The sequence below is a fragment of the Cervus elaphus genome, chromosome 9 (genome assembly GCF_910594005.1).
Source record: "Cervus elaphus chromosome 9, mCerEla1.1, whole genome shotgun sequence".
Classification (NCBI taxonomy): domain Eukaryota; kingdom Metazoa; phylum Chordata; class Mammalia; order Artiodactyla; family Cervidae; genus Cervus; species Cervus elaphus.
Genome location: NC_057823.1, coordinates 763,290 through 907,468, shown reverse-complemented (window position 1 = coordinate 907,468; position 144,179 = coordinate 763,290).

Here is a 144,179-nt window from a genome sequence, read left to right as displayed (position 1 = left end):
GCCGCAAGATGAGGCCTGATTCCCCTGCACTGCATTCAAAGCAAATCCATATTGCACATGAAACATGAAAGGAGCCTTGATTTCCTTGATGGCACTCCAGAGAAACCCCAAGAACACTGTTTCAAGGTTAGAGGGATCCTGAGGTCACTGTAGCAACACGAAAGAGCTCCGTGGACCACAAATCAACTCGAGATGAGAGGTTAGTCCCTGGCTTCGACTCCAGAGGAATACCACCTTACCACAAGCACCTCAAGAGGAGGCTTCTCTCAGCCTTTGGTATGTGAGAGGGACCCTGAGTTTGCGGCCTCAAGAGGAATGGACACTGCGATGCCCTGACGCGAAATAACGCCTGATATCCCTGCAGTGACTTGAATGCAGGCTCGTCTTGCATCTCCCAAGATGAAAGGATGTCTGAATCCCCTGTGGAGACCACAGAGAAAGACCTAGTTCCCCACTTCATGGCGACCGGAGGCCTCACATCCTTTGAAAACTCCAGAGGTACACGGAGATCAGTGCCTCCAAAGGAGACGATGCCTGACTCCTCGTGAAACTTGATAGGAGTCCCAGGATTCCTGTGGCACGTGGAAAGGGACCCTTGGTCTCCTGCCTCAGCTGGACAGGCGTCCCAATTGCCCTGCCAAGCCTCGAGGAGAATCCCGAGTTGTCCCTCGCAACTAGGCAGGAGTCCTGACGTCGCTGAACAAACACGTGGGTGGAAGGGCCATCCCCGTCGTAACTCGAGAATATAACCCAGGTTCCCGCCGCAACTCGAGAAAAACCATGAGACGTCCCCCTCGCCGCGAGATGAGGCCCGATTCCCCTGCACTGCGTGCAGAGCAATTCCGTGTTGCACATCACACATGAAAGGAGCCTTGATTTCCTTGATGGCACTCCAGAGAAACCCCAAGAACACTCTTTCAAGGCTAGAGGGATCCTGAGGTCACTGTAGCAACACGAAAGAGCTCTGTGTACCAAAAATCAACTCGAGATAAGAGGGTAGTCCCTGGCTTCGACTCCAGAGGAATACCACCTTACCACAAGCACCTCAAGAGGAGGCTTCTCTCAGCTCTAGGTATATGAGAGGGACCCTGAGTTTGCGGCCTCCAGTGGAATGGACACCGCGATGCCCTGACTCGATATAATGCCGGATATCCCTGCAGTGACTTGAATGCAGGCTCGTCTTGCATCTCCCAAGACGAAAGGATGTCTGAATCCCCTGTGGAGACCACAGAGAAAGACCTAGTTCCCCACCTCATCGCGACCGGAGGCCTCACATCCTTTTAAAACTCCAGAGGTACGCGGAGATCAGTGCCTCCAAAGGAGACGATGCCTGACTCCTCGTGAAACTTGATAGGAGTCCCAGGATTCCTGTGGCACGTGGAAAGGGACCCTTGGTCTCCCGCCTCAGCTGGAGAGGGGTCCCAATTAACCTGCCAAGCCTCGAGGAGAATCCCGAGTTTTCCCTCGGAACTAGGCAGGAGTCCTGACGTCGCTGAAGAAACACGTGTGTGGAAGGGCCATCCCCGTCGTAACTCGAGAATATACCCCAGGTTCCCGCCGCAACTCGAGAAAAACCATGAGACTTCCCCCTCGCCCCGAGATGAGGCCCGATTCCCCTGCACTGCGTGCAGAGCAATTCCGTGTTGCACATCACACATGAAAGGAGCCTTGATTTCCTTAGTGGCACTCTAGAGAAACCCCAAGAACACTGTTTCCAGGCTAGAGGGATCCTGAGGTCACTGTAGCAACACGAAAGAGCTCCGTGGACCACAAATCAACTCGAGATGAGAGGTTAGTCCCTGGTTTCGACTCCAGAGGAATACCACCTTACCACAAGCACCTCAAGAGGAGGCTTCTCTCAGCTCTAGGTATGTGAGAGGGACCCTGAGTTTGCGGCCTCAACTGGAATGGACACCGCGATGCCCTGACTCGAAATAAGGCCGGATATCCCTGCAGTGACTTGAATGCAGGCTCGTCTTGCATCTCCCAAGACGAAAGGATGTCTGAATCACCTGTGTAGACCACAGAGAAAGATCTAGTTCCACACCTCATCGCGACCGGAGGCCTCACATCCTTTGAAAACTCCAGAGGTAAGCGGAGATCAGTGCCTCCAACGGAGACGATGCCTGACTCCTCATGAAACTTGATAGGAGTCCCAGGATTCCTGTGGCACGTGGAAAGGGACCCTTGGTCTCCCGTCTCAGCTAGAGAGGGGTCCCAATTGCCCTGCCAAGCCTCGAGGAGAATCCCGAGTTGTCCCTCGCTACTAGGCAGGAGTCCTGACGTCGCTGAACAAACACGTGGGTGGAAGGGCCATCCCCGTCGTAACTCGAGAATATACCCCAGGTTCCCGCCGCAACTCGAAAAAAACCATGAGACTTCCCCCTCGCCACGAGATGAGGCCCGATTCCCCAGCACTGCGTACAGAGCAATTCCGTGTTGCACATCACACATGAAAGGAGCCTTGATTTCCTTGATGGCACTCCAGAGAAACCCCAAGAACACTGTTTCAAGGCTAGAGGGATCCTGAGGTCACTGTAGCAACACGAAAGAGCTCCGTGGACCAAAAATCAACTCGAGATGAGAGGTTAGTCCCTGGCTTCGACTCCAGAGGAATACCACCTTACCACAAGCACCTCAAGAGGAGGCTTCTCTCAGCTCTAGGTATGTGAGAGGGACCCTGAGTTTGCGGCCTCAAGTGGAATGGACCCCGCGATGGCCTGAGTCGAAATAAGGCCGGATATCCTTGCAGTGAGTTGAATGCAGGCTCGTCTTGCATCTCCCACGATGACAGGATGTCTGAATCCCCTGTGGAGACCACAGAGAAAGACCTAGTTCCCCACCTCATCGCGACCGGAGGCCTCACATCCTTTGAAAACTCCAGAGGTACGCGGAGATCAGTGCCTCCAAAGGAGACGATGCCTGACTCCTCGTGAAACTTGATAGGAGTCCCAGGATTCCTGTGGCTCGTGGAAAGGGACCCTTGGTCTCCCGCCTCAGCTGGAGAGGCGTCCCAATTGCCCTGCCAAGCCTCGAGGAGAATCCCGAGTTGTCCCTCGCAACTAGGCAGGAGTCCTGACGTCGCTGAACAAACACGTGGGTGGAAGGGCCATCCCCGTCGTAACTCGAGAATATACCCTAGGTTCCCGCCGCAACTCGAGAAAAATCATGAGACTTCCCCCTTGCCGCGAGAAGAGGCCCGATTCCCCTGCACTGCGTGCAGAGCAACTCCGTGTTGCACATCACACATGAAAGGAGCCTTGATTTCCTTGATGGCACTCCAGAGAAACCCCAAGAGCAGTGTTTCAAGGCTAGAGGGATCCTGAGGTCACTGTAGCAACACGAAAGAGCTCCGTGGACCAAAAATCAACTCGAGATGAGAGGGTAGTCCCTGGCTTCGACTCCAGAGGAATACCACCTTACCACAAGCACCTCAAGAGGAGGCTTCTCTCAGCTCTTGGTATGTGAGAGGGACCCTGAGTTTGTGGCCTCAAGTGAAATGGACACCGCGACGCCCTGACTCGAAATAAGGCCGGATATCCCTGCAGTGACTTGAATGCAGGCTCGTCTTGCATCTCCCAAGACGAAAGGATGTCTGAATCCCCTGTGGAGACCACAGAGAAAGACCTAGTTCCCCACCTCATCGCGACCGGAGGCCTCACATCCTTTGAAAACTCCAGAGGTATGCGGAGATCAGTGGCTTCAAAGGAGACGATGCCTGACTCCTCGTGAAACTTGATAGGAGTCCCAGGATTCCTGTGGCACGTGGAAAGGGACCCTTGGTCTCCCGCCTCAGCTGGAGAGGCGTCCCAATTGCCCTGCCAAGCCTCGAGGAGAATCCCGAGTTATCCCTCGCAACTAGGCAGGAGTCCTGACGTCGCTGAACAAACACGTGTGTGGAAGGGCCATCCCCGTCGTAACTTGAGAATATACCCCAGGTTCCCGCCGCAACTCGAGAAAAACCATGAGACTTCCCCCTCGCCGCGAGATGAGGCCCGATTCCCCTGCACTGCGTGCAGAGCAATTCCTTGTTGCACATCAAACATGAAAGGAGCCTTGATTTCCTTGAGGGCACTCCAGAGAAACCCCAAGAACACTGTTTCAAGGCTAGAGGGATCCTGAGGTCACTGTAGCAACACGAAAGAGCTCTGTGTACCAAAAATCAACTCGAGATAAGAGGGTAGTCCCTGGCTTCGACTCCAGAGGAATACCACCTTACCACAAGCACCTCAAGAGGAGGCTTCTCTCAGCTCTAGGTATATGAGAGGGACCCTGAGTTTGCGGCCTCCAGTGGAATGGACACCGCGATGCCCTGACTCGATATAATGCCGGATATCCCTGCAGTGACTTGAATGCAGGCTCGTCTTGCATCTCCCAAGACGAAAGGATGTCTGAATCCCCTGTGGAGACCACAGAGAAAGACCTAGTTCCCCACCTCATCGCGACCGGAGGCCTCACATCCTTTTAAAACTCCAGAGGTACGCGGAGATCAGTGCCTCCAAAGGAGACGATGCCTGACTCCTCGTGAAACTTGATAGGAGTCCCAGGATTCCTGTGGCACGTGGAAAGGGACCCTTGGTCTCCCGCCTCAGCTGGAGAGGCGTCCCAATTGCCCTGCCAAGCCTCGAGGAGAATCCCGAGTTATCCCTCGCAACTAGGCAGGAGTCCTGACGTCGCTGAACAAACACGTGTGTGGAAGGGCCATCCCCGTCGTAACTTGAGAATATACCCCAGGTTCCCGCCGCAACTCGAGAAAAACCATGAGACTTCCCCCTCGCCGCGAGATGAGGCCCGATTCCCCTGCACTGCGTGCAGAGCAATTCCTTGTTGCACATCAAACATGAAAGGAGCCTTGATTTCCTTGAGGGCACTCCAGAGAAACCCCAAGAACACTGTTTCAAGGCTAGAGGGATCCTGAGGTCACTGTAGCAACACGAAAGAGCTCCGTGGACCAAAAATCAACTCGAGATGAGAGGTTAGTCCCTGGCTTCGACTACAGAGAAATTCCACCTTACCACAAGCACTTCAAGAGGAGGCTTCTCTCAGCTCTAGGTATGTGAGAGGGACCCTAATTTTGCGGCCTCAAGTGGAATGGACACTGCGATGCCCTGACTCGAAATAAGGCCGGATATCCCTGCAGTGACTTGAATGCAGGCTCGTCTTGCATCTCCCAAGATGAAAGGATGTCTGAATCCCCTGTGGAGACCACAGAGAAAGACCTAGTTTCCCACCTCATCGCGACCGGAGGCCTCACATCCTTTGAAAACTCCAGAGGTACGCGGAGATCAGTGCCTCCAAAGGAGACGATGCCTGACTCATCGTGAAACTTGATAGGAGTCCCAGGATTCCTGTGGCACGTGGAAAGGGACACTTGGTCTCCCGCCTCAGCTGGAGAGGCGTCCCAATTGCCCTGCCAAGCCTCGAGGAGAATCCCGAGTTGTCCCTCGCAACTAGGAAGGAGTCTTGACGTCGCTGAATAAACACGTGGGTGGAAGGGCCATCCCCGTCGTAACTCGAGAATATACCTCAGGTTCTCGCCGCAACTTGAGAAAAACCATGAGACGTCCCCCTCGCCGCGAGATGAGGCCAGATTCCCAAACAGTGCGTGCAGAGCAATTCCGTGTTGCACATCACACATGAAAGAAGCCTTGATTTCCTTGATGGCACTCCAGAGAAACCCCAAGAACACTGTTTCAAGGCTAGAGGGATCCTGAGGTCACAGTAGCTAAACGAAAGGATCCGTGGACCAAAAATCAACTAGAAATGAGAGGTTAGTCCCTGGCTTCGACTCCAGAGGAATACCACCTTACCACAAGCACCTCAAGAGGAGGCTTCTCTCACCTCTAGGTATGTGACAGGGACGCTGACTTTGCGGCCTCAAGTGGAATGGAGACCGCGATGCCCTGACTCGAAATAAGGCCGGATATCCCTGCAGTGACTTGAATGCAGGCTCGTCTTGCATCTCCCAAGACGAAAGGATGTCTGAATCTCCTGTGGAGACCATAGAGAAAGACCTAGTTCCCCACCTCATCGCGACCGGAGGCCTCACATACTTTGAAAACTCCAGAGGTACACTGAGATCAGTGCCTCCAAAGGAGACGATGCCTGACTCCTCGTGAAACTTGATAGGAGTCCGAGGATTCCTGTGGCACGTGGAAAGGGACCCTTGGTCTCCCGCCTCAGCTGGAGAGGCGTCCCAATTGCCCTGCCAAGCCTCGAGGAGAATCCCGAGTTGCCCCTCGCAACTAGGCAGGAGTCCTGACGTCGCTGAAGAAACACGTGGGTATAAGGGCCATCCCCGTCGTAACTCGAGAATATACCCCAGGTTCCCGCCGCAACTCGAGAAAAACCATGAGACTTCCCCCTCGCCGCAAGATGAGGCCTGATTCCCCTGCACTGCATTCAAAGCAAATCCATATTGCACATCAAACATGAAAGGAGCCTTGATTTCCTTGATGGCACTCCAGAGAAACCCCAAGAACACTGTTTCAAGGTTAGAGGGATCCTGAGGTCACTGTAGCAACACGAAAGAGCTCCGTGGACCACAAATCAACTCGAGATGAGAGGTTAGTCCCTGGCTTCGACTCCAGAGGAATACCACCTTACCACAAGCACCTCAAGAGGAGGCTTCTCTCAGCCTTTGGTATGTGAGAGGGACCCTGAGTTTGCGGCCTCAAGAGGAATGGACACTGCGATGCCCTGACGCGAAATAACGCCTGATATCCCTGCAGTGACTTGAATGCAGGCTCGTCTTGCATCTCCCAAGATGAAAGGATGTCTGAATCCCCTGTGGAGACCACAGAGAAAGACCTAGTTCCCCACTTCATGGCGACCGGAGGCCTCACATCCTTTGAAAACTCCAGAGGTACACGGAGATCAGTGCCTCCAAAGGAGACGATGCCTGACTCCTCGTGAAACTTGATAGGAGTCCCAGGATTCCTGTGGCACGTGGAAAGGGACCCTTGGTCTCCTGCCTCAGCTGGACAGGCGTCCCAATTGCCCTGCCAAGCCTCGAGGAGAATCCCGAGTTGTCCCTCGCAACTAGGCAGGAGTCCTGACGTCGCTGAACAAACACGTGGGTGGAAGGGCCATCCCCGTCGTAACTCGAGAATATAACCCAGGTTCCCGCCGCAACTCGAGAAAAACCATGAGACTTCCCCCTCGCCGCGAGATGAGGCCCGATTCCCCTGCACTGCGTGCAGAGCAATTCCGTGTTGCACATCACACATGAAAGGAGCCTTGATTTCCTTGATGGCACTCCAGAGAAACCCCAAGAACACTCTTTCAAGGCTAGAGGGATCCTGAGGTCACTGTAGCAACACGAAAGAGCTCTGTGTACCAAAAATCAACTCGAGATAAGAGGGTAGTCCCTGGCTTCGACTCCAGAGGAATACCACCTTACCACAAGCACCTCAAGAGGAGGCTTCTCTCAGCTCTAGGTATATGAGAGGGACCCTGAGTTTGCGGCCTCCAGTGGAATGGACACCGCGATGCCCTGACTCGATATAATGCCGGATATCCCTGCAGTGACTTGAATGCAGGCTCGTCTTGCATTTCCCAAGACGAAAGGATGTCTGAATCCCCTGTGGAGACCACAGAGAAAGACCTAGTTCCCCACCTCATTGCGACCGGAGGCCTCACATCCTTTGAAAACTCCAGAGGTACGCGGAGATCAGGGCCTCCAAAGGACACGATGCCTGACTCCTCGTGAAACTTGATAGGAGTCCCAGGATTCCTGTGGCACGTGGAAAGGGACCCTTGGTCTCCCGCCTCAGCTGGAGAGGCGTCCCAATTTCCCTGTCAAGCCTCGAGGAGAATCCCGAGTTGTCCCTCGCAACTAGGCAGGAGTCCTGATGTCGCTGAACAAACACGTGTGTGGAAGGGCCATCCCCGTCGTAACTCGAGATAAACCCCAGGTTCCCATCGCAACTCGAGAAAAATCATGAGACTTGCCCCTCGCCGCAAAATGAGGCCCGATACCCTGCACTGCGTACAGAGCAATTCCGTGTTGCACATCACACATGAAAGGAGCCTTGATTTCCTTGATGGCACTTCAGAGAATCCCCAAGAGCAGTGTTTCAAGGCTAGAGGGATCCTGAGGTCACTGTAGCAACACGAAAGAGCTCCGTGGACCAAAAATCAACTCGAGATGAGAGGTTAGTCCCTGGCTTCGACTCCAGAGGAATACCACCTTACCACAAGCACCTCAAGAGGAGGCTTCTCTCAGCTCTAGGTATGTGAAAGGGACCCTGAGTTTGGGGCCTCAAGTGGAATGGACACCGCGATGCCCTGACTCGAAATAAGGCCGGATATCCCTGCAGTGACTTGAATACAGGCTCGTCTTGCATCTCCCAAGACGAAAGGATGTCTGAATCCCCTGTGGAGACCACAGAGAAAGACCTAGTTCCCCACCTCATCGCGACCGGAGGCCTCACATCCTTTGAAAACTTCAGAGGTACGCAGAGATCAGTGCCTCCAAAGGAGACGATGCCTGACTCCTCGTGAAACTTGATAGGAGTCCCAGGATTCCTGTGGCACGTGGATAGGGACCCTTGGTCTCCCGCCTCAGTTGGAGAGGCGTCCCAATTGCCCTGCCAAGCCTCGAGGAGAATCCCGAGTTGTCCCTCGCAACTAGGCAGGAGTCCTGACGTCGCTGAACAAACACGTGGGTGGAAGGGCCATCCCCGTCGTAACTCGAGAATATACCCCAGGTTCCCGCCGCAACTCGAGAAAAACCATGAGACTTCCCCCTCGCCGCAAGATGAGGCCCGATTCCCCTGCACTGCATTCAAAGCAATTCCGTATTGCACATCAAACATGAAAGGAGTCTTGATTTCCTTGATGGCACTCCAGAGAAACCCCAAGAACACTGTTTCAAGGCTAGAGGGATCCTGAGGTCACTGTAGCAACAAGAAAGAGCTCCGTGGCCCAAAAATCAACACGAGATAAGAGGTTAGTCCCTGTCTTCGACTCCAGAGGAATACCACCTTACCACAAGCACCTCAAGAGGAGGCTTCTCTCAGCTCTAGGTATGTGAGAGGGACCCTGAGTTTGCGGCCTCAAGTGGAATGGACCCCGCGATGGCCTGACTCGAAATAAGGCCGGATATCCCTGCAGTGACTTGAATGCAGGCTCGTCTTGCATCTCCTAAGACGAAAGGATGTCTGAATCCCCTGTGGAGACCACAGAGAAAGACCTAGTTCCCCACCTCATCGCGACCGGAGGCCTCACATCCTTTGAAAACTCCAGAGGTACGCGGAGATCAGTGCCTCCAAAGGAGACGATGCCTGACTCCTCGTGAAACTTGATAGGAGTCCCAGGATTCCTGTGGCACGTGGAAAGGGACCCTTGGTCTCCCGCCTCAGCTGGAGAGGCGTCCCAATTGCCCTGCCAATCCTCGAGGAGAATCCCGAGTTGTCCCTCGCAACTAGGCAGGAGTCCTGACGTGGCTGAACAAAGACGTGGGTGGAAGGGCCATCCCCGTCGTAACTCGAGAATATACCCCAGGTTCCCGCCGCAACTCGAGAAAAACCATGAGACTTCCCCCTCGTCGCGAGATGAGGCCAGATTCCCCTGCAGTGCATGCAGAGCAATTCCGTGCTGCACATCACACATGAAAGGGGCCTTGATTTCCTTGATGGCACTCCAGAGAAACCCCAAGAACAATGTTTCAATGATAGAGGGATCCTGAGGTCACTGTAGCAACACGAAAGAGCTCTGTGTACCAAAAATCAACTCGAGATAAGAGGGTAGTCCCTGGCTTCGACTCCAGAGGAATACCACCTTACCACAAGCACCTCAAGAGGAGGCTTCTCTCAGCTCTAGGTATATGAGAGGGACCCTGAGTTTGCGGCCTCCAGTGGAATGGACACCGCGATGCCCTGACTCGATATAATGCCGGATATCCCTGCAGTGACTTGAATGCAGGCTCGTCTTGCATTTCCCAAGACGAAAGGATGTCTGAATCCCCTGTGGAGACCACAGAGAAAGACCTAGTTCCCCACCTCATTGCGACCGGAGGCCTCACATCCTTTGAAAACTCCAGAGGTACGTGGAGATCAGGGCCTCCAAAGGACACGATGCCTGACTCCTCGTGAAACTTGATAGGAGTCCCAGGATTCCTGTGGCACGTGGAAAGGGACCCTTGGTCTCCCGCCTCAGCTGGAGAGGCGTCCCAATTTCCCTGTCAAGCCTCGAAGAGAATCCCGAGTTGTCCCTCGCAACTAGGCAGGAGTCCTGATGTCGCTGAACAAACACGTGTGTGGAAGGGCCATCCCCGTCGTAACTCGAGATAAACCCCAGGTTCCCATCGCAACTCGAGAAAAATCATGAGACTTGCCCCTCGCCGCAAAATGAGGCCCGATACCCTGCACTGCGTACAGAGCAATTCCGTGTTGCACATCACACATGAAAGGAGCCTTGATTTCCTTGATGGCACTTCAGAGAATCCCCAAGAGCAGTGTTTCAAGGCTAGAGGGATCCTGAGGTCACTGTAGCAACACGAAAGAGCTCCGTGGACCAAAAATCAACTCGAGATGAGAGGTTAGTCCCTGGCTTCGACTCCAGAGGAATACCACCTTACCACAAGCACCTCAAGAGGAGGCTTCTCTCAGCTCTAGGTATGTGAAAGGGACCCTGAGTTTGGGGCCTCAAGTGGAATGGACACCGCGATGCCCTGACTCGATATAATGCCGGATATCCCTGCAGTGACTTGAATGCAGGCTCGTCTTGCATTTCCCAAGACGAAAGGATGTCTGAATCCCCTGTGGAGACCACAGAGAAAGACCTAGTTCCCCACCTCATTGCGACCGGAGGCCTCACATCCTTTGAAAACTCCAGAGGTACGCGGAGATCAGGGCCTCCAAAGGACACGATGCCTGACTCCTCGTGAAACTTGATAGGAGTCCCAGGATTCCTGTGCCTCGTGGAAAGGGACCCTTGGTCTCCCGCCTCAGCTGGAGAGGCGTCCCAATTGCCCTGTCAAGCCTCGAGGAGAATCCCGAGTTGTCCCTCGCAACTAGGCAGGAGTCCTGATGTCGCTGAACAAACACGTGTGTGGAAGGTCCATCCCCGTCTTAACTCGAGAATAAACCCCAGGTTCCCATCGCAACTTGAGAAAAACCATGAGACTTCCCCCTCGCCGCGAGATGAGGCCCGATTCCCCTGCACTGCGTGCAGAGCAATTCCGTGTTGCACATCACACATGAAAGGAGCCTTGATTTCCTTGATGGCACTCCAGAGAAACCCCAAGAACACTGTTTCAAGGCTAGAGCGATCCTGAGGTCACTGTAGCCACACAAAAGAGCTCCGTGGACCAAATATCAACTCGAGATGAGAGGTTAGTCCCTGGCTTCGACTCCAGAGGAATACCACCTTACCACAAGCACCTCAAGCGGAGGCTTCTCTCAGCTCTAGGTATGTGAGAGGGACCCTGAGTTTGCGGCCTCAAGTTGAATGGACACCGCGATGCCCTGACTCGAAATGAGGCCGGATATCCCTGCAGTGACTTGAATGCAGGCTCGTCTTGCATCTCCCAAGACGAAAGGATGTCTGAATCCCCTGTGGAGACCACAGAGAAAGACCTAGTTCCCCACCTCATTGCAATCGGAGGCCTCACATCTTTTGAAAACTCCAGAGGTACGCGGAGATCAGTGCCTCCAAAGGAGACGATGCCTGACTCCTCGTGAAACTTGATAGGAGTCACAGGATTCCTGTGCCACGTGGAAAAGGAAACTTGGTCTCCCGCCTCAGCTGGAGAGGCGTCCCAATTGCCCTGCCAAGCCTCGAGGAGAATCCCGAGTTGTCCCTCGCAACTAGGCAGGAGTCCTGACGTCGCTGAACAAACACGTGGGTGGAAGGTCCATCCCCGTCGTAACTCGAGAATATACCCCAGGTTCCCGCCGCAACTCGAGAAAAACCATGAGACTTCCCCCTCGCCGCGAGATGAGGCCCGATTCCCCTGCACTGCGTGCAGAGCAATTCCGTGTTTCACATCACACATGAAAGGAGCCTTGATTTCCTTGATGGCACTCCAGAGAAACCCCAAGAACACTGTTTCAAGGCTAGAGGGATCCTGAGGTCACTGTAGCCACACAAAAGAGCTCCGGGGACCAAATATCAACTCGAGATGAGAGGTTAGTCCCTGGCTTCGACTCCAGAGGAATACCTCCTTACCACAAGCACCTCAAGCGGAGGCTTCTCTCAGCTCTAGGTATGTGAGAGGGACCCTGAGTTTGCGGCCTCAAGTGGAATGGACACCGCGATGCCCTGACTCGAAATAAGGCCGGATATCCCTGCAGTGACTTGAATGCAGGCTCGTCTTGCATCTCCCAAGACGAAAGGATGTCTGAATCCCCTGTGGAGACCACAGAGAAAGACCTAGTTCCCCACCTCATCGCGAGCGGAGGCCTCACATACTTTGAAAACTCCAGAGGTACGTGGAGATCAGTGCCTCCAAAGGAGACGATGCCTGACTCCTCGTGAAACTTGATAGGAGTCCCAGGATTCCTGTGGTACGTGGAAAGGGACCCTTGGTCTCCCGCCTCAGCTGGAGAGGCGTCCCAATTGCCCTGCCAAGCCTCGAGGAGAATCCCGAGTTGTCCCTCGCAACTAGGCAGGAGTCCTGACGTCGCTGAACAAACACGTGGGTGGAAGGGCCATCCCCGTCGTAACTCGAGAATATACCCCAGGTTCCCGCCGCAACTCGAGAAAAACCATGAGACTTCCCCCTCGCCGCAAGATGAGGCCCGATTCCCTTGCACTGCATTCAAAGCAATTCCGTATTGCACATCAAACATGAAAGGAGCCTTGATTTCCTTGATGGCACTCCAGAGAAACCCCAAGAACACTGTTTCAAGGCTAGAGGGATCCTGAGGTCACTGTAGCAACAAGAAAGAGCTCCGTGGCCCAAAAATCAACACGAGATAAGAGGTTAGTCCCTGTCTTCGACTCCAGAGGAATACCACCTTACCACAAGCACCTCAAGAGGAGGCTTCTCTCAGCTCTAGGTATGTGAGAGGGACCCTGAGTTTGCGGCCTCAAGTGGAATGGACCCCGCGATGGCCTGACTCGAAATAAGGCCGGATATCCCTGCAGTCACTTGAATGCAGGCTCGTCTTGCATCTCCCAAGACGAAAGGATGTCTGAGTCCCCTGTGGAGACCACAGAGAAAGACCTAGTTCCCCACCTCATCGCGACCGGAGGCCTCACATCCTTTGAAAACTCCAGAGGTACGCGGAGATCAGTGCCTCCAAAGGAGACGATGCCTGACTCCTCGTGAAAATTGATAGGAGTCCCAGGATTCCTGTGGCACGTGGAAAGGGACCCTTGGTCTCCCGCCTCAGCTGGAGAGGCGTCCCAATTGCCCTGCCAAGCCTCGAGGAGAATCCCGAGTTGTCCCTCGCAACTAGGCAGGAGTCCTGACGTGGCTGAACAAAGACAAGGGTGGAAGGGCCATCCCCGTCGTAACTCGAGAATATACCCCAGGTTCCCGCCGCAACTCGAGAAAAATCATGAGACTTCCCCCTCGTCGCGAGATGAGGCCCGATTCCCCTGCCCTGCGTGCAGAGCAATTCCGTGTTGCACATCACACATGAAAGGAGCCTTGATTTCCTTGATGGCACTCCAGAGAAACCCCAAGGACACTCTTTCAAGGCTAGAGGGATCCTGAGGTCACTATAGCCACACGAAAGAGCTCCGTGGACCAAAAATCAACTCGAGATGAGAGGTTAGTCCCTGGCTTCGACTCCAGAGGAATACCACCTTACCACAAGCACCTCAAGCGGAGGCTTCTCTCAGCTCTAGGTATGTGATAGGGACCCTGAGTTTGCAGCCTCAAGTCGAATGGACACCGCGATGCCCTGACTCGAAATAAGGCCGGATATCCCTGCAGTGACTTGAATGCAGGCTCGTCTTGCATCTCCCAAGACGAAAGGATGTCTGAATCCCCTGTGGAGACCACAGAGAAAGACCTAGTTCCCCACCTCATTGCAACCGGAGGCCTCACATCCTTTGAAAACTCCAGAGGTACGTGGAGATCAGTGCCTCCAAAGGAGACGATGCCTGACTCCTCTTGAAACTTGATAGGAGTCCCAGGATTCCTGTGCCACGTGGAAAAGGAAACTTGGTCTCCCGCCTCAGCTGGAGAGGCGTCCCAATTGCCCTGCCAAGCCTCAAGGAGAATCCCGAGTTGTCCCTCGCAACTAGGCAGGAGTCCTAACGTCGCTGAAGAAACACGTGTGTGGAAGGTCCATCCCCGTCGTAACTCGAGAATATACCCCAGGTTCCCGCCGCAACTCGAGAAAAACCATGAGACTTCCCCCTCGCCGCGAGATGAGGCCCGATTCCCCTGCACTGCGTGCAGAGCAATTCCGTGTTGCACATCACACATGAAAGGAGCCTTGATTTCTTTGATGGCACTCCAGAGAAACCCCAAGAACACTGTTTCAAGGCTAGAGGGATCCTGAAGTCACTCTAGCCACACAAAAGAGCTTCGTGGACCAAAAATCAACTCGAGATGAGACGTTAGTCCCTGGCTTCGACTCCAGAGGAATACCACCTTACCACAAGCACCTCAAACGGAGGCTTCTCTCTGCTCTAGGTATATGAGAGGGACCCTGAGTTTGCGGCCTCAAGTGGAATGGACACCGCGATGCCCTGACTCGATATAATGCCGGATATCCCTGCAGTGACTTGAATGCAGGCTTGTCTTGCATTTCCCAAGACGAAAGGATGTCTGAATCCCCTGTGGAGTCCACAGAGAAAGACCTAGTTCCCCACCTCATGGCGACCGGAGGCCTCACATCCTTTGAAAACTCCAGAGGTACGCGGAGATCAGTGCCTCCAAAAGACACGATGCCTGACTCCTCGTGAAACTTGATAGGAGTTCCAGGATTCCTGTGGAACGTGGAAAGGGACCCTTGTTTTCCCGACTCAGCTGGACAGGCGTCCCAATTGCCCTGCCAAGCCTCGAGAAGAATCCCGAGTTGTCCCTCGCAACTGGGCAGGAGTCCTGACGTCGCTGAACAAACACGTGGGTGGAAGGGCCATCCCCGTCGTAACTCGAGAATATACCCCAGGTTCCCGCCGCAACTCGAGAAAAACCATGAGACTTCCCCCTCGCCGCAAGATGAGGCCCGATTCCCCTGCACTGCATTCAAAGCAATTCCGTATTGCACATCAAACATGAAAGGAGCCTTGATTTCCTTGATGGCACTCCAGAGAAACCCCAAGAACACTGTTTCAAGGCTAGAGGGATCCTGAGGTCACTGTAGCCACACAAAAGAGCTCCGGGGACCAAATATCAACTCGAGATGAGAGGTTAGTCCCTGGCTTCGACTCCAGAGGAATACCACCTTACCACAAGCACCTCAAGCGGAGGCTTCCCTCAGCTCTAGGTATGTGAGAGGGACCCTGAGTTTGCGGCCTCAAGTTGAATGGACACCGCGATGCCCTGACTCGAAATGAGGCCGGATATCCCTGCAGTGACTTGAATGCAGGCTCATCTTGCATCTCCCAAGACGAAAGGATGTCTGAATCCCCTGTGGAGACCACAGAGAAAGACCTAGTTCCCCACCTCATTGCAACCGGAGGCCTCACATCTTTTGAAAACTCCAGAGGTACGCGGAGATCAGTGCCTCCAAAGGAGACGATGCCTGACTCGTCGTGAAACTTGATAGGAGTCCCAGGATTCCTGTGGTACGTGGAAAGGGACCCTTGGTCTCCCGCCTCAGCTGGAGAGGCGTCCCAATTGCCCTGCCAAGCCTCGAGGAGAATCCCGAGTTGTCCCTCGCAACTAGGCAGGAGTCCTGACGTCGCTGAACAAACACGTGGGTGGAAGGGCCATCCCCGTCGTAACTCGAGAATATACCCCAGGTTCCCGCCGCAACTCGAGAAAAACCATGAGACTTCCCCCTCGCCGCAAGATGAGGCCCGATTCCCCTGCACTGCATTCAAAGCAATTCCGTATTGCACATCAAACATGAAAGGAGCCTTGATTTCCTTGATGGCACTCCAGAGAAACCCCAAGAACACTGTTTCAAGGCTAGAGGGATCCTGAGGTCACTGTAGCAACAAGAAAGAGCTCCGTGGCCCAAAAATCAACACGAGATAAGAGGTTAGTCCCTGTCTTCGACTCCAGAGGAATACCACCTTACCACAAGCACCTCAAGAGGAGGCTTCTCTCAGCTCTAGGTATGTGAGAGGGACCCTGAGTTTGCGGCCTCAAGTGGAATGGACCCCGCGATGGCCTGACTCGAAATAAGGCCGGATATCCCTGCAGTCACTTGAATGCAGGCTCGTCTTGCATCTCCCAAGATGAAAGGATGTCTGAGTCCCCTGTGGAGACCACAGAGAAAGACCTAGTTCCCCACCTCATCGCGACCGGAGGCCTCACATCCTTTGAAAACTCCAGAGGTACGCGGAGATCAGTGCCTCCAAAGGAGACGATGCCTGACTCCTCGTGAAAATTGATAGGAGTCCCAGGATTCCTGTGGCACGTGGAAAGGGACCCTTGGTCTCCCGCCTCAGCTGGAGAGGCGTCCCAATTGCCCTGCCAAGCCTCGAGGAGAATCCCGAGTTGTCCCTCGCAACTAGGCAGGAGTCCTGACGTGGCTGAACAAAGACAAGGGTGGGATGTCCATCCCCGTCGTAACTCGAGAATATACCCCAGGTTCCCGCCGCAACTCGAGAAAAATCATGAGACTTCCCCCTCGTCGCGAGATGAGGCCCGATTCCCCTGCCCTGCGTGCAGAGCAATTCCGTGTTGCACATCACACATGAAAGGAGCCTTGATTTCCTTGATGGCACTCCAGAGAAACCCCAAGGACACTCTTTCAAGGCTAGAGGGATCCTGAGGTCACTATAGCCACACGAAAGAGCTCCGTGGACCAAAAATCAACTCGAGATGAGAGGTTAGTCCCTGGCTTCGACTCCAGAGGAATACCACCTTACCACAAGCACCTCAAGCGGAGGCTTCTCTCAGCTCTAGGTATGTGATAGGGACCCTGAGTTTGCAGCCTCAAGTCGAATGGACACCGCGATGCCCTGACTCGAAATAAGGCCGGATATCCCTGCAGTGACTTGAATGCAGGCTCGTCTTGCATCTCCCAAGACGAAAGGATGTCTGAATCCCCTGTGGAGACCACAGAGAAAGACCTAGTTCCCCACCTCATTGCAACCGGAGGCCTCACATCCTTTGAAAACTCCAGAGGTACGTGGAGATCAGTGCCTCCAAAGGAGACGATGCCTGACTCCTCTTGAAACTTGATAGGAGTCCCAGGATTCCTGTGCCACGTGGAAAAGGAAACTTGGTCTCCCGCCTCAGCTGGAGAGGCGTCCCAATTGCCCTGCCAAGCCTCAAGGAGAATCCCGAGTTGTCCCTCGCAACTAGGCAGGAGTCCTAACGTCGCTGAAGAAACACGTGTGTGGAAGGTCCATCCCCGTCGTAACTCGAGAATATACCCCAGGTTCCCGCCGCAACTCGAGAAAAACCATGAGACTTCCCCCTCGCCGCGAGATGAGGCCCGATTCCCCTGCACTGCGTGCAGAGCAATTCCGTGTTGCACATCACACATGAAAGGAGCCTTGATTTCTTTGATGGCATTCCAGAGAAACCCCAAGAACACTGTTTCAAGGCTAGAGGGATCCTGAAGTCACTGTAGCCACACAAAAGAGCTTCGTGGACCAAAAATCAACTCGAGATGAGACGTTAGTCCCTGGCTTCGACTCCAGAGGAATACCACCTTACCACAAGCACCTCAAACGGAGGCTTCTCTCAGCTCTAGGTATATGAGAGGGACCCTGAGTTTGCGGCCTCAAGTGGAATGGACACCGCGATGCCCTGACTCGATATAATGCCGGATATCCCTGCAGTGACTTGAATGCAGGCTTGTCTTGCATTTCCCAAGACGAAAGGATGTCTGAATCCCCTGTGGAGACCACAGAGAAAGACCTAGTTCCCCACCTCATGGCGACCGGAGGCCTCACATCCTTTGAAAACTCCAGAGGTACGCGGAGATCAGTGCCTCCAAAAGACACGATGCCTGACTCCTCGTGAAACTTGATAGGAGTCCCAGGATTCCTGTGGAACGTGGAAAGGGACCCTTGTTTTCCCGACTCAGCTGGACAGGCGTCCCAATTGCCCTGCCAAGCCTCGAGAAGAATCCCGAGTTGTCCCTCGCAACTAGGCAGGAGTCCTGACGTCGCTGAACAAACACGTGGGTGGAAGGGCCATCCCCGTCGTAACTCGAGAATATACCCCAGGTTCCCGCCGCAACTCGAGAAAAACCATGAGACTTCCCCCTCGCCGCAAGATGAGGCCCGATTCCCCTGCACTGCATTCAAAGCAATTCCGTATTGCACATCAAACATGAAAGGAGCCTTGATTTCCTTGATGGCACTCCAGAGAAACCCCAAGAACACTGTTTCAAGGCTAGAGGGATCCTGAGGTCACTGTAGCCACACAAAAGAGCTCCGGGGACCAAATATCAACTCGAGATGAGAGGTTAGTCCCTGGCTTCGACTCCAGAGGAATACCAGCTTACCACAAGCACCTCAAGCGGAGGCTTCCCTCAGCTCTAGGTATGTGAGAGGGACCCTGAGTTTGCGGCCTCAAGTTGAATGGACACCGCGATGCCCTGACTCGAAATGAGGCCGGATATCCCTGCAGTGACTTGAATGCAGGCTCGTCTTGCATCTCCCAAGACGAAAGGATGTCTGAATCCCCTGTGGAGACCAGAGAGAAAGACCTAGTTCCCCACCTCATTGCAACCGGAGGCCTCACATCTTTTGAAAACTCCAGAGGTACGCGGAGATCAGTGCCTCCAAAGGAGACGATGCCTGACTCCTCGTGAAACTTGATAGGAGTCCCAGGATTCCTGTGCCACGTGGAAAAGGAAACTTGGTCTCCCGCCTCAGCTGGAGAGGCGTCCCAATTGCCCTGCCAAGCCTCGAGGAGAATCCCGAGTTGTCCCTCGCAACTAGGCAGGAGTCCTGACGTCGCTGAACAAACACGTGGGTGGAAGGTCCATCCCCGTCGTAACTCGAGAATATACCCCAGGTTCCCGCCGCAACTCGAGAAAAACCATGAGACTTCCCCCTCGCCGCGAGATGAGGCCCGATTCCCCTGCACTGCGTGCAGAGCAATTCCGTGTTGCACATCACACATGAAAGGAGCCTTGATTTCCTTGATGGCACTCCAGAGAAACCCCAAGAACACTGTTTCAAGGCTAGAGGGATTCTGAGGTCACTGTAGCAACACGAAAGAGCTCCGTGGACTACAAATCAACTCGAGATGAGAGGTTAGTCCCTGGCTTCGACTCCAGAGGAATACCACCTTACCACAAGCACCTCAAGAGGAGGCTTCTCTCAACTCTTGGTATGTGAGAGGGACCCTGAGTTTGAGGCCTCAAGTGGAATGGACACTGCGATGCCCTGACGCGAAATAAGGTCGGATATCCCTGCAGTGACTTGAATGCAGGCTCGTCTTGCATCTCCCAAGACGAAAGGATGTCTGAATCCCCTGTGGAGACCACAGAGAATGACCTAGTTCCCCACCTCATCGCGACCGGAGGCCTCACATCCTTTGAAAACTCCAGAGGTACGCGGAGATCAGTGCCTCCAAAGGAGACGATGCCTGACTCCTCGTGGAACTTGATAGGAGTTCCAGGATTCCTGTGTCACGTGGAAAGGGACACTTGGTCTCCCGCCTCAGCTGGAGAGGCGTCCCAATTGCCCTGCCAAGCCTCGAGGAGAATCCCGAGTTGTCCCTCGCAACTAGTCAGGAGTCCTGACGTCGCTGAACAAACACGTGGGTGGAAGCGCCATCCCCGTCGTAACTCGAGAATATACCCCAGGTTCCCGCCGCAACTCGAGAAAAACTATGAGACTTCCCCGTCGCCGCGAGATGAGGCCCGATTCCCCTGCACTGCGTGCAGAGCAATTCCGTGTTGCACATCACACATGAAAGGAGCCTTGATTTCCTTGATGGCACTCCAGAGAAACCCCAAGAACACTGTTTCAAGGCTAGAGGTATCCTGAGGTCACTGTAGCAACACGAAAGAGCTCCGTGGACCAAAAATCAACTCGAGATGAGAGGTTAGTCCCTGGCTTCGACTCCAGAGGAATACCACCTTACCACAAGCACCTCAAGAGGAGGCTTCTCTCAGCTCTAGCTATGTGAGAGGGACCCTGAGTTTGCGGCCTCAAGTGGAATGGACACCGCGATGCCCTGACGCGAAATAAGGCCGGATATCCCTGCAGTGACTTGAATGCAGGCTCGTCTTGGATCTCCCAAGACGAAAGGATGTCTGAATCCCCTGTGGAGACCACAGAGAATGACCTAGTTCCCCACCTCATCGCGACCGGAGGCCTCACATCCTTTGAAAACTCCAGAGGTACGCGGAGATCAGTGCCTCCAAAGGAGACGATGCCTGACTCCTCGTGAAACTTGATAGGAGTCACAGGATTCCTGTGGCACGTGGAAAGGGACACTTGGTCTCCCGCCTCAGCTGGAGAGGCGTCCCAATTGCCCTGCCAAGCCTCGAGGAGAATCCCGAGTTGTCCCTCGCAACTAGGCAGGAGTCCTGACGTCGCAGAACAAACACGTGGGTGGAAGGGCCATCCCCGTCGTAACTCGAGAATATACCCCAGGTTCCCGCCGCAACTCGAGAAAAACCGTGAGACTTCCCCCTCGCCGCGAGATGAGGCCCGATTCCCCTGCACTGAGTGCAGAGCAATTCCGTGTTGCACATCACACATGAAAGGAGCCTTGATTTCCTTGATGGCACTCCAGAGAAACCCCAAGAACACTGTTTCAAGGCTGGAGGGATCCTGAGGTCCCTGTAGCAGCACGAAGAGCTCCGTGGACCGTGAATCAACTTGAGATGAGAGGTTAGTCCCTGGCTTCGACTCCAGAGGAATACCACCTTACCACAAGCACCTCAAGAGGAGGCTTCTCTCAGCTCTAGGTATGTGAGAGGGACCCTGATTTTGCGGCCTCTAGTGGAATGGACACTGCAATGCCCTGATGCAAAATAAGGCCGGATATCCCTGCAGTGACTTGAATGCAGGCTCGTCTTGCATCTCCCAAGATGAACGGATGTCTGAATCCCCTGTGGAGACCGTAGAGAAACACCTAGTTCCCCACCTCTTGGCGACCGGAGGTCTCACATCCTTTGAAAACTCCAGAGGTACCCGGAGATCAGTGCATCCAAAGGACACGATACCTGACTCCTCGTGAAACTTGATAGGAGTCCCAGGATTCCTGTGGCACGTGGAAAGGGACCCTTGGTCTCCCGCCTCAGCTGGAGAGGCGTCCCAATTGCCCTGCCAAGCCTCGAGGAGAATCCCGAGTTGTCCCACGCATCTAGGCAGGAGTCCTGACGTCGCTGAACAAACACGTGGGTGGAAGGGCCATCCCCGTCGTAACTGGAGAATATACCCCAGCTTCCAATCGCAACTCGAGAAAAACCATTAGACTTCCCCCTCGTCGCAAAATGAGGCCCGATACCCTGCACTGCGTGCAGAGCAATTCCGTGTTGCACATCACACATGAAAGAAGCCTTGATTTCCTTGATGGCACTCCAGAGAAACCCCAAGAACACTGTTTCAAGGCTAGAGGGATCCTTAGGTCACTGTAGCAACACGAAAGAGCTCCGTGGACCAAAAATCAACTCGAGATGAGAGGTTAGTCCCTGGCTTCGACTCCAGAGGAATACAACCTTACCACAAGCACCTCAAGAGGAGGCTTCTCTCAGCTCTAGGTATGTGAGAGGGACCCTGAGTTTGCGGCCTCAAGTGGAATGGACACCACGATGCCGTGACTCGAAATAAGGCCGGATATCCCTGCAGTGACTTGAATGCAGGCTCGTCTTGCATCTCCCAAGACGAAAGGATGTCTGAATCCCCTGTGGAGACCACAGAGAAAGACCTAGTTCCCCACCTCATCGCGACCGGAGGCCTCACATCCTTTGAAAACTCCAGAGGTACGCGGAGATCAGTGCCTCCAAAGGAGACGATGCCTGACTCCTCGTGAAACTTGATAGGAGTCCCAGGATTCCTGTGGCACGTGGAAAGGGACACTTGGTCTCCTGCCTCAGCTGGAGAGGCGTCCCAATTGCCCTGCCAAGCCTCGAGGAGAATCCCGAGTTGTCCCTCGCAACTAGGCAGGAGTCCTGACGTCGCTGAACAAACACGTGGGTGGAAGGGCCATCCCCGTCATAACTCGAGAATATACCCCAGGTTCCCGCCGCAACTCGAGAAAAACCATGAGACTTCCCCCTCGCCGCGAGATGAGGCCTGATTCCCCTGCACTGCGTGCACAGCAATTCCGTGTTGCACATCACACATGAAAGGAGCCTTGATTTCCTTGATGGCACTCCAGAGAAACCCTAAGAACACTGTTTCAAGGCTGGAGGGATCCTGAGGTCCCTGTAGCAGCACGAAAGACCTCCGTGGACCATGAATCAACTCGAGATGAGAGGTTAGTCCCTGGCTTCGACTCTAGAGGAATACCACCTTATCACAAGCACCTCAAGAGGAGGCTTCTCTCAGCTCTAGGTATGTGAGAGGGACCCTGAGTTTGCGGCCTCAAGTGGAATGGACACCGCGATGCCCTGACGCGAAATAAAGCCGGATATCCCTGCAGTGACTTGAATGCAGGCTCGTCTTGCATCTCCCAAGACGAAAGGATATCTGAATCCCCTGTGGAGACCACAGAGAAAGACCTAGTTCCCCACCTCATCGCGACCGGAGGCCTCACATCCTTTGAAAACTCCAGAGGTACGCGGAGATCAGTGCCTCCAAAGGAGACGATGCCTGACTCCTCGTGAAACTTGATAGGAGTCCCAGGATTCCTGTGGCACGTGGAAAGGGACCCTTGGTCTCCCGCCTCAGCTGGAGAGGCGTCCCAATTGCCCTGCCAAGCCTCGAGGAGAATCCCGAGTTGTCCCTCGCAACTAGGCAGGAGTCCTGACGTCGCTGAGAAAGACGTGTGTGGAAGGGCCATCCCCGTCGTAACTCGAGAATATACCCCAGGTTCCCGCCGCAACTCGAGAAAAACCATGAGACTTCCCCCTCGCCGCGAGATGAGGCCCGATTCCCCTGCACTGCGTGCAGAGCAATTCCGTGTTGCACATCACACATGAAAGGAGCCTTGATTTCCTTGATGGCACTCCAGAGAAACCCCAAGAACACTGTTTCAAGGCTGGAGGGATCCTGAGGTCCCTGTAGCAGCACGAAAGACCTCCGTGGACCATGAATCAACTCGAGATGAGAGGTTAGTCCGTGGCTTCGACTCTAGAGGAATACCACCTTATCACAAGCACCTCAAGAGGAGGCTTCTCTCAGCTCTATCGATGTGAGAGGGACCCTGAGTTTGCGGCCTCAAGTGGAATGGACACCGCGATGCCCTGACGCGAAATAAGGCCGGATATCCCTGCAGTGACTTGAATGCAGGCTCGTCTTGCATCTCCCAAGACGAAAGGATGTCTGAATCCCCTGTGGAGACCACAGAGAAAGACCTAGTTCCCCACCTCATCGCGACCGGAGGCCTCACATCCTTTGAAAACTCCAGAGGTACGCGGAGATCAGTGCCTCCAAAGAAGACGATGCCTGACTCCTCGTGAAACTTGATAGGAGTCCCAGGATTCCTGTGGCACGTGGAAAGGGACCCTTGGTCTCCCGCCTCAGCTGGAGAGGCGTCCCAATTGCCCTGCCAAGCCTCGAGGAGAATCCCGAGTTGTTCCTCGCAACTAGGCAGGAGTCCTGACGTCGCTGAACAAACACGTGGGTGGAAGGGCCATCCCCGTCGTAACTCGAGAATATACCCCAGGTTCCCGCCGCAACTCGAGAAAAACCATGAGACTTCCCCCTCGCCGCGAGATGAGGCCCGATTCCCCTGCACTGCGTGCAGAGCAATTCCGTGTTGCACATCACACATGAAAGGAGCCTTGATTTCCTTGATGGCACTCCAGAGAAACCCCAAGAACAGTGTTTCAAGGTTGAGGGATCCTGAGGTCACTGTAGCAGCACGAAAGAGCTCCGTGGACCTAAAATCAACTCGAGATGAGAGGTTTGTCCCTGGCTTAGACTCTAGAGAAATACCACCTTATCACAAGCACCTCAAGAGGAGGCTTCTCTCAGCTCTAGGTATGTGAGAGGGACCCTGAGTTTGCGGCCTCAAGTGGAATGGAGACCGCGATGCCCTGACTCGAAATAAGGCCGGATATCCCTGCAGTGACTTGAATGCAGGCTCGTCTTGCATCTCCCAAGACGAAAGGATGTCTGAATCCCCTGTGGAGACCACAGAGAAAGACCTAGTTCCCCACCTCATGGCGACCGGAGGCCTCACATCCTTTGAAAACTCCAGAGGTACGCGGAGATCAGTGCCTCCAAAGGAGACGATGCCTGACTCCTCGTGAAACTTGATAGGAGTCCCAGGATTCCTGTGGCACGTGGAAAGGGACGCTTGGTCTCCGGCCTCAGCTGGAGAGGCGTCCCAATTGCCCTGCCAAGCCTCGAGGAGAATCCCGAGTTGTCCCTCGCAACTAGGCAGGAGTCCTAACGTCGCTGAACAAACAGGTGGGTGGAAGGGCCATCCCCGTCGTAACTCGAGAATATACCCCAGGTTCCCGCCGCAACTCGAGAAAAACCATGAGACTTCCCCCTCGCCGCGAGATGAGGCCCGATTCCCCTGCACTGCGTGCAGAGCAATTCCGTGTTGCACATCACACATGAAAGGAGCCTTGATTTCCTTGATGGCACTCCAGAGAAACCCCAAGAACACTGTTTCAAGGTTGAGGGATCCTGAGTTCCCTGTAGCAGCACGAAAGAGCTCTGTGGACCATGAATCAACTCGAGATGAGAGGTTAGTCCCTGGCTTTGACTCTAGAGGAATACCACCTTACCACAAGCACCTCAAGAGGAGGCTTCTCTCAGCTCTAGGTATGTGATAGGGACCCTGAGTTTGCGGCCTCAAGTGGAATGGACACCGCGATGCCCTGACGCGAAATAAGGCCGGATATCCCTGCAGTGACTTGAATGCAGGCTCGTCTTGCATCTCCCAAGACGAAAGGATGTCTGAATCCCCTGTGGAGACCACAGAGAAAGACCTATTTCCCCACCTCACCGCGACCGGAGGCCTCACATCCTTTGAAAACTCCAGAGGTACGCGGAGATCAGTGCCTCCAAAGGAGACGATGCCTGACTCCTCGTGAAAATTGATAGGAGTCCCAGGATTCCTGTGGCACGTGGAAAGGGAACCTTGGTCTCCCGCCTCAGCTGGAGAGGCGTCCCAATTGCCCTGCCAAGCCTGGAGGAGAATCCCGAGTTGTCCCTCGCAACTAGGCAGGAGTCCTGACGTCGCTGAAGAAAGACGTGTGTGGAAGGGCCATCCCCGTCGTAACTCGAGAATATACTCCAGGTTCCCGCCGCAACTCGAGAAAAACCATGAGACTTCCCCCTCGCCGCGAGATGAGGCCCGATTCCCCTGCACTGCGTGCAGACCAATTCCGTGTTGCACATCACACATGAAAGGAGCCTTGATTTCCTTGATGGCACTCCAGAGAAACCCCAAGAACACTGTTTCAAGGATAGAGGGATCCTGAGGTCACTGTAGCAACACGAAAGAGCTCCGTGGACCAAAAATCAACTCGAGATGAGAGGTTAGTACCTGGCTTCGACTCCAGAGGAATACCACCTTACCACAAGCACCTCAAGAGGAGGCTTCTCTCAGCTCTAGGTATGTGAGAGGGACCCTGAGTTTGCGGCCTCAAGTGGAATGGACACCGCGATGCCCTGACGCGAAATAAGGCCGGATATCCCTGCAGTGACTTGAATGCAGGCTCATCTTGCATCTCCCAAGACGAAAGGATGTCTGAATCCCCTGCGGTGACCACAGAGAATGACCTAGTTCCCCACCTCATCGCGACCGGAGGCCTCACATCCTTTGAAAACTCCAGAGGTACGTGGAGATCAGTGCCTCCAAAGGAGACGATGCCTGACTCCTCGTGAAACTTGATAGGAGTCCCAGGATTCCTGTGGCACGTGGAAAGGGACACTTGGTCTCCTGCCTCAGCTGGAGAGGCGTCCCAATTGCCCTGCCAAGCCTCGAGGAGAATCCCGAGTTGTCCCTCGCAACTAGGCAGGAGTCCTGATGTCGCTGAACAAACACGTGGGTGGAAGGGCCATCCCCGTCGTAACTCGAGAATATACCCCAGGTTCCCGCCGCAACTCGAGAAAAACCATGAGACTTCCCCCTCGCCGCGAGATGAGGCCCGATTCCCCTGCACTGCGTGCAGAGCAATTCCGTGTTGCACATCACACATGAAAGAAGCCTTGATTTCCTTGATGGCACTCCAGAGAAACCCCAAGAACACTGTTTCAAGGCTAGAGGGATCCTGAGGTCACTGTAGCAACACGAAGGAGCTCCGTGGACCAAAAATCAACTCGAGATGAGAGGTTAGTCCCTGGCTTCGACTCCAGAGGAATACCACCTTACCACAAGCACCTCAAGAGGAGGCTTCTCTCAGCTCTAGCTATGTGAGAGGGACCCTGAGTTTGCAGCCTCAAGTGGAATGGACACCGCGATGCCCTGACGCGAAATAAGGACGGATATCCCTGCAGTGACTTGAATGCAGGCTCGTCTTGCATCTCCCAAGACGAAAGGATGTCTGAATCCCCTGTGGAGACCACAGAGAATGACCTAGTTCCCCACCTCATCGCGACCGGAGGCCTCACATCCTTTGAAAACTCCAGAGGTACGCGGAGATCAGTGCCTCCAAAGGAGACGATGCCTGACTCCTTGTGAAACTTGATAGGAGTTCCAGGATTCCTGTGTCACGTGGAAAGGGACACTTGGTCTCCCGCCTCAGCTGGAGAGGCGTCCCAATTGCCCTGCCAAGCCTCGAGGAGAATCCCGAGTTGTCCCTCGCAACTAGTCAGGAGTCCTGACGTCGCTGAACAAACACGTGGGTGGAAGCGCCATCCCCGTCGTAACTCGAGAATATACCCCAGGTTCCCGCCGCAACTCGAGAAAAACTATGAGACTTCCCCGTCGCCGCGAGATGAGGCCCGATTCCCCTGCACTGCGTGCAGAGCAATTCCGTGTTGCACATCACACATGAAAGGAGCCTTGATTTCCTTGTTGGCACTCCAGAGAAACCCCAAGAACACTGTTTCAAGGTTGAGGGATCCTGAGGTCACTGTAGCAACACGAAAGAGCTCCGTGGACCAAAAATCAACTCGAGATGAGAGGTTAGTCCCTGGCTTCGACTCCAGAGGAATACCACCTTACCACAAGCACCTCAAGAGGAGGCTTCTCTCAACTCTAGCTATGTGAGAGGGACCCTGAGTTTGCGACCTCTAGTGGAATGGACACTGCAATGCCCTGACGCAAAATAAGGCCGGATATCCCTGCAGTGACTTGAATGCAGGCTCGTCTTGCATCTCCCAAGATGAACGGATGTCTGAATCCCCTGTGGAGACCGTAGAGAAACACCTAGTTCCCCACCTCTTGGCGACCGGAGGTCTCACATCCTTTGAAAACTCCAGAGGTACCCGGAGATCAGTGCCTCCAAAGGACACGATACCTGACTCCTCGTGAAACTTGATAGGAGTCCCAGGATTCCTGTGGCACGTGGAAAGGGACCCTTGGTCTCCGGCCACAGCTGGAGAGGCGTCCCAATTGCCCTGCCACGCCTCGAGGAGAATCCCGAGTTGTACCTCGCAACTAGGCAGGAGTCCTGGCGTCGCTGAACAAACACGTGGGTGGAAGGGCCATCCCCGTCGTAACTCGAGAATATACCCCAGGTTCCCGCCGCAACTCGAGAAAAACCATGAGACTTCCCCCTCGCCGCGAGATGAGGCCCGATTCCCCTGCACTGCGTGCAGAGCAATTCCGTGTTGCACATCACACATGAAAGGAGCCTTGATTTCCTTGATGGCACTCCAGAGAAACCCCAAGAACACTGTTTCAAGGCTAGAGGGATCCTGAGGTCACTGTAGCAACACGAAAGAGCTCCGTGGACCAAAAATCAACTCAAGATGAGAGGTTAGTCCCTGGCTTCGACTCCAGAGGAATACCACCTTACCACAAGCACCTCAAGAGGAGGCTTCTCACAGCTCTAGGTATGTGAGAGGGACCCTGAGTTTGCGGACTCAAGTGGAATGGACAACGCGATGCCCTGACGCGAAATAAGGCCGGATATCCCTGCAGTGACTTGAATGCAGGCTCGTCTTGCATCTCCCAAGACGAAAGGATGTCTGAATCCCCTGTGGAGACCACAGAGAATGACCTAGTTCCCCACCTCATCGCGACCGGAGGCCTCACATCCTTTGAAAACTCCAGAGGTACGTGGAAATCAGTGGCTCCAAAGGAGACGATGCCTGACTCCTCGTGAAACTTGATAGGAGTCACAGGATTCCTGTGGCACGTGGAAAGGGACACTTGGTCTCCTGCCTCAGTTGGAGAGGCGTCCCAATTGCCCTGCCAAGCCTCGAGGAGAATTCCGAGTTGTCCCTCGCAACTAGGCAGGAGTCCTGACGTCGCTGAACAAACACGTGGGTGGAAGGGCCATCCCCGTCATAACTCGAGAATATACCCCAGGTTCCCACCGCAACTCGAGAAAAACCATGAGACTTCCCCCTCGCCGCGAGATGAGGCCTGATTCCCCTGCACTGCGTGCACAGCAATTCCGTGTTGCACATCACACATGAAAGGAGCCTTGATTTCCTTGATGGCACTCCAGAGAAACCCTAAGAACACTGTTTCAAGGCTGGAGGGATCCTGAGGTCCCTGTAGCAGCCCGAAAGACCTCCGTGGACCATGAATCAACTCGAGATGAGAGGTTAGTCCCTGGCTTCGACTCCAGAGGAATACCACCTTATCACAAGCACCTCAAGAGGAGGCTTCTCTCAGCTCTAGGTATGTGAGAGGGACCCTGAGTTTGCGGCCTCAAGTGGAATGGACACCGCGATGCCCTGACGCGAAATAAGGCCGGATATCCCTGCAGTGACTTGAATGCAGGCTCGTCTTGCATCTCCCAAGACGAAAGGATGTCTGAATCCCCTGTGGAGACCACAGAGAAAGACCTAGTTCCCCACCTCATCGCGACCGGAGGCCTCACATCCTTTGAAAACTCCAGAGGTACGCGGAGATCAGTGCCTCCAAAGGAGACGATGCCTGACTCCTCGTGAAACTTGATAGGAGTCCCAGGATTCCTGTGGCACGTGGAAAGGGACCCTTGGTCTCCCGCCTCAGCTGGAGAGGCGTCCCAATTGCCCTGCCAAGCCTCGAGGAGAATCCCGAGTTGTCCCTCGCAACTAGGCAGGAGTCCTGACGTCGCTGAGAAAGACGTGTGTGGAAGGGCCATCCCCGTCGTAACTCGAGAATATACCCCAGGTTCCCGCCGCAACTCGAGAAAAACCATGAGACTTCCCCCTCGCCGCGAGATGAGGCCCGATTCCCCTGCACTGCGTGCAGAGCAATTCCGTGTTGCACATCACACATGAAAGGAGCCTTGATTTCCTTGATGGCACTCCAGAGAAACCCCAAGAACACTGTTTCAAGGCTGGAGGGATCCTGAGGTCCCTGTAGCAGCACGAAAGACCTCCGTGGACCATGAATCAACTCGAGATGAGAGGTTAGTCCGTGGCTTCGACTCTAGAGGAATACCACCTGATCACAAGCACCTCAAGAGGAGGCTTCTCTCAGCTCTATCGATGTGAGAGGGACCCTGAGTTTGCGGCCTCAAGTGGAATGGACACCGCGATGCCCTGACGCGAAATAAGGCCGGATATCCCTGCAGTGACTTGAATGCAGGCTCGTCTTGCATCTCCCAAGACGAAAGGATGTCTGAATCCCCTGTGGAGACCACAGAGAAAGACCTAGTTCCCCAACTCATCGCGACCGGAGGCCTCACATCCTTTGAAAACTCCAGAGGTACGCGGAGATCAGTGCCTCCAAAGAAGAGGATGCCTGACTCCTCGTGAAACTTGATAGGAGTCCCAGGATTCCTGTGGCACGTGGAAAGGGACCCTTGGTCTCCCGCCTCAGCTGGAGAGGCGTCCCAATTGCCCTGCCAAGCCTCGAGGAGAATCCAGAGTTGTCCCTCGCAACTAGGCAGGAGTCCTGACGTCGCTGAACAAACACGTGGGTGGAAGGGCCATCCCCGTCGTAACTCGAGAATATACCCCAGGTTCCCGCCGCAACTCGAGAAAAACCATGAGACTTCCCCCTCGCCGCGAGATGAGGCCCGATTCCCCTGCACTGCGTGCAGAGCAATTCCGTGTTGCACATCACACATGAAAGGAGCCTTGATTTCCTTGATGGCACTCTAGAGAAACCCCAAGAACAGTGTTTCAAGGTTGAGGGATCCTGAGGTCACTGTAGCAGCACGAAAGAGCTCCGTGGACCTAAAATCAACTCGAGATGAGAGGTTTGTCCCTGGCTTAGACTCCAGAGGAATACCACCTTACCACAAGCACATCAAGAGGAGGCTTCTCTCAGCTCTAGGTATGTGAGAGGGACCCTGAGTTTGCGGCCTCAAGTGGAATGGACACAGCGATGCCCTGACTCGAAATAAGGCCGGATATCCCTGCAGTAACTTGAATGCAGGCGCGTCTTGCATCTCCCAAGACGAAAGGATGTCTGAATCCCCTGTGGAGACCTCAGAGAAAGATCTAGTTCCCCACCTCATCGCGACCGGAGGCCTCACATCCTTTGAAAACTCCAGAGGTACGCGGAGATCAGTGCCTCCAAAGGAGACGATGCCTGACTCCTCGTGAAACTTGATAGGCGTCCCAGGATTCCTGTGGCACATGGAAAGGGACTCTTGGTCTCCCGCCTCAGCTGGAGAAGCGTCCCAATTGCCCTGCCAAGCCTCGAGGAGAATCCCGAGTTGTCCCTCGCAACTAGGCAGGAGTCCTGACGTCGCTGAACAAACACGTGGGTGGAAGGGCCATCCCCGTCGTAACTCGAGAATATACCCCAGGTTCCCGCCGCAACTCGAGAAAAACCATGAGACTTCCCCCTCGCCGCGAGATGAGGCCCGATTCCCCTGCACTGCGTGCAGAGCAATTCCGTGTTGCACATCACACATGAAAGGAGCCTTGATTTCCTTGATGGCACTCCAGAGAAACCCCAAGAACACTGTTTCAAGGCTAGAGGGATCCTGAGGTCACTGTAGCAACAGGAAAGAGCTCCGTGGACCAAGAATCAACTCGAGATGAGAGGTTAGTCCCTGGCTTCGACTCCAGAGGAATACCACCTTACCACAAGCACCTCAAGAGGAGGCTTCTCTCAGCTCTAGGTATGTGAAAGGGACCCTGAGTTTGCGGCCTCAAGTGGAATGGACACAGCGATGCCCTGACTCGAAATAAGGCCGGATATCCCTGCAGTGACTTGAATGCAGGCGCGTCTTGCATTTCCCAAGACGAAAGGATGTCTGAATCCCCTGTGGAGACCTCAGAGAAAGATCTAGTTCCCCACCACATCGCATCCGGAGGCATCACATCCTTTGAAAAATTCAGAGGTACGCGATGATCAGTGCCTCCAAAGGAGACGATGCCTGACTCCTCGTGAAACTTGATAGGAGTCCCAGGATTCCTGTGGCACATGGAAAGGGACCCTTGGTCTCCCGCCTCAGCTGGAGAGGCGTCCCAATTGCCCTGCCTAGCCTCGAGGAGATTCCCGAGTTGTCCCTCGCAACTAGGCAGTAGTCCTGACGTCGCTGAACAAACAAGTGGGTGGAAGGGCCATCCCAGTCGTAACTCGAGAATATACCCCAGGTTCCCGCCGCAACTCGAGAAAAACCATGAGACTTCCCCCTCGCCGCGAGATAAGGCCCGATTCCCCTGCACTGCGTGCAGAGCAATTCCGTGTTGCACATCACACATGAAAGGAGCCTTGATTTCCTTGATGGCACTCCAGAGAAACCCCAAGAACACTGTTTCAAGGTTGAGGGATCCTGAGGTCACTGTAGCAACACGAAAGAGCTCCGTGGACCAAAAATCAACTCGAGATGAGAGGTTAGTCCCTGGCTTCGACTCCAGAAGAATACCACTTTACCACAACACCTCAAGAGGAGGCTTCTCTCAGCTCTAGCTATGTGAGAGGGACCCTGAGTTTGCGGCCTCAAGTGGAATGGACACCGCGATGCCCTGACTCGAAATAAGGCCGGATATCCCTGCAGTGACTTGAATGCAGGCTCGTCTTGCATCTCCCAAGACGAAAGGATGTCTGAATCCCCTGTGGAGAACACAGAGAATGACCTACTTCCCCACCTCATCGCGAACGGAGGCCTCACATCCTTTGAAATCTTCAGAGGTACGCAGAGATCGGTGCCTCCAAAGGAGACGAAGCCTGACTCCTCGTGAAACTTGATAGGAGTCCCAGAATACCTGTGCACGTGGAAAGGGACACTTGGTCTCCCGCCTCAGCTGGAGAGGCGTCCCAATTGCCCTGCCAAGCCTCGAGGAGAATCCCGAGTTGTCCCTCGCAACTAGGCAGGAGTCCTGACGTCGCTGAACAAACGCGTGGTTGGAAGGGCCATCCCCGTCGTAACTCGAGAATATACCCCAGATTCCCACCGCAACTCGAGAAAAACCATGAGACTTCCCCCTCGCCGCGAGATGAGGCCCGATTCCCCTGCACTGCGTGCAGAGCAATTCCGTTTTGCACATCACACATGAAAGGAGCCTTGATTTCCTTGGTGGCACTCCAGAGAAACCCCAACAACACTGTTTCAAGGCTAGAGGGATCCTGAGGTCACTGTAGCAACAGGAAAGAGCTCTGTGGACCAACAATCAACTCGAGATGAGAGGTTAGTCCCTGGCTTCGACTCCAGAGGAATACCACCTGACCACAAGCACCTCAAGAGGAGGCTTCTCTCAGCTCTAGGTATGTGAGAGGGACCCTGAGTTTGCGGCCTCAAGTGGAATGCACACTGCGATGCCCTGACTAAAATAAAGCCGGATATCCCTGCAGTGACTTGAATGCAGGCTCGTCTTGCATCTCTCAAGACGAAAGGATGTCTGAATCCCCTGTGGAGACCACAGAGAAAGACCTAGTTCCCCACCTCATGGCGACCGGAGGCCTCACATCCTTTGAAAACTCCAGAGGTACGCGGAGATCAGTGCCTCCAAAGGAGACGATGCCTGACTCCTCGTGAAACTTGATAGGAGTCCCAGGATTCCTGTGGCACGTGGAAAGGGACCCTTGGTCTCCCGCCTCAGCTGGAGAGGCGTCCTAATTGCCCTGCCAAGCCTCGAGGAGAATCCCGAGTTGTCCCTATCAACTAGGCAGGAGTCCTGCAGTCGCTGAACAAACACGTGGTTGGAAGGGCCATCCCCGTCGTAACTCGAGAATATACCCCAGGTTCCCGCCGCAACTCGAGAAAAACCATGAGACTTCCCCCTCGCCGCGAGATGAGGCCCGATTCCCCTGCACTGTGTGCAGAGCACTTCCGTGTTGCACATCACACATGAAAGGAGCCTTGATTTCCTTGATGGCACTCCAGAGAAACCCCAAGAACACTGTTTCAAGGCTAGAGGGATCCTGAGGTCACTGTAGCAACATGAAAGAGCTCCGTGGACCAAAAATCAACTCGAGATGAGAGGTTAGTCCCTGGCTTCGACTCCAGAGGAATACCACCTTACCACAAGCACCTCAAGAGGAGGCTTCTCTCAGCTCTAGGTATGTGAGAGGGACCCTGAGTTTGCGGCCTCAAGTGGAATGGACACCGCGATGCCCTGACTCGAAATAAGGCCGGATATCCCTGCAGTGACTTGAATGCAGGCTCGTCTTGCATCTCCCAAGACGAAAGGATGTCTGAATCCCCTGTGGAGACCACAGAGAATGACCTACTTCCCCACCTCATCGCGAACGGAGGCCTCACATCCTTTGAAAACTTCAGAGGTACGCGGAGATCAGTGCTTCCAAAGGAGACGATGCCTGACTCCTCGTGAAACTTGATAGGAGTCCCAGGATTCCTGTGCACGTGGAAAGGGACCCTTGGTCTCCCGCCTCAGCTGGAGAGGCGTCCCAATTGCCCTGCCAAGCCTCAAGGAGAATCCCGAGTTGTCCCTCGCAACTAGGCAGGAGTCCTGACGTCGCTGAACAAACACGTGGGTGGAAGGGCCATCCCCGTCGTAACTCGAGAATATACCCCAGCTTCCAATCGCAACTCGAGAAAAACCATGAGACTTCCCCCTCGCCGCAAAATGAGGCCCGATACCCTGCACTGCGTGCAGAGCAATTCCGTGTTGCACATCACACATGAAAGGAGCCTTGATTTCCTTGATGGCACTCCAGAGAAACCCCAAGAACACTGTTTCAAGGCTAGAGGGATCCTGAGGTCACTGTAGCAACATGAAAGAGCTCCGTGGACCAAAAATCAACTCGAGATGAGAGGTTAGTCCCTGGCTTCGACTCCAGAGGAATACCACCTTACCACAAGCACCTCAAGAGGAGGCTTCTCTCAGCTCTAGCTATGTGAGAGGGACCCTGAGTTTGCGGCCTCAAGTGGAATGGACACCGCGATTCCCTGACACGAAATAAGGCCGGATATCCCTGCAGTGACTTGAATGCAGGCTCGTCTTGCATCTCCCAAGACGAAAGGATGTCTGAATCCCCTGTGGAGACCACAGAGAATGACCTAGTTCCCCACCTCATCGCGACCGGAGGCCTCACATCCTTTGAAAACTCCAGAGGTACGCGGAGATCAGTGCCTTCAAAGGAGACGATGCCTGACTCCTCGTGAAACTTGATTGGAGTCCCTGGATTCCTGTGGCACGTGGAAAGGGACCCTTGGTCTCCCACCTCAGCTGGAGAGGCGTCCCGATTGCCCTGCCAAGCCTCGAGGAGAATTCCGAGTTGTCCCTCGCACTAGGCTGGAGTCCTGACGTCGCTGAACAAACACGTGGGTGGAAGGGCCATCCCCGTCGAAACTCGAGAATATACCCCAGGTTCCCGCCGCAACTCGAGGAAAACCATGAGACTTCCCCCTCGCCGCGAGATGAGGCCCGATTCCCCTGCACTGCGTGCAGAGCAATTCCGTGTTGCACATCACACATGAAAGGAGCCTTGATTTCCTTGATGGCATTCCAGAGAAACCCCAAGAACACTGTTGCAAGGCTAGAGGGATCCTGAGGTCACTGTAGCAACACGAAAGAGCTCCGTGGACCAAAAATCAACTCGAGATGAGAGGTTAGTCCCTGGCTTCGACTCCAGAGGAATACCACCTCACCACAAGCACCTCAAGAGGAGGCTTCTCTCAGCTCTAGGTATGTGAGAGGGACCCTGGTTTTGCGGCCTCAAGTGGAATGGACACTGCAATGCCCTGACGCAAAATAAGGCCGGATATCCCTGCAGTGACTTGAATGCAGCCTCGTCTTGCATCTCCAAAGATGAACGGATGTCTGAATCCCCTGTGGAGACCGCAGAGAAAGACCTAGTTCCCCACCTCATGGAGACCGGAGGCCTCACATCCTTTGAAAACTCCAGAGGTACGCGGAGATCAGTGCCTCCAAAGGAGAAGATGCCTGACTCCTCGTGAAACTTGATAGGAGTCCCAGGATTACTGTGGCACGTGGAAAGGGACCCTTGGTCTCCCGCCTCAGCTGGAGAGGCGTCCCAATTGCCCTGCCAAGCCTCGAGGAGAATCCCGAGTTGTCCCTCGCAACTAGGCAGGAGTCCTGACGTCGCTGAACAAACACGTGGGTGGAAGGGCCATCCCCGTCGTAACTCGAGAATATACCCCAGCTTCCAATCGCAACTCGAGAAAAACCATGAGACTTCCCCCTCGCCGCAAAATGAGGCCCGATACCCTGCACTGCGTACAGAGCAATTCCGTGTTGTACATCACACATGAAAGGAGCCTTGATTTCCTTGATGGCACTCCAGAGAAACCCCAAGAACACTGTTTCAAGGCTAGCGGGATCCTGAGGTCACTGTAGCAACATGAAAGAGCTCCGTGGACCAAAAATCAACTCGAGATGAGAGGTTAGTCCCTGGCTTCGACTCCAGAGGAATACCACCTTACCACAAGCACCTCAAGAGGAGGCTTCTCTCAGCTCTAGCTATGTGAGAGGGACCCTGAGTTTGCGGCCTCAAGTGGAATGGACACCGCGATTCCCTGACACGAAATAAGGCCGGATATCCCTGCAGTGACTTGAATGCAGGCTCGTCTTGCATCTCCCAAGACGAAAGGATGTCTGAATCCCCTGTGGAGACCACAGAGAATGACCTAGTTCCCCACCTCATCGCGACCGGAGGCCTCACATCCTTTGAAAACTCCAGAGGTACGCGGAGATCAGTGCCTTCAAAGGAGACGATGCCTGACTCCTCGTGAAACTTGATTGGAGTCCCTGGATTCCTGTGGCACGTGGAAAGGGACTTTGGTCTCCCACCTCAGCTGGGGAGGCGTCCCGATTGCCCTGCCAAGCCTCGAGGAGAATTCCGAGTTGTCCCTCGCACTAGGCAGGAATCCTGACGTCGCTGAACAAACACGTTGGTGGAAGGGCCATCCCCGTCGAAACTCGAGAATATACCCCAGGTTCCCGCCGCAACTCGAGGAAAACCATGAGACTTCCCCCTCTCCGCAAAATGAGATCCGATACCTTGCACTGCGTGCAGAGCAATTCCGTGTTGCACATCACACATGAAAGGAGCCTTGATTTCCTTGATGGCACTCCAGAGAAACCCCAAGAACACTGTTTCAAGGTTGAGGGATCCTGAGGTCACTGTAGCCACACGAAAGAGCTCCGTGGACCAAAAATCAACGCGAGATGAGAGGTTAGTCCCTGTCTTCGACTCCAGAGGAATACCACCTTACCACAAGCACCTCAAGAGGAGGCTTCTCTCAGCTCTAGGTATGTGAGAGGGACCCTGAGTTTGCGGCCTCAAGTGGAATGGACACCGCGATGTCCTGGCTCGAAATAAGGCCGGATATCCCTGCAGTGACTTGAATGCAGGCTCGTCTTGCATCTCCCAAGACGAAAGGATGTCTGAATCCCCTGTGGAGACCACAGAGAAAGACCTAGTTCCCCACCTCATCGCGACCGGAGGCCTCACATCCTTTGAAAACTCCAGAGGTACGCGGAGATCAGTGCCTCCAAAGGAGACGATGCCTGACTCCTCGTGAAACTTGATAGGAGTCCCAGGATTTCTGTGGCACATGGAAAGGGACCCTTGGTTTCCCGCCTCAGCTGGAGAGGCGTCCCAATTGCCCTGCCAAGCCTCGAGCAGAATTCCGAGTTGTCCCTCGCAAGTAGGCAGGAGTCCTGACGTCGCTGAAGAAACACGTGTGTGGAAGGGCCATCCCCTTCGTAACTCGAGAATATACCCCAGGTTCCCGCCGCAACTCGAGAAAAACCATGAGACTTCCCCATCGCCGCGAGATGAGGCCCGATTCACCTGCACTGCGTGCAGAGCAATTCCGTGTTGCACATCACACATGAAAGGAGCCTTGATTTCCTTGATGGCACTCCAGAGAAACCCCAAGAACACTGTTTCAAGGCTAGAGGGATCCTGAGGTCACTGTAGCAAAACGAAAGTGCTCCATGGACCAAAAATCAACTCGAGATGAGAGGTTAGTCCCTGGCTTCGACTCCAGAGGAATACCACCTTACCACAAGCACCTCAAGAGGAGGCTTCTCTCAGCTCTAGCTATGTGCTGAGTTTGCCGCCTCAAGTGGAATGGACACCGCGATGCCCTGACGCGAAATAAGGCCGGATATCCCTGCAGTGACTTGAATGCAGGCTCGTCTTGCATCTACCAAGACGAAAGGATGTCCGAATCCCCTTTGGAGACCACAGAGAAAGACCTAGTTCCCCACCTCATCGCGACCGGAGGCCTCACATCCTTTGAAAACTCCAGAGGTACGCGGAGATCAGTGCCTCCAAAGGAGACGATGCCTGACTCCTCGTGAAACTTGATAGGAGTCCCAGGATTCCTGTGGCACGTGGAAAGGGACCCTTGGTCTCCCGCCTCAGCTGGAGAGGCGTCCCAATTTCCCTGCCAAGCCTCGAGGAGAATCCCGAGTTGTCCCTCGCAACTAGGCAGGAGTCCTAACGTCGCTGAACAAACACGTGGGTGGAAGGGCCATCCCCGTCTTAACTCGAGAATATACCCCAGGTTCCCGCCGCAACTCGAGAAAAACCATGAGACTTCCCCCTCGCCACGAGATGAGGCCCGATTCCCCTGCACTGCGTGCAGAGCAATTCGGTGTTGAACATCACACATGAAAGGAGCCTTGATTTCCTTGATGGCACTCCAGAGAAACCCCAACAACACTGTTTCAAGGCTAGAGGGATCCTGAGGTCACTGTAGCAACACGAAAGAGCTCCGTGGACCAAAAATCAACTCGAGATGAGAGGTTAGTCCCTGGATTCAACTCCAGAGGAATACCACCTTACCAGAGGCACCTCAAGAGAAGGCTTCTCTCAGCTCTAGGTATGTGAGAGGGACCCTGAGTTTGCGGCCTCAAGTGGAATGGAGAACGCGATGCCCTGACTCGAAATAAGGCCGGATATCCCTGCAGTGACTTGAATGCAGGCTCGTCTTGCATCTCCCAAGACGAAAGGATGTCTGAATCCCTGTGGAGACCACAGAGAAAAACCTAGTCCCCCACCTCATGGCGACCGGAGGCCTCACATCCTTTGAAAACTCCAGAGGTACGCGGAGATCAGTGCCTCCAAAGGAGACGATGCCTGACTCCTCGTGAAACTTGATAGGAGTCCCAGGATTCCTGTGGCACGTGGAAAGGGACCCTTGGTCTCCCGCCTCAGCTGGAGAGGCGTCCCAATTGCCCTGCCAAGCCTCGAGGAGAATCCCGAGTTGTCCCTCGCAACTAGGCAGGAGTCCTGACGTCGCTGAACAAACACGTGGGTGGAAGGGCCATCCCCGTCGTAACTCGAGAATATACCCCAGGTTCCCGCCGCAACTCGAGAAAAACCATGAGACTTCCCCCTCGCCGCCAGATGAGGTCCGATTCCCCTGCACTGCGTGCAGAGCAATTCCGTGTTGCACATCACACATGAAAGGAGCCTTGATTTCCTTGATGGCACTCCAGAGAAACCCCAAGAACACTGTTTCAAGGCTAGAGGGATCCTGAGGTCACTGTGGCCACACGAAAGAGCTCCGTGGACCAAAAATCAACTCGAGATGAGAGGTTAGTCCCTGGCTTCGACTCCAGAGGAATACCACCTCACCACAAGCACCTCAAGAGGAGGCTTCTCTCAGCTCTAGGTATGTGAGAGGGACCCTGATTTTGCGGCCTCAAGTGGAATGCACACTGCGATGCCCTGACTAAAATAAAGCCGGATATCCCTGCAGTGACTTGAATGCAGGCTCGTCTTGCATCTCCCAAGATGAACGGATGTCTGAATCCCATGTGGAGACCGCAGAGAAAGACCTAGTTCCCCACCTCATCGCGACCTGAGGCCTCACATCCTTTGAAAACTTCAGAGGTACGCGGAGATCAGTGCCTCCAAAGGAGACGATGCCTGACTCCTCGTGAAACTTGATAGGAGTCCCAGGATTCCTGGGGCACGTGGAAAGGGACCCTTGGTCTCCAGCCTCAGCTGGAGAGGCGTCCCAATTGCCCTACCAAGCCTCGAGGAGAATCCTGAGTTGTCCCTCGCAACTAGGCAGGAGTCTGACGTCGCTGAACAAACACGTGGGTGGAAGGGCCATCCCCGTCGTAACTCGAGAATATACCCCAGGTTCCCGCCGCAAGTCGAGAAAAACCATGAGACTTCCCCCTCGCCGCGAGATGAGGCCCGATTCCCCTGCACTGCGTGCAGAGCAATTCCGTGTTGCACATCACACATGAAAGGAGCCTTGATTTCCTTGATGGCACTCCAGAGAAACCCCAAGAACACTGTTTCAAGGCTAGAGGGATCCTGAGGTCACTGTAGCAACACAAAAGAACTCCGTGGACCAAACATCAACTCGAGATGAGAGGTTAGTCCCTGGCTTCGACTCCAGAGGAATACCACCTTACCACAAGCACCTCAAGAGGAGGCTTCTCTCAGCTCTAGGTATGTGAGAGGGACCCTGAGTTTGCGGCCTCAATTGGAATGGACACTGCGATGCCCTGACGCGAAATAAGGCCGGATATCCCTGCAGTGACTTGAATGCAGGCTCGTCTTGCATCTCCCAAGACGAAAGGATGTCTGATTCCCCTGTGGAGACCACAGAGAAAGACCTAGTTCCCCACCTCATCGCGACCTGAGGCCTCACATTCTTTGAAAACTCCAGAGGTACGCGGAGATCAGTGCCTTTAAAGGAGACGATGCCTGACTCCTCGTGAAACTTGATAGGAGTCCCAGGATTCCTGTGCCACGTGGAAAGGGACCCTTGGTGTCCCGCCTCAGCTGGAGAGGCGTCCCAATTGCCCTGAAAAGCCTCGAGGAGAATCCCGAGTTGTCCCTCGCAACTAGGCAGGAGTCCTGACGTCGCTGAACAAACACGTGGGTGGAGGGGCCATCCCTGTCTTTACTCGAGAATATACCCCAGGTTCCCGCCGCAACTTGAGAAAAACCATGAGACTTCCCCCTCGCCGCGAAATGAGGCCCGATTCCCCTGCACTTCGTGCAGAGCAATTGCGTGTTGCACATCACACATGAAAGGAGCCTTGATTTCCTTGATGGCACTCCAGAGAAACCCCAAGAACACTATTTCAAGTCTAGAGGGATCCTGAGGTCACTATAGCAACACGAAAGAGCTCCGTGGACCAAGAATCAACTCGAGATGAGAGGTTAGTCCCAGTCTACGCCTCCAGAGGAATACCACCTTACCACAAGCACCTCAAGAGGAGGCTTCTCTCAGCTCTAGGTATGTGAGAGGGACCCTGATTTTGCGGCCTCAAGTGGAATGGACACTGCAATGCCCTGACGCAAAATAAGGCCGGATATCCCTGCAGTGACTTGAATGCAGGCTCGTCTTGCATCTCCCAAGATGAACGGATGTCTGAATCCCCTGTGGAGACCGCAGAGAAAGACCTAGTTCCCCACCTCATGGAGACCGGATGCCTCACATCCTTTGAAAACTCCAGAGGTACGCGGAGATCAGTGCCTCCAAAGCAGAAGATGCCTGACTCCTCGTGAAACTTGATAGGAGTCCCAGGATTCCTGTGCCACGTGGAAAGGGACCCTTGGTGTCCCGCCTCAGCTGGAGAGGCGTCCCAATTGCCCTGAAAAGCCTCGAGGAGAATCCCGAGTTGTCCCTCGCAACTAGGCAGGAGTCCTGACGTCGCTGAACAAACACGTGGGTGGAGGGGCCATCCCTGTCTTAACTCGAGAATATACCCCAGGTTCCCGCCGCAACTTGAGAAAAACCATGAGACTTCCCCCTCGCCGCGAAATGAGGCCCGATTCCCCTGCACTTCGTGCAGAGCAATTGCGTGTTGCACATCACACATGAAAGGAGCCTTGATTTCCTTGATGGCACTCCAGAGAAACCCCAAGAACACTATTTCAAGTCTAGAGGGATCCTGAGGTCACTATAGCAACACGAAAGAGCTCCGTGGACCAAGAATCAACTCGAGATGAGAGGTTAGTCCCAGTCTACGCCTCCAGAGGAATACCACCTTACCACAAGCACCTCAAGAGGAGGCTTCTCTCAGCTCTAGGTATGTGAGAGGGACCCTGATTTTGCGGCCTCAAGTGGAATGGACACTGCAATGCCCTGACGCAAAATAAGGCCGGATATCCCTGCAGTGACTTGAATGCAGGCTCGTCTTGCATCTCCCAAGATGAACGGATGTCTGAATCCCCTGTGGAGACCGCAGAGAAAGACCTAGTTCCCCACCTCATGGAGACCGGATGCCTCACATCCTTTGAAAACTCCAGAGGTACGCGGAGATCAGTGCCTCCAAAGCAGAAGATGCCTGACTCCTCGTGAAACTTGATAGGAGTCCCAGGATTCCTGTGGCACGTGGAAAGGGACCCTTGGTCTCCCGCCTCAGTTGGAGAGGCGTCCCAATTGCCCTGCCAAGCCTCGAGGAGAATCCCGAGTTGTCCCTCGCAACTAGGCAGTAGTCCTGACGTCGCTGAACAAACACGTGGGTGGAAGGGCCATCCCCGTCGTAACTCGAGAATATACCCCAGCTTCCAATCGCAACTCGAGAAAAACCATTAGACTTCCCCCTCGCCACAGAATGAGGCCCGATACCCTGCACTGCGTGCAGAGCAATTCCGTGTTGCACATCACACATGAAAGGAGCCTTGATTTCCTTGATGGCACTCCAGAGAAACCCCAAGAACACTGTTTCAAGGCTAGAGGGATCCTGAGGTCACTGTAGCAACAGGAAAGAGCTCCGTGGACCAACAATCAACTCGAGATGAGAGGTTAGTCCCTGGCTTCGACTCCAGAGGAATACCACCTCACCACAAGCACCTCAAGAGGAGGCTTCTCTCAGCTCTAGGTATGTGAGAGGGACCCTGAGTTTGCGGCCTCAAGTGGAATGCACACTGCGATGCCCTGACTAAAATAAAGCCGGATATCCCTGCAGTGACTTGAATGCAGGCTCGTCTTGCATCTACCAAGACGAAAGGATGTCTGAATCCCTGTGGAGACCACAGAGAAAAACCTAGTCCCCCACCTCATGGCGACCGGAGGCCTCACATCCTTTGAAAACTCCAGAGGTACGCGGAGATCAGTGCCTCCAAAGGAGACGATGCCTGACTCCTCGTGAAACTTGATAGGAGTCCCAGGATTCCTGTGGCACGTGGAAAGGGACCCTTGGTCTCCCGCCTCAGCTGGAGAGGCGTCCCAATTGCCCTGCCAAGCCTCGAGGAGAATCCCGAGTTTTCCCTATCAACTAGGCAGGAGTCCTGCAGTCGCTGAACAAACACGTGGTTGGAAGGGCCATCCCCGTCGTAACTCGAGAATATACCCCAGGTTCCCGCCGCAACTCGAGAAAAACCATGAGACTTCCCCCTCGCCGCGAGATGAGGCCCGATTCCCCTGCACTGCGTGCAGAGCAATTCCGTGTTGCACATCACACATGAAAGGAGCCTTGATTTCCTTGGTGGCACTCCAGAGAAACCCCAACAACACTGTTTCAAGGCTAGAGGGATCCTGAGGTCACTGTAGCAACACGAAAGAGCTCCGTGGACCAAAAATCAACTCGAGATGAGAGGTTAGTCCCTGGCTTCGACTCCAGAGGAATACCACCTCACCACAAGCACCTCAAGAGGAGGCTTCTCTCAGCTCTAGGTATGTGAGAGGGACCCTGTTTTTGCGGCCTCAAGTGGAATGGAGAACGCGATGCCCTGACTCGAAATAAGGCCGGATATCCCTGCAGTGACTTGAATGCAGGCTCGTCTTGCATCTCCCAAGACGAAAGGATGTCTTAATCCCTGTGGAGACCACAGAGAAAGACCTAGTTCCCCACCTCATCGCGACCGGAGGCCTCACACCCTTTGAAAACTCCAGAGGTACGCGGAGATCAGTGCCTCCAAAGGAGACGATGCCTGACTCCTCGTGAAACTTGATAGGAGTCCCAGGATTCCTGTGGCACGTGGAAAGGGACCCTTGGTCTCCCACCTCAGCTGGAGAGGCGTCCCAATTGCCCTGCCAAGCCTCGAGGAGAATCCTGAGTTGTCCCTCGCAACTAGGCAGGAGTCCTGACGTCGCTGAAGAAACACGTGGGTGGAAGGGCCATCCCCGTCGTAACTCGAGAATATACCCCAGGTTCCCGCCGCAACTCGAGAAAAACCATGAGACTTCCCCCTCGCCGCGAGATGAGGCCCGATTCCCCTGCACTGCGTGCAGAGCAATTCCGTGTTGCACATCACACATGAAAGGAGCCTTGATTTCATTGATGGCACTCCAGAGAAACCCCAAGAACACTGTTTCAAGGCTAGGGTGATCCTGCGGTCACTGTAGCCACACGAAAGAGCTCCGTGGACCAAGAATCAACTCGAGAGGAGAGGTTAGTCCCTGGCTTCGACTCCAGAGGAATACCACCTCACCACAAGCACCTCAAGAGGAGGCTTCTCTCAGCTCTAGGTATGTGAGAGGGACCCTGAGTTTGCGGCCTCAAGTGGAATGCACACTGCGATGCCCTGACTAAAATAAAGCCGGATATCCCTGCAGTGACTTGAATGCAGGCTCGTCTTGCATCTCCCAAGACGAAAGGATGTCTGAATCCACTGTGGAGACCACAGAGAAAGACCTAGTTCCCCACCTCATCGCGACCTGAGGCCTCACATCCTTTGAAAACTCCAGAGGTACGCGGAGATCAGTGCCTCCAAAGGAGACGATGCCTGACTCCTCGTGAAACTTGATAGGAGTCCCCGGATTCCTGGGGCACGTGGTAAGGGACCCTTGGTCTCCCGCCTCAGCTGGAGAGGCGTCCCAATTGCCCTGCCAAGCCTCGAGGAGAATCCTGAGTTGTCCCTCGCAACTAGGCAGGAGTTTGACGTCGCTGAACAAACACGTAGGTGGAAGGGCCATCCCCGTCGTAACTCGAGAATATACCCCAGGTTCCCGCCGCAACTCGAGAAAAACCATGAGACTTCCCCTCGCCGCGAGATGAGGCCCGATTCCCCTGCACTGCGTGCAGAGCAATTCCGTGTTGCACATCACACATGAAAGGAGCCTTGATTTCCTTGATGGCACTCCAGAGAAACCCCAAGAACACTGTTTCAAGGCTAGAGGGATCCTGAGGTCACTGTAGCAACACGAAAGAACTCCGTGGACCAAACATCAACTCGAGATGAGAGGTTAGTCCCTGGCTTCGACTCCAGAGGAATACCACCTCACCACAAGCACCTCAAGAGGAGGCTTCTCTCAGCTCTAGGTATATGAGAGGCACCCTGAATTTGCGGCCTCAAGTGGAATGGACACTGCAATGCCCTGACTCGAAATAAAGCCGGATATCCCTGCAGTGACTTGAATGCAGGCTCGTCTTGCATCTCCCAAGACGAAAGGATGTCTGAATCCTCTGTGGAGACAACAGAGAAAGACCTAGTTCCCCACCTCATCGCGACCGGAGGCCTCACATCCTTTGAAAACTCCAGAGGTACGCGGAGATCAGTGCCTCCAAAGGAGACGATGCCTGACTCCTCCTGAAACTTGATAGGAGTCCCAGGATTCCTGTGGCACGTGGAAAGGGACCCTTGGTCTCCCGCCTCAGCTGGAGAGGCGTCCCAATTGCCCTGCCAAGCCTCGAGGAGAATCCCGAGTTGTCCCTCGCAACTAGGCAGTAGTCCTGACGTCGCTGAACAAACAAGTCGGTGGAAGGTCCATCCCCGTCGTAACTCGAGAATATACCCCAGGTTCCCGCCGCAACTCGAGAAAAACCATGAGACTTCCCCCTCGCCGCGAGATGAGGCCCGATTCCCCTGCACTGCGTGCAGAGCAATTCCGTGTTGCACATCACACATGAAAGGAGCCTTGATTTCCTTGATGGCACTCCAGAGAAACCCCAAGAACACTATTTCAAGGCCAGAGGGATCCTGAGGTCACTGTAGCAACACGAAAGAACTCCATAGACCAAAAATCAACTCGAGATGAGAGGTTAGTCTCTGGCTTCGACTCCAGAAGAATACCACCTTACCACAAGCACCTCAAGAGGGGGCTTCTCTCAGCTCTAGGTATGTGAGAGGGACCCTGTGTTTGCGGCCTCAAGTGGAATGGACACCGCGATGCCCTGACTCGAAATAAGGCCGGATATCCCTGCAGTGACTTGAATGCAGGCTCGTCTTGCATCTCCCAAGACGAAAGGATGTCTGAATCCCCTGTGGAGACCACAGAGAAAGACCTAGTTCCCCACCTCATCGCGAACGGAGGCCTCACATCCTTTGAAAACTTCAGAGGTACGCGGAGATCAGTGCTTCCAAAGGAGACGATGCCTGACTCCTCGTGAAACTTGATAGGAGTCCCAGGATTCCTGTGCACGTGGAAAGGGACCCTTGGTCTCCCGCCTCAGCTGGAGAGGCGTCCCAATTGCCCTGCCAAGCCTCGAGGAGAATCCCGAGATGTCCCTCGCAACTAGGCAGGAGTCCTGACGTCGCTGAACAAACACGTGGGTGGAAGGGCCATCCCCGTCGTAACTCGAGAATATACCCCAGGTTCCGGGCGCAACTCGAGAAAAACCATGAGACTTCCCCCTCGCCGCCAGATGAGGCCCGATTCCCCTGCACTGCGTGCAGAGCAATTCCGTGTTGCACATCACACATGAAAGGAGCCTTGATTTCCTTGATGGCACTCCAGAGAAACCCCAAGAACACTGTTTCAAGGCTAGAGGGATCCTGCGGTCACTGTAGCCACACGAAAGAGCTCCGTGGACCAAGAATCAACTCGAGATGAGAGGTTAGTCCCTGGCTTCGACTCCAGAGGAATACCACCTCACCACAAGCACCTCAAGAGGAGGCTTCTCTCAGCTCTAGGTATGTGAGAGGGACCCTGAGATTGCGGCCTCAAGTGGAATGCACACTGCGATGCCCTGACTAAAATAAAGCCGGATATCCCTGCAGTGACTTGAATGCAGGCTCGTCTTGCATCTCCCAAGACGAAAGGATGTCTCAATCCCCTGTGGAGACCACAGAGAAAGACCTAGTTCCCCACCTCATAGCGACCTGAGGCCTCACATCCTTTGAAAACTCCAGAGGTACGCGGAGATCAGTGCCTCCAAAGGAGACGATGCCTGACTCCTCGTGAAACTTGATAGGAGTCCCAGGATTCCTGGGGCACGTGGAAAGGGACCCTTGGTCTCCCGCCTCAGCTGGAGAGGCGTCCCAATTGCCCTGCCAAGCCTCGAGGAGAATCCTGAGTTGTCCCTCGCAACTAGGCAGGAGTCTGACGTCGCTGAACAAACACGTGGTTGGAAGGGCCATCCCCGTCGTAACTCGAGAATATACCCCAGGTTCCCGCCGCAACTCGAGAAAAACCATGAGACTTCCCGCTCGCCGCGAGATGAGGCCCGATTCCCCTGCACTGCGTGCAGAGTAATTCCGTGTTGCACATCACACATGAAAGGAGCCTTGATTTCCTTGATGGCACTCCAGAGAAACCCCAAGAACACTGTTTCAAGGCTAGAGGGATCCTGAGGTCACTGTAGCAACACGAAAGAACTCCGTGGACCAAACATCAACTCGAGATGAGAGGTTAGTCCCTGGCTTCGACTCCAGAGGAATACCACCTTACCACAAACACCTCAAGAGGAGGCTTCTCTCAGCTCTAGGTATGTGAGAGGGACCCTGAGTTTGCGGCCTCAAGTGGAATGGACACCGCGATGCCCTGACTCGAAATCAGGCCGTATATCCCTGCAGTCACTTGAATGCAGGCGCGTCTTGCATCTCCCAAGATGAAAGGATGTCTGAATCCCCTGTGGAGACCTCAGAGAAAGATCTAGTTCCCCATCTCATCGCGACCGGAGGCCTCACATCCTTTCAAAAATCCAGAGGTACGCGGTGATCAGTGCCTCCAAAGGAGACGATGCCTGACTCCTCGGGAAACTTGATAGGAGTCCCAGGATTCCTGTGGCACATGGAAAGGGACTCTTGGTCTCCCGCCTCAGCTGGAGAGGCGTCCCAATTGCCCTGCCAAGCCTCGAGGAGAATCCCGAGTTGTCCCTCGCAAATAGGCAGGAATCCTGACGTCGCTGAACAAACACGTGGGTGTAAGGGCCATCCCTGTCGTAACTCGAGAATATACCCCACGTTCAAATCGCAACTCGAGAAAAACCATGAGACTTCCCCCTCGCCGCGAGATGAGGCCCGATTACCCTGCACTGCGTGCAGAGCAATTCCGTGTTGCACATCACACATGAAAGGAGCCTTGATTTCCTTGATGGCACTCCAGAGAAACCCCAAGAACACTGTTTGAAGGCTAGAGGGATCCTGAGGTCACTGTAGCAACATGAAAGAGCTCCGTGGACCAAGAATCAACTCGAGATGAGAGGTTAGTCCCTGGCTTCGACTCCAGAGGAATACCACCTTACCACAAGCACCTCAAGAGGAGGCTTCTCTCATCTCTAGGTATGTGAGAGGGACCCTGAGTTTGCGGCCTCAAGTGGAATGGACACTGCGATGCCCTGACTCGAAATAAGGCCGGATATCCCTGCAGTGACTTGAATGCAGGCTCGTCTTGCATCTCCCAAGACGAAAGGATGTCTGAATCCCCTGTGGAGACCTCAGAGAAAGATCTAGTTCCCCACCTCATCGCAACCGGAGGCATCACATCCTTTGAAAATTCCAGAGGTACGCGGAGATCAGTGCCTCCAAAGGAGACGATGCCTGACTTCTCGTGAAACTTGATAGGAGTCCCAGGATTCCTGTGGCACATGGAAAGGGACCCTTGGTCTCCCGCCTCAGCTGGAGATGCGTCCCAATTGCCCTGCCAAGCCTCGAGGAGAATCCCGAGTTGTCCCTCGCAAATACGCAGGAGTCCTGACGTCGCTGAACAAACACGTGGGTGGAAGGGCCATCCCCGTCGTAACTCGAGAATATACCCCAGGTTCCCGACGCAACTCGAGAAAAACCATGAGACTTCCCCCTCGCCGCGAGATGAGGCCCGATTCCCCTGCACTGCGTGCAGAGCAATTCCGTGTTGCACATCACACATGAAAGGAGCCTTGATTTCCTTGATGGCACTCCAGAGAAACCCCAAGAACACTATTTCAAGGCTAGAGGGATCCTGAGGTCACTGTAGCAACACGAAAGAGCTCCATAGACCAAAAATAAACTCGAGATGAGAGGTTAGTCTCTGGCTTCGACTCCAGAAGAATACCACCTTACCACAAGCACCTCAAGAGGGAGCTTCTCTCAGCTCTAGGTATGTGAGAGGGACCCTGAGTTTGCGGCCTCAAGTGGAATGGACACAGCGATGCCCTGACTCGAAATAAGGCCGGATATCCCTGCAGTGACTTGAATGCAGGCTCGTCTTGCATCTCCCAAGACGAAAGGATGTCTGAATCCCCTGTGGAGACCACAGAGAATGACCTACATCCCCACCTCATCGCGAACGGAGGCCTCACATCCTTTGAAATCTTCAGAGGTACGCAGAGATCACTGCCTCCAAAGGAGACGAAGCCTGACTCCTCGTGAAACTTGATAGGAGTCTCAGAACACCTGTGCACGTGGAAAGCGACCCTTGGTCTCCCGCCTCAGCTGGAGAGGCGTCCCAATTGCCCTGCCAAGCCTCGAGGAGAATCCCGAGTTGTCCCTCGCAACTAGGCAGGAGTCCTGACGTCGCTGAACAAACACGTGGTTGGAAGGGCCATCCCCGTCGTAACTCGAGAATATACCCCAGGTTCCCGCCGCAACTCGAGAAAAACCATGAGACTTCCCCCTCGCCGCGAGATGAGGCCCGATTCCCCTGCACTGCGTGCGGAGCAATTCCGTGTTCCACATCACACATGAAAGGAGTCTTGATTTCCTTGGTGGCACTCCAGAGAAACCCCAACAACACTGTTTCAAGGCTAGAGGGACCCTGAGGTCACTGTAGCAACACGAAAGAGCTCCGTGGACCAAAAATCAACTCTAGATGAGAGGTTAGTCCCTGGCTTCGACTCCAGAGGAATACCACCTCACCACAAGCACCTCAAGAGGAGGCTTCTCTCAGCTCAAGGTATGTGAGAGGGACCCTGAGTTTGCGGCCTCAAGTGGAATGGACATTGCGATGCCCTGACTCGAAATAAAGCCGGATATCCCTGCAGTGACTTGAATGCAGGCTCGTCTTGCATCTCCCAAGACGAAAGGATGTATGAATCCCCTGTGGAGACCACAGAGAATGACCTACATCCCCACCTCATCGCGAAAGGAGGCCTCACATCCTTTGAAAACTTCAGAGGTACGCGGAGATCAGTGCTTCCAAAGGAGACGATGCCTGACTCCTCGTGAAACTTGATAGGAGTCCCAGGATTCCTGTGCACGTGGAAAGGGACCCTTGGTCTCCCGCCTCAGCTGGAGAGGCGTCCCAATTGCCCTGCCAAGCCTCGAGGAGAATCCCGAGTTGTCTCTCGCAACTAGGCAGGAGTCCTGACGTCGCTGAACAAACACGTGGGTGGAAGGGCCATCCCCGTCGTAACTCGAGAATATACCCCAGGTTCCCGCCGCAACTCGAGAAAAACCATGAGACTTCCCCCTCCCCGCGATATGAGGCCCGATTCCCCTGCACTGCGTGCAGAGCAATTCCGTGTTGCACATCACACATGAAAGGAGCCTTGATTTCCTTGGTGGCACTCCAGAGAAACCCCAACAACACTGTTTCAAGGCTAGAGGGATCCTGAGGTCACTGTAGCAACACGAAAGAGCTCCGTGGACCAAAAATCATCTCGAGATGAGAGGTTAGTCCCTGGCTTCGACTCCAGAGGAATACCACCTCACCACAAGCACCTCAAGAGGAGGCTTCTCTCAGCTCTAGGTATGTGAGAGGGACCCTGGTTTTGCGGCCTCAAGTGGAATGGACACTGCAATGCCCTGACGCAAAATAAGGCCGGATATCCCTGCAGTGACTTGAATGCAGCCTCGTCTTGCATCTCCCAAGATGAACGGATGTCTGAATCCCCTGTGGAGACTGCAGAGAAAGACCTAGTTCCCCAACTCATGGAGACCGGAGGCCTCACATCCTTTGAAAACTCCAGAGGTACGCGGAGATCAGTGCCTCCATAGGAGAAGATGCCTGACTCCTCGTGAAACTTGATAGGAGTCCCAGGATTACTGTGGCACGTGGAAAGGGACACTTGGTCTCCCGCCTCAGCTGGAGAGGCATCCCAATTTCCCTGCCAAGCCTCGAGGAGAATCCCGAGTTGTCCCTCGCAACTAGGCAGGAGTCCTGACGTCGCTGAACAAACACGTGGGTGGAAGGGCCATCCCCGTCGTAACTCGAGAATATACCCCAGCTTCCAATCGCAACTCGAGAAAAACCATGAGACTTCCCCCTCGCCGCGAGATGAGCCCCGATTCCCCTGCACTGCGTGCAGAGCAATTCCGTGTTGCACATCACACATGAAAGGAGCCTTGATTTCCTTGATGGCACTCCAGAGAAACCCCAAGAACACTATTTCAAGGCCAGAGGGATCCTGAGGTCACTGTAGCAACACGAAAGAGCTCCATAGACCAAAAATCAACTCGAGATGAGAGGTTAGTCCCTGGCTTCGACTCCACAGGAATACCACCTCACCACAAGCACCTCAAGAGGAGGCTTCTCTCAGCTCTAGGTATGTGAGAGGGACCCTGAGTTTGCGGCCTCAAGTGGAATGGACACCGCGATGCCCTGACTCGAAATAAGGCCGGATATCCCTGCAGTGACTTGAATGCATGCGCGTCTTGCATCTCCCAAGACGAAAGGATGTCTGAATCCCCTGAGGAGACCACAGAGAATGACCTACTTCCCCACCTCATCGCGAACGGAGGCCTCACATCCTTTGAAATCTTCAGAGGTACACAGAGATCACTGCCTCCAAAGGAGACGAAGCCTGACTCCTCGTGAAACTTGATAGGAGTCCCAGAATACCTGTGCACGTGGAAAGGGACCCTTGGTCTCCCGCCTCAGCTGGAGAGGCGTCCCAATTGCCCTGCCAAGCCTCGAGGAGAATCCCGAATTGTCCCTAGCAACTGGGCAGGAGTCCTGACGTCGCTGAACAAACACGTGGTTGGAAGGGCCATTCCCGTCGTAACTCGAGAATATACCCCAGGTTCCCGCCGCAACTCGAGAAAAACCATGAGACTTCCCCCTCGCCGCGAGATGAGGCCCGATTCCCCTGCACTGCGTGCAGAGCAATTCCGTGTTGCACATCACACATGAAAGGAGCCTTGATTTCCTTGGTGGCACTCCAGAGAAACCCCAACAACACTGTTTGAAGGCTAGAGGGATCCTGAGGTTACTGTAGCAACACGAAAGAGCTCCGTGGACCAAAAATCAACTCTAGATGAGAGGTTAGTGCCTGGCTTCGACTCCAGAGGAATACCACCTCACCACAAGCACCTCAAGAGGAGGCTTCTCTCAGCTCTAGGTATGTGAGAGGGACCCTGAGTTTGCGGCCTCAAGTGGAATGGACACTGCGATGCTCTGACTCGAAATAAAGCCGGATATCCCTGCAGTGACTTGAATGCACGCTCGTCTTGCATCTCCCAAGACGAAAGGATGTCTGAATCCCCTGTGGAGACCACAGAGAAAGACCTAGTTCCCCACCTCATCGCGACCGGAGGCCTCACATCCTTTGAAAACTCCAGAGGTACGCGGAGATCAGTGCCTCCAAAGGAGACGATGCCTGACTCCTCGTGAAACTTGATAGGAGTCCCAGGATTCCTGTGGCACGTGGAAAGCGACCCTTGGTCTCCCGCCTCAGCTGGAGAGGCGTCCCAATTGCCCTGCCAAGCCTCGAGGAGAATCCCGAGTTGTCCCTCGCAACTAGGCAGGAGTCCTGACGTCGCTGAACAAACACGTGGGTGGAAGGGCCATCCCCGTCGTAACTCGAGAATATACACCAGGTTCCCGCCGCAACTCGAGAAAAACCATGAGATTTCCCCCTCGCCGCGAGATGAGGCCCGATTACCCTGCACTGCGTGCAGAGCAATTCCGTGTTGCACATCACACATGAAAGGAGCCTTGATTTCCTTGATGGCACTCCAGAGAAACCCCAAGAACACTGTTTGAAGGCTAGAGGGATCCTGAGGTCACTGTCGCAACAGGAAAGAGCTCCGTGGACCAAAAATCAACTCGAGATGAGAGGTTAGTCCCTGGCTTTGACTCCAGAGGAATACCACCTCACCACAAGCACCTCAAGAGGAGGCTTCTCTCAGCTCTAGGTATGTGAGAGGGACCCTGAATTTGCGGCCTCAAGTGGAATGGACACTGCGATGCCCTGACTCGAAATAAAGCCGGATATCCCTGCAGTGACTTGAATGCATGCGCTTCTTGCATCTCCCAAGACGAAAGGATGTCTGAATCCCCTGTGGAGACCTCAGAGAAAGACCTAGTTCCCCACCTCATCGCGACCGGAGGCCTCACATCCTTTGAAAACTCCAGAGGTACGCGGAGATCAGTGCCTCCAAAGGAGACGATGCCTGACTCCTCGTGAAACTTGATAGGAGTCCCAGGATTCCTGTGGCACATGGAAAGGGACCCTTGGTCTCCCGCCTCAGCTGGAAAGGCGTCCCAATTGCCCTGCCAAGCCTCGAGGAGAATCCTGAGTTGTCCGTCGCAACTAGGCAAGAGTCCTGCCGTTGCTGAACAAACACGTGGTTGGAAGGGCCATCCCCGTCGTAACTCGAGAATATACCCCAGGTTTCCGCCGCAACTCGAGAAAAACCATGAGACTTCCCCCTCGCCGCGAGATGAGGCCCGATTCCCCTGCACTGCGTGCAGAGCAATTCCGTGTTGCACATCACACATGAATGGAGCCTTGATTTCCTTGATGGCACTCCAGAGAAACCCCAAGAACACTGTTTCAAGGCTAGAGGGATCCAGAGGTCATTGTAGCAACACGAAAGAGTTCTGTGGACCAAAAATCAACTCGAGATGAGAGGTTAGTCCCTGGCTTCGACTCCAGAGGAACACCACCTTACCACAAGCACCTCAAGAGGAGGCTTCTCTCAGCTCTAGGTATGTGAGAGGGACCCTGAGTTTGCGGCCTCAAGTGGAATGGACACCGCGATGCCCTGACTCGAAATAAGGTAGGATATCCCTGCAGTGACTTGAATGCAGGCTCGTCTTCCATCTCCCAAGATGAAAGGATGTCTGAATCCCCTGTGGAGACCACAGAGAAAGACCTAGTTCCCCACCTCATGGCGACCGGAGGCCTCACATCCTTTGAAAAGTCCAGAGGTACGCGGAGATCAGTGCCTCCAAAGGAGACGATGCCTGACTCCTCGTGAAAATTGATAGGAGTCCCAGGATTCCTGTGGCACGTGAAAAGGGACCCTTGGTCTCCCGCCTCAGCTGGAGAGGCGTCCCAATTGCCCTGCCAAGCCTCGAGGAGAATCCCTAGTTGTCCCTCGCAACAAGGCAGGAGTCCTGACGTCGCTGAACAAACACGTGGGTGGAAGGGCCATCCCCGTCGTAACTCGAGAATATACCCCAGGTTCCCGCTGCAACTCGAGAAAAACCATGAGACTTCCCCCTCGCCGCGAGATGAGGCCCGATTCCCCTGCACTGCGTGCAGAGCAATTCCGTGTTGCACATCACACATGAAAGGAGCCTTAATTTCCTTGATGGCACTCCAGAGAAACCCCAAGAACACTGTTTCAAGGCTAGAGGGATCCTGAGGTCACTGTAGCAACACGAAAGAGCTCCGTGGACCAAAAATCTACTCGAGATGAGAGGTTAGACCCTGGCTTCGACTCCAGAGGAATACCACCTTACCACAAGCACCTCAAGAGGAGGCTTCTCTCAGCTCTAGGTATGTGAGAGGGACCCTGAGTTTGCGGCCTCAAGTGGAATGGACACCGCGATGCCCTGACTCGAAATAAGGCCGGATATCCCTGCAGTGACTTGAATGCAGGCTCGTCTTGCATCTCCCAAGACGAAAGGATGTCTGAATCCCCTGTGGAGACCACAGAGAGAGACCTAGTTCCCCACCTCATCGCGACGGGAGGCCTCACATCCTTTGAAAACTTCAGAGGTACGCGGAGATCAGTGCCTCCAATGGAGACGATGCCTGACTCCTCGTGAAACTTGATAGGAGTCCCAGGATTCCTGTGCACGTGGAAAGGGACACTTGGTCTCCCGCCTCAGCTGGAGAGGCGTCCCAATTGCCCTGCCAAGCCTCGAGGAGAATCCCGAGTTGTCCCTCGCAACTAGGCAAGGGTCCTGCCGTCGCTGAACAAACACGTGGTTGGAAGGGTCATCCCCGTCGTAACTCGAGAATATACCCCAGGTTCCCGCCGCAACTCGAGAAAAACCATGAGACTTCCCCCTCACTGCGATATGAGCCCGATTCCCCTGCACTGCGTGCAGAGCAATTCGGTGTTGCACATCACACATGAAAGGAGCCTTGATTTCCTTGATGGCACTCCAGAGAAACCCCAAGAACACTGTTTCAAGGCTAGCGGGATCCTGAGGTCACTGTAGCAACAGGAATGCGCTCCGTGGACCAACAATCAACTCGAGATGAGAGGTTAGTCCCTGGCTTCGACTCCAGAGGAATACCACCTTACCACAAGCACCTCAAGAGGAGGCTTCTCTCAGCTCTAGGTATGTGAGAGGGACCCTGAGTGTGCGGCCTCAAGTGGAATGGACACCGCGATGCCCTGACGCAAAATAAGGCCGGATATCCCTGCAGTGACTTGAATGCAGGCTCGTCTTGCATCTCCCAAGACGAAAAGATGTCTGAATCCCTGTGGAGACCACAGAGAAAAACCTAGTTCCCCACCTCATGGCGACCGGAGGCCTCACATCCTTTGAAAACTCCAGAGGTACGCGGAGATCAGTGCCTCCAAAGGAGACGATGCCTGACTCCTCGTGAAACTTGATAGGAGTCCCAGGATTCCTGTGGCACGTGGAAAGGGACCCTTGGTCTCCCGCCTCAGCTGGAGAGGCGTCCCAATTGCCCTGCCAAGCTTCGAGGAGAATCCCGAGTTGTCCCTCGCAACTAGGCAGGAGTCCTGACGTCCCTGAACAAACACGTGGGTGGAAGGGCCATCCCCGTCGTAACTCGAGAATATACCCCAGGTTCCCGCCGCAACTCGAGAAAAACCATGAGACTTCCCCCTCGCCGCGAGATGAGGCCCGATTCCCCTGCACTGCGTGCAGAGCAATTCCGTGTTGCACATCACACATGAAAGGAGCCTTGATTTCCTTGATGGCACTCCAGAGAAACCCCAAGAACACTGTTTCAAGGCTAGAGGGATCCAGAGGTCATTGTAGCAACACGAAAGAGTTCTGTGGACCAAAAATCAACTCGAGATGAGAGGTTAGTCCCTGGCTTCGACTCCAGAGGAACACCACCTTACCACAAGCACCTCAAGAGGAGGCTTCTCTCAGCTCTAGGTATGTGAGAGGGACCCTGAGTTTGCGGCCTCAAGTGGAATGGACACCGCGATGCCCTGACTCGAAATAAGGCCGGATATCCCTGCAGTGACTTGAATGCAGGCTCGTCTTCCATCTCCCAAGATGAAAGGATGTCTGAATCCCCTGTGGAGACCACAGAGAAAGACCTAGTTCCCCACCTCATGGCGACCGGAGGCCTCACATCCTTTGAAAAGTCCAGAGGTACGCGGAGATCAGTGCCTCCAAAGGAGACGATGCCTGACTCCTCGTGAAAATTGATAGGAGTCCCAGGATTCCTGTGGCACGTGAAAAGGGAACCTTGGTCTCCCGCCTCAGCTGGAGAGGCGTCCCAATTGCCCTGCCAAGCCTCGAGGAGAATCCCTAGTTGTCCCTCGCAACAAGGCAGGAGTCCTGACGTCGCTGAACAAACACGTGGGTGGAAGGGCCATCCCCGTCGTAACTCGAGAATATACCCCAGGTTCCCGCTGCAACTCGAGAAAAACCATGAGACTTCCCCCTCGCCGCGAGATGAGGCCCGATTCCCCTGCACTGCGTGCAGAGCAATTCCGTGTTGCACATCACACATGAAAGGAGCCTTAATTTCCTTGATGGCACTCCAGAGAAACCCCAAGAACACTGTTTCAAGGCTAGAGGGATCCTGAGGTCACTGTAGCAACACGAAAGAGCTCCGTGGACCAAAAATCTACTCGAGATGAGAGGTTAGACCCTGGCTTCGACTCCAGAGGAATACCACCTTACCACAAGCACCTCAAGAGGAGGCTTCTCTCAGCTCTAGGTATGTGAGAGGGACCCTGAGTTTGCGGCCTCAAGTGGAATGGACACCGCGATGCCCTGACTCGAAATAAGGCCGGATATCCCTGCAGTGACTTGAATGCAGGCTCGTCTTGCATCTCCCAAGACGAAAGGATGTCTGAATCCCCTGTGGAGACCACAGAGAGAGACCTAGTTCCCCACCTCATCGCGACGGGAGGCCTCACATCCTTTGAAAACTTCAGAGGTACGCGGAGATCAGTGCCTCCAATGGAGACGATGCCTGACTCCTCGTGAAACTTGATAGGAGTCCCAGGATTCCTGTGCACGTGGAAAGGGACACTTGGTCTCCCGCCTCAGCTGGAGAGGCGTCCCAATTGCCCTGCCAAGCCTCGAGGAGAATCCCGAGTTGTCCGTCGCAACTAGGCAGGAGTCCTGCCGTCGCTGAACAAACACGTGGTTGGAAGGGTCATCCCCGTCGTAACTCGAGAATATACCCCAGGTTCCCGCCGCAACTCGAGAAAAACCATGAGACTTCCCCCTCACTGCGATATGAGCCCGATTCCCCTGCACTGCGTGCAGAGCAATTCGGTGTTGCACATCACACATGAAAGGAGCCTTGATTTCCTTGATGGCACTCCAGAGAAACCCCAAGAACACTGTTTCAAGGCTAGCGGGATCCTGAGGTCACTGTAGCAACAGGAATGCGCTCCGTGGACCAACAATCAACTCGAGATGAGAGGTTAGTCCCTGGCTTCGACTCCAGAGGAATACCACCTTACCACAAGCACCTCAAGAGGAGGCTTCTCTCAGCTCTAGGTATGTGAGAGGGACCCTGAGTGTGCGGCCTCAAGTGGAATGGACACCGCGATGCCCTGACGCAAAATAAGGCCGGATATCCCTGCAGTGACTTGAATGCAGGCTCGTCTTGCATCTCCCAAGACGAAAAGATGTCTGAATCCCTGTGGAGACCACAGAGAAAAACCTAGTTCCCCACCTCATGGCGACCGGAGGCCTCACATCCTTTGAAAACTCCAGAGGTACGCGGAGATCAGTGCCTCCAAAGGAGACGATGCCTGACTCCTCGTGAAACTTGATAGGAGTCCCAGGATTCCTGTGGCACGTGGAAAGGGACCCTTGGTCTCCCGCCTCAGCTGGAGAGGCGTCCCAATTGCCCTGCCAAGCTTCGAGGAGAATCCCGAGTTGTCCCTCGCAACTAGGCAGGAGTCCTGACGTCCCTGAACAAACACGTGGGTGGAAGGGCCATCCCCGTCGTAACTCGAGAATATACCCCAGGTTCCCGCCGCAACTCGAGAAAAACCATGACACTTCCCCCTCGCCGCGAGATGAGGCCCGATTCCCCTGCACTGCGTGCAGAGCAATTCCGTGTTGCACATCACACATGAAAGGAGCCTTGATTTCCTTGATGGCACTCCAGAGAAACCCCAAGAACACTGTTTCAAGGCTAGAGGGATCCTGAGGTCACTGTAGCAACACGAAAGAGCTCCGTGGACCAAAAATCAACTCGAGATGAGAGGTTAGTCCCTGGCTTCGACTCCAGAGGAATACCACCTTACCACAAGCACCTCAAGAGGAGGCTTCTCTCAGCTCTAGGTATGTGAGAGGGACCCTGAGTTTGCGGCCTCAAGTGGAATGGACACCGCGATGCCCTGACTCGAAATAAGGCCGGATATCCCTGCAGTGACTTGAATGCAGGCTCGTCTTGCATCTCCCAAGACGAAAGGATGTCTGAATCCCCTGTGGAGACCACAGAGAAAGACCTAGTTCCCCACCTCATCGCGACCGGAGGCCTCACATCCTTTGAAAACTCCAGAGGTACGCGGAGATCAGTGCCTCCAAAGGAGACGATGCCTGACTCCTCGTGAAACTTGATAGGAGTCCCAGGATTCCTGTGGCACGTGGAAAGGGACCCTTGGTCTCCCGCCTCAGCTGGAGAGGCGTCCCAATTGCCCTGCCAAGCCTCGAGGAGAATCCCGAGTTGTCCCTCGCAACTAGGCAGGAGTCTGACGTCACTGAACAAACACGTGGGTGGAAGGGCCATCCCCGTCGTAACTCGAGAATATACCCCAGCTTCCAATTGCAACTCGAGAAAAACCATTAGACTTCCCCCTCGCCGCAAAATGAGGCCCGATACCCTGCAGTGCGTGCAGAGCAATTCCGTGTTGCACATCACACATGAAAGGAGCCTTGATTTCCTTGATGGCACTCCAGAGAAACCCCAAGAACACTGTTTCAAGGCTAGAGGGATCCTGAGGTCACTGTAGCAACACGAAAGAGCTCCGTGGACCAAAAATCAACTCGAGATGAGAGGTTAGTCCCTGGCTTCGACTCCAGAGGAATACCACCTTACCACAAGCACCTCAAGAGGAGGCTTCTTTCAGCTCTAGGTATGTGAGAGGGACCCTGAGTTTGCGGCCTCAAGTGGAATGGACACCACGATGCCCTGACTCGAAATAAGGCCGGATATCCCTGCAGTGACTTGAATGCAGGCTCGTCTTGCATCTCCCAAGATGAAAGGATGTCTGAATCCCCTGTGGAGACCACAGAGAAAGACCTAGTTCCCCACCTCATCGCGACCGGAGGCCTCACATCCTTTGAAAACTCCAGAGGTACGCGGAGATCAGTGCCTCCAAAGGAGACGATGCCTGACTCCTCGTGAAACTTGATAGGAGTCCCAGGATTCCTGTGGCACGTGGAAAGGGACCCTTGGTCTCCCGCCTAAGCTGGAGAGGCGTCCCAATTGCCCTGCCAAGCCTCGAGGAGAATCCCGAGTTGTCCCTCGCAACTAGGCAGGAGTCCTGACGTCGCTGAAGAAAGACGTGTGTGGAAGGGCCATCCCCGTCGTAACTCGAGAATATACCCCAGGTTCCCGCCGCAACTCGAGAAAAACCATGAGACTTCCCCCTCGCCACGAGATGAGGCCAGATTCCCCTGCACTGCGTGCAGAGCAATTCCGTGTTGCACATCACACATGAAAGGAGCCTTGATTTCCTTGATGGCACTCCAGAGAAACCCCAAGAACACTGTTTCAAGGCTAGAGGGATCCTGAGGTCACTGTAGCAACACGAAAGAGCTCCGTGGACCAAAAATTAACTCGAGATGAAAGGTTAGTCCCTGGCTTCGACTCCAGAGGAATACCACCTTACCACAAGCACTTCAAGAGGAGGCTTCTCTCAGCTCTAGGTATGTGAGAGGGACCCTGAGTTTGCGGCCTCAAGTGGAATGGACACCGCGATGCCCTTACTCGAAATAAGGCCGGATATCCCTGCAGTGACTTGAATGCAGGCTCGTCTTGCATCTCCCAAGATGAAAGGATGTCTGAATCCCCTGTGGAGACCACAGAGAAAGACCTAGTTCCCCACCTCATGGCGACCGGAGGCCTCACATCCTTTGAAAACTCCAGAGGTACGCGGAGATCAGTGCCTCCAAAGGAGACGATGCCTGACTCCTCGTGAAACTTGATAGGAGTCCCAGGATTCCTGTGGCACGTGGAAAGGGACCCTTGGTCTCCCGCCTCAGCTGGAGAGGCGTCCCAATTGCCCTGCCAAGCCTCGAGGAGAATTCCGAGTTGTCCCTCGCAACTAGACAGGAGTCCTGACGTCGCTGAACAAACACGTGGGTGGAAGGGCCATCCCCGTCGTACCTCGAGAATATACCCCAGGTTCCCGCCGCAACTCAAGAAAAAACATGAGACTTCCCCCTCGCCGCGAGATGAGGCCCGATTCCTCTGCACTGCATGCAGAGCAATTCCGTGTTGCACATCGCACATGAAAGGAGCCTTGATTTCCTTGGTGGCACTCCAGAGAAACCCCAATAACACTGCTTTAGGCTAGAGGGATCCTGAGGTCACTGTAGCAACACGAAAGAGCTCCGTGGACCAAAAATCAACTCGAGATGAGAGGTTAGTCCCTGGCTTCCACTCCAGAGGAATACCACCTCACCACAAGCACCTCAAGAGGAGGCTTCTCTCAGCTCTAGGTATGTGAGAGGGACCCTGAGTTTGCGGCCTCAAGTGGAATGGACACTGCGATGCCCTGATTCGAAATAAAGCCGGATATCCCTGCAGTGACTTGAATGCAGGCTCGTCTTGCATCTCCCAAGACGAAAGGATGTCTGAATCCCCTGTGGAGACCACAGAGAAAGACCTAGTTCCCCACCTCATCGCGACCGGAGGCCTCACATCCTTTGAAAACTCCAGAGGTACGCGGAGATCAGTGCCTCCAAAGGAGACGATGCCTGACTCCTCGTGAAACTTGATCGGAGTCCCAGGATTCCTGTGGCACGTGGAAAGGGACCCTTGGTCTCCCGCCTCAGCTGGAGAGGCGTCCCAATTGCCCTGCCAAGCCTCGAGGAGAATCCCGAGTTCTCCCTCGCAACTAGGCAGGAGTCCTGACGTCGCTGAACAAACACGTGGGTGGAAGGGCCATCCCCGTCGTAACTCGAGAATATACCCCAGGTTCCCGCCGCAACTCGAGAAAAACCATGAGACTTCCCCCTCGCCGCGAGATGAGGCCCGATTCCTCTGCACTGCGTGCAGAGCAATTCCGTGTTGCACATCACACATGAAAGGAGCCTTGATTTCCTTGATGGCACCCCAGAGAAACGCCACGAACACTGTTTCAAGGTTAGAGGGATCCTGAGGTCACTGTAGCAACACGAAAGAGCTCCGTGGACCAACAATCAATTCGACATGAGAGGTTAGTCCCTGGATTCGACTCCAGAGGAATACCACCTTACCACAAGCACCTCAAGAGGAGGCTTCTCTCAGCTCTAGGTATGTGAGAGGGACCCTGAGTTTGCGGCCTCAAGTGGAATGGACACCGCGATGCCCTGACTCGAAATAAGGCCGGATATCCCTGCAGTGACTTGAATGCAGGCTCGTCTTGCATCTCCCAAGACGAAAGGATGTCGGAATCCCCTGTGGGGAAAACAGAAAAAGACCTAGTTCCCCACCTCATCACGACCAGAGGCCTCACATCCTTTGAAAACTCCAGAGGTACGCGGAGATCAGTGCCTCCAAAGGAGACGATGCCTGACTCCTCGTGAAACTTGATAGGAGTCCCAGGATTCCTGTGGCACGTGGAAAGGGACCCTTGGTCTCCCGCCTCAGCTGGAGAGGCGTCCCAATTGCCCTGCCAAGCCTCGAGGAGAATCCCGAGTTGTCCCTCGCAACTAGGCAGGAGTCCTGACGTCGCTGAACAAACACGTGCGTGGAAGGGCCATCCCCGTCGTAACTCGAGAATATACCCCAGATTCCCACCGCAACTCGAGAAAAACCATGAGACTTCCCCCTCACCGCGAGATTAGGCCCGATTCCCCTGCACTGCGTGCAGAGCAATTCCGTGTTGCACATCACACATGAAAGGAGCCTTGATTTCCTTGATGGCACTCCAGAGAAACCCCAAGAACACTGTTTCAAGGCTAGAGTAATCCTGAGGTCACTGTAGCAACACGAAAGAACACCGTGGACCAAACATCAACTCGAGATGAGAGGTTAGTCCCTGGCTTCGACTCCAGAGGAATACCACCTTACCACAAGCACCTCAAGAGGAGGCTTCTCTCAGCTCTAGGTATGTGAGAGGGACCCTGAGTTTGCGGCCTCAAGTGGAATGGACACCGCGATTCCCTGACGCGAAATAAGGCCGGATATCCCTGCAGTGACTTGAATGCAGGCTCGTCTTGCATCTCCCAAGACGAAAGGATGTCTGAATCCCCTGTGGAGGCCACAGAGTAAGACCTAGTTCCCCACCTCATCACGACCGGAGGCCTCACATCCTCTGAAAACTCCAGAGGTACGCGGAGATCAGTGCCTCCAAAGGAGAGGATGCCTGACTCCTCGTGAAACTTGATAGGAGTCCCAGGATTCCTGTGCACGTGGAAAGGCACACTTGGTCTCCCCCCTCAGCTGGAGAGGCGTCCCAATTGCCCTGCCAAGCCTCGAGGAGAATCCCGAGTTGTCCGTCGCAACTAGGCAGGAGTCCTGCCGTCGCTGAACAAACACGTGGTTGGAAGGGCCATCCCCGTCGTAACTCGAGAATATACCCCAGGTTCCCGCCGCAACTCGAGAAAAACCATGAGACTTCCCCCTCGCCGCGAGATGAGGCCCGATTCCCCTGCACTGCGTGCAGAGCAATTCCGTGTTGCACATCACACATGAAAAGAGCCTTGATTTCCTTGATGGCACTCCAGAGAAACTCCAAGAACACTGTTTCAAGGTTAGAGGGATCCTGAGGTCACTGTAGCAACACGAAAGAGCTCCGTGGACCAAGAATCAACTCGAGATGAGAGGTTAGTCCCTGGCTTCGATTCCAGAGGAATACCACCTTACCACAAGCACCACAAGAGGAGGCTTCTCTCAGCTCTAGGTATGTGAGAGGGACCCTGAGTTTGCGGCCTCAAGTGGAATGGACACTGCGATGCCCTGACGCGAAATAAGGCCGGATATCCCTGCAGTGACTTGAATGCAGGCTCGTCTTGCATCTCCCATGATGAAAGAATGTCTGAATCCCCTGTGGAGACCACAGAGAAAGACCTATTTTCCCACCTCATGGCGACCGGAATCCTCACATCCTTTGAAAACGCCAGAGGTACGCGGAGATCATTGCCTCCAAAGGAGACGATGCCTGACTCCTCGTGAAACTGGATAGGAGTCCCCGGATTCCTGTGGCACGTGGATAGGGACCCTTGGTCTCCCGCCTCAGCTGGAGAGGCGTCCCAATTGCCCTGCCAAGCCTCGAGGAGAATCCCGAGTTGTCCCTCGCAACTAGGCAGGAGTCCTGACGTCGCTGAACAAACACGTGGGTGGAAGGGCCATCCCCGTCGTAACTCGAGAATATACCCCAGGTTCCCGCCGCAACTCGCGAAAAACCATGAGACTTCCCCCTCGCCGCGAGATGAGGCCTGATTCCCCTGCACTGCATGCAGAGCAATTCCGTGTTGCACATCACACAAGAAAGGAGCCTTGATTTCCTTGATGGCACTCCAGAGAAACCCCAAGAACACTGTTTCAAGGCTAGAGGGATCCTGAGGTCACTGTCGCAAGACGAAAGAGCTCCGTGGACCAAAAATCAACTCGAGATGAGAGGTTAGTCCCTGGCTTCGACTCCAGAGGAATCCCACCTTACCACAAGCACCTCAAGAGGAGGCTTCTCTCAGCTCTAGGTTTGTGAGAGGGACCCTGAGTTTGCGGCCTCAAGTGGAATGGACACCGCGATGCCCTTACTCGAAATAAGGCCGGATATCCCTGCAGTGACTTGAATGCAGGCTCGTCTTGCATCTCCCAAGATGAAAGGATGTCTGAATCCCCTGTGGAGACCACAGAGAAAGACCTAGTTCCCCACCTCATGGCGACCGGAGGCCTCACATCCTTTGAAAACTCCAGAGGTACGCGGAGATCAGTGCCTCCAAAGGAGACGATGCCTGACTACTCGTGAAACTTGATAGGAGTCCCAGGATTCCTGTGGCACGTGGAAAGGGACCCTTGCTCTCCCACCTCAGCTGGAGAGGCGTCCCAATTGCCCTGCCAAACCTCGAGGAGAATCCCGAGTTGTCCCTCGCAACTAGGCAGGAGTCCGGACGTCGCAGAACAAACACTTGTGTGGAAGGGCCATCCCCGTTGTAACTCGAGAATATACCCCAGGTTCCCGCCGCAACTCGAGAAAAACCATGAGACTTCCCCCTCGCCGCGAGATGAGGCCCGATTCCCCTGCACTGCGTGCAGAGCAATTCCGTGTTGCACATCACACATGAAAGAAGCCTTGATTTCCTTGGTGGCACTCCAGAGAAACCCCAATAACACTGCTTTAAGGCTAGAGGGATCCTTAGGTCACTGTAGCAACACGAAAGAGCTCCGTGGACCAAAAATCAACTCGAGATGAGAGGTTAGTCCCTGGCTTCGACTCCAGAGGAATACCACCTTACCACAAGCACCTCAAGAGGAGGCTTCTCTCAGCTCTAGGTATGTGAGAGGGACCCTGAGTTTGCGGCCTCAAGTGGAATGGACACCGTGATGCCCTGACTCGAAATAAGGCCGGATATCCCTGCAGTGACTTGAATGCAGGCTTGTCTTGCATCTCCCAAGACGAAAGGATGTCTGAATCCCCTGTGGAGACCACAGAGAAAGACCTAGTTCCCCACCTCATCGCGACCGGAATCCTCACATCCTCTGAAAACTCCAGAGGTACGCGGAGATAAGTGCCTCCAAAGGAGAGGATGCCTGACTCCTCGTGAAACTTGATAGGAGTCCCAGAATACCTGTGCACGTGGAAAGGGACCCTTGGTCTCCCGCCTCAGCTGGAGAGGCGTCCCAATTGCCCTGCCAAGCCTCGAGGAGAATCCCGAGTTGTCCCTCGCAACTAGGCAGGTGTCCTGACGTCGCTGAAGAAACACGTGGTTGGAAGGGCCATCCCCGTCGTAACTCGAGAATATACCCCAGCTTCCAATCGCAACTCGAGAAAAACCATGAGACTTCCCCCTCGCCGCGAGATGAGGCCAGATTCCACTGCACTGCGTGCAGAACAATTCCGTGTTGCACATCACACATGAAAGGAGCCTTGATTTCCTTGGTGGCACTCTAGATAAACCCCAAGAACACTGTTTCAAGGCTAGAGGGATCCTGAGGTCCCTGTAGCCACACAAAAGAGCTCCGTGGACCAAAAATCAACTCGAGATGAGAGGTTATTCCCTGGCTTCCACTCCAGAGGAATACCACCTCACCACAAGCACCTCAAGAGGAGGCTTCTCTCAGCTCTAGGTATGTGAGAGGGACCCTGAGTTTGCGACCTCAAGTGGAATGGACACTGCGATGCCCTGACTCGAAATAAAGCCGGATATCCCTGCAGTGACTTGAATGCAGGCTCGTCTTGCATCTCCCAAGGCGAAAGGATGTCTGAATCCCCTGTGGAGACCACAGAGAAAGACCTAGTTGCCCACCTCATCGCGATCGGAGGCCTCACATCCTTTGAAAACTCCAGAGGTACGCGGAGATCAGTGCCTCCAAAGGAGACGATGCCTGACTCCTCGTGAAACTTGATAGGAGTCCCAGGATTCCTGTGGCACGTGGAAAGGGACCCTTGGTCTCCCGCCTCAGATGGAGAGGCGTCCCAATTGCCCTGCCAAGCCTCGAGGAGAATCGCGAGTTGTCCCTCGCAACTAGGCAGGAGTCCTGACGTCGCTGAACAAACACGTGGGTGGAAGGGCCATCCCCGTCGTAACTCGAGAATATACCCCAGGTTCCCGCCGCAACTCGAGAAAAATCATGAGACTTCCCCCTCGCCGCGAGATGAGGCCCGATTCCCCTGCACTGCGTGCAGAGCAATTCCGTGTTGCACATCACACATGAAAGGAGCCTTGATTTCCTTGATGGCACTCCAGAGAAACCCCAAGAACACTGTTTCAAGGTTGAGGGATCCTGAGGTCACTGTAGTAACACGAAAGAGCTCTGAGGACCAAAAATCAACTCGAGATGAGAGGTTAGTCCCTGGTTTCGACTCCAGAGGAATACCACCTTACCACAAGCACCTCAAGAGGAGGCTTCTCTCAGCTCTATGTATGTGAGAGGGACCCTGAGTTTGCGGCCTCAAGTGGAATGGACACTGCGATGCCCTGACTCGAAAAAAGGCCGGATATCCCTGCAGTGACTTGAATGCAGGCTCATCTTGCATCTCCCAAGACGAAAGGATGTCTGAATTCCCTGTGGAGACCACAGAGAAAGACCTAGTTCCCCACCTCATCGCGACCGGAGGCCTCACATCCTTTGAAAACTCCAGAGGTACGCGGAGATCAGTGCCTCCAAAGGAGACGATGCCTGACTCCTCGTGAAACTTGATAGGAGTCCCAGGATTCCTGTGGCACATGGAAAGGGACCCTTGGTCTCCCGCCTCAGCTGGAGAGGCGTCGCAATTGCCCTGCCAAGCCTCGAGGAGAATCCCGAGTTGTCCCTCGCAACTAGGCAGGAGTCCTGACGTCGCTGAACAAACACGTGGGTGGAAGGGCCATCCCCGTCGTAACTCGAGAATATACCCCAGGTTCCCGCCGCAACTCGAGAAAAACCATTAGACTTCCCCCTCGCCGCGAGATGAGGTCCGATACCCTGCAGTGTGTGCAGAGCAATTCCGTGTTGCACATCACACATGAAAGGAGGCTTGATTTCCTTGATGGCACTCCAGAGAAACCCCAAGAACACTGTTTCAAGGCTGAGGGATCCTGAGGTCACTGTAGCAACACGAAAGAGCTCCGTGGACGAAAAATCAACTCGAGATGAGAGGTTAGTCCCTGGCTTCGACTCCAGAGGAATACCACCTTACCACAAGCACCTCAAGAGGAGGCTTCTCTCAGCTCTAGGTATGTGAGAGGGACCCTGAGTTTGCGGCCTCAAGTGGAATGGACACCACGATGCCCTGACTCGAAATAAGGCCGGATATCCCTGCAGTGACTTGAATGCAGGCTCGTCTTGCATCTCCCAAGACGAAAGGATGTCTGAATCCCCTGTGGAGACCACAGAGAAAGACCTAGTTCCCCACCTCATGGCGACCGGAGGCCTCATATCCTGTGAAAATTCCAGAGGTATGCGGAGATCAGTGCCTCCAAAGGAGACGATGCCTGACTCCTCGTGAAACTTTATAGGAGTCCCAGGATTCCTGTGGCACGTGGAAAGGGACCCTTTGTCTCTCGCCTCAGGTGGAGAGGCGTCCCAATTGCCCTGCCAAGCCTCGAGGAGATTCCCGAGTTGTCCCTCGCAACTAGGCAGGAGTCCTGACGTCGCTGAACAAACACGTGGGTGGAAGGGCCATCCCCGTCGTAACTCGAGAATATACCCCAGGTTCCCGCCGCAACTCGACAAAAACCATGAGACTTCCCCCTCGCCGCGAGATGAGGCCCGATTCCCCTGCACTGCGTGCAGAGCAATTCCGTGTTGCACATCACACATGAAAGGAGCCTTGATTTCCTTGATGGCACTCCAGAGAAACCCCAAGAACACTGTTTCAAGGTTGAGGGATCCTGAGGTCACTGTAGCAACACGAAAGAGCTCCGTGGACCAAAAATCAACTCGAGATGAGTGGTTAGTCCCTGGCTTCGACTCCAAAGGAATACCACCTTACCACAAGCACCTCAAGAGGAGGCTTCTCTCAGCTCTATGTATGTGACAGGGACCCTGAGTTTGCCGCCTCAAGTGGAATGGAGACCGCGATGCCCTGACTCGAAATCAGGCCGGATATCCCTGCAGTGACTTGAATGCAGGCTCGTCTTGCATCTCCCAAGACGAAAGGATGTCTGAATCCCCTGTGGAGACCACAGAGAAAGACCTAGTTCCCCACCTCATGGCGACCGGAGGCCTCACATTCTTTGAAAACTCCAGAGGTACGCGGAGATCAGTGCCTCCAAAGGAGACGATGCCTGACTCCTCGTGAAACTTGATAGGAGACCCAGGATTCCTGTGGCACGTGGAAAGGGACCCTTGGTCTCCCGCCTCAGCTGGACAGGCACCCCAATTGCCCTGAAAAGCCTCGAGGAGAATCCCGAGTTGTCCCTCGCAACTAGGCAGGAGTCCTGACATCGCTGAACAAACACGTGGGTGGAAGGGCCATCCCCGTCGTAACTCGAGAATATACCCCAGGTTCCCGCCGCAACTCGAGAAAAACCATGAGACTTCCCCCTCGCCGCGAGATGAGGCCCGATTCCCCTGCACTGTGTGCAGAGCAATTCCGTGTTGCACATCACACATGAAAGGAGCCTTGATTTCCTTGATGGCACTCCAGAGAAACCCCAAGAACACTGTTTAAAGGCTAGAGGGATCCTGAGGTCACTGTAGCAACAGGAAAGAGCTCCGTGGACCAAAAATCAACTCGAGATGAGAGGTTAGTCCCTGGCTTCGACTCCAGAGGAATACCACCTTACCACAAGCACCTCAAGAGGAGGCTTCTCTCAGCTTGAGGTATGTGAGAGGGACCCTGAGTTTGCGGCCTCAAGTGGAATGGACACCGCGATGCCCTGGCTCGAAATAAGGCCGGATATCCCTGCAGTGACTTGAATGCAGGCTCGTCTTGCATCTCCCAAGACGAAAGGATGTCTGAATCCCCTGTGGAGACCACAGAGAAAGACCTAGTTCCCCACCTCATCGCGACCTGAGGCCTCACATCCTTTGAAAACTCCAGAGGTACGCGGAGATCAGTGCCTCCAAAGGAGACGGTGCCTGACTCCTCGTGAAACTTGATAGGAGTCCCAGAATTCCTGTGGCACGTGGAAAGGGACCCTTGGTCTCCCGCCTCAGCTGGAGAGGCGTCCCAATTGCCCTGCCAAGCCTCGAGGAGAATCCCGAGTTGTCCCTCGCAACTAGGCAGGAGTCCTGACGTCGCTGAACAAACACGTGGGTGGAAGGGCCATTCCCTTCGTAACTCGAGAATATACCCCAGGTTCCCACCGCAACTCGAGAAAAACCATGAGACTTCCCCCTCGCCGCGAGATGAGGCCCGATTCCCCAGCACTGCGTGCAGAGCAATTCCGTGTTGCACATCACACATGAAAGGATCCTTGATTTCCTTGATGGCACTCCAGAGAAACCCCAAGAACACTGTTTCAAGGTTGAGGGATCCTGAGGTCACTGTAGCAACACGAAAGAGCTCCGTGGACCAAAAATCAACTCGAGATGAGAGGTTAGTCCCTGGCTTCGACTCCAGAGGAATACCACCTTACCACAAGCACCTCAAGAAGAGGCTTCTCTCAGCTCTAGGTATGTGAGAGAGACCCTGAGTTTGCGGACTCAAGTGGAATGGAGACCGCGATGCCCTTACTCGAAATAAGGCCGGATATCCCTGCAGTGACTTGAATGCAGGCTCGTCTTGCATCTCCCAAGACGAAAGGATGTCTGAATCCCCTGTGGAGACACAGAGAAAGACCTAGTTCACCACCTCATCGCGCCCGGAGGCCTCACATCCTCTGAAAACTCCAGAGGTACGCGGAGATCAGTGCCTCCAAAGGAGACGATGCCTGACTCCTCGTGAAACTTGATAGGAGACCCAGGATTCCTGTGGCACGTGGAAAGGGACCCTTGGTCTCCTGCCTCAGCTGGAGAGGCATCCCAATTGCCCTGCCAAGCCTCGAGGAGTATCCCGAGTTGTCCCTCGCAACTAGGCAGGAGTCCTGACGTCGCTGAACAAACACGTCGGTGGATGGGATATCCCCGTCGTAACTCGAGAATATACCGCAAGTTCCCACCGCCACTCGAGAAAAACCATGAGACTTCCCCCTCGCCGAGAGATGAGGCCCGATTCCCCTGCACTGCGTGCAGAGCAATTCCGTGTTGCACATCACACATGAAAGGAGCCTTGATTTCCTTGATGGCACTCCAGAGAAACCCCAAGAACACTGTTTCAAGGCGAGAGGGAGCCGGAGGTCACTATAGCAACAGGAAAGAGCTCCGTGGACCAAAAATCAACTCGAGATGAGAGGTTAGTCCCTGGCTTCGACTCCAGAGGAATACCACTTTACCACAAGCACTTCAAGAGGGGGCTTCTCTTAGCTCTAGGTATTTGAGAGGGACCCTGAATTTGGGGCCTCAAGTGGAATGGACACCGCGATGCCACGACTCGAAATCAGGCCGGATATCCCTGCAGTGACTTGAATGCAGGCTCGTCTTGCATCTCCCAAGATGAAAGGATGTCTGAATCCCCTGTGGAAACCACAGAGAAAGACCTAGTTCCCCACCTCATCGCGACCGGAGGCCTCACATCTTTTGAAAACTCCAGAGGTACGCGGAGATCAGTGCCTCCAAAGAAGACGATGCCTGACTCCTCGTGAAACTTGATAGGAGTCCCAGGATTCCTGTGACACGTGGAAAGGGACCCTTGGTCTCCTGCCTCAGCTGGAGAGGCGTCCCAATTGCCCTGCCAAGCCTCGAGGAGAATCCCGAGTTGTCCCTCGCAACTAGGCAGGAGTCCTGACGTCGCTGAAGAAACACGTGTGTGGAAGGGACATCCTCGTCGTAAGTCGCGAATATACCCCAGGTTCCCGCCGCAACTCGAGAAAAACCATGAGACTTCCCCCTCGCCGCGAGATGAGGCCCGATTCCCCTGAACTGTGTGCAGAGCAATTCCGTGTTGCACATCACACATGAAAGGAGCCTTGATTTCCTTGATGGCACTCCAGAGAAACCCCAAGAACACTGTTTCAAGGCTAGAGGGATCCTGAGGTCACTGTAGCAACAGGAAAGAGCTCCGTGGACCAAAAATCAACTCGAGATGAGAGGTTAGTCCCTGGCTTCGACTCCAGAGGAATACCACCTTACCATAAGCACCTCAAGAGGAGGCTTCTCTCAGCTCTAGCTATGTGAGAGGGACCCTGAGTTTGCGGCCTCAAGTGGAATGGTCACCGCGATGCCCTGACTCGAAATAAGGCCGGATATCCCTGCAGTGGCTTGAATGCAGGCTCGTCTTGCATCTCCCAAGATGAAAGGATGTCTGAATCACCTGTGTAGACCACAGAGAAAGACCTAGTTCCCCACCTCATCGCGAAGGGAGGCCTCATATACTTTGACAACTCCAGAGGTACGCGGAGATCAGTGCCTCCAAAGGAGACGATGCCTGACTCCTCGTGAAACTTGATAGGAGTCCCAGGATTCCTGTGGCACGTGGAAAGGGACACTTGGTCTCCCGCCTCAGCTGGAGAGGCATCCCAATGGCCCTGCCAAGCCTCGAGGAGAATCCCGAGTTGTCCCTCGCAACTAGGCAGGAGTCCTGAGGTCGCTGAACAAACACTTGGGTGGAAGGGCCATCCCCATCGTAACTCGAGAATATACCCCAGGTTCCCGCCGCAACTCGAGAAAAACCATGAGACTTCCTCCTCGCCGCGAGATGAGGCCCGATTCCCCTACACTGCGTGCAGAGCAATTCCGTGTTGCACATCACACATGAAAGGAGCCTTAATTTCCTTGATGGCACTCCAGAGAAACCCCAAGAACACTGTTTCAAGGCTAGAGGGATCCTTAGGTCACTGTAGCAACACGAAAGAGCTCCGTGGACCAAAAATCAACTCGAGATGAGAGGTTAGTCCCTGGATTCGACTGCAGAGGAATACCACCTTACCACAAGCACCTCAAGAGGAGGCTTCTCTCAGCTCTAGGTATGTGAGAGGGACCCTGAGTTTGCGGCCTCAAGTGGAATGGACACCGCGATGCCCTGACTCGAAATAAGGCCGGATATCCCTGCAGTGACTTGAATGCAGGTTCGTCTTGCATCTCCCAAGACGAAAGGATGTCCGAATCCCCTGTGGAGACCACAGAAAAAGACCTAGTTCCCCACCTCATCGCGACCGGAGGCCTCACATCCTTTGAAAACTCCAGAGGTACGCGGAGATCAGTGCCTCCAAAGGAGACGATGCCTGACTCCTCGTGAAACTTGATAGGAGTCCCAGGATTCCTGTGGCACGTGGAAAGGGACCCTTGGTCTCCCGCCTCAGCTGGAGAGGCGTCCCAATTGCCCTGCCAAGCCTCGAGGAGAATCCCGAGTTGTCCCTCGCAACTAGGCAGGAGTCCTGACGTCGCTGAGCAAACACGTGGGTGGAAGGGCCATCCCCGTCGTAACTCGAGAATATACCCCAGGTTCCCGCCGCAACTCGAGAAAAACCATGAGACTTCCCCCTCGCCGCGAGATGAGGCCCGATTCCCCTGCACTGCGTGCAGAGCAATTCCGTGTTGCACATCACACATGAAAGGAGCCTTGATTTCCTTGATGGCACTCCAGAGAAACCCCAAGAACACTGTTTCAAGGCTAGAGGGATATTGAGGTCACTGTAGCAACATGAAAGAGCTCCGTGGACCAAAAATCAACTCGAGATGAGAGGTTAGTCCCTGGCTTCGACTCCAGAGAAATACCACCTTACCACAAGCACCTCAAGAGGAGGCTTCTCTCAGCTTGAGGTATGTGAGAGGGACCCTGAGTTTGCGGCCTCAAGTGGAATGGACACCGCAATGCCCTGGCTCGAAATAAGGCTGGATATCCCTGCAGTGACTTGAATGCAGGCTCGTCTTGCATCTCCCAAGACGAAAGGATGTCTGAATCCCCTGTGGAGACCACAGAGAAAGACCTAGTTCCCCACCTCATCGCGACCTGAGGCCTCACATCCTTTGAAAACTCCAGAGGTACGCGGAGATCAGTGCCTCCAAAGGAGACGATGCCTGACTCCTCGTGAAAGTTGACAGGAATCCCAGGATTCCTGTGGCACGTGGAAAGGGAACCTTGGTCTCCCGCCTCAGCTGGAGAGGCGTCCCAATTGCCCTGCCAAGCCTCGAGGAGAATCCCGAGTTGTCCCTCGCAACTAGGCAGGAGTCCTGACGTCGCTGAACAAACACGTGGGTGGAAGGGCCATTTCCTTCGTAACTCGAGAATATACCCCAGGTTCCCACCGCAACTCGAGAAAAACCATGAGACTTCCCCCTCGCCGCGAGATGAGGCCCGATTCCCCTGCACTGCATGCAGAGCAATTCCGTGTTGCACATCACACATGAAAGGATCCTTGATTTCCTTGATGGCACTCCAGAGAAACCCCAAGAACACTGTTTCAAGGTTGAGGGATCCTGAGGTCACTGTAGCAACACGAAAGAGCTCCGTGGACCAAAAATCAACTAGAGATGAGAGGTTAGTCCCTGGCTTCGACTCCAGAGGAATACCACCTTACCACAAGCACCTCAAGAGGAGGCTTCTCTCAGCTCTAGGTATGTGAGAGAGACCCTGAGTTTGCGGACTCAAGTGGAATGGAGACCGCGATGCCCTGACTCGAAATCAGGCCGGATATCCCTGCAGTGACTTGAATGCAGGCTCGTCTTGCATCTCCCAAGACGAAAGGATGTCTGAATCCCCTGTGGAGACCACAGAGAAAGACCTAGTTCACCACCTCATCGCGCCCGGAAGCCTCACATCCTCTGAAAACTCCAGAGGTACGCGGAGATCAGTGCCTCCAAAGGAGACGATGCCTGACTCCTCGTGAAACTTGATAGGAGTCCCAGGATTCCTGTGGCACGTGGAAAGGGACCCTTGGTCTCCTGCCTCAGCTGGAGAGGCGTCCCAATTGCCCTGCCAAGCCTCGAGGAGTATCCCGAGTTGTCCCTCGCAACTAGGCAAGAGTCCTGACGTCGCTGAACAAACACGTCGGTGGAAGGGCCATCCCCGTCGTAACTCGAGAATATACCGCAAGTTCCCACCGCAACTCGAGAAAAACCATGAGACTTCCCCCTCGCCGCGAGATGAGGCCCGATTCCCCTGCACTGCGTGCAGAGCAATTCTGTGTTGCACATCACACATGAAAGGAGCCTTGATTTCCTTGATGGCATTCCAGAGAAACCCCAAGAACACTGTTTCAAGGTTGAGGGATCCTGAGGTCACTGTAGCAACACGAAAGAGCTCCGTGGACCATGAATCAACTCGAGATGAGAGGTTAGTCCTTGGCTTCAACTCCAGAGGAATACCACCTTGCCACAAGCACCTCAAGAGGAGGCTTCTCTCAGCTCTAGGTATGTGAGAGGGACCCTGAGTTTGCGGCCTCAAGTGGAATGGACACCACGATGCCCTGACTCGAAATAAGGCCGGATATCCCTGCAGTGACTTGAATGCAGGCTCGTCTTGCATCTCCCAAGACGAAAGGATGTCTGAATCCCCTGTGGAGACCACAGAGAAAGACCTAGTTCCCCACCTCATGGCGACCGGAGGCCTCACATCTTTTGAAAACTCCAGAGGTACGCGGAGATCAGTGCCTCCAAAGGAGACGATGCCTGACTCCTCGTGAAACTTGATAGGAGTCCCAGGATTCCTGTGACACGTGGAAAGGGACCCTTGGTCTCCTGCCTCAGCTGGAGAGGCGTCCCAATTGCCCTGCCAAGCCTCGAGGAGAATCCCGAGTTGTCCCTTGCAACTAGGCAGGAGTCCTGACGTCGCTGAAGAAACACGTGTGTGGAAGGGCCATCCTCGTCGTAAGTCGCGAATATACCCCAGGTTCCCGCCGCAACTCGAGAAAAACCATGAGACTTCCCCTCGCCGCGAGATGAGGCTCGATTCCCCTGCACTGTGTGCAGAGCAATTCCGTGTTGCACATCACACATGAAAGGAGCCTTGATTTCCTTGATGGCACTCCAGAGAAACCCCAAGAACACTGTTTCAAGGCTAGAGGGATCCTGAGGTCACTGTAGCAACAGGAAAGAGCTCCGTGGACCAAAAATCAACTCGAGATGAGAGGTTAGTCCCTGGCTTCGACTCCAGAGGAATACCACCTTACCATAAGCACCTCAAGAGGAGGCTTCTCTCAGCTCTAGGTATGTGAGAGGGACCCTGGTTTTGCGGCCTCAAGTGGAATGGTCACCGCGATGCCCTGACTCGAAATAAGGCCGGATATCCCTGCAGTGACTTGAATGCAGGCTCGTCTTGCATCTCCCAAGATGAAAGGATGTCTGAATCACCTGTGTAGACCACAGAGAAAGACCTAGTTCCCCACCTCATCGCGAAGGGAGGCCTCATATACTTTGACAACTCCAGAGGTACGCGGAGATCAGTGCCTCCAAAGGAGACGATGCCTGACTCCTCGTGAAACTTGATAGGAGTCCCAGGATTCCTGTGGCACGTGGAAAGGGACCGTTGGTCTCCCGCCTCAGCTGGAGAGGCGTCCCAATTGCTCTGCCAAGCCTCGAGCAGAATCCCGAGTTGTCCCTCGCAACTAGGCAGGAGTCCTGACGTCGCTGAGCAAACACGTGGGTGGAAGGGCCATCCCCGTCGTAACTCGAGAATATACCCCAGGTTCCCGCCGCATCTCGAGAAAAACCATGAGACTTCCCCCTCGCCGCGAGATGAGGCCCGATTCCCCTGCACTGCGTGCAGAGCAATTCCGTGTTGCACATCACACATGAAAGGAGCCTTGATTTCCTTGATGGCACTCCAGAGAAACCCCAAGAACACTGTTTCAAGGCTAGAGGGATATTGAGGTCACTGTAGCAACATGAAAGAGCTCCGTGGACCAAAAATCAACTCGAGATGAGAGGTTAGTCCCTGGCTTCGACTACAGAGGAATACCACCTTACCACAAGCACCTCAAGAGGAGGCTTCTCTAAGCTTGAGGTATGTGAGAGGGACCCTGAGTTTGCGGCCTCAAGTGGAATGGACACCGCGATGCCCTGGCTCGAAATTAGGCCGGATATCCCTGCAGTGACTTGAATGCAGGCTCGTCTTGCATCTCCCAAGACGAAAGGATGTCTGAATCCCCTGTGGAGACCACAGAGAAAGACCTAGTTCCCCACCTCATCGCGACCTGAGGCCTCACATCCTTTGAAAACTCCAGAGGTACGCGGAGATCAGTGCCTCCAAAGGAGACGATGCCTGACTCCTCGTGAAACTTGATAGGAGTCCCAGGATTCCTGTGGCACGTGGAAAGGGAACCTTGGTCTCCCGCCTCAGCTGGAGAGGCGTCCCAATTGCCCTGCCAAGCCTCGAGGAGAATCCCGAGTTGTCCCTCGCAACTAGGCAGGAGTCCTGACGTCGCTGAACAAACACGTGGGTGGAAGGGCCATTCCCTTCGTAACTCGAGAATATACCCCAGGTTCCCACCGCAACTCGAGAAAAACCATGAGACTTCCCCCTCGCCGCGAGATGAGGCCCGATTCCCCTGCACTGCGTGCAGAGCAATTCCGTGTTGCACATCACACATGAAAGGATCCTTGATTTCCTTGATGGCACTCCAGACAAACCCCAAGAACACTGTTTCAAGGTTGAGGGATCCTGAGGTCACTGTAGCAACACGAAAGAGCTCCGTGGACCAAAAATCAACTCGAGATGAGAGGTTAGTCCCTGGCTTCGACTCCAGAGGAATACCACCTTACCACAAGCACCTCAAGAGGAGGCTTCTCTCAGCTCTAGGTATGTGAGAGAGACCCTGAGTTTGCGGACTCAAGTGGAATGGAGACCGCGATGCCCTGACTCGAAATAAGGCCGGATATCCCTGCAGTGACTTGAATGCATGCTCGTCTTGCATCTCCCAAGACGAAAGGATGTCTGAATCCCCTGTGGAGACACAGAGAAAGACCAGGTTCACCACCTCATCGCGCCCGGAGGCCTCACATCCTCTGAAAACTCCAGAGGTACGCGGAGATCAGTGCCTCCAAAGGAGACGATGCCTGACTCCTCGTGAAACTTGATAGGAGTCCCAGGATTCCTGTGGCACGTGGAAAGGGACCCTTGGTCTCCTGCCTCAGCTGGAGAGGCATCCCAATTGCCCTGCCAAGCCTCGAGGAGTATCCCGAGTTGTCCCTCGCAACTAGGCAGGAGTCCTGACGTCGCTGAACAAACACGTGGGTGGAAGGGCCATCCCCGTCGTAACTCGAGAATATACCGCAAGTTCCCACCGCAACTCGAGAAAAACCATGAGACTTCCCCCTAGCCGCGAGATGAGGCCCGATTCCCCTGCACTGCGTGCAGAGCAATTCCGTGTTGCACATCACACATGAAAGGAGCCTTGATTTCCTTGATGGCACTCCAGAGAAACCCCAAGAACACTGTTTCAAGCGAGAGGGAGCCGGAGGTCACTGTAGCAACACGAAAGAGCTCCGTGGACCAAAAATCAACTCGAGATGAGAGGTTAGTCCCTGGCTTCGACTCCAGAGGAATACCACTTTACCACAAGCACTTCAAGAGGGGGCTTCTCTTAGCTCTAGGTATTTGAGAGGGACCCTGAATTTGGGGCCTCAAGTGGAATGGACACCGCGATGCCATGACTCGAAATCAGGCCGGACATCCCTGCAGTGACTTGAATGCAGGTTCGTCTTGCATCTCCCAAGACGAAAGGATGTCCGAATCCCCTGTGGAGACCACAGAAAAAGACCTAGTTCCCCACCTCATCGCGACCGGAGGCCTCACATCCTGTGAAAACTCCAGAGGTACGCGGAGATCAGTGCCTCCAAAGGAGACGATGCCTGACTCCTCATGAAACTTGATAGGAGTCCCAGGATTCCTGTGGCACGTGGAAAGGGACCCTTGGTCTCCCGCCTCAGCTGGAGAGGCGTCCCAATTGCCCTGCCAAGCCTCGAGGAGAATCCCGATTTGTCCCTCGCAACTAGGCAGGAGTCCTGACGTCGCTGAACAAACACGTGGGTGGAAGGGCCATCCCCGTCGTAACTCGAGAATATACCCCAGGTTCCCGCCGCAACTCGAGAAAAACCATGAGACTTCCCCCTCGCCGCGAGATGAGGCCCGATTCCCCTGCACTGCGTGCAGAGCAATTCCGTGTTGCACATCACACATGAAAGGAGCCTTGATTTCCTTGATGGCACTCCAGAGAAACCCCAAGAACACTGTTTCAAGGCTAGAGGGATATTGAGGTCACTGTAGCAACATGAAAGAGCTCCGTGGACCAAAAATCAACTCGAGATGAGAGGTTAGTCCCTGGCTTCGACTCCAGAGGAATACCACCTTACCACAAGCACCTCAAGAGGAGGCTTCTCTCAGCTTGAGGTATGTGAGAGGGACCCTGAGTTTGCGGCCTCAAGTGGAATGGACACCGCGATGCCCTGGCTCGAAATAAGGCCGGATATCCCTGCAGTGACTTGAATGCAGGCTCGTCTTGCATCTCCCAAGACGAAAGGATGTCTGAATCCCCTGTGGAGACCACAGAGAAAGACCTAGTTCCCCACCTCATCGCGACCTGAGGCCTCACATCCTTTGAAAACTCCAGAGGTACGCGGAGATCAGTGCCTCCAAAGGAGACGATGCCTGACTCCTCGTGAAACTTGATAGGAGTCCCAGGATTCCTGTGGCACGTGGAAAGGGAACCTTGGTCTCCCGCCTCAGCTGGAGAGGCGTCCCAATTGCCCTGCCAAGCCTCGAGGAGAATCCCGAGTTGTCCCTCGCAACTAGGCAGGAGTCCTGACGTCGCTGAACAAACACGTGGGTGGAAGGGCCATTCCCTTCGTAAATCGAGAATATACCCCAGGTTCCCACCGCAACTCGTGAAAAACCATGAGACTTCCCCCTCGCCGCGAGATGAGGCCCGATTCCCCTGCACTGCGTGCAGAGCAATTCCGTGTTGCACATCACACATGAAAGGATCCTTGATTTCCTTGATGGCACTCCAGAGAAACCCCAAGAACACTGTTTCAAGGTTGAGGGATCCTGAGGTCACTGTAGCAACACGAAAGAGCTCCGTGGACCAAAAATCAACTCGAGATGAGAGGTTAGTCCCTGGCTTCGACTCCAGAGGAATACCACCTTACCACAAGCACCTCAAGAGGAGGCTTCTCTCAGCTCTAGGTATGTGAGAGAGACCCTGAGTTTGCGGACTCAAGTGGAATGGAGACCGCGATGCCCTGACTCGAAATAAGGCCGGATATCCCTGCAGTGACTTGAATGCAGGCTCGTCTTGCATCTCCCAAGACAAAAGGATGTCTGAATCCCCTGTGGAGACACAGAGAAAGACCTAGTTCACCACCTCATCGCGACCGGAGGCCTCACATCCTCTGAAAACTCCAGAGGTACGCGGAGATCAGTGCCTCCAAAGGAGACGATGCCTGACTCCTCGTGAAACTTGATAGGAGTCCCAGGATTCCTGTGGCACGTGGAAAGGGACCCTTGGTCTCCTGCCTCAGCTGGAGAGGCGTCCCAATTGCCCTGCCAAGCCTCGAGGAGAATCCCGAGTTGTCCCTCGCAACTAGGCAGGAGTCCTGACGTCGCTGAACAAACACGTCGGTGGAAGGGCCATCCCCGTCGTAACTCGAGAATATACCGCAAGTTCCCACCGCAACTCGAGAAAAACCATGAGACTTCCCCCTCGCCGCGAGATGAGGCCCGATTCCCCTGCACTGCGTGCAGAGCAATTCCGTGTTGCACATCACACATGAAAGGAGCCTTGATTTCCTTGATGGCATTGCAGAGAAACCCCAAGAACACTGTTTCAAGGTTGAGGGATCCTGAGGTCACTGTAGCAACACGAAAGAGCTCCGTGGACCATGAATCAACTCGAGATGAGTGGTTAGTCCCTGGCTTCGACTCCAAAGGAATACCACCTTACCACAAGCACCTCAAGAGGAGGCTTCTCTCAGCTCTATGTATGTGACAGGGACCCTGAGTTTGCCGCCTCAAGTGGAATGGAGACCGCGATGCCCTGACTCGAAATCAGGCCGGATATCCCTGCAGTGACTTGAATGCAGGCTCGTCTTGCATCTCCCAAGACGAAAGGATGTCTGAATCCCCTGTGGAGACCACAGAGAAAGACCTAGTTCCCCACCTCATGGCGACCGGAGGCCTCACATTCTTTGAAAACTCCAGAGGTACGCGGAGATCAGTGCCTCCAAAGGAGACGATGCCTGACTCCTCGTGAAACTTGATAGGAGAACCAGGATTCCTGTGGCACGTGGAAAGGGACCCTTCGTCTCCCGGCTCAGCTGGAGAGGCGCCCCAATTGCCCTGCCAAGCCTCGAGGAGAATCCCGAGTTGTCCCTCGCAACTAGGCAGGAGTCCTGACATCGCTGAACAAACACGTGGGTGGAAGGGCCATCCCCGTCGTAACTCGAGAATATACCCCAGGTTCCCGCCGCAACTCGAGAAAAACCATGAGACTTCCCCCTCGCCGCGAGATGAGGCCCGATTCCCCTGCACTGCGTGCAGAGCAATTCCGTGTTGCACATCACACATGAAAGGAGCCTTGATTTCCTTGATGGCACTCCAGAGAAACCCCAAGAACACTGTTTCAAGGCGAGAGGTAGCCGGAGGTCACTGTAGCAACACGAAAGAGCTCCGTGGACCAAAAATCAACTCGAGATGAGAGGTTAGTCCCTGGCTTCGACTCCAGAGGAATACCACTTTACCACAAGCACTTCAAGAGGGGGCTTCTCTTAGCTCTAGGTATTTGAGAGGGACCCTGAATTTGGGGCCTCAAGTGGAATGGACACCGCGATGCCATGACTCGAAATCAGGCCGTATATCCCTGCAGTGACTTGAATGCAGGCTCGTCTTGCATCTCCCAAGATGAAAGGATGTCTGAATCACCTGTGTAGACCACAGAGAAAGACCTAGTTCCCCACCTCATCGCGAAGGGAGGCCTCATATACTTTGACAACTCCAGAGGTACGCGGAGATCAGTGCCTGCAAAGGAGACGATGCCTGACTCCTCGTGAAACTTGATAGGAGTCCCAGGATTCCTGTGGCACGTGGAAAGGGACACTTGGTCTCCCGCCTCAGCTGGAGAGGCATCCCAATGGCCCTGCCAAGCCTCGAGGAGAATCCCGAGTTGTCCCTCGCAACTAGGCAGGAGTCCTGACGTCGCTGAACAAACACTTGGGTGGAAAGGCCATCCCCATCGTAACTCGAGAATATACCCCAGGTTCCCGCCGCAACTCGAGAAAAACCATGAGACTTCCTCCTCGCCGCGAGATGAGGCCCGATTCCCCTGCACTGCGTGCAGAGCAATTCCGTGTTGCACATCACACATGAAAGGAGCCTTAATTTCCTTGATGGCACTCCAGAGAAACCCCAAGAACACTGTTTCAAGGCTAGAGGGATCCTTAGGTCACTGTAGCAACACGAAAGAGCTCCGTGGACCAAAAATCAACTCGAGATGAGAGGTTAGTCCCTGGATTCGACTGCAGAGGAATACCACCTTACCACAAGCACCTCAAGAGGAGGCTTCTCTCAGCTCTAGGTATGTGAGAGGGACCCTGAGTTTTCGGCCTCAAGTGGAATGGACACCGCGATGCCCTGACTCGAAATAAGGCCGGATATCCCTGCAGTGACTTGAATGCAGGTTCGTCTTGCATCTCCCAAGACGAAAGGATGTCCGAATCCCCTGTGGAGACCACAGAAAAAGACCTAGTTCCCCACCTCATCGCGACCGGAGGCCTCACATCCTTTGAAAACTCCAGAGGTACGCGGAGATCAGTGCCTCCAAAGGGGACGATGCCTGACTCCTCGTGAAACTTGATAGGAGTCCCAGGATTCCTGTGGCACGTGGAAAGGGACCCTTGGTCTCCCGCTTCAGCTGGAGAGGCGTCCCAATTGCCCTGCCAAGCCTCGAGGAGAATCCCGAGTTGTCCCTCGCAACCAGGCAGGAGTCCTGACGTCGCTGAGCAAACACGTGGGTGGAAGGGCCATCCCCGTCGTAACTCGAGAATATACCCCAGGTTCCCGCCGCAACTCGAGAAAAACCATGAGACTTCCCCCTCGCCGCGAGATGAGGCCCGATTCCCCTGCACTGCGTGCAGAGCAATTCCGTGTTGCACATCACACATGAAAGGAGCCTTGATTTCCTTGATGGCACTCCAGAGAAACCCCAAGAACACTGTTTCAAAGCTAGAGGGATATTGAGGTCACTGTAGCAACATGAAAGAGCTCCGTGGACCAAAAATCAACTCGAGATGAGAGGTTAGTCCCTGGCTTCGACTCCAGAGGAATACCACCTTACCACAAGCACCTCAAGAGGAGGCTTCTCTCAGCTTGAGGTATGTGAGAGGGACCCTGAGTTTGCGGCCTCAAGTGGAATGGACACCGCGATGCCCTGGCTCGAAATAAGGCCGGATATCCCTGCAGTGACTTGAATGCAGGCTCGTCTTGCATCTCCCAAGACGAAAGGATGTCTGAATCCCCTGTGGAGACCACAGAGAAAGACCTAGTTCCCCACCTCATCGCGACCTGAGGCCTCACATCCTTTGAAAACTCCAGAGGTACGCGGAGATCAGTGCCTCCAAAGGAGACGATGCCTGACTCCTCGTGAAACTTGATAGGAGAACCAGGATTCCTGTGGCACGTGGAAAGGGAACCTTGGTCTCCCGCCTCAGCTGGAGAGGCGTCCCAATTGCCCTGCCAAGCCTCGAGGAGAATCCCGAGTTGTCCCTCGCAACTAGGCAGGAGTCCGGACGTCGCTGAACAAACACGTGGGTGGAAGGGCCATTCCCTTCGTAACTCGAGAATATACCCCAGGTTCCCGCCGCAACTCGAGAAAAACCATGAGACTGCCCCCTCGCCGCGAGATGAGGCCCGATTCCCCTGCACTGCGTGCAGAGCAATTCCGTGTTGCACATCACACATGTAAGGATCCTTGATTTCCTTGATGGCACTCCAGAGAAACCCCAAGAACACTGTTTCAAGGTTGAGGGATCCTGAGGTCACTGTAGCAACACGAAAGAGCTCCGTGGACCAAAAATCAACTCGAGATGAGAGGTTAGTCCCTGGCTTCGACTCCAGAGGAATACCACCTTTCCACAAGCACCTCAAGAGGAGGCTTCTATCAGCTCTAGGTATGTGAGAGAGACCCTGAGTTTGCGGACTCAAGTGGAATGGAGACCGCGATGCCCTGACTCGAAATAAGGCCGGATATCCCTGCAGTGACTTGAATGCAGGCTCGTCTTGCATCTCCCAAGACGAAAGGATGTCTGAATCCCCTGTGGAGACACAGAGAAAGACCTAGTTCACCACCTCATCGCGCCCGGAGGCCTCACATCCTCTGAAAACTCCAGAGGTACGCGGAGATCAGTGCCTCCAAAGGAGACGATGCCTGACTCCTCGTGAAACTTGATAGGAGTCCCAGGATTCCTGTGGCACGTGGAAAGGGACCCTTGGTCTCCTGCCTCAGCTGGAGAGGCGTCCCAATTGCCCTGCCAAGCCTCGAGGAGTATCCCGAGTTGTCCCTCGCAACTAGGCAGGAGGCCTGACGTCGCTGAACAAACACGTCGGTGGAAGGGCCATCCCCGTCGTAACTCGAGAATATACCGCAAGTTCCCACCGCAACTCGAGAAAAACCATGAGACTTCCCCCTCGCCGCGAGATGAGGCCCGATTCCCCTGCACTGCGTGCAGAGCAATTCTGTGTTGCACATCACACATTAAAGGAGCCTTGATTTCCTTGATGGCATTCCAGAGAAACCCCAAGAACACTGTTTCAAGGTTGAGGGATCCTGAGGTCACTGTAGCAACACGAAAGAGCTCCGTGGACCATGAATCAACTCGAGATGAGAGGTTAGTCCCTGGCTTCAACTCCAGAGGAATACCACCTTACCACAAGCACCTCAAGAGGAGGCTTCTCTCAGCTCTATGTATGTGAGAGGGACCCTGAGTTTGCGGCCTCAAGTGGAATGGAGACCGCGATGCCCTGACTCGAAATAAGGCCGGATATCCCTGCAGTGACTTGAATGCAGGCGCGTCTTGCATCTCCCAAGACGAAAGGATGTCTGAATCCCCTGTGGAGACCACAGAGAAAGACCTAGTTCCCTACCTCATCGCGACCAGAGGCCTCACATCCTTTGAAAACTCCAGAGGTACGTGGAGATCAGTGCCTCAAAAGGAGACGATGCCTGACTCCTCGTGAAACTTGATAGGAGTCCCAGGATTCCTGTGGCACGTGGAAAGGGACACTTGGTCTCCCGCCTCAGCTGGAGAGGCATCCCAATTGCCCTGCCAAGCCTCGAGGAGAATCCCGAGTTGTCCCTCGCAACTAGGCAGGAGTCCTGACGTCGCTGAACAAACACGTGGGTGGAAGGGCCATCCCGGTCGTAACTCGACAATATACCCCAGGTTCCCGCCGCAACTCGAGAAAAACCATGAGAATTCCCCCTCGCCGCGAGATGAGGCCCGATTCCCCTGCACTGCCTGCAGAGCAATTCCGTGTTGCACATCACACATGAAAGGAGCCTTGATTTCCTTGATGGCACTCCAGAGAAACCCCAAGAACACTGTTTCAAGGCTAGAGGGATCCTTAGGTCACTGTAGCAACACGAAAGAGCTCCGTGGACCAAAAATCAACTCGAGATGAGAGGTTAGTCCCTGGATTCGACTCCAGAGGAATACCACCTTACCACAAGCACCTCAAGAGGAGGCTTCTCTCAGCTCTAGGTATGTGAGAGGGACCCTGAGTTTGCGGCCTCAAGTGGAATGGACACCGCGATGCCCTGACTCGAAATAAGGCCGGATATCCCTGCAGTGACTTGAATGCAGGTTCGTCTTGCATCTCCCAAGACGAAAGGATGTCCGAATCCCCTGTGGAGACCACAGAAAAAGACCTAGTTCCCCACCTCATCGCGACCGGAGGCCTCACATCCTTTGACAACTCCAGAGGTACGCGGAGATCAGTGCCTGCAAAGGAGATGATGCCTGACTCCTCGTGAAACTTGATAGGAGTCCCAGGATTCCTGTGGCACGTGGAAAGGGACACTTGGTCTCCCGCCTCAGCTGGAGAGGCATCCCAATGGCCCTGCCAAGCCTCGAGGAGAATCCCGAGTTGTCCCTCGCAACTAGGCAGGAGTCCTGACGTCGCTGAACAAACACTTGGGTGGAAAGGCCATCCCCATCGTAACTCGAGAATATACCCCAGGTTCCCGCCGCAACTCGAGAAAAACCATGAGACTTCCTCCTCGCCGCGAGATGTGGCCCGATTCCCCTGCACTGCGGGCAGAGCAATTCCGTGTTGCACATCACACATGAAAGGAGCCTTAATTTCCTTGATGGCACTCCAGAGAAACCCCAAGAACACTGTTTCAAGGCTAGAGGGATCCTTAGGTCACTGTAGCAACACGAAAGAGCTCCGTGGACCAAAAATCAACTCGAGATGAGAGGTTAGTCCCTGGATTCGACTGCAGAGGAATACCACCTTACCAGAAGCACCTCAAGAGGAGGCTTCTCTCAGCTCTAGGTATGTGAGAGGGACCCTGAGTTTGCGGCCTCAAGTGGAATGGACACCGCGATGCCCTGACTCGAAATAAGGCCGGATATCCCTGCAGTGACTTGAATGCAGGTTCGTCTTGCATCTCCCAAGACGAAAGGATGTCCGAATCCCCTGTGGAGACCACAGAAAAAGACCTAGTTCCCCACCTCATCGCGACCGGAGGCCTCACATCCTTTGAAAACTCCAGAGGTCCGCGGAGATCAGTGCCTCCAAAGGGGACGATGCCTGACTCCTCGTGAAACTTGATAGGAGTCCCAGGATTCCTGTGGCACGTGGAAAGGGACCCTTGGTCTCCCGCCTCAGCTGGAGAGGCGTCCCAATTGCCCTGCCAAGCCTCGAGGAGAATCCCGAGTTGTCCCTCGCAACCAGGCAGGAGTCCTGACGTCGCTGAGCAAACACGTGGGTGGAAGGGCCATCCCCGTCGTAACTCGAGAATATACCCCAGGTTCCCGCCGCAACTCGAGAAAAACCATGAGACTTCCCCCTCGCCGCGAGATGAGGCCAGATTCCCCTGCACTGTATGCAGAGCAATTCCGTGTTGCACATCAAACATGAAAGGAGCCTTGATTTCCTTGACGGCACTCCAGAGAAACCCCAAGAACACTGTTTCAAGGCTAGAGGGATCCTGAGGTCACTGTAGCAACACAAAAGAGCTCCGTGGACCAAAAATCAACTCGAGATTAGAGGTTAGTCCCTGGCTTCGACTCCAGAGGAATACCACCTTACCACAAGCACCTCAAGAGGAGGCTTCTCTCAGCCCTAGGTATGTGAGAGGGACCCTGAGTTTGCGGCCTCAAATGGAATGGATACGGCGATGCCCTGAGGCGAAATAAGGCCGGATATCCCTGCATTGACTTGAATGCAGGCTCGTCTTGCATCTCCCAAGACGAAAGGATGTCTGAATCCCCTGTGGAGACCACAGAGAAAGACCTAGTTCCCCACCTCATCACGACCGGAGGCCTCACATCCTTTGAAAACTCCAGAGGTACGCGGAGATCAGTGCCTCCAAAGGAGACGATACCTGACTCCTCATGAAACTTGATAGGAGTCCCAGGATTCCTGTGGCACGTGGAAAGGGACCCTTGGTCTAACGCCTCAGGTGGAGGGGCGTCCCAATTGCCCTGCCAAGCCTCGAGGAGAATCCCGAGTTGGCACTCGCAACTAGGCAGGAGTCCTGACATCGCTGAACAAACACGTGGGTGGAAGGGCCATCCCCGTCGTAACTCGGGAATATACACCAGGTTCCGGCCGCAACTCGAGAAAAACCATGAGACTTCCCCCTCGCCGCGAGATGAGGCCAGATTCCCCTGCAGTGCGTGCAGAGCAATAACGTGCTGTGCATAACACATGAAAGGAGCCTTGATTTCCTTGATGGCACTCCAGAGAAACCCCAAGAACACTGTTTCAAGGCTAGAGGGATCCTGAGGTCACTGTAGCAACACGAAAGAGCTCCGTGGACCAAAAATCAACTCGAGATGAGAGGTTAGTCCCTGGCTTCGACTCCAGAGGAATACCACCTTACCACAAGCACCTCAAGAGGAGGCTTCTCTCAGCCCTAGGTATGTGAGAGGGACCCTGAGTTTGCGGCCTCAAATGGAATGGATACGGCGATGCCCTGAGGCGAAATAAGGCCGGATATCCCTGCATTGACTTGAATGCAGGCTCGTCTTGCATCTCCCAAGACGAAAGGATGTCTGAATCCCCTGTGGAGACCACAGAGAAAGACCTAGTTCCCCACCTCATCACGACCGGAGGCCTCACATCCTTTGAAAACTCCAGAGGTACGCGGAGATCAGTGCCTCCAAAGGAGACGATACCTGACTCCTCATGAAACTTGATAGGAGTCCCAGGATTCCTGTGGCACGTGGAAAGGGACCCTTGGTCTAACGCCTCAGGTGGAGGGGCGTCCCAATTGCCCTGCCAAGCCTCGAGGAGAATCCCGAGTTGGCACTCGCAACTAGGCAGGAGTCCTGACATCGCTGAACAAACACGTGAGTGGAAGGGCCATCCCCGTCGTAACTCGGGAATATACACCAGGTTCCGGCCGCAACTCGAGAAAAACCATGAGACTTCCCCCTCGCCGCGAGATGAGGCCAGATTCCCCTGCAGTGTGTGCAGAGCAATAACGTGCTGTGCATAACACATGAAAGGAGCCTTGATTTCCTTGATGGCACTCCAGAGAAACCCCAAGAACACTGTTTCAAGGCTAGAGGGATCCTGAGGTCACTGTAGCAACACGAAAGAGCTCCGTGGACCAAAAATCAACTCGAGATGAGAGGTTAGTCCCTGGCTTCGACTCCAGAGGAATACCACCTTACCACAAGCACCTCAAGAGGAGGCTTCTCTCAGCTCTAGGTATGTGAGAGGGAGCCTGAGTTTCTGGCCTCAAGTTGAATGGACACCGCGATGCCCTGACACGAAATAAGGCTGGTTATCCCTGCAGTGACTTGAATGCAGGCTCGTCTTGCATCTCCCAAGACGAAAGGATGTCTGAATCCCCTGTGGAGACCACAGAGAAAGACCTAGTTCCCCACCTCATCGCGACCGGAGGCCTCACATCCTTTGAATACTCCAGAGGTACGCGTAGATCAGTGCCTCCAAAGGAGACGATGCCTGACTCCTCGTGAAACTTGATAGGAGTTCCAGGATTCCTGTGGCACGTGGAAAGGGACCCTTGGTCTCCCGCCTCAGCTGGACAGGCGTCCCACTTGCCCTGGCAACCCTCGAGGAGAATCCCGAGTTGTCCCTCGCAACTAGGCAGGAGTCCTGACATCGCTGAACAAACACGTGGGTGGAAGGGCCATCCCCGTCGTAACTCGAGAATATAACCCAGGTTCCCGCCGCAACTCGAGAAAAACCATGAGACTTCCCCCTCACCGCGAGATGAGGCCCGATTCCCCTGCACTGCATGCAGAGCAATTCCGTGTTGCACATCAAACATGAAAGGAGCCTTGATTTCCTTGACGGCACTCCAGAGAAACCCCAAGAACACTGTTTCAAGGCTAGAGGGATCCTGAGGTCACTGTAGCAACACAAAAGAGCTCCGTGGACCAAAAATCAACTCGAGATTAGAGGTTAGTCCCTGGCTTCGACTCCAGAAGAATACCACCTTACCACAAGCACCTCAAGAGGAGGCTTCTCTCAGCTCTAGGTATGTGAGACTGACCCTGAGTTTGCGGCCTTAAGTGGAATGGAGACCGCGATGCCCTGACTCGAAATAAGGCCGGATATCCCTGCAGTGACTTGAAGGCAGGCTCGTCTTGCATCTCCCAAGACGAAAGGATGTCTGAATCCCCTGTGGAGACCACAGAGAAAGACCTAGTTCCCCACCTCATTGCGACCGGAGGCCTCACATCCTTTGAAAACTCCAGAGGTACGCGGAGATCAGTGCCTCCAAAGGAGAAGATGCCTGACTCCCCGTGAAACTTGATAGGAGTCCCAGGATTCCTGTGGCACGTGGAAAGGGACCCTTGGTCTCCCGCCTCAGCTGGAGAGGCGTCCCACTTGCCCTGCCAACCCTCGAGGAGAATCCCGAGTTGTCCCTCGCAACTAGGCAGGAGTCCTAACGTCGCTGAACAAACACGTGTGTGGAAGGTCCATCCCCGTCGTAACTCGAGAATATACCCCAGGGTTCCGCCGCAACTCGAGGAAAACCATGAGACTTCCCCCTCGCCGCGAGATGAGGCCCGATTCCCCTGCACTGTGTGCAGAGCAATTCCGTGTTGCACATCAAACATGAAAGGAGCCTTGATTTCCTTGATGGCATTCCAGAGAAACCCTAAGAACACTGTTTCAAGGCTAGAGGGATCCTGAGGTCACTGTAGCAACACGAAAGAGCTCCGTGGACCAAAAATCAACTCGAGATGAGATGTTAGTCCCTGGCTTCGACTCCAGAGGAATACCACCTAACCACAAGCACCTCAAGAGGAGGCTTCTCTCAGCTCTAAGTATGTGAGAGGGACCCTGATTTTGCGGCCTCAAATGGAATGGATACGGCGATGCCCTGAGGCGAAATAAGGCCGGATATCCCTGCATTGACTTGAATGCAGGCTCGTCTTGCATCTCCCAAGACGAAAGGATGTCTGAATCCCCTGTGGAGACCACAGAGAAAGACCTAGTTCCCCACCTCATCACGACCGGAGGCCTCACATCCTTTGAAAACTCCAGAGCTATGCGGAGATCAGTGCCTCCAAAGGAGACGATGCCTGACTCCTCATGAAACTTGATAGGAGTCCCAGGATTCCTGTGGCACGTGGAAAGGGACCCTTGGTCTCCCGCCTCAGCTGGAGGGGCGTCCCAATTGCCCTGCCAAGCCTCGAGGAGAATCCCGAGTTGGCCCTCGCAACTAGGCAGGAGTCCTGACATCGCTGAACAAACACGTGGGTGGAAGGGCCATCCCCGTCGTAACTCGAGAATATACCCCAGGTTCCCGCCGCAACTCGAGAAAAACCATGAGACTTCCCCCTCCCTGCGAGATGAGGCCCGATTCCCCTGCAGTGCGTGCAGAGCAATTCCGTGCTGCGCATCACATATGAAAGGAGCCTTGATTTCCTTGATGGCACTCCAGAGAAACCCCAAGAACACTGTTTCAAGGCTAGAGGGATCCTGAGGTCACTGTAGCAACACGAAAGAGCTCCGTGGACCAAAAATCAACTCGAGATGAGAGGTTAGTCCCTGGCTTCGAATCCAGAGGAATACCACCTTACCACAAGCACCTCAAGAGGAGGCTTCTCTCAGCTCTAGGTATGTGAGAGGGACCCTGATTTTGCGGTCTCAAATGGAATGGATACGGCGATGCCCTGAGGCGAAATAAGGCCGGATATCCCTGCGTTGACTTGAATGCAGGCTCGTCTTGCATCTCCCAAGACGAAAGGATGTCTGAATCCCCTGTGGAGACCACAGAGAAAGACCTAGTTCCCCACCTCATCGCGATCGGAGGCCTCACATGCTTTGAAAACACCAGAGGAACCCGGAGATCAGTGCCTCCAAAGGAGACGATGCCTGACTCCTCGTGAAACTTGATAGGAGTCCCAGGATTCTTGTGGCACGTGGAAAAGGACCCTTGGTCTCCCGCCTCAGCTGGAGAGGCGTCCCACTTGCCCTGCCAAACCTCGAGGCGAATCCCGAGTTGTCCCTCGCAACTACGCAGGAGTCCTGACGTCGCTGAACAAACACGTGGGTGGAGGGCCATCCTCATCGTAACTCGAGAATATACCCAAGGTTCATGACGCAACTCGAGAAAACCATGAGACTTCCCCCTCGCCGCGAGATGAGGCCCGATTTCCCTGCACTGCGTGCAGAGCAATTCCTTGTTGCACATCACACAAGACAGGAGCCTTGATTTTCTTGACGGCACTCCAGAGAAACACCAAGAACAATGTTTCAAGGCTAGAGGGATCCTGAGGTCACTGTAGCAACACGAAAGAGCTCCGTGGACCACAAATCAACTCGAGATGAGAGGTTAGTCCCTGGCTTCGACTCCAGAGGAATACCACCTTACCACAAGCACCTCAAGAGGAGGCTTCTCTCAGCTCTAGGTATGTGAGAGGGACCCTGAGTTTGCGGCCTCAAGTGGAATGGACACCGCGATGCTCTGACTCGAAATAAGGCCGGATATCCCTGCAGTGACTTGAATGCAGGCTCGTCTTGCATCTCCCAAGATGAAAGGATGTCTTAATCCCCTGTGGAGACCAAAGAGAAAGACCTAGTTCCCCACCTCATCGCAACCGGAGGCCTCACATCCTTTGAAAACTCCAGAGGTACGTGGAGATCAGTGCCTCCAAAGGAGACGATGCCTGACTCCTCGAGAAACTTGATAGGAGTCCCAGGATTCCTGTGGCACGTGGAAAGGGACCCTTGGTCTCGCGCCTCAGCTGGAGAGGCGTCCCTATTGCCCTGCCAAGCCTCGAGGAGACTCCCGAGTTGTCCCTCGCAACTAGGCAGGAGTCCTGCCGTCGCTGAACAAACACGTGTGTGGAAGGGCCATCCCCGTCGTAACTCGAGAATATACCCCAGGTTCCCGCCGCAACTCGAGAAAAACCATGAGACTTCCCCCTCGCCGCGAGATGAGGCCTGATTTCCCTGCACTGCGTGCAGAGCAATTCCGTGTTGCACATCACTCATGAAAGGAGCCTTGATTTCCTTGATGGCACTCCAGAGAAACCCCAAGAACACTGTTTCAAGGCTAGAGGGATCCTGAGGTCACTGTAGCATCAAGAAAGAGCTCCGTGGCCCAAAAATCAACTCGAGATGAGAGGTTAGTCCCTGGCTTCGACTCCAGAGGATTACCACCTTACCACAAGCACCTCAAGAGGAGGCTTCTCTCAGCTCTAGGTATGTGAGAGGGACCCTGAGTTTGCGGCCTCAAGTGGAATGGACACTGCGATGCCCTGACTCGAAATAAGGCCGGATATCCCTGCAGTGACTTGAATGCAGGCTCGTCTTGCATCTCCCAAGACGAAAGGATGTCTGAATCCCCTGTGGAGACCACAGAAAAAGACCTAGCTCCCCACCTCATCGCGACCGGAGGCCTCACATCCTTTGAAAACTCCAGAGGTACGCGGAGATCAGTGCCTCCAAAGGAGACGATGCCTGACTCCTCATGAAACTTGATAGGAGTCCCAGGATTCCTGTGGCACGTGGAAAGGGACACTTGGTCTCCCGCCTCAGCTGGAGGGGCGTTCCAATTGCCCTGCCAAGCCTCGAGGAGAATCCCGAGTTGTCCCTCGCAACTAGGCAGGAGTCCTGACATCGCTGAACAAACACCTGTGTGGAAGGGCCATCCCCGTCGTAACTCGAGAATATACCCCAGGTTCCCGCCGCAACTCGAGAAAAACCATGAGACTTCCCCCTCGCCGCGAGATGAGGCCAGATTCCCCTGCAGTGCGTGCAGAGCAATTCCGTGCTCCACATCACACATGAAAGGAGCCTTGATTTCCTTGATGGCACTCCAGAGAAACCCCAGGAACACTGTTTCAAGGCTAGAGGGATCCTGAGGTCACTGTAGCCACACGAAAGAGCTCTGTGGACCAAAAATCAACTCGAGATGAGAGGTTAGTCCCTGGCTTTGACTCCAGAGGAATACCACCTTACCACAAACACCTCAAGAGGAGGCTTCTCTCAGCTCTAGGTATGTGAGAGGGAGCCTGAGTTTGCGGCCTCAAGTTGAATGGACACCGCGATGCCCTGACTCGAAATAAGGCCGGTTATCCCTGCATTGACCTGAATGTAGGCTCGTCTTGCATCTCCCAAGACGAAAGGATGTCTGAATCCCCTGTGGAGACCACAGAGAAACACCTAGTTCCCCACCTCATCGCGACCGGAGGCCTCACATCCTTTGAAAACTCCAGAGGTACGCGGAGATCAGTGCCTCCAAAGGAGACGATGCCTGACTCCTCGTGAAACTTGATAGGAGTTCCAGGATTCCTGTGGCACGTGGAAAGGGACCCTTGGTCTCCCGCCTCAGCTGGAGAGGCGTCCCACTTGCCCTTCCAAACCTCGAGGAGAATACCGAGTTGTCCCTCGCAACTAGGCAGGAGTCCTGACATCGCTGAACAAACACCTGTGTGGAAGGCCATCCCCGTCGTAACTCGAGAATATACCCCAGGTTCCCGCCTCAACTCGAGGAAAACCATGAGACTTCCCCCTCACCGCGAGATGAGGCCCGATTCCCCTGCACTGCATGCAGAGCAATTCCGTGTTGCACATCAAACATGAAAGGAGCCTTGATTTCCTTGACGGCAATCCAGAGAAACCCCAAGAACACTGTTTCAAGGCTAGAGGGATCCTGAGGTCACTGTAGCAACACAAAAGAGCTCCGTGGACCAAAAATCAACTCGAGATGAGAGGTTAGTCCCTGGCTTCGACTCCAGAGGAATACCACCTTACCACAAGCACCTCAAGAGGAGGCTTCTCTCAGCTCTAGGTATGTGAGACTGACCCTGAGTTTGCGGCCTTAAGTGGAATGGACACCGCGATGCCCTGACTCGAAATAAGGCCGGATATCCCTGCAGTGACTTGAAGGCAGGCTCGTCTTGCATCTCCCAAGACGAAAGGATGTCTGAATCCCCTGTGAAGACCACAGAGAAAGACCTAGTTCCCCACCTCATCGCGACCGGAAGCCTCACATCTTTTGAAAACTCCAGAGGTACGCGGAGATCAGTGCCTCCAAAGGAGACGATGCGTGACTCCTCGTGAAACTTGATAGGAGTCCCAGGATTCCTGTGGCACGTGGAAAGGGACCCTTGGTCTCCCGCCTCAGCTGGACAGGCGTCCCACTTGCCCTGCCAACCCTCGAGGAGAATCCCGAGTTGTCCCTCGCAACTAGGCAGGAGTCCTGACGTCGCTGAACAAACACGTGTGTGGAAGGGCCATCCCCGTCGTAACTCGAGAATATACCCCAGGTTCCCGCCGCAACTCGAGGAAAACCATGAGACTTCCCCCTCGCCGCGAGATGAGGCCCGATTCCCCTGCACTGCGTGCAGAGCAATTCCGTGTTGCACATCAAACATGAAAGGAGACTTGATTTCCTTGAGGGCATTCCAGAGAAACCCCAAGAACACTGTTTCAAGGCTAGAGGGATCCTGAGGTCACTGTAGCAACACGAAAGAGCTCCGAGGCCCAAAAATCAACTCGAGATGAGAGGTTAGTCCCTGGCTTCGACTCCAGAGGAATACCACCTTACCACAAGCACCTCAAGAGGAGGCTTCTCTCAGCTCTAGCTATGTGAGAGGGACCCTGAGTTTGCGGCCTCAAGTGAAATGGACACCGCGATGCCCTGACTCGAAATAAGGCCGGATATCCCTTCAGTGACTTGAATGCAGGCTCGTCTTGCATCTCCTAAGACGAAAGGATGTCTGAATCCCCTGTGTAGACCACAGAAAAAGACCTCGCTCCCCACCTCATCGCGACTGGAGGCCTCATATCCTTTGAAAATTCCAGAGGTACGCGGAGATCAGTGCCTCCAAAGGAGACGATGCCTGACTCCTCGTGAAACTTGATAGGAGTCCCAGGATTCCTGTGGCACGTGGAAAGGGACCCTTGGTCTCCCGCCTCAGCTGGAGAAGCGTCCCAATTGCCCTGCCAAGCCTCGAGGCGAATCCCAAGTTGTCCCTCACAACTAGGCAGGAGTCCTGACGTCGCTGAAGAAACACGTGTGTGGAAGGTCCATCCCCGTCGTAACTCGAGAATATACCCCAGGTTTCCGCCGCAACTCGAGGAAAACCATGAGACTTTCCCCTCGCCGCGAGATGAGGCACGATTCCCCTGCACTGCGTGCAGAGCAATTCCGTGTTGCACATCACACATGAAAGGAGCCTTGATTTCCTTGATGGCACTCCAGAGAAACCCCAAGAACACTGTTTCAAGGCTAGAGGGATCCTGAGGTCACTGTAGCAACAGGAAAGAGCTCCGTGGACCAAAAATCAACTCGAGATGAGAGGTTAGTCCCTGGCTTCGACTCCAGAGGAATACCACCTTACCACAATCACCTCAAGAGGAGGCTTCTGTCAGCTCTAGGTATGTGAGAGGGACCCTGAGTTTGCAGCCTCAAGTGGAATGGACACTGCGATGCCCTGACTCGAAATAAGGCCGGATATCCCTGCAGTGACTTGAATGCAGGCTCGTCTTGCATCTCCCAAGATGAAAGGATGTCTGAATCCCCTGTGGAGACCACAGAGAAAGTCCTAGTTCCCCACCTCATCGTGACCGGAGGCCTCACATCTTTGAAAACTCCAGAGGTACGTGGAGATCAGTGCCTCCAAAGGAGACGATGCCTGACTCCTCGAGAAACTTGATAGGAGTCCCAGGATTCCTGTGGCACGTGGAAAGGGACCCTTGGTCTCGCGCCTCAGCTGGAGAGGCGTCCCAATTGCCCTGCCAGGGCTCGAGGAGAATCCCGAGTTGTCCCTCGCAACTAGGCAGGAGTCCTGACGTCGCTGAACAAACACGTGTGTGGAAGGGCCATTCCCGTCGTAACTCGAGAATACACCCCAGGTTCCCGCCACAACTCGAGAAACACCATGAGACTTCCCCCTCGCCGCGAGATGAGGCCCGATTCCCCTGCACTGCGTGCAGAGCAATTCCGTGTTGCACATCACACATGAAAGGAGCCTTGATTTCCTTGACGGCACTCCAGAGAAAACCCAAGAACACTGTTTCAAGGCTAGAGGGATCCTGAGGTCACTGTAGCAACATGAAAGAGCTCCGTGGACCAAAAATCAACTCGAGATTAGAGGTTAGTCCCTGGCTTCGACTCCAGAGGAATACCACCTTACCACAAGCACCTCAAGAGTAGGATTCTCTCAGCTCTAGGTATGTGAGAGGGACCCTGAGTTTGCGGCCTCATTTGGAATGGACACCGCGATGCCCTGACTCGAAATAAGGCCGGATATCCCTGCAGTGACTTGAAGGCAGGCTCGTCTTGCATTTCCCAAGACGAAAGGATGTCTGAATCCCCTGTGGAGACCACAGAGAAAGACCTAGTTCCCCACCTCATCGCGACCGGAGGCCTCACATCGTTTGAAAACTCCAGAGGTACGCGGAGATCAGTGCCTCCAAAGGAGACGATGCCTGACTCCTCGTGAAACTTGATAGGAGTCCCAGGATTCCTGTGGCACGTGGAAAGGGACCCTGGGTCTCCCGCCTCAGCTGGAGGGGCGTCCCAATTGCCCTGCCAAGCCTCGAGGAGAGTCCCGAGTTGGCCCTCCCAACTAGGCAGGAGTCCTGATATCGCTGAACAAACACGTGGGTGGAAGGGCCATCCCCGTCGTAACTCGACAATATACCCCAGGTTCCCGCCGCAACTCGAGAAAAACCATGAGACTTCCCCCTCGCCGCGAGATGAGGCCAGATTCCCCTGCAGTGCGTGCAGAGCAATTCCGTGCTGCGCATCACACATGAAAGGAGCCTTGATTTCCTTGATGGCACTCCAGAGAAACCCCAAGAACACTGTTTCAAGGCTAGAGGGTTCCTGAGGTCACTGTAGCCACACGAAAGAGCTCCGTGGACCAAAAATCAACTCGAGATGAGAGGTTAGTCCCTGGCTTCGACTCCAGAGGAATACCACCTTACCACAAGCACCTCAAGAGGAGGCTTCTCTCAGCTTTAGGTATGTGACAGGGAGCCTAGTTTGTGGCCTCAAGTTGAATGGACACCGCGATGCCCTGACTCGAAATAAGGCCGGTTATCCCTGCAGTGACTTGAAGGCAGGCTCGTCTTGCATCTCCCAAGACGAAAGGATGTCTGAATCCCCTGTGGAGACCACAGAGAAAGACCTAGTTCCCCACCTCATCGCGACCGGAGGCCTCACATCCTTTGAAAACTCCAGAGGTACGCGGAGATCAGTGCCTCCAAAGGAGACGATGCCTGACTCCTCGTGAAACTTGATAGGCGTCCCAGGATTCCTGTGGCACGTGGAAAGGGACCCTTGGTCTCCCGCCTCAGCTGGAGAGGCGTCCGAATTGCCCTGCCAAGCCTCGAGGAGAATCCCGAGTTGTCCCTCGCAACTAGGCTGGAGTCCTGACGTCGCTGAACAAACACGTTTGTGGAAGGTCCATCCCCGTCGTAACTCGAGAATATACCCCAGGTTCCCGCCGCAACTCGAGGAAAACGATGAGACTTCCCCCTCGCCGCGAGATGAGGCCTGATTCCCCGGCACTGCGTGCAGAGCAATTTCGCGTTGCACATGAAACATGAAAGGAGCCTTGATTTCCTTGATGGCATTCCAGAGAAACCCCAAGAACACTGTTTCAAGGCTAGAGGGATCCTGAGGTCACTGTAGCCACACGAAAGAGCTCCGTGGACCAAAAATCAACTCGAGATGAGAGATTAGTCCCTGGCTTCGACTCCAGAGGAATACCACCTTACCACAAGCACCTCAAGAGGAGGCTTCTCTCAGCTCTAGGTATGTGAGAGCGACCCTGAGTTTGCGGCCTCAAGTGGAATGGACACCGCGATGCCTTGACTCGAAATAAGGCTGGATATCCCTGCAGTGACTTGAATGCAGGCTCGTCTTGCATCTCCCAAGACGAAAGGATGTCTGAATCCCCTGTGGAGACCACAGAGAAAGACCTAGTTCCCCACCTCATCGCGACCGGAGGCCTCACATCCTTTGAAAACTCCAGAGGTACGCGGAGATCAGTGCCTCCAAAGGAGACGATGCCTGACTCCTCGTGAAACTTGATAGGAGTCCCAGGATTCCTGTGGCACGTGGAAAGGAACCCTTGGTCTCCCGCCTCAGCTGGAGAGGCGTCCCACTTGCCCTGCCAACCCTCGAGGAGAATACCGAGTGGTCCGTCGCAACTAGGCAGGAGTCCTGACATCGCTGAACAAACACGTGTGTGGAAGGGCCATCCCCGTCGTAACTCGAGAATATACCCCAGGTTCCCGCCGCAACTCGAGAAAAACCATGAGACTTCCCCCTCGCCACGAGATGAGGCCCGATTCCCCTGCACTGCATGCAGAGCAATTCCGTGTTGCACATCACACATGAAAGGAGCCTTGATTTCCTTGACGGCACTCCAGAGAAACCCGAAGAACACTGTTTCAAGGCTAGAGGAATCCTGAGGTCACTGTAGCAACACGAAAGAGCTCCGTGGACCAAAAATCAACTCGAGATTAGAGGTTAGTCCCTGGCTTCGACTCCAGAGGAATACCACCTTACCACAAGCACCTCAAGAGGAGGCTTCTCTCAGCTCTAGGTATGTGAGACTGACCCTGAGTTTGCGGCCTTAAGTAGAATGGACACCGCGATGCCCTGACTCGAAATAAGGCCGGATATCCCTGCAGTGACTTGAATGCAGGCTCGTCTTGCATCTCCCAAGACGAAAGGATGACTGAATCCCCTGTGGAGACCACAGAGAAAGACCTAGTTCCCCGCCTCATCGCGACCGGAGGCCTCACATCCTTTGAAAACTCCAGAGGTACGCGGAGATTAGTGCCTCCAAAGGAGACAATGCGTGACTCCTCGGGAAACTTGATAGGAGTCCCAGGATTTCTGTGGCACGTGGAAAGGGACACTTGTTCTCCCGCCTCAGCTGGAGAGGCGTCCCAATTGCCCTGCCAAGCCTCGAGGAGAATCCCGAGTTGTCCCTCACAACTAGGCAGGAGTCCTGACGTCGCTGAAGAAACACGTGGGTGGAAGGGCCATCCCAGTCGTAACTCGAGAATATACCCCAGGTTCCCGCCGCAACTCGAGGAAAACGATGAGACTTCCCCCTCGCCGCGAGATGAGGCCCGATTCCCCTGCACTGCGCGCAGAGTAATTTCGCGTTGCACATCAAACATGAAAGGAGCCTTGATTTCCTTGATGGCATTCCAGAGAAACCCCAAGAACACTGTTTCAAGGCTAGAGGGATCCTGAGGTCACTGTAGCAACACGAAAGAGCTCCGTGGACCAAAAAAAACTCGAGATGAGAGTTTAGTCCCTGGCTTCGACTCCAGAGGAATACCACCTTACCACAAGCACCTCAAGAGGAGGCTTCTCTCAGCTCTAGGTATGTGAGAGGGACCCTGATTTTGCGGCCTCAAATGGAATGGATACAGCGAGGCCCTGAGGCGAAATAAGGCCGGATATCCCTGCATTGACTTGAATGCAGGCTCGTCTTGCATCTCCCAAGACGAAAGGATGTCTGAATCCCCTGTGGAGACCACAGAGAAAGACCTAGTTCCCCACCTCATCACGACCGGAGGCCTCACATCCTTTGAAAACTACAGAGGTACGCGGAGATCAGTGTCTCCAAAGGAGACGATGCCTGACTCCTCATGAAACTTGATAGGAGTCCCAGGATTCCTGTGGCACGTGGAAAGGGACCCTTGTTCTCCCGCCTCATCTGGAGGGGCGTCCCAATTGCCCTGCCAAGCCTCGAGGAGAATCCCGAGTTGTCCCTCGCAACTAGGCAGGAGTCCTGACGTCGCTGAACAAACACGTGTGTGGAAGGGCCATCCCCGTCGTAACTCGAGAATATACCCCAGGTTCCCGCCGCAACTCGAGAAAAACCATGAGACTTCCCCCTCGCCGCGAGATGAGGCCAGATTCAACTGCAGTGCGTGCAGAACAATTCCGTGTTGCACATCACACATGAAAGGAGCCTTGATTTCCTTGATGGCACCCCAGAGAAACCCCAAGAACACTGGTTCAAGGCTAGAGGGATCCTGAGGTCACTGTAGCCACACGAAAGAGCTCCATGGACCAAAAATCAACTCAAGATGGGAGGTTAGTCCCTGGCCTCGACTCCAGAGGAATACCACCTTACCACAAGCACCTCAAGAGGAGGCTTCTATCACCTCTAAATGTGTGAGAGGGAGCCTGAGTTTGCGGCCTCAAGTTGAATGGACACCGCGATGCCCTGACTCGAAATCAGGCAGGTTATCCCTGCAGTGACCTGAATGCAGGCTCGTCTTGCATCTCCCAAGACGAAAGGATGTCTGAATCCCCTGTGGAGACCACAGAGAAAGACCTAGTTCCCCACCTCATCACGACCGGAGGCCTTACATCCTTTGAAAACTCCAGAGGTACGCGGAGATCAGTGCCTCCAAAGGAGACGATGCCTGACTACTCGTGAAACTTGATAGGAGTTCCAGGATTCCTGTGCCACGTGGAAAGGGACCCTTGGTCTCCCGCCTCAGCTGAAGAGGCGTCCCACTTGCCCTGCCAACCCTCGAGGAGAATCCCGAGTTGTCCCTCGCAACTAGGCAGGAGTCCTGACGTCGCTGAACAAACACGTGGGTGGAAGGGCCATCCCCGTCTTAACTCGATAATATAACCCAGGTTACCGCCGCAACTCGAGAAAAACCATGAGACTTCCCCCTCGCCGCGAGATGAGGCCCGATTCCCCTGCACTGCGTGCAGAGCAATTCCGTGTTGCACATCAAGCATGAAAGGAACCTTGATTTCCTTGATGGCACTCCAGAGAAACCCCAAGAACACTGTTTCAAGGCTAGACGGATCCTGAGGTCACTGTAGCAACACGAAAGAGCTCCGTGGACCAAAAATCAACTCGAGATGAGAGGTTAGTCCCTGGCTTCGACTCCAGAGGAATACCACCTTACCACAAGCACCTCAAGAGGAGGCTTCTCTCAGCTCTAGGTATGTGAGAGGGACCCTGATTTTGCGGCCTCAAGTGGAATGGACACTGCGATGCCCTGACGCGAAATAAGGCCGGATATCCCTGCAGTGACTTGAATGCAGGCTCGTCTTGCATCTTCCAAGACGAAAGGATGTCTGAATCCCCTGTGGAGACCACAGAGAAAGACCTAGTTCCCCACCTCATCGCGACCGGAGGCCTCACATCCTTTGAAAACTCCAGAGGTACGTAGAGATCAGTGCCTCCAAAGGAAACGATGCGTGACTCCTCGTGAAACTTGATAGGAGTCCCAGGATTCCTGTGGCACGTGGAAAGGGACCCTTGGTCTCCCGCCTCAGCTGGAGAGGCGTCCCACTTGCCCTGCCAACCCTCGAGGAGAATCCCGAGTTGTCCCTCACAACTAGGCAGGAGTCCTGACGTCGCTGAACAAACACGTGGGTGGAAGGGCCATCCCCGTCGTAACTCGAGAATATACCCCAGGTTCCCGCCGCAACTCGAGGAAAACCATGAGACTTCCCCCTCGCCGCGAGATGAGGCCCGATTCCCCTGCACTGCCTGCAGATTAATTCCGTGTTGCACATCAAACATGAAAGGAGCCTTGATTTCCTTGATGGCATTCCAGAGAAACCCCAAGAACACTGTTTCAAGGCTAGAGGGATCCTGAGGTCACTGTAGCAAAACGAAAGAGCTCCGTGGACGAAAAATCAACTCGAGATGAGAGGTTAGTCCCTGGCTTCGACTCCAGAGGAGTACCACCTTACCACAAGCACCTCAAGAGGTGGCTTCTCTCAGCTCTAGGTATGTGAGAGGGACCCTGATTTTGCGGCCTCAAATGGAATGGATACGGCGAGGCCCTGAGGCGAAATAAGGCCGGATATCCCTGCATTGACTTGAATGCAGGCTCGTCTTGCATCTCCCAAGACGAAGGATGTCTGAATCCCCTGTGGAGACCACAGAGAAAGACCTAGTTTCCCACCTCATCACGACTGGAGGCCTCACATCCTTTGAAAACTCCAGAGGTACACGGAGATCAGTGCCTCCAAAGGAGACGATGCCTGACTCCTCGTGAAACTTGATAGGAGTCCCAGGATTCCTGTGGCACGTGGAAAGGGACCCTTGGTCTCCCGCCTCAGCTGGAGGGGCGTCCCAATTGCCCTGCAAACCCTCGAGGAGAATACCGAGTTGTCCCTCGCAACTAGGCAGGAGTCCTGACGTCGCTGAACAAACACGTGGGTGGAAGGGCCATCCCCGTCGTAACTCGAGAATATACCCCAGGTCCCCGCGGCAACTGGAGAAAAACCATGAGAGTTCCCCATCGCCGAGAGATGAGGCCCGATTCCCCTGCACTGCGGGCAGAGCAATTCCGTGTTGCACATCACACATGAAAGGAGCCTTGATTTCATTGACGGCACTCCAGAGAAACCCCAAGAACACTGTTTCAAGGCTAGAGGGATCCTGAGGTCACTGTAGCAACACAAAAGAGCTCCGTGGACCAAAAATCAACTCGAAATGAGAGGTTAGTCCCTGGCGTCGAGTCAAGAGGAATACCACCTTACCACAAGCACCTCAAGAGGAGGCTTCTCTCAGCTCTAGGTATGTGAGAGGGAGCCTGAGTTTGCGGCCTCAAGTTGAATGGACACCGCGATGCCCTGACTCGAAATAAGGCCGGATATCCCTGCAGTGACTTGAATGCAGGCTCGTCTTGCATCTCCCAAGACGAAAGGATGTCTGAATCCCCTGTGGAGACCACAGAGAAAGACCTAGTTCCCCACCTCATCGCGACCGGAGGCCTCACATCCTTTGAAAACTCCAGAGGTACGCGGAGATCAGTGCCTCCAAAGGAGACGATGCCTGACTCCTCGTGAAACTTGATAGGAGTCCCAGGATTCCTGTGGCACGTGGAAAGGGACCCTTGGTCTCCCGCCTCAGCTGGAGAGGCGTCCCACTTGCCCTGCCAACCCTCGAGGAGAATACCGAGTTGTCCCTCGCAACTAGGCAGGAGTATTGACATCGCTGAACAAACACGTGTGTGGCAGGGCCATCCCCGTCGTAACTCGAGAATATACCCCAGGTTCCCGCCGCAACTCGAGAAAAACCATGAGACTTCCCCCTCACCCCGAGATGAGGCCCGATTCCCCTGCACTGCATGCAGAGCAATTCCGTGTTGCACATCAAACATGAAAGGACCCTTGATTTCCTTGATGGCATTCCAGAGAATCCCCAAGAACACTGTTTCAAGGCTAGAGGGATCCTGAGGTCACTGTAGCAACACAAAAGAGCTCCGTGGACCAAAAATCAACTCGAGATGAGAGGTTAGTCCCTGGCTTCGACTCCAGAGGAATACCACCTTACCACAAGCACCTCAAGAGGAGGCTTCTCTCAGCTCTAGCTATGTGAGAGGGACCCTGAGTTTGCGGCCTCAAGTGGAATGGACACTGCGATGCCCTGACTCGAAATAAGGCCGGATATCCCTGCAGTGACTTGAATGCAGGCTCGTCTTGCATCTCCCAAGATGAAAGTATGTCTGAATCCCCTGTGGAGACCACAGAGAAAGACCTAGTTCCCCACCTCATCGCGACCGGAGGCCTCACATCCTTTGAAAACTTCAGAGGTACGCAGAGATCAGTGCCTCCAAAGGAGACGATGCCTGACTCCTCGTGAAACTTGATAGGAGTCCCAGGATTCCTGTGGCACGTGGAAAGGGACCCTTGGTCTCCCGCCTCAGCTGGAGAGGCGTCCCAATTGCCCTGCCAAGCCTCGAGGAAAATCCCGAATTGTCCCTCGCAACTAGGCAGGAGTCCTGACGTCCCTGAACAAACACGTGGGTGGAAGGGCCATCCCCGGCGTAACTCGAGAATATACCCCAGGTTCCCGCCGCAAATCGAGAAAAACCATGAGACTTCCCCCTCGCCGCGAGATGAGGCCCGATTCCCCTGCACTGCGTGCAGAGCAATTCCGTGTTGCACATCACACATGAAAGGAGCCTTGATTTCCTTGATGGCACTCCAGAGAAACCCCAAGAACACTGTTTCAAGGCTAGAGGGATCCTGAGGTCACTGTAGCAACACGAACGAGCTCCGTGGACCAAAAATCAACTCGAAATGAGAGGTTAGTTCCTGGCTTCGACTCCAGAGGAATACCACCTTACCACAAGCACCTCAAGAGGAGGCTTCTCTCAGCTCTAGGTATGTGAGAGGGACCCGGAGTTTGCGACCTCAAGTGGAATGGACACCGCGATGCTCTACTCGAAATAAGGCCGGATATCCCTGCAGTGACTTGAATGCAGGCTCGTCTTGCATCTCCCAAGACGAAAGGATGTCTGAATCCCCTGTGGAGACCACAGAGAAAGACCTAGTTCCCCACCTCAAGGCGACCGGAGGCCTCACATCCTTTGAAACATCCAGAGGTTCGTGGAGATCAGTGCCTCCAAAGGAGATGATGCCTGACTCCTCGTGAAACTTGATAGGAGTCCCAGGATTCCTGTGCACGTGGAAAGGGACCCTTGGTCTCCCGCCTCAGCTGGAGGGGCGTCCCAATTGCCCTGCCAAGCCTCGAGGAGAATCCCGAGTTGTCCTTTGCAACTAGGCAGGAGTCCTGACGTCGCTGACAAACACGTGGGTGGAAGGGCCATCCCCGTCGTAACTCGAGAATATACCCCAGGTTCCCGCCGCAACTCGAGAAAAACCATGAGACTTCCCCCTCGCCGCGAGATGAGGCCCGATTCTCCAGCACTGCGTGCAGAGCAATTCCGTGTTGCACATCACACATGAAAGGAACCTTGATTTCCTTGATGGCACTCCAGAGAATACCCAAGAACACTGGTTCAAGGCTAGAGGGATCCTGAGGTCACTGTAGCAACACGAAAGTGCTCCGTGGACTAAAAATCAACTCGAGATGAGAGGTTAGTCCCTGGCTTCGACTCCAGAGGAATACCACCTTACCACAAGCACCACAAGAGGAGGCTTCTCTAAGCTCTAGCTATGTGCGAGGGACCGTTAGTTTGCGGCCTCAAGTGGAATGGACGCCGCGATGCCCTGAATCGAAATAAGGACGGATATCCCTGCAGTGACTTAACTGCAGGCTCGTCTTGCCTCTCCCAAGATGAAAGGATGTCTGAATCCCCTGTGGAGACCACAGAGAAAGACCTAGTTCCCCACCTCATCGCGACCGGAGGCCTCACATCCTTTGAAAACTCCAGAGGTACGCGGAGATCAGTGCCTCCAAAGGAGACGATGCCTGACTCCTCGTGAAACTTCTTAGGAGTCCCAGGATTCCTGTGGCACATGGAAAGGGACACTTGGTCTCCCGCCTCAGCTGGAGAGGCGTCCCAATTGCTCTGCCAAGCCTCGAGGAGAATCCCGAATTGTCCCTCGCAACTAGGCAGGAGTCCTGCCGTCGCTGAACAAACACGTGTGTGGAAGGGCCATCCCCGTCGTAACTCGAGAATATACCCCAGGTTCCCGCCGCAACTCGAGAAAAACCATGAGACTTCCCCCTGGCCGCGAAATGACGCCCAATTCCCCTGCTCTGCGTGCAGAGGAATTCCGTGTTGCACATCACACATGAAAGGAGCCTTGATTTCCTTGATGGCACTCCAGAGAAACCCCAAGAACACTGTTTCAAGGCTAGAGGGATCCTGAGGTCACTGTAGCAACACGAAAGAGCTCCGTGGACCAAAAATCAACTCGAGATGAGAGGTTAGTCCCTGGCCTCTACTCTAGAGGAATACCACCTTACCACAAGCACCTCAAGAGGAGGCTTCTCTCAGCTCTAGGTGTGTGAGAGGGACCCTGATTTTGCGGCCTCAAGTGGAATGAACACGGCGATGCCCTGAAGCGAAATAAGGCCGGATATCCCTGCAGTGACTTGAATGCAGGCTCCTCTTGCATCTCCCAAGATGAAAGGATGTCTGAATCCCCTGTGGAGACCACAGAGAAAGACCTAGTTCCCCACCTCATGGCGACCGGAGGCCTCACATCCTTTGAAAACTCCAGAGGTACGCGGAGATCAGTGCCTCCAAAGGAGACGATGTCTGACTCCTCGTGAAACTTGATAGGAGTCCCAGGATTCCTGTGTCACGTGGAAAGGGACCCTTGGTCTCCCGCCTCAGCAGGAGGGGCGTCCCAATTGCCCTGCCAAGCCTCGAGGAGAATCCCAAGTTGTCCCTCGCAACTAGGCAGGAGTCCTGATGTCGCTGAACAAACACGTGGGTGGAAGGGCCATCCCCGTCGTAACTCGAGAATATACCCCAGGTTCCCGCCGTAACTCGAGAAAAACCATGAGACTTCCCCCTCGCCGCGAGATGAGGCCCGATTCCCCTGCACTGCGTGCAGAGCAATTCCGTGTTGCACATCAAACATGAAAGGAGCCTTGATTTCCTTGATGGCACTCCATAGAAACCCCAAGAACACTGTTTCAAGGCTAGAGGGATCCTGAGGTCACTGTAGCCACACGAAAGAGCTCCGTGGACCAAAAATCAACTCGAGATGAGAGGTTAGTCCCTGGCTTCGACTCCAGAGGAATACCACCTTACCACAAGCACCTCAAGAGGAGGCTTCTGTCAGCTCTAGGTATGTGAGAGGGACCCTGAGTTTGCGGCCTCAAGTGGAATGGACACTGCGATGCCCTGACTCGAAATAAGGCTGGATATCCCTGCAGTGACTTGAATGCAGGCTCGTCTTGCATCTCCCAAGACGAAAGGATGTCTGAATCCCCTGTGGAGACCACAGAGAAAGACCTAGTTCCCCACCTCATCGCGACCGGAGGCCTCACATCCTTTGAAAACTCCAGAGGTACGCGGAGATCAGTGCCTCCAAAGGAGACGATGCCTGACTCCTCGTGAAACTTGATAGGAGTACCAGGATTCCTGTGGCACGTGGAAAGGGACCCTTGGTCTCCCGCCTCAGCTGGAGACGGGTCCCAATTGCCCTGCCAAGCCTCGAGGAGAATCCCGAGTTGTCCCTCGCAACTAGGCAGGAGTCCTGACGTCGCTGAACAAACACGTGTGTGGCAGGGCCATCCCCGTCGTAACTCGAGAATATACCCCAGGTTCCCGCCGCAACTCGAGAAAAACCATGAGACTTCCCCCTCGCCGCGAGACGAGGCCCGATTCCCCTGCAATGCGTGCAGAGCAATTCAGTGTTGCACATCACACATGAAAGGAGCCTTGATTTCCTTGATGGCACTCCAGAGAAACCCCAAGAACACTGTTTCAAGGCTAGAGGGATCCTGAGGTCACTGTAGAAACACGAAAGAGCTCCGTGGACCAAAAATCAACTCGAGATGAGAGGTTAGTCCCTGGCTTCGACTCCAGAGGAATACCACCTTACCACAAGCACCTCAAGAGGAGGCTTCTCTCAGCTCTAAGTATGTGAGAGGGACCCTGATTTTGCGGCCTAAAGTGGAATGGACACTGCAATGCCCTGACGCGAAATAAGGCCAGATATCGCTGCAGTGACTTGAATGCAGCCTCGTCTTGCATCTCCCAAGATGAAAGGATGTCTGAATCCCCTGTGGAGACCACAGAGAAAGACCTAGTTCCCAACCTCATCGCGACCAGAGGCCTCACATCCTTTGAAAACTCCAGAGGTACGCGAAGATCAGTGCCTCCAAAGGAGACGATGCCTGACTCCTCATGAAACTTGATAGGAGTCCCAGGATTCCTGTTCCACGTGGAAACGGACCCTTGGTCTTCCGCCTCAGCTGGAGGGGCGTCCCAATTGCCCTGCCAAGCCTCGAGGAGAATTCCGAGTTGTCCCTCGCAACTAGGCAGGAGTCCTGACATCGCTGAACAAACACGTGGGTGGAAGGGCCATCCCCGTCGTAACTCGAGAATATACCCCAGGTTCCCGCCGCAACTCGAGAAAAACCATGAGACTTCCCCCTCGCCGCGAGATGAGGCCAGATTCGCCTGCAGTGCGTGCACAGCAATTCCGTGCTGCGCATCACACATGAAAGGAGCCTTGATTTCCTTGATGGCACTCCAGAGAAACCCCAAGAACACTGTTTCAAGGCTAGAGGGATCCTGAGGTCACTGTAGCCACACGAAAGAGCTCCGTGGACCAAAAATCAACTCGAAATGAGAGGTTAGTCCCTGGCTTCGACTCCAGAGGAATACCACCTTACCACAAGCACCTCAAGAGGAGGCTTCTCTCAGCTCTAGGTATGTGAGAGGGAGCCTGAGTTTGTGGACTCAAGTGGAATGGACACCGCGATGCCCTGACTCGAAATAAGGCCGGTTATCCCTGCAGTGACTTGAATGCAGGCTCGTCTTGCATCTCCCAAGACGACAGAATGTCTGAATCCCCTGTGGAGACCACAGAGAAAGACATAGTTCCCCACCTCATCGCGACCGGAGGCTTCACATCCTTTGAAAACTCCAGAGGTACGCGGAGATCAGTGCCTCCAAAGGAGACGATGCCTGACTCCTCGTGAAACTTGATAGGAGTTCCAGGATTCCTGTGGCACGTGGAAAGGGACCCTTGGTCTCCCGCTTCAGCTGGAGAGGCGTCCCACTTGCCCTGCAAACCCTCGAGGAGAATCCCGAGTTGTCCCTCGCAACTAGGCAGGAGTCCTGACATCGCTGAACAAACACGTGGGTGGAAGGGCCATCCCCGTCGTAACTCGAGAATATACCCTAGGTCCCCGCCGCAACTCGAGAAAAACCATGAGACTTCCCCCTCGCTGCGAGATGAGGCCCGATTCCCCTATACTGTGTGCAGAGCAATTCCGTGTTGCACATCACACATGAAAGGAGCCTTGATTTCCTTGATGGCACTCCAGAGAAAACCCAAGAACACTGTTTCAAGGATAGAGGGATCCTGAGGTCACTGTAGCAACACGAAAGAGCTCCGTGGACCAGAAATCAACTCGAGATGAGAGGTTAGTCCCTGGCTTCGACTCCAGAGGAATACCACCTTACCACAAGCACCTCAAGAGGAGGCTTCTCTCAGCTCTAGGTATGTGAGAGGGACCCTGAGTTTGCAGCCTCCAGTCAAATAGACACCACGATGCCCTGACTCGAAATAAGGCTGGATATCCCTGCAGTGACTTGAATGCAGGCTCGTCTTGCATCTCCCAAGACGAAAGGATGTCTGAATCCCCTGTGGAGACCACAGAGAAAGACCTAGTTCCCCACCTCATCGCGACCGGAGGCCTCACATCCTTTGAAAACTCCAGAGGTACGCGGAGATCAGTGCCTCCTAAGGAGACGATGCCTGACTCCTCATGAAACTTGATAGGAGTCCCAGGATTCCTGTGGCACGTGGAAACGGACACTTGGTCTCCCGCCTCAGCTGGAGAGGCGTCCGAATTGCCCTGCCAAGCCTCGAGGAGAATCCCGAGTTGTCCCTCGCAACTAGGCAGGAGTCCTGACGTTGCTGAACAAACACGTGTGTGGAAGGGCCATCCCCGTCGTAACTCGAGAATATACAACAGTTTCCCGCCGCAACTCGAGAAAAACCATTAGACTTCCTCCTCGCCGCGAGATTAGGCCCGATTCCCCTGCACTGCGTGCAGAGCAACTCCGTGTTGCACATCACACATGAAAGGAGCCTTGATTTCCTTGATGGCACTCCAGAGAAACCCCAAGAACACTGTTTCAAGGCTAGAGGGATCCTGAGGTCACTATAGCCACACGAAATAGCTCCGTGGACCAAAAATCAACTCGAGATGAGAGGTTAGTCCCTGGCTTCGACTCCAGAGGAATACCACCTTACCACAAGCACCTCAAGAGGAGGCTTCTGTCAGCTCTAGGTATGTGAGAGGGACCCTGAGTTTGCGGCCTCAAGTGGAATGGACACCGCGATGCCCTGACTCGAAATAAGGCTGGATATCCCTGCAGTGACTTGAATGCAGGCTCGTCTTGCATCTCCCAAGACGAAAGGATGTCTGAATCCCCTGTGGAGACCACAGAGAAAGACCTAGTTCCCCACCTCATCGCGACCGGAGGCCTCACATCCTTTGAAAACTCCAGAGGTACGCGGAGATCAGTGCCTCCAAAGGAGACGATGCCTGACTCCTCGTGAAACTTGATAGGAGTACCAGGATTCCTGTGGCACGTGGAAAGGGACCCTTGGTCTCCCGCCTTAGCTGGAGACGGGTCCCAATTGCCCTGCCAAGCCTCGAGGAGAATCCCGAGTTGTCCCTCGCAACTAGGCAGGAGTCCTGACGTCGCTGAACAAACACGTGTGTGGCAGGGCCATCCCCGTCGTAACTCGAGAATATACCCCAGGTTCCCGCCGCAACTCGAGAAAAACCATGAGACTTCCCCCTCGCCGCGAGACGAGGCCCGATTCCCCTGCAATGCGTGCAGAGCAATTCAGTGTTGCACATCACACATGAAAGGAGCCTTGATTTCCTTGATGGCACTCCAGAGAAACCCCAAGAACACTGTTTCAAGGCTAGAGGGTCCCTGAGGTCACTGTAGAAACACGAAAGAGCTCCGTGGACCAAAAATCAACTCGAGATGAGAGGTTAGTCCCTGGCTTCGACTCCAGAGGAATACCACCTTACCACAAGCACCTCAAGAGGAGGCTTCTCTCAGCTCTAAGTATGTGAGAGGGACCCTGATTTTGCGGCCTAAAGTGGAATGGACACTGCAATGCCCTGACGCGAAATAAGGCCAGATATCGCTGCAGTGACTTGAATGCAGCCTCGTCTTGCATCTCCCAAGATGAAAGGATGTCTGAATCCCCTGTGGAGACCACAGAGAAAGACCTAGTTCCCAACCTCATCGCGACCAGAGGCCTCACATCCTTTGAAAACTCCAGAGGTACGCGGAGATCAGTGCCTCCAAAGGAGACGATGCCTGACTCCTCATGAAACTTGATAGGAGTCCCAGGATTCCTGTGGCACGTGGAAAGGGACCCTTGGTCTCCCGCCTCAGCTGGAGAGGCGTCCCAATTGCCCTGCCAAGCCTCGAGGAGAATCCCGAATTATCCCTCGCAACTAGGCAGGAGTCCTGACGTTGCCGAACAAACACGTGGGTGGAAGGGCCATCCCAGTCTTAACTCGAGAATATACCCCAGGTTCCCGCCGCAACTCGAGAAAAACCATGAGACTTCCCCCTCGCCGCGAGATGAGGTCCGATTACCCTGCACTGCATGCAGAGCAATTCCGTGTTGCACATCACACATGATAGGAGCCTGGATTTCCTTGATGGCACTCCAGAGAAACCCCAAGAACACTGTTTCAAGGCTAGAGGGATCCTGAGGTCACTGTAGCAACACGAAAGAGCTCCGTGGACCAAAAATCAACTCGAGATGAGAGGTTAGTCCGTGGCTTCGACTCCAGAGGAATACCACCTTACCACAGGACCTCAAGAGGAGGCTTCTCTCAGCTCTAGGTATGTGAGAGGGACCCTGAGTTTGTAGCCTCAAGTGAAATGGACACCGCGATGCCCTGACTAGAAATAAGGCCGGATATCGCGGCAGTGACTTGAATGCAGGCACGTCTTGCATCTCCCAAGATGAAAGGATGTCTGAATCCCCTGTGGAGACCACAGAAAAAGACCTAGTTCCCCACCTCACCGCGACCGGAGGCCTCACATCCTTTGAAAACTCCAGAGGAACGCGGAGATCAGTGCCTCCAAAGGAGACGATGCCTGACTCCTCGTGAAACTTGATAGGAGTCCCAGGATTCCTGTGGCACGTGGAAAGGGACACTTGGTCTCCCGCCTCAGCTGGAGAGGCGTCCCAATTTCCCTGCCAAGCCTCGAGGAGAATCCCGAGTTGTCCCTCGCAAATAGGCAGGAGTCCTGACGTCGCTGCACAAACACGTGGGTGGATGGGCCATTCCCATCGTAACTCGATAATATAGCCCAGGTTCCCGCCGCAACTCGAAATAAACCATGAGACTTCCCCCTCGCCGCGAGATGAGGCCCGATTCCCCTACACTGCGGGCAGAGCAATTCCGTGTTGCACATCAAACATGAAAGGAGCCTTAATTTCCTTCATGGCACTCCAGAGAAACCCCAAGAGCACTGTTTCAAGGCTAGAGGGATCCTGAGGTCACTGTAGCAACAAAAAAGAACTCTGTGGACCAAAAATCGTCTCGAGATGAGAGGTTAGTCCCTAACTTCGACTCCAGAGGAATACCACCTTACCACAAGCACCTCAAGAGGAGGCTTCTCGCAGCTTTAGGTATGTGAGAGGGACCCTGAGATTGCAGCCTCAAGTGGAATGGACACCGCAATGCCCTGACTCGCAATAAGGCCGGATAACCCTGCAATGACATAAATGCAGGCTCGTCTTGCATCTCCCAAGACGAAAGGATGTCTGAATCCTCTGTGGAGACCACAGAGAAAGACCTAGTTCCCCACCTCATCGCGACCGTAGGCCTCACATCCTTTGAAAACTCCAGAGGTACGCGGAGATCAGTGCCTCCAAAGGAGACGATGCCTGACTCCTCATGAAACTTGATAGGAGTCCCAGGATTCCTGTTTCACATGGAAAGGGACACTTGGTCTCCCACCTTAGCTGGAGAGGCGTCCCAATTGCCCTGCCAAGCCTCGAGGAGAATCCCGAGTTGTCCCTCGCAACTAGGCAGGAGTCCTGACGTCGCTGAACAAACACGTGTGTGGAAGGGCCATCCCCGTCGTAACTCGAGAATATACCCCAGGTTCCCGCCGCAACTCGAGAAAAACCATGAGACTTCCCCCTCGCCGCGAGATGAGGCCCGATTCCCCTGCACTGCGTGCAGAGCAATTCCGTGTTGCACATCACACATGAAAGGAGCCTTGATTTCCTTGATGGCACTCCAGAGAAACCCCAAGAACACTGTTTCAAGGCTAGAGGGATCCTGAGGTCACTGTAGCCACACGAAAGAGCTCCGTGGACCAAAAATCAACTCGAGATGAGAGGTTAGTCCCTGGCTTCGACTCCAGAGGAATACCACCTTACCACAAGCACCTCAAGAGGAGGCTTCTGTCAGCTCTAGGTATGTGAGAGGGACCCTGAGTTTGCGGCCTCAAGTGGAATGGACACCGCGATGCCCTGACTCGAAATCAGGCCGGATATCCCTGCAGTAACTTGAATGGAGTCTCGTCTTGCATCTCCCAAGATGAAAGGATGTCTGAAACCCCTGTGGAGACCACAGAGAAAGACCTAGTTCCCCACCTCATCGCGACCGGAGGCCTCACATCCTTTGATAACTCCAGAGGTACGCAGAGATCAGTGCCTCCAAAGGAGACGATGCCTGACTCCTCGTGGAACTTGATAGGAGTCCCAGGATTCCTGTGGCACGTGGAAAGGGACCCTTGGTCTCCCACCTCAGCTGGAGAGGCGTCCCAATTGCCCTGGCAAGCCTCGAGGAGAATCCCGAGTTGTCCCTCGCAACTAAGCAGGAGTCCTGACGTCGCTGAACAAACACGTGGGTGGAAGGGCCATCCCCGTCGTAACTCGAGAATATACCCCAGGTTCCCGCCGCAACTCGAGAAAAACCATGAGACTTCCCCCTCGCTGCGAGATGAGGCCCGATTCCCCTACACTGCGGGCAGAGAAATTCCGTGTTGCACATCACACATGAAAGGAGCCTTGATTTCCTTCATCGCACTCCAGAGAAACCCCAAGAACACTGTTTCAAGGCTAGAGGGATCCTGAGGTCACTGTAGCAACACGAAAGAGCTCCGTGGACGAAAAATCACCTCGAGATGAGAGTTTAGGCCCTGGCTTCGACTCCAGAGGAATACCACATTACCACAAGCACCTCAAGAGGAGGCTTCTCTCAGCTCTAGGTATGTGAGAGGGACCCTGAGTGTGCAGCCTCAAGTCGAATGGACACCATGATGCCCTGACTTGAAATAAGGCCGGATATCCCTGCAGTGACTTAAATGCAGGCTCGTCTTGCATCTCCCAAGACAAAAGGATGTCTGAATCCCCTGTGGAGACCACAGAGAAAGACCTAGTTCCCTACCTCATCGCGACCGGAGGCCTCACATTCTTTGAAATCTCCAGAGGTACGCGGAGATCAGTGCCTCCAAAGAAGCCAATGCCTGACTCCTCGTGAAACTTGATAGGAGTCCCAGGTTTCCTGTGGCACGTGGAAAGGGACCCTTGGTCTCCCGCCTCAGCTGGAGAGGCGTCCCAATTGCCCTGCCAAGCCTCGAGGAGAAACCCGAGTTGTCCCTCGCAACTAGGCAGGAGTCCTGACGTCGCTGAACAAACACGTGGGTTGAAGGGCCATCCCCAACGTAACTCGATAATATAGCCCAGGTTCCCGCCGCAACTCGAGAAAAACCATGAGACTTCCCCCTCACCGCGAGATGAGGCCCGATTCCCCTGCACTGCGTGCAGAGAAATTCCGTGTTGCACATCACACATGAAAGGACCCTTGATTTCCTTGATGGCACTCCAGAGAAACCCCAAGAACACTGTTTCAAGGCTAGAGGGATCCTGAGGTCACTGTAGCCACACGAAAGAGCTCCGTGGACCAGAAATCAAATTGAGATGAGAGGTCAGTCCAGGGCTTCGACTCCAGAGGAATACCACCTTACCACAAGCACCTCAAGAGGAGGCTTCTCTCATCTCTAGGTATGTGAGAGGGACCCTGATTTTGCGGCCTCAAGTGGAATGGACACTGCGATGCCCTGACTCGAAATAAGGCCGGATATCCCTGCAGTGACTTGAATGCAGGCTCGTCTTGCATCTCCCAAGACGAAAAGATGTCTGAATCCCCTGTGCAGACCACACAGAAAGACCTAGTTCCCCACCTCATCGCGACCGGAGGCCTCACATCCTTTGAAAACTCCAGAGGCACGCGGAGATCAATGCCTCCAAAGGAGACGATGCCTGACTACTCGTGAAAGTTGATAGAGTCCCAGGATTCCTGTGGCACGTGGAAAGGGACCCTTGGTCTCCCGCCTCAGCTGAAGAGGCGTCCCAATTGCCCTGCCAAGCCTCGAGGAGAATCCCGAGTTGTCCCTCGCATCTAGGCAGGAGTCCTGACGTGGCTGAACAAACACGTGTGTGGCAGGGCCATCCCCGTCGTAACTCGAGAATATACCCCAGGTTCCCGCCACAACTCGAGAAAAACCATGAGACTTCCCCCTCGCCGCGAGATGAGGCCCGATTCCCCTGCACTGCGTGCAGAGCAATTCCGTGTTGCACATCACACATGAAAGGAGCCTTGATTTCCTTGATGGCACTCCAGAGAAACCCCAAGAACACTGTTTCAAGGCTAGAGGGATCCTGAGGTCACTGTAGCCACACAAAAGAGCTCCGTGGACCAAAAATCAACTCGAGATGAGAGGTTAGTCCCTGGCCCGACTCCAGAGGAATACCACCTTACCACAAGCACCTCAAGAGGAGGCTTCTGTCAGCTCTAGGTATGTGAGAGGGACCCTGAGTTTGCGGCCTCAAGTGGAATGGACACCGCGATGCCCTGACTCGAAATAAGGCCGGATATCCCTGCAGTGACTTGAATGGAGGCTCGTCTTGCATCTCCCAAGATGAAAGGATGTCTGAAACCCCTGTGGAGACCACAGAGAAAGACCTAGTTCCCCACCTCATCGCGACCGGAGGCCTCACATCCTTTGATAACTCCAGAGGTACGCAGAGATCAGTGCCTCCAAAGGAGACGATGCCTGACTCCTCGTGGAACTTGATAGGAGTCCCAGGATTCCTGTGGCACGTGGAAAGGGACCCTTGGTCTCCCACCTCAGCTGGAGAGGCGTCCCAATTGCCCTGGCAAGCCTCGAGGAGAATCCCGAGTTGTCCCTCGCAACTAGGCAGGAGTCCTGACGTCGCTGAACAAACACGTGGGTGGAAGGGCCATCCCCGTTGTAACTCGAGAATATACCCCAGGTTCCCGCCGCAACTCGAGAAAAACCATGAGACTTCCCCCTCGCTGCGAGATGAGGCCCGATTCCCCTACACTGCGGGCAGAGAAATTCCGTTTTGCACATCACACATGAAAGGAGCCTTGATTTCCTTCATCGCACTCCAGAGAAACCCCAAGAACACTGTTTCAAGGCTAGAGCGATCCTGACGTCACTGTAGCAACACGAAAGAGCTCCGTGGACCAAAAATCAACTCGAGATGAGAGGTTAGTCCCTGGCTTTGACTCCAGAGGAATACCACCTTACCACAAGCACCTCAAGAGGAGGCTTCTCTCAGCTCTAGATATGTGAGAGGGACCCTGAGTATGCGACCTCATGTGGAATGGACACCGCGATGCCCTGACTCGAAATAAGGCCGGATATCCCTGCAGTGACTTGAATGCAGGCTCGTCTTGCATCTCCCAAGACGAAAGGATGTCTGAATCCCCTGTGGAGACCACAGAGAAAGACCTAGTTCCCCACCTCATCGCGACCGGAGGCCTCACATCCTTTGAAAACTCCAGAGGTACGCGGAGATCAGTGCCTCCAAAGGAGACGATGCCTGACTCCTCATGAAACTTGATAGGAGCCCCAGGATTCCTGTGGCACGTGGAAAGGGACCCTTGGTCTCCCGCCTCAGCTGGAGAGGCGTCCCAATTGCCCTGCCAAGCCTCGAGGAGAATCCCGAGTTGTCCCTCGCAACTAGGCAGGAGTCCTGACGTGGCTGAACAAACACGTGGGTAGAAGGGCCATCCCCGTCATAACTCGAGAATATACCCCAGGTTCCCGCCGCAACTCGAGAAAAACCATGAGACTTCCAACTCCCCGCAAAATGAGGCCCGATATCCTGCATTGCGTGCAGAGCAATTCCGTGTTGCACATCACACATGAAAGGAGCCTTGATTTCCTTGATGGCACTCCAGAGAAACCCCAAGAACACTGTTTCAAGGCTAAAGGGAACCTGAGGTCACTGTAGCAACACGAAAGAGCTCCGTTGACCGAAAATCAAAGCGAGATGAGAGGTTAGTCCCTGGCTTCGACTCCAGAGGAATACCACCTTACCACAAGCACCTCAAGAGGAGGCTTCCCTAAGCTCTAGGTATGTGAGAGGGACCCTGAGTTTGCGGCCTCAAGTGGAATGGACACCGCGATGCCCTGACTCGAAATAAGGCCGGATATCCCTGCAGTGACTTGAATGCAGGCTTGTCTTGCATCTCCCAAGACGAAGGGATGTCTGAATCCCCTGTGGAGACCACAGAGAAAGACCTAGTTCCCTACCTCATCGCGACCGGAGGCCTCACATCCTTTGAAAACTTCACAGGTACGCGGAGATCAGTGCCTCCAAAGGAGACGATGCCTGACTCCTCATGAAACTTGAAAGGAGTCCCAGGATTCCTGTGGCACGTGGAAAGGGACGCTTGGTCTCCCGCCTCAGCTGGAGAGGCGTCCCAATTGCCCTACCAAGCCTCGAGGAGAATCTCGAGTTGTCCCTCGCAACTAGGCAGGAGTCCTGACGTCGCTGAACAAACACGTGGGTGGAAGGGCCATCCCCGTCGTAACTCGAGAATATACCCCAGGTTCCCACCGCAACTCGAGAAAAACCATGAGACTTACCCCTCGCCGCGAGATGAGGCCCGATTCCCCTGCACTGCGTGCAGAGCAGTACCGTGTTGCACATCACACATGAAAGGATCCTTGATCTCCTTAATGGCACTCCAGAGAAACCCCAAGAACACTGTTTCAATGCGAGAGGGATCCTGAGGTCACTGTAGCAAAATGAAAGAGCTCCGTGGACCAAGAATCAACTCGAGATGAGAGGTTAGTCCCTGGCTTCGACTCCAGAGGACTACCACCTTATCACAAGCACGTCAAGGGGAGGCTTCTCTCAGCTCTAGGTATGTGAGAGGGACCCTGAGTTTGCGGCCTCAAGTGGAATGGACACCGCGATGCCCTGACTCGAAATAAGGCCGGATATCCCTGCAGTGACTTGAATGCAGGCTCGTCTTGCATCTCCCAAGATGAAAGGATGTCTGAATCCCCTGTGGAGACCACAGAGAAAGACCTAGTTCCCCACCTCATCGCGACCGGAGGCCTCACATCCTTTGAAAACTCCAGAGGTACGCGGAGATCTGTGCCTCCAAAGGAGAGGATTCCTGACTCCTCAGGAAAGTTGATAGGAGTCCCAGGATTCCTGTGGCACGTGGAAAGGGACCCTTGGTCTCCCGCCTCAGCTGGAGAGGCGTCCCAATTGCCCTGCCAAGCCTCGAGGAAAATCCCGAGTTGTCCCTCGCAACTAGGCAGGAGTCCTGACGTCGCTGAACAAAAACGTGGGTACATGGGCCATCCCCATCGTAACTCGTTAATATAGCCCAGGTTCCCGCCGCAACTCGAGAAAAACCATGAGACTTCCCCCTCGCCGCGAGATGAGGCCCGTTTCCCCTACACTGCCGGCAGAGAAATTCCGTGTTGTACATCACACATGAAAGGAGCCTTGATTTCCTTGATGGCACTCCAGAGAAACCCCAAGAACATTGTTTCAAGGCTAGAGGGATCCTGAGGTAACTGTAGCAACACGAAAGAACTCCGTGGACCAAAAATCAACTCGAGATGAGAGGTTAGTCCCTAACTTTGACTCCAGAGGAATATAACATAACCACAAGCACCTCAACAGGAGGCTTTTCGCGGCTTTAGATATGTGAGAGGGACCCTGAGTTTGCAGCCTCAAGTGGAATGGACACCGCAATGCCCTGACTCAAAATAAGGCCGGATATCCCTGCATTGACATAAATGCAGGCTCGTCTTGCATCTCCCAAGACGAAATGATGTCTGAATCCTCTGTGGAGACCACAGAGAAAGACCTAGTTCCCCACCTCATCACGACCGGAGGCCTCACATCCTTTGAAAACTCCAGAGGTACGCGGAGATCAGTGCCTCCAAAGGAAACGATGCCTGACTCCTCGTGAAACTTGATAGGAGTTCCAGGATTCCTGTGGCACGTGGAAAGGGACCCTTGGTCTCCCGCCTCAGCTGGAGAGGCGTCCCAATTGCCCTGCCAAGCCTCGAGGAGAATCCCGAGTTGTCCCTCGCAACTAGGCAGGAGTCCTGACGTCGCTGAACAAACACGTGGGTGGAAGGGCCATCCCCGTCGAAACTCGAGAATATACCCCAGGTTCCCACCGAAACTCGAGAAAAACCATGAGACTTCCCCCTCGCCACAAAATGAGGCCCGATATCCTGCACTGCGTGCAGAGCAATTCCGTGTTGCAACTCACTCATGAAAGGAGCCTTGATTTCCTTGATGGCACTCCAGAGAAACCCCAAGAACACTGTTTCAACGTTCATGGATCCTGAGGTCACTGTAGCAACACGAAAGAGCTCCGTGGACCAAAAGTCAACTCGAGATGAGAGGTTAGTCCCTGGCTTCGACTCCAGAGGAATACCACCTTACCACAAGCACCTCAAGAGGAGGCTTCTCTCAGCTCTAAGTATGTGAGAGGGACCCTGAGTTTGCGGCCTCAAGTGGAATGGACACTGCGATGCCTTGACTCAAAATAAGGCCGGATATCCCTGCAGTGACTTGAATGCAGGCTCGTCTTGCATCTCCCAAGAGGAAAGGATGTCTGAATCCCCTGTGGAGACCACAGAGAAAGACCTAGTTCCCCACCTAATCGCGACCGGATGCCTCACATCCTTTGAAAACTTCAGAGGTACTCGGAGATCAGTGCCTCCAAAGGAGAAAATGCCTGACTCGTGAAACTTGATAGGCGTCCCAGAATTCCTGTGGCTCGTGGAAAGGGACGCTTGGTCTCCCGCCTCAGCTGGAGAGGCGTCCCACTTGCCCTGCCAAGCCTCCAGGAAAATCCCGAGTTGTCCCTCGCAACTAGGCAGGAGTCCATACGTGGCTGAACAAACACGTGGGTGGAAGCCCATCCCCGTCATAACTCGAGAATATACCCCAGGTTCCCGCCGCAACTGGAGAAAAACCATGAGACTTCCCCCTCGCCGTGAGATGAGGCCCGATTCCCCTGCAATGCGTGCAGAGCAATTCCGTGTTGCACATCACACATGAAAGGAGCCTTGATTTCCTTAATGGCACTCCAGACAAACCCCAAGAACACTGTTTCAAGGCTAGAGGGATCCTGAGGTCACTGTAGCAACACGAAAGAGCTCCGTGGACCAAGAATCAACTCGAGATGAGAGGTTAGTCCCTGGCTTCGACTCCAGAGGAATACCACCTTTCCACAAGCACCTCAAGAGGAGGCTTCTCTCAGCTTTAGGTATGTGAGAGGGACCCTGAGTTTGCGGCTTCAAGTGGAATGGACACTGCGATGCCCTGACGCGAAATAAGGCCGGATATCCCTGCAGGGACTTGAATGCAGGCTCGTCTTGCATCTCCCAAGACGAAAGGATGTCTGAATCCCCTGTGGAGACCACAGAGAAAGACCTAGTTCCCCACCTCATCGCGATCGGAGGCCTCACATCCTTTGAAAACTCCAGAGGTACGCGGAGATCAGTGCCTCCAAAGGAGACGATGCCTGACTCCTCGTGAAACTTGATAGGAGTCCCAGGATTCATGTGGCACGTGGAAAGGGACACTTGGTCTCCCGCCTCAGCTGGAGAGGCGTCCCAATTGCCCTGCCAAGCCTCGAGGAGAATCCCGAGTTGTCCCTCGCATCTAGGCAGGAGTCCTGCCGTCGCTGAACAAACACGTGGGTGGAAGGGCCATCCCCGTCGTAACTCGACAATATACCCCAGGTTCCCGCCGCAACTCGAGAAAAACCATGAGACTTCCCCCTCGCCGCGAGATGAGGCCCGATTCCCCTGCACTGCATGCAGAGCAATTCCGTGTTGCACATCACACATGAAAGGAGCCTTGATTTCCTTGATGGCACTCCAGAGAAACCCCAAGAACACTGTTTCAAGGCTAGAGGGATCCTGAGGTCACTGTAGCAACACGAAAGAGCTCCGTGGACCAAGAATCAACTCGAGATGAGAGGTTAGTCTCTGGCTTCGACTCCAGAAGAATACCACCTTACCACAAGCACCTCAAGAGGAGGCTTCTCTCAGCTCTAGGTATGTGAGAGGTACCCTGAGTTTGCGGCCTTAAGTGGAATGGACGCCGCGATGCCCTGACTCGAAATAAGGCCGGATATCCCTGCAGTGACTTGAATGCAGGCTCGTCTTGCATCTCCCAAGACGAAAGGATGTCTGAATCCCCTGTGGAGACCACAGAGAAAGACCTAGTTCCCCACCTCATCGCGACCGGAGGCCTCACATCCTTTGAAAACTCCAGAGGTACGCGGAGATCAGTGCCTCCAAAGGAGACGATGCCTGACTCCTCGTGAAACTTGATAGGAGTCCCAGGATTCCTGTGGCACGTGGAAAGGGACACTTGGTCTCCCGCCTCAGCTGGAGAGGTGTCCCAATTGCCCTGCTAAGCCTCGAGGAGAATCCCGAGTTGTCCCTCGCAACTAGGCAGAAGTCCTGACGTCGCTGAACAAACACGTGGGTGGAAGGGCCATCCCCGTTGTAACTCGAGAATATACCCCAGGTTCCTGCCGCAACTCGAGAAAAACCATGAGATTTCCCCTCGCCGTGAGATGAGGCCCGATTCCCCTGCACTGCATGCAGAGCAACTCCGTGTTGCACATCACACATGAAAGGAGCCTTGATTTCCTTGATGGCACTCCAGAGAAACCCCAAGAACACTGTTTCAAGGCTAGAGGGATACTGAGGTCACTGTAGCAACAGGAAAGAGCTCCGTGGACCAAGAATCAACTCGAGATGAGAGGTTAGTCCCTGGCCTCGACTCCAGAGGAATACCACCTTACCACAAGCACCTCAAGAGGAGGCTTCTCTCAGCTCTTGGTATGTGAGAGGGACCCTGAGTTTGCGGCCTCAAGTGGAATGGACACTGCGATGCCCTGACTCGAAATAAGGCCGGATATCCCTGCAGTGACTTGAATGCAGGCTCGTCTTGCATCTCCCAAAACGAAAGGATGTCTGAATCCCCTGTGGAGACCACAGAGAAAGACCTAGTTCCCCACCTCATCGCGACTGGAGGCCTCACATCCTTTGAAAACTCCAGAGGTACGCGGAGATCAGTGCCTCCAAAGGAGACGATGCCTGACTCCTCGTGAAACTTGATAGGAGTCCCAGAATTCCTGTGCACGTGGAAAGGGACCCTTGGTCTCCCGCCTCAGCCGGAGAGGCGTCCCAATTGCCCTGCGAAGCCTCTAGGAGAATCCCGAATTGACCCTCGCAACTAGGCAGGAGTCCTGACGTCGCTGAACAAACACGTGGTTGGAAGGGCCATCCCCGTCGTAACTCGAGAATATACCCCAGGTTCCCGCCGCAACTCGAGAAAAACCATGAGACTTCCCCCTCGCCGCGAGATGAGGTCCGATTCCCCTGTACTGCGTACAGAGCAATACCGTGTTGCACATCACACATGAAAGGAGCCTTGATTTCCTTGGTGGCACTCCAGAGAAACCCCAAGAACACTGTTTCAAGGCTAGAGGGAACCTGAGGTCACTGTAGCAACACGAAAGAGCTCCGTGGACCACAAATCAACTCGAGATGAGAGGTTAGTCCCTGGCTTCGACTCCAGAGGAATACCACCTTACCACAAGCACCTCAAGAGGAGGCTTCTCTCAGCTCTAGGTATGTGAGAGGGACCCCGAGTTTGCGGCCTCAAGTGGAATGGACACCGCGATGCCCTGACTCGAAATAAGGCCGGATATCCCTGCAGTGACTTGAATGCAGGCTCGTCTTGCATCTCCCAAGATGAAAGGATGTCTGAATCCCCTGTGGAGACCACAGAGAAAGACCTAGTTCCCCACCTCATCGCGACCGGAGGCCTCACATCCTTTGAAAACTCCAGAGGTACGCGGAGATCAGTGCCTCCAAAGGAGACGATGCCTGACTCCTCGTGAAACTTCATAGGAGTCCCAGGATTCCTGTGGCACGTGGAAAGAAACCCTTGGACTCCCGCTTCAGCTGGAGAGGCGTCCCAATTGCCCTGCCAAGCCTCGAGGAGAATCCCGAGTTGTCCCTCGCAACTAGGCAGGAATCCTGACGTCGGTGAACAAACACGTGTGTGGAAGGGCCATCCCCGTCGTAACTCGAGAATACACCCCAGGTTCCCACCGCAACTCGAGAAAAACCATGAGACTTCCCCCTCGCCGCAAAATGAGGCCCGATATCCTGCACTGCGTGCAGAGCAATTCCGTGTTGCACATCACACATGAAAGGAGCCTTGATTTCCTTGGTGGCCCTCCAGAGAAACCCCAAGAACACTGTTTCAAGGCTAGAGGGAACCTGAGGTCACTGTAGCAACACGAAAGAGCTCCGTGGACCACAAATCAACTCGAGATGAGAGGTTAGTCCCTGGCTTCGACTCCAGAGGAATACCACCTTACCACAAGCACCTCAAGAGGAGGCTTCTCTCAGCTCTAGGTATGTGAGAGGGACCCTGAGTTTGCGGCCTCAAGTGGAATGGACACCGCGATGCCCTGACTCGAAATAAGGCCGGATATCCCAGCAGTGACTTGAATGCAGGCTCGTCTTGCATCTCCCAAGACGAAAGGATGTCTGAATCCCCTGTGGAGACCACAGAGAAAGACCTAGTTCCCCACCTCATCGCGACCGGAGGCCTCACATCCTTTGAAAACTTCAGAGGTACGCGGAGATAAGTGCCTCCAAAGGAGAGGATGCCTGACTCCTCATGAAACTTGATAGGAGTCCCAGGATTCCTGTGCCAAGTGGAAAGGGACCCTTGGTCTCCCGCCTCAGCTGGAGAGGCGTCCCAATTGCCCTGCCAAGCCTCGAGGAGATTCTCGAATTGTCCCTCGCAACTAGGCAACAGTCCTGACGTTCCTGAACACACACGTGAGTGGAAAGGCCATCCCCGTCGTAACTCGAGAATATACCCCAGGTTCCCGCCGCAACTGGAGAAAAACCATGAGACTTCCCCCTCGCCGCGAGATGAGGCCCGATTCCCCTGCACTGCGTGCAGAGCAATTCCGTGTTGCACATCACACATGAAAGGAGCCTTGATTTCCTTGATGGCACTCCAGAGAAACCCCAAGAACACTGTTTCAAGGCTAGAGGGATCCTGAGGTCACTGTAGCAACACGAAAGAGCTCCGTGGACCAAGAATCAACTCGAGATGAGAGGTTAGTCCCTGGCTTCGACTCCAGAAGAATACCACCTTACCACAAGCACCTCAAGAGGAGGCTTCTCTCAGCTCTAGGTATGTGAGAGGTACCCTGAGTTTGCGGCCTCAAGTGGAATGGACGCCGCGATGCCCTGACTCGAAATAAGGCCGGATATCCCTGCAGTGACTTGAATGCAGGCTCGTCTTGCATCTCCCAAGACGAAAGGATGTCTGAATCCCCTGTGGAGACCACAGAGAAAGACCTAGTTCCCCACCTCATCGCGACCGGAGGCCTCACATCCTTTGAAAACTCCAGAGGTACGCGGAGATCAGTGCCTCCAAAGGAGACGATGCCTGACTCCTCGTGAAACTTGATAGGAGTCCCAGGATTCCTGTGGCACGTGGAAAGGGACACTTGGTCTCCCGCCTCAGCTGGAGAGGTGTCCCAATTGACCTGCCAAGCCTCGAGGAGAATCCCGAGTTGTCCCTCGCAACTAGGCAGGAGTCCTGACGTCGCTGAACAAACACGTGGGTGGAAGGGCCATCCCCGTTGTAACTCGAGAATATACCCCAGGTTCCCGCCGCACCTCGAGAAAAACCATGAGATTTCCCCTCGCCGTGAGATGAGGCCCGATTCCCCTGCACTGCATGCAGAGCAACTCCGTGTTGCACATCACACATGAAAGGAGCCTTGATTTCCTTGATGGCACTCCAGAGAAACCCCAAGAACACTGTTTCAAGGCTAGAGGGATCCTGAGGTCACTGTAGCAACACGAAAGAGCTCCGTGGACCAAGAATCAACTCGAGATGAGAGGTTAGTCCCTGTCCTCGACTCCAGAGGAATACCACCTTACCACAAGCACCTCAAGAGGAGGCTTCTCTCAGCTCTTGGTATGTGAGAGGGACCCTGAGTTTGCGGCCTCAAGTGGAATGGACACTGCGATGCCCTGACGTGAAATAAGGCCGGATATCCCTGCAGTGACTTGAATGCAGGCTCGTCTTGCATCTCCCAAGATGAAAGGATGTTTGAATCCCGTGTGGAGACCACAGAGAAAGACCTAGTTCCCCATCTCATCGCGACCGGAGGCCTCACATCCTTTGAAAACTCCAGAGGTACGCGGAGATCAGTGCCTCCAAAGGAGACGATGCCTGACTCCTCGTGAAACTTGATAGGAGTCCCAGAATTCCTGTGCACGTGGAAAGGGACCCTTGGTCTCCCGCCTCAGCCGGAGAGGCGTCCCAATTGCCCTGCGAAGCCTCTAGGAGAATCCCGAATTGACCCTCGCAACTAGGCAGGAGTCCTGACGTCGCTGAACAAACACGTGGTTGGAAGGGCCATCCCCGTCGTAACTCGAGAATATACCCCAGGTTCCCGCCGCAACTCGAGAAAAACCATGAGACTACCCCCTCGCCGCGAGATGAGGTCCGATTCCCCTGTACTGCGTACAGAGCAATACCGTGTTGCACATCACACATGAAAGGAGCCTTGATTTCCTTGGTGGCACTCCAGAGAAACCCCAAGAACACTGTTTCAAGGCTAGAGGGAACCTGAGGTCACTGTAGCAACACGAAAGAGCTCCGTGGACCACAAATCAACTCGAGATGAGAGGTTAGTCCCTGGCTTCGACTCCAGAGGAATACCACCTTACCACAAGCACCTCAAGAGGAGGCTTCTCTCAGCTCTAGGTATGTGAGAGGGACCCCGAGTTTGCGGCCTCAAGTGGAATGGACACCGCGATGCCCTGACTCGAAATAAGGCCGGATATCCCTGCAGTGACTTGAATGCAGGCTCGTCTTGCATCTCCCAAGATGAAAGGATGTCTGAATCCCCTGTGGAGACCACAGAGAAAGACCTAGTTCCCCACCTCATCGCGACCGGAGGCCTCACATCCTTTGAAAACTCCAGAGGTACGCGGAGATCAGTGCCTCCAAAGGAGACGATGCCTGACTCCTCGTGAAACTTCATAGGAGTCCCAGGATTCCTGTGGCACGTGGAAAGAAACCCTTGGACTCCCGCTTCAGCTGGAGAGGCGTCCCAATTGCCCTGCCAAGCCTCGAGGAGAATCCCGAGTTGTCCCTCGCAACTAGGCAGGAATCCTGACGTCGCTGAACAAACACGTGTGTGGAAGGGCCATCCCCGTCGTAACTCGAGAATACACCCCAGGTTCCCACCGCAACTCGAGAAAAACCATGAGACTTCCCCCTCGCCGCAAAATGAGGCCCGATATCCTGCACTGCGTGCAGAGCAATTCCGTGTTGCACATCACACATGAAAGGAGCCTTGATTTCCTTGGTGGCCCTCCAGAGAAACCCCAAGAACACTGTTTCAAGGCTAGAGGGAACCTGAGGTCACTGTAGCAACACGAAAGAGCTCCGTGGACCACAAATCAACTCGAGATGAGAGGTTAGTCCCTGGCTTCGACTCCAGAGGAATACCACCTTACCACAAGCACCTCAAGAGGAGGCTTCTCTCAGCTCTAGGTATGTGAGAGGGACCCTGAGTTTGCGGCCTCAAGTGGAATGGACACCGCGATGCCCTGACTCGAAATAAGGCCGGATATCCCAGCAGTGACTTGAATGCAGGCTCGTCTTGCATCTCCCAAGACGAAAGGATGTCTGAATCCCCTGTGGAGACCACAGAGAAAGACCTAGTTCCCCACCTCATCGCGACCGGAGGCCTCACATCCTTTGAAAACTTCAGAGGTACGCGGAGATAAGTGCCTCCAAAGGAGAGGATGCCTGACTCCTCATGAAACTTGATAGGAGTCCCAGGATTCCTGTGCCAAGTGGAAAGGGACCCTTGGTCTCCCGCCTCAGCTGGAGAGGCGTCCCAATTGCCCTGCCAAGCCTCGAGGAGATTCTCGAATTGTCCCTCGCAACTAGGCAACAGTCCTGACGTTCCTGAACACACACGTGAGTGGAAAGGCCATCCCCGTCGTAACTCGAGAATATACCCCAGGTTCCCGCCGCAACTGGAGAAAAACCATGAGACTTCCCCCTCGCCGCGAGATGAGGCCCGATTCCCCTGCACTGCGTGCAGAGCAATTCCGTGTTGCACATCACACATGAAAGGAGCCTTGATTTCCTTGATGGCACTCCAGAGAAACCCCAAGAACACTGTTTCAAGGCTAGAGGGATCCTGAGGTCACTGTAGCAACACGAAAGAGCTCCGTGGACCAAGAATCAACACGAGATGAGAGGTTAGTCCCTGGCTTCGACTCCAGAAGAATACCACCTTACCACAAGCACCTCAAGAGGAGGCTTCTCTCAGCTCTAGGTATGTGAGAGGTACCCTGAGTTTGCGGCCTCAAGTGGAATGGACGCCGCGATGCCCTGACTCGAAATAAGGCCGGATATCCCTGCAGTGACTTGAATGCAGGCTCGTCTTGCATCTCCCAAGACGAAAGGATGTCTGAATCCCCTGTGGAGACCACAGAGAAAGACCTAGTTCCCCACCTCATCGCGACCGGAGGCCTCACATCCTTTGAAAACTCCAGAGGTACGCGGAGATCAGTGCCTCCAAAGGAGACGATGCCTGACTCCTCGTGAAACTTGATAGGAGTCCCAGGATTCCTGTGGCACGTGGAAAGGGACACTTGGTCTCCCGCCTCAGCTGGAGAGGTGTCCCAATTGACCTGCCAAGCCTCGAGGAGAATCCCGAGTTGTCCCTCGCAACTAGGCAGGAGTCCTGACGTCGCTGAACAAACACGTGGGTGGAAGGGCCATCCCCGTTGTAACTCGAGAATATACCCCAGGTTCCCGCCGCACCTCGAGAAAAACCATGAGATTTCCCCTCGCCGTGAGATGAGGCCCGATTCCCCTGCACTGCATGCAGAGCAACTCCGTGTTGCACATCACACATGAAAGGAGCCTTGATTTCCTTGATGGCACTCCAGAGAAACCCCAAGAACACTGTTTCAAGGCTAGAGGGATCCTGAGGTCACTGTAGCAACACGAAAGAGCTCCGTGGACCAAGAATCAACTCGAGATGAGAGGTTAGTCCCTGGCCTCGACTCCAGAGGAATACCACCTTACCACAAGCACCTCAAGAGGAGGCTTCTCTCAGCTCTAGATATGTGAGAGGGACCCTGAGTTTGCGGCCTCAAGTGGAATGGACACTGCGATGCCCTGACGTGAAATAAGGCCGGATATCCCTGCAGTGACTTGAATGCAGGCTCGTCTTGCATCTCCCAAGATGAAAGGATGTTTGAATCCCGTGTGGAGACCACAGAGAAAGACCTAGTTCCCCACCTCATCGCGACCGGAGGCCTCACATCCTTTGAAAACTCCAGAGGTACGCGGAGATCAGTGCCTCCAAAGGAGACGATGCCTGACTCCTCGTGAAACTTCATAGGAGTCCCAGAATTCCTGTGCACGTGGAAAGGGACCCTTGGTCTCCCGCCTCAGCCGGAGAGGCGTCCCAATTGCCCTGCGAAGCCTCTAGGAGAATCCCGAATTGACCCTCGCAACTAGGCAGGAGTCCTGACGTCGCTGAACAAACACGTGGTTGGAAGGGCCATCCCCGTCGTAACTCGAGAATATACCCCAGGTTCCCGCCGCAACTCGAGAAAAACCATGAGACTTCCCCCTCGCCGCGAGATGAGGTCCGATTCCCCTGTACTGCGTACAGAGCAATTCCGTGTTGCACATCACACATGAAAGGAGCCTTGATTTCCTTGGTGGCACTCCAGAGAAACCCCAAGAACACTGTTTCAAGGCTAGAGGGATCCTGAGTTCACTGTAGCAACACGAAAGAGCTCTGTGGACCAAAAATCAACTCGAGATGAGAGGTTAGTCCCTGGCTTCGACTCCAGAGGAATACCACCTTACCACAAGCACCTCAAGAGGAGGCTTCTCTCAGCTCTAGGTATGTGAGAGGGACCCCGAGTTTGCGGCCTCAAGTGGAATGGACACCGCCATGCCCTGACTCGAAATAAGGCTGGATATCCCTGCAGTGACTTGAATGCAGGCTCGTCTTGCATCTCCCAAGATGAAAGGATGTCTGAATCCCCTGTGGAGACCATAGAGAAAGACCTAGTTCCCCACCTCATCGCGACCGGAGGCCTCACATCCTTTGAAAACTCCAGAGGTACGCGGAGATCAGTGCCTCCAAAGGAGACGATGCCTGACTCCTCGTGAAACTTGATAGGAGTCCCAGGATTCCTGTGGCACGTGGAAAGGGACCCGTGGACTCCCGCCTCAGCTGGAGAGGCGTCCCAATTGCCCTGCCAAGCCTCGAGGAGAATCCCGAGATGTCCCTCGCAACTAGGCAAGAGTCCTGACGTCGCTGAACAAACACGTGGGTGGAAGGGCCATCCCCGTCGTAACTCGAGAATATACCCCAGGTTCCCGCCGCAACTCGAGAAAAACCATGAGACTTCCCCCTCGCCGCGAGATGAGGCCCGATTCCGCTGCACTGCGTGCAGAGCAATTCCGTGTTGCACATCACACATGAAAGGAGCCTTGATTTCCTTGATGGCACTCCAGAGAAACCCCAAGAACACTGTTTCAAGGGTAGAGGGAACCTGAGGTCACTGTAGCAACACGAAAGAGCTCCGTTGACCGAAAATCAACGCGAGATGAGAGGTTAGTCCCTGGCTTCGACTCCAGAGGAATACCACCTTACCACAAGCACCTCAAGAGGAGGCTTCCCTAAGCTCTAGGTATGTGAGAGGGACCCTGAGTTTGCGGCCTCAAGTGGAATGGACACCGCGATGCCCTGACTCGAAATAAGGCCGGATATCCCTGCAGTGACTTGAATGCAGGCTTGTCTTGCATCTCCCAAGACGAAGGGATGTCTGAATCCCCTGTGGAGACCACAGAGAAAGACCTAGTTCCCTACCTCATCGCGACCGGAGGCCTCACATCCTTTGAAAACTTCACAGGTACGCGGAGATCAGTGCCTCCAAAGGAGACGATGCCTGACTCCTCATGAAACTTGAAAGGAGTCCCAGGATTCCTGTGGCACGTGGAAAGGGACGCTTGGTCTCCCGCCTCAGCTGGAGAGGCGTCCCAATTGCCCTACCAAGCCTCGAGGAGAATCTCGAGTTGTCCCTCGCAACTAGGCAGGAGTCCTGACGTCGCTGAACAAACACGTGGGTGGAAGGGCCATCCCCGTCGTAACTCGAGAATATACCCCAGGTTCCCACCGCAACTCGAGAAAAACCATGAGACTTACCCCTCGCCGCGAGATGAGGCCCGATTCCCCTGCACTGCGTGCAGAGCAGTACCGTGTTGCACATCACACATGAAAGGAGCCTTGATTTCCTTAATGGCACTCCAGAGAAACCCCAAGAACACTGTTTCAATGCGAGAGGGATCCTGAGGTCACTGTAGCAAAATGAAAGAGCTCCGTGGACCAAGAATCAACTCGAGATGAGAGGTTAGTCCCTGGCTTCGACTCCAGAGGACTACCACCTTATCACAAGCACGTCAAGGGGAGGCTTCTCTCAGCTCTAGGTATGTGAGAGGGACCCTGAGTGTGCGGCCTCAAGTGGAATGGACACCGCGATGCCCTGACTCGAAATAAGGCCGGATATCCCTGCAGTGACTTGAATGCAGGCTCGTCTTGCATCTCCCAAGATGAAAGGATGTCTGAATCCCCTGTGGAGACCACAGAGAAAGACCTAGTTCCCCACCTCATCGCGACCGGAGGCCTCACATCCTTTGAAAAATCCAGAGGTACGCGGAGATCTGTGCCTCCAAAGGAGAGGATTCCTGACTCCTCAGGAAAGTTGATGAAAGTCCCAGGATTCCTGTGGCACGTGGAAAGGGACCCTTGGTCTCCCGCCTCAGCTGGAGAGGCGTCCCAATTGCCCTGCCAAGCCTCGAGGAAAATCCCGAGTTGTCCCTCGCAACTAGGCAGGAGTCCTGACGTCGCTGAACAAAAACGTGGGTACATGGGCCATCCCCATCGTAACTCATTAATATAGCCCAGGTTCCCGCCGCAACTCGAGAAAAACCATGAGACTTCCCCCTCGCCGCGAGATGAGGCCCGTTTCCCCTACACTGCCGGCAGAGAAATTCCGTGTTGTACATCACACATGAAAGGAGCCTTGATTTCCTTGATGGCACTCCAGAGAAACCCCAAGAACACTGTTTCAAGGCTAGAGGGATCCTGAGGTAACTGTAGCAACACGAAAGAACTCCGTGGACCAAAAATCAACTCGAGATGAGAGGTTAGTCCCTAACTTTGACTCCAGAGGAATATAACATAACCACAAGCACCTCAACAGGAGGCTTTTCGCGGCTTTAGATATGTGAGAGGGACCCTGAGTTTGCAGCCTCAAGTGGAATGGACACCGCAATGCCCTGACTCAAAATAAGGCCGGATATCCCTGCATTGACATAAATGCAGGCTCGTCTTGCATCTCCCAAGACGAAATGATGTCTGAATCCTCTGTGGAGACCACAGAGAAAGACCTAGTTCCCCACCTCATCACGACCGGAGGCCTCACATCCTTTGAAAACTCCAGAGGTACGCGGAGATCAGTGCCTCCAAAGGAAACGATGCCTGACTCCTCATGAAACTTGATAGGAGTTCCAGGATTCCTGTGGCACGTGGAAAGGGACCCTTGGTCTCCCGCCTCAGCTGGAGAGGCGTCCCAATTGCCCTGCCAAGCCTCGAGGAGAATCCCGAGTTGTCCCTTGCAACTAGGCAGGAGTCCTGACGTCGCTGAACAAACACGTGTGTGGAAGGGCCATCCCCGTCGTAACTCGAGAATATACCCCAGGTTCCCAACGAAACTCGAGAAAAACCATGAGACTTCCCCCTCGCCACAAAATGAGGCCCGATATCCTGCACTGCGTGTAGAGCAATTCCGTGTTGCACATCACACATGAAAGGAGCCTTGATTTCCTTGATGGCACTCCAGAGAAACCCCAAGAACACTGTTTCAAGGCTAGAGGGAACCTGAGGTCACTGTAGCAACACGAAAGAGCTCCGTGGACCAAAAGTCAACTCGAGATGAGAGGTTAGTCCCTGGCTTCGACTCCAGAGGAATACCACCTTACCACAAGCACCTCAAGAAGAGGCTTCTCTCAGCTCTAAGTATGTGAGAGGGACCCTGAGTTTGCGGCCTCAAGTGGAATGGACACTGCGATGCCTTGACTCAAAATAAGGCCGGATATCCCTGCAGTGACTTGAATGCAGGCTCGTCTTGCATCTCCCAAGAGGAAAGGATGTCTGAATCCCATGTGGAGACCACAGAGAAAGACCTAGTTCCCCACCTCATCGCGACCGGATGCCTCACATCCTTTGAAAACTTCAGAGGTACTCGGAGATCAGTGCCTCCAAAGGAGACGATGCCTGACTCGTGAAACTTGATAGGCGTCCCAGAATTCCTGTGGCTCGTGGAAAGGGACGCTTGGTCTCCTGCCTCAGCTGGAGAGGCGTCCCACTTGCCCTGCCAAGCCTCGAGGAAAATCCCGAGTTGTCCCTCGCAACTAGGCAGGAGTCCATACGTGGCTGAACAAACACGTGGGTGGAAGCCCATCCCCGTCATAACTCGAGAATATACCCCAGGTTCCCGCCGCAACTGGAGAAAAACCATGAGACTTCCCCCTCGCCGTGAGATGAGGCCCGATTCCCCTGCAATGCGTGCAGAGCAATTCCGTCTTGCACATCACACATGAAAGGAGCCTTGATTTCCTTGATGGCACTCCAGAGAAACCCCAAGAACACTGTTTCAAGGCTAGAGGGATCCTGAGGTCACTGTAGCAACACGAAAGAACTCCGTGGACCAAGAATCAACTCGAGATGAGAGGTTAGTCCCTGGCTTCGACTCCAGAGGAATACCACCTTACCACAAGCACCTCAAGAGGAGGCTTCTCTCAGCTCTAGGTATGTGAGAGGGACCCTGAGTTTGCGGCCTCAAGTGGAATGGACACCGCGATGCCCTGACTCGAAATAAGGCCGGATATCCCTGCAGTGACTTGAATGCAGGCTCGTCTTACATCTCCCAAGACGAAAGGATGTCTGAATCCCCTGTGGAGACCACAGAGAAAGACCTGGTTCCCCACCTCATCGCGACCGGAGGCCTCACATCCTTTGAAAACTCCAGAGGTACGCGGAGATCAGTGCCTCAAAAGAAGACGATGCCTGACTCCTCGTGAAACTCGATAGGAGTCCCAGAATTCCTGTGGCACGTGGAAAGGGACCCTTGGTCTCCCGCCTCAGCTGGAGAGGCGTCCCAATTGCCCTGCCAAGCCTCGAGGAGATTCCCGAGTTGTCCCTCGCAACTAGGCAGGAATCCTGACGTCGCTGAACAAACACGTGTGTGGAAGGGCCATCCCCGTCGTAACTCGAGAATACACCCCAGGTTCCCACCGCAACTCGAGAAAAACCATGAGACTTTCCCCTCGCCGCAAAATGAGGCCCGATATCCTGCACTGCGTGCAGAGCAATTCCGTGTTGCACATCACACATGAAAGGAGCCTTGATTTCCTTGGTGGCCCTCCAGAGAAACCCCAAGAACACTGTTTCAAAGCTAGAGGGAACCTGAGGTCACTGTAGCAACACGAAAGAGCTCCGTGGACCACAAATCAACTCGAGATGAGAGGTTAGTCCCTGGCTTCGACTCCAGAGGATTACCACCTTACCACAAGCACCTCAAGAGGAGGCTTCTCTCAGCGCTAGGTATGTGAGAGGGACCCTGAGTTTGCGGCCTCAAGTGGAATGGACACCGCGATGCCCTGACTCGAAATAAGGCGGGATATCCCTGCAGTGACTTGAATGCAGGCTCGTCTTGCATCTCCCAAGACGAAAGGATGTCTGAATCCCCTGCGGAGACCACAGAGAAAGACCTAGTTCCCCACCTCATCGCGACCGGAGGCCTCACATCCTTTGAAAACTTCAGAGGTACGCGGAGATAAGTGCCTCCAAAGGAGAAGATGCCTGACTCCTCATGAAACTTGATAGGAGTCCCAGGATTCCTGTGCCAAGTGGAAAGGGACCCTTGGTCTCCCGCCTCAGCTGGAGAGGCGTCCCAATTGCCCTGCCAAGCCTCGAGGAGATTCTCGAATTGTCCCTCGCAACTAGGCAACAGTCCTGACGTTCCTGAACACACACGTGAGTGGAAAGGCCATCCCCGTCGTAACTCGAGAATATACCCCAGTTTCCCGCCCCAACTCGAGAAAAACCATGAGACTTCCCACTCGCTGCGAGATGAGGCCCGATTCCCCTGCACTACGTGCAGTGTAATTCCGTCCGGCACATCACACATGAAAGGAGCCTTGATTTCCTTAATGGCACTCCAGACAAACCCCAAGAACACTGTTTCAAGGCTAGAGGGATCCTGAGGTCACTGTAGCAACACGAAAGAGCTCCGTGGACCAAGAATCAACTCGAGATGAGAGGTTAGTCCCTGGCTTCGACTCCAGAGGAATACCACCTTTCCACAAGCACCTCAAGAGGAGGCTTCTCTCAGCATTAGGTATGTGAGAGGGACCCTGAGTTTGCGGCTTCAAGTGGAATGGACACTGCGATGCCCTGATGCGAAATAAGGCCGGATATCCCTGCAGGGACTTGAATGCAGGCTCGTCTTCCATCTCCCAAGACGAAAGGATGACTGAATCCCCTGTGGAGACCACAGAGAAAGACCTAGTTCCCCACCTCATCGCGATCGGAGTCCTCACATCCTTTGAAAACTCCAGAGGTACGCGGAGATCAGTGCCTCCAAAGGAGACGATGCCTGACTCCTCGTGAAACTTGATAGGAGTCCCAGGATTCATGTGGCACGTGGAAAGGGACACTTGGTCTCCCGCCTCAGCTGGAGAGGCGTCCCAATTGCCCTGCCATGCCTCGAGGAGAATCCCGAGTTGTCCCTCGCAACTAGGCAGGAGTCCTGCCGTCGCTGAACAAACACGTGGGTGGAAGGTCCATCCCCGTCGTAACTCGAGAATATACCCCAGGTTCCCGCCGCAACTCGAGAAAAACCATGAGACTTCCCCCTCGCCGCGAGATGAGGCCCGATTCCCCTGCACTGCGTGCAGAGCAATTCCGTGTTGCACATCACACATGAAAGGAGCCTTGATTTCCTTGATGGCACTCCAGAGAAACCCCAAGAACACTGTTTCAAGGCTAGAGGGATCCTGAGGTCACTGTAGCAACACGAAAGAGCTCCGTGGACCAAGAATCAACTCGAGATGAGAGGTTAGTCCCTGGCTTCGACTCCAGAAGAATACCACCTTACCACAAGCACCTCAAGAGGAGGCTTCTCTCAGCTCTAGGTATGTGAGAGGTACCCTGAGTTTGCGGCCTCAAGTGGAATGGACGCCGCGATGCCCTGACTCGAAATAAGGCCGGATATCCCTGCAGTGACTTGAATGCAGGCTCGTCTTGCATCTCCCAAGACGAAAGGATGTCTGAATCCCCTGTGGAGACCACAGAGAAAGACCTAGTTCCCCACCTCATCACGACCGGAGGCCTCACATCCTTTGAAAACTCCAGAGGTACGCGGAGATCAGTGCCTCCAAAGGAGACGATGCCTGACTCCTCGTGAAACTTGATAGGAGTCCCAGGATTCCTGTGGCACGTGGAAAGGGACACTTGGTCTCCCGCCTCAGCTGGAGAGGTGTCCCAATTGACCTGCCAAGCCTCGAGGAGAATCCCGAGTTGTCCCTCGCAACTAGGCAGGAGTCCTGACGTCGCTGAACAAACACGTGGGTGGAAGGGCCATCCCCGTTGTAACTCGAGAATATACCCCAGGTTCCCGCCGCACCTCGAGAAAAACCATGAGATTTCCCCTCGCCGTGAGATGAGGCCCGATTCCCCTGCACTGCATGCAGAGCAACTCCGTGTTGCACATCACACATGAAAGGAGCCTTGATTTCCTTGATGGCACTCCAGAGAAACCCCAAGAACTCTGTTTCAAGGCTAGAGGGATCCTGAGGTCACTGTAGCAACACGAAAGAGCTCCGTGGACCAAGAATCAACTCGAGATGAGAGGTTAGTCCCTGGCCTCGACTCCAGAGGAATACCACCTTACCACAAGCACCTCAATAGGAGGCTTCTCTCAGCTCTTGGTATGTGAGAGGGACCCTGAGTTTGCGGCCTCAAGTGGAATGGACACTGCGATGCCCTGACGCGAAATAAGGCCGGATATCCCTGCAGTGACTTGAATGCAGGCTCGTCTTGCATCTCCCAAGATGAAAGGATGTTTGAATCCCGTGTGGAGACCACAGAGAAAGACCTAGTTCCCCACCTCATCGCGACCGGAGGCCTCACATCCTTTGAAAACTCCAGAGGTACGCGGAGATCAGTGCCTCCAAAGGAGACGATGCCTGACTCCTCGTGAAACTTCATAGGAGTCCCAGAATTCCTGTGCACGTGGAAAGGGACCCTTGGTCTCCCGCCTCAGCCGGAGAGGCGTCCCAATTGCCCTGCGAAGCCTCTAGGAGAATCCCGAATTGACCCTCGCAACTAGGCAGGAGTCCTGACGTCGCTGAACAAACACGTGGTTGGAAGGGCCATCCCCGTCGTAACTCGAGAATATACCCCAGGTTCCCGCCGCAACTCGAGAAAAACCATGAGACTTCCCCCTCGCCGCGAGATGAGGTCCGATTCCCCTGTACTGCGTACAGAGCAATTCCGTGTTGCACATCACACATGAAAGGAGCCTTGATTTCCTTGGTGGCACTCCAGAGAAACCCCAAGAACACTGTTTCAAGGCTAGAGGGATCCTGAGTTCACTGTAGCAACACGAAAGAGCTCCGTGGACCAAAAATCAACTCGAGATGAGAGGTTAGTCCCTGGCTTCGACTCCAGAGGAATACCACCTTACCACAAGCACCTCAAGAGGAGGCTTCTCTCAGCTCTAGGTATGTGAGAGGGACCCCGAGTTTGCGGCCTCAAGTGGAATGGACACCGCGATGCCCTGACTCGAAATAAGGCTGGATATCCCTGCAGTGACTTGAATGCAGGCTCGTCTTGCATCTCCCAAGATGAAAGGATGTCTGAATCCCCTGTGGAGACCACAGAGAAAGACCTAGTTCCCCACCTCATCGCGACCGGAGGCCTCACATCGTTTGAAAACTCCAGAGGTACGCGGAGATCAGTGCCTCCAAAGGAGACGATGCCTGACTCCTCGTGAAACTTGATAGGAGTCCCAGGATTCCTGTGGCACGTGGAAAGGGACCCGTGGACTCCCGCCTCAGCTGGAGAGGCGTCCCAATTGCCCTGCCAAGCCTCGAGGAGAATCCCGAGATGTCCCTCGCAACTAGGCAAGAGTCCTGACGTCGCTGAACAAACACGTGGGTGGAAGGGCCATCCCCGTCGTAACTCGAGAATATACCCCAGGTTCCCGCCGCAACTCGAGAAAAACCATGAGACTTCCCCCTCGCCGCGAGATGAGGCCCGATTCCGCTGCACTGCGTGCAGAGCAATTCCGTGTTGCACATCACACATGAAAGGAGCCTTGATTTCCTTGATGGCACTCCAGAGAAACCCCAAGAACACTGTTTCAGGGATAGAGGGATCCTGAGGTCACTGTAGCAACACGAAAGAGCTCCGTGGACCAACAATCAACTCGAGATGAGAGGTTAGTCCCTGGCTTCGACTCCAGAAGAATACCACCTTACCACAAGCACCTCAAGAGGAGGCTTCTCTCAGCTCTAGGTATGTGAGAGGTACCCTGAGTTTGCGGCCTCAAGTGGAATGGACACCGCGATGCCCTGACTCGAAATCAGGCCGGATATCCCTGCAGTCACTTGAATGCAGGCGCGTCTTGCATCTCCCAAGACGAAAGGATGTCTGAATCCCCTGTGGAGACCTCAGAGAAAGATCTAGTTCCCCACCTCATCGCGACCGGAGGCCTCACATCCTTTGAAAACTCCAGAGGTACGCGGAGATCAGTGCCTCCAAAGGAGAGGATGCCTGACTCCTCGTGAAACTTCATAGGAGTCCCAGAATACCTGTGCACGTGGAAAGGGACCCTTGGTCTCCCGCCTCAGCTGGAGAGGCGTCCGAATTGCCCTGCCAAGCCTCGAGGAGAATCCCGAGTTGTCCCTTCCAACTAGGCAGGAGTCCTGACGTCGCTGAACAAACACGTGGGTGGAAGGGCCATCCCCGTCATAACTCGAGAATATACCCCAGGTTCCCGCCGCAACTCGAGAAAAACCATGAGACTTCCCCCTCGCCGCGAGATGAGGCCCGATTCCCCTGCACTGCGTGCAGAGCAATTCCGTGTTGCACATCACACATGAAAGGAGCCTTGATTTCCTTGATGGCACTCCAGAGAAACCCCAACAACACTGTTTGAAGGCTAGAGGGACTCTGAGGTCACTGTAGCAACACGAAAGAGCTCCGTGGACCAAAAATCAACTCGAGATGAAAGGTTAGTCCCTGGCTTCGACTCCAGGGGAATACCACCTTACCACAAGCACCTCAAGAGGAGGCTTCTCTCAGCTCTAGGTATGTGAGAGGGACCCTGATTTTGCGGCCTCAAGTGGAATGGACACTGCAATGCCCTGATGCAAAATAAGGCCGGATATCCCTGCAGTGACTTGAATGCAGGCTCGTCTTGCATCTGCCAAGATAAACGGATGTCTGAATCCCCTGTGGAGACCACAGAGAAAGACCTAGTTAACCACCTCATCGCGACCGGAGGCCTCACATCCTTTGAAAACTCCAGAAGTACGCGGAGGTCAGTGCCTCCAAAGGAGACGATGCCTGACTCCTCGTGAAAATTGATAGGAGTCCCAGGATTCCTGTGGCACTTGGAAAGGGACCCTTGGTCTCCAGCCTCAGCTGGAGAGGCGTCCCAATTGCCCTGCCAAGCCTCGAGGAGAATCCCGAGTTGTCCCTCGCAAATAGGCAGGAGTCTGACTTCGCTGAACAAACACGTGGGTGGAAGGGCCATCCCCGGCGTAACACGAGAATATACCCCAGATTCCAATCGAAACTCGAGAAAAACCATTATACTTCCCCCTCGCCGCAAAATGAGGCCCGATACCCTGCACTGCGTGCAGAGCAATTCCGTGTTGCACATCACACATGAAAGGAGCCTTGATTTCCTTGATGGCACTCCAGAGAAACCCCAAGAACACTGTTTCAAGGCTAGAGGGATCCTGAGGTCACTGTAGCAACACGAAAGAGCTCCGTGGACCAAAAATCAACTCGAGATGAGAGCTTTGTCCCTGGCTTCGACTCGAGAGGAATACCACCTTACCACAAGCACCTCAAGAGGAGGCTTCTCTCAGCTCTAACTATGTGAGAGGGACCCTGAGTTTGCGGCCTCAAGTGGAATGGACACCGCGATGCCCTGACTCGAAATAAGGCTGGATATCCCTGCAGTGACTTGAATGCAGGCTCGTCTTGCATCTCCCAAGATGAAAGGATGTCTGAATGCCCTGTGGAGACCACAGAGAAAGACCTAGTTCCCCACCTCATCGCGACCGGAGGCCTCACATCCTTTGAAAACTCCAGAGGTACGCGGAGATCAGTGCCTCCAAAGGAGACGATGCCTGACTCCTCGTGAAACTTGATAGGAGTCCCAGGATTCCTGTGGCACGTGGAAAGGGACCCTTGGTCTCCCGCCTCAGCTGGAGAGGCGTCCCAATTGCCCTGCCAAGCCTCGAGGAGAATCCCGAGTTGTCCCTCGCAACTAGGCAGGAGTCCTTACGTCGCTGAAGAAACACGTGGGTGGAAGGGCCATCCCCGTCGTAACTCGAGAATAAACCCCAGGTTCCCGCCGCAACTCGAGAAAAACCATGAGACTTCCCCCTCGCCGCGAGATGAGGCCTGATACCCTGCACTGCGTGCAGAGCAATTCCGTGTTGCACATCACACATGAAAGGAGCCTTGATTTCCTTGATGGCACTCCAGAGAAACCCCAAGAACACTGTTTCAAGGCTAGAGGGATCCTGAGGTCACTGTAGCAACACGAAAGAGCTCCGTGGACCAAAAATCAACTCGAGATGAGAGCTTTCCCCTGGCTTCGACTCCAGAGGAATACCACCTTACCACAAGCACCTCAAGAGGAGGCTTCTCTCAGCTCTAGCTATGTGAGAGGGACCCTGAGTTTGCGGCCTCAAGTGGAATTGACACTGCGATGCCCTGACGCGACATAAGGCCGTATATCCCTGCAGTGACTTGAATGCAGGCTCGTCTTGCATCTCCCAAGATGAAAGGATGTCTAAATCCCCTGTGGAGACCGCAGAGAAAGACCTAGTTCCCCACATCATGGCGACCAGAGGCCTCACATTCTTTGAAAACTCCAGAGGTCCGCGGAGATCAGTGCCTCCAAAGGAGACGATGCCTGACTGCTCGTGAAACATGATAGGAGTCCCCGGATTCCTGTGGCACGTGGAAAGGGACACTTGGTCTCCCGCCTCAGCTGGAGAGGCGTCCCAATTGCCCTGCCAAGCCTCGAGGAGAATCCCGAGTTGTCCCTCGCAACTAGGCAGGAGACTGACGTCGATGAACAAACACGTGGGTGGAAGGGCCATCCCCGTCGTAACTCGAGAATATACCCCAGGTTACCATCGCAACTCGAGAAAAACCATTAGACTTCTCCCTCGCCGCAAAATGAGGTCCGATACCCCGCACTGCGTGCAGAGCAATTCCGTGTTGCACAAAAGGAGCCTTGATTTCCTTGATGGCACTCCAGAGAAACCCCAAGAACACTGTTTCAACGTTCATGGATCCTGAGGTCACTGTAGCAACACGAAAGAGCTCCGTGGACCAAAAATCAACTTGAGATGAGAGGTTAGTCCCTGGCTTCGAATCCAGAGGAATACCACCTTACCACAAGCACCTCAAGAGGAGGCTTCTCTCAGCTCTAGGTATGTGAGAGGGACCCTGAGTATGCGGCCTCAAGTGGAATGGAGACCGCGATGCCCTGACTCGAAATAAGGCCGGATATCCCTTCAGTGACTTGAATGCAGGCTCGTCTTGCATCTCCCAAGACGAATGGATATCTGAATCCTCTGTGGAGACCACAGAGAAAGACCTAGTTCCCCACCTCATCGCGACCGGAGGCCTCACATCCTTTGAAAACTCCAGAGGTACGCGGAGATCAGTGCCTCCAAAGGAGACGATGCCTGACTCCTCGTGAAACTTGATAGGAGTCCCAGGATTCCTGTGGCACGTGGAAAGGGACCCTTGGTCTCCCGCCTCAGCTGGAGAGGCGTCCCAATTGCCCTGCCAAGCCTCGAGGAGATTCCCGAGTTGTCCCTCGCAACTAGGCAGGAGTCCTGACGTCGCTGAACAAACACGTGGGTGGAAGGGCCATCCCCGTCGTAACTCGAGAATATACCCCAGGTTCCCGCCGCAACTCGAGAAAAACCATGAGACTTCCCCCTCGCCGCGAGATGAGGCCCGATTCCCCTGCACTGCGTGCAGAGCAATTCCGTGTTGCACATCACACATGAAAGGAGCCTTGATTTTCTTGATTGGCACTCCAGAGAAAACCCAAGAACACTGTTTCAAGGCTAGAGGGACCCTGAGGTCACTGTAGCAACACGAAAGATCTCCGAGGACCAAAAATCAACTCGAGATGAGAGGTTAGTCCCTGGCTTCGACTCCAGAGGAATACCACCTTACGACAAGCACCTGAAGAGGAGGCTTCTCTCAGCTCTAGGTATGTGAGAGGGACCCTGAGTTTGCGGCCTCAAGTGGAATGGACACCGCGATGCCCTGACTCGAAATAAGGCCGGATATCCCTGCAGTGACTTGAATGCAGGCTCGTCTTGCATCTCCCAAGACGAAAGGATGTCTGAATCCCCTGTGGAGACCACAGAGAATGACCTAGTTCCCCACCTCATCGCGACCGGAGGCCTCACATCCTTTGAAAACTCCAGAGGTACGCCGAGATCAGTGCCTCCAAAGGAGACGATGCCTGACTCCTCGTGAAACTTGATAGGAGTCCCAGGATTCCTGTTCCACGTGGAAACGGACCCTTGGTCTCCCGCCTCAGATGGAGAGGCGTCCCAATTGCCCTGCCAAGCCTCGAGGAGATTCCCGAGTTGTCCCTCGCAACTAGGCAGGAGTCCTGACGTCGCTGAACAAACACGTGTGTGGAAGATCCATCCCCGTCGTAACTCGAGAATACACCCCAGGTTCCCGCCGCAACTCGAGAAAAACCATGAGACTTCCCCCTCGCCGCGAGATGAGGCCCGATTCCCCTGCACTGCGTGCAGAGCAATTCCGTGTTGCACATCACACATGAAAGGAGCCTTGATTTTCTTGATGGCACTCCAGAGAAACCCCAAGAACACTGTTTCAAGGCTAGAGGGACCCTGAGGTCACAGTAGCAACACGAAAGAGCTCCGTGGACCAAAAATCAACTCGAGATGAGAGGTTAGTCCCTGGCTTCGACTCCAGAGGAATACCACCTTACCACAAGCACCTCAAGAGGAGGCTTCTCTCAGCTTTAGGTATGTGAGAGGGACCCTGAGTTTGCGGCCTCAAGTGGAATGGACACCGCGATGCCCTGACTCGAAATAAGGCTGGATATCCCTGCAGTGACTTGAATGCAGGCTCGTCTTCAATCTCCCAAGACGAGAGGATGTCTGAATCCCCTGTGGAGACCACAGAGATAGACCTAGTTCCCCACCTCATCGCGACCGGAGTCCTCACATCCTTTGAAAACTCCAGAGGTACGCGGAGATCAGTGCCTCCAAAGGAGACGATGCCTGACTCCTCGTGAAACTTGATAGGAGTCCCAGGATTCCTGTGGCACGTGGAAAGGGACCCTTGGTCTCCCGCCTCAGCTGGAGAGGCGTCCCAATTGCCCTGCCAAGCCTCGAGGAGAATCCCGAGTTGTCCCTCGCAACTAGGCAGGAGTCCTGACGTCGCTGAAGAAACACGTGGGTGGAAGGGCCATCCCCGTCGTAACTCGAGAATATACCCCAGGTTCCCGCCGCAACTCGAGAAAAACCATGAGACTTCCCCCTCGCCGAGAGATGAGGCCCGATTCCCCTGCACTGCGTGCAGAACAATTCCGTGTTGCACATCACACATGAAAGGAGCCTTGATTTCCTTGATGGCACTCCAGAGAAACCCCAAGAACACTGTTTCAAGGTTGAGGGATCCTGAGGTCACTGTAGCAACACGAAAGAGCTCCGTGGACCAAAAATCAACTCGAGATGAGAGGTTAGTCCCTGGCTTCCACTCCAGAGGAATACCACCTTACCACAAGCACCTCAAGAGGAGGCTTCTCTCAGCTCTATGTATGTGAGAGGGACCCTGAGTTTGCGGCCTCAAGTGGAATGGAGACCGCGATGCCCTGACTCGAAATAAGGCCGGATATCCCTGCAGTGACTTGAATGCAGGCTCGTCTTGCATCTCCCAAGACGAAAGGATGTCTGAATCCCCTGTGGAGACCACAGAGAAAGACCTAGTTCCCCATCTCATCGCGACCGGAGGCCTCACATCCTTTGAAAACTCCAGAGGTACGCGGAGATCAGTGCCTCCAAAGGAGACGATGCCTGACTCCTTGTGAAACTTGATAGGAGTCCCAGGATTCCTGTGGCACGTGGAAAGGGACCCTTGGTCTCCCGCCTCAGCTGGAGGGGGGTCCCAATTGCGCTGCGAAGCCTCGAGGAGAATCCCGAGTAGTCCCTCGCAAGAAGGCAGGAGTCCTGACGTCGCTGAACAAACACGTGTGTGGAAGGTCCATCCCCGTTGTAACTCGAGAATATACCCCAGGTTCCCGCCGCAACTTGAGAAAAACCATGAGACTTCCACCTCGCCGCGAGATGAGGCCTGATACCCTGCACTGCGTGCAGAGCAATTCCGTGTTGCACATCACACATGAAAGGAGCCTTGATTTCCTTGATGTCACTCCAGAGAAACCCCAAGAACACTGTTTCAAGGCTAGAGGGATCCTGAGGTCACTGTAGCAACACGAAAGAGCTCCGTGGACCAAAAATCAACTCGAGATGAGAGCTTTCCCCTGGCTTCGACTCCAGAGGAATACCACCTTACCAAAAGCACCTCAAGAGGAGGCTTCTCTCAGCTCTAGCTATGTGAGAGGGACCCTGAGTTTGCGGCCTCAAGTGGAATTGACACTGCGATGCCCTGACGCGAAATAAGGCCGTATATCCCTGCAGTGACTTGAATGCAGGCTCGTCTTGCATCTCCCAAGATGAAAGGATGTCTGAATCCCCTGTGGAGACCGCAGAGAAAGACCTAGTTCCCCACATCATGGCGACCAGAGGCCTCACATCCTTTGAAAACTCCAGAGGTCCGCGGAGATCAGTGCCTCCAAAGGAGACGATGCCTGACTCCTCGTGAAACATGATAGGAGTCCCAGGATTCCTGTGGCACGTGGAAAGGGACACTTGGTCTCCCGCCTCAGCTGGAGAGGCGTCCCAATTGCCCTGCCAAGCCTCGAGGAGAATCCCGAGTTGTCCCTCACAAATAGGCAGGAGTCTGACGTCGATGAACAAACACGTGGGTGGAAGGGCCATCCCCGTCGTAACTCGAGAATATACCCCAGGTTACCATCGCAACTCGAGAAAAACCATTAGACTTCTCCCTCGCCGCAAAATGAGGTCCGATACCCTGCACTGCGTGCAGAGCAATTCCGTGTTGCACATCACACATGAAAGGAGCCTTGATTTCCTTGATGGCACTCCAGAGAAACCCCAAGAACACTGTTTCAACGTTCATGGATCCTGAGGTCACTGTAGCAACACGAAAGAGCTCCGTGAACCAAAAATCAACTTGAGATGAGAGGTTAGTCCCTGGCTTCGAATCCAGAGGAATACCACCTTACC